This window comes from Coregonus clupeaformis, chromosome 15 (genome assembly GCF_020615455.1).
Source record: "Coregonus clupeaformis isolate EN_2021a chromosome 15, ASM2061545v1, whole genome shotgun sequence".
In the NCBI taxonomy this organism is placed as follows: Eukaryota; Metazoa; Chordata; class Actinopteri; order Salmoniformes; family Salmonidae; genus Coregonus; species Coregonus clupeaformis.
Genome location: NC_059206.1, coordinates 36,565,422 through 36,709,600, shown reverse-complemented (window position 1 = coordinate 36,709,600; position 144,179 = coordinate 36,565,422). Strand labels below are relative to the sequence as shown.

The window sequence follows — 144,179 nt, the reverse complement described above, 5'->3', positions numbered from 1 at the left end:
GTGTCTGTTACTTGAACTCTGTGAAGCATTTATTTGGGCTGCAATTTCTGAGGCTGGTAACGCTAATGAACTTATCCTCTGCAGCAGAGGTAACTCTGGGTCTTCCTTTCCTGTGGCGGTCCTCATGAGAGCCAGTTTTATCATAGCGCTTGATGGTTTTTGCGACTGCACTTGAAGAAACTTTAAAAGTTCTCGAAAAATTCCGTATTGACTGACCTTCAAGTCTTAAAGTAATGATGGACTGTCATTTGTCTTTGTTTATTTGAGCTGTTCTTGCCATAATATGGACTTGGTCTTTTGCCAAATAGGGCTATCTTCTATATACTCCCCCTACCTTGTCACAACACAACTGATTGGCTCAAACGCATTAAGAAGGAAAGAAATTCCACAAATTAACTTTTAACAAGGCACACCTGTTAATTGAAATGCATTCCAGGTGACTACCTCATGAAGCTGGTTGAGAGAATGCCAAGAGTGTGCAAAGCTGTCATCAAGGCAAAGGGTGGCTATTTGAAGAATCTCAAATGGAAAATATATATTTGATTTGTTTAACACTTTTTTGGTTACTACATGATTCCATATCTGTTATTTCATAGTTTTGATGTCTTCACTATTATTCTACAATGTAAAAATTTTTGGTCCAGGTAGCCATTCGATTAGCTGTTCAGGAGTCTTATGGCTTGGGGGTAGAAGCTGTTAAGAAGCCTTTTGGACCTAGACTTGGCGCTCCGGTACTGCGTGCCGTGCGGTAGCAGAGAGAACAGTCTATGACTAGGGTGGCTGGAGTCTTTATTTTATTTTATTTTATTTAACCTTTATTTAACCAGGTATGCCAGTTGAGAACAAGTTCTCATTTACAACTGCGACCTGGCCAAGATAAAGCAAAGCAGTGCGGAAACAACAACAACAACACAGAGTTACATATGGGATAAACAAAACGAACAGTCAATAACACAATAGAAAATCTATATACAGTGTGTGCAAATGTAGTAAGTTATGGAGGTAAGGCAATAAATAGGCCATAGTGCAAAATAATTACAATTATAATTTAGTATTAACACTGGAGTGATAGATGTGCAGAAGATGATGTGCAAATAGAGATCCTGGGGTGCAAATGAGCAAAATAAATAACAATGTAAATAACAATATGGGGATGAGGTAGTTGGGTGGGCTAATTACAGATGGGCTGTGTACAGGTGCAGTGATTGGTAAGCTGTTGCTTAAAGATAGTGAGGGAGATAAGTGTCTCCAGCTTCAGAGATTTTTGCATTTCGTTCCAGTCATTTGCAGCAGAGAACTGGAAGGAATGGTGACCAAAGGAGGTGTTGGCTTTGGGGATGACCAGTGAGATATACCTGCTGGAACGCATACTACGGGTGGGTGTTGCTATGGTGACCAATGAGCTATGATAAGGCGGGGATTTGCCTAGAAGGTATTTATAGATGACCTGGAGCCAGTGGGTTTGGCGACGAATATGTAGTGAGGGCCAGCCAACGAGAGCGTACAGGTCACAATGGTAGGTAGTATATGGGGCTTTGGTGACAAAACGGATGGCACTGTGATAGACTACATCCAATTTGCTGAGTAGAGTGTTGGAAGCTATTTTGTAAATGACATCACCGAAGTCAAGGATCAGTAGGATAGTCAGTTTTACGAGGGCATGTTTAGCAGCATGAGTGAAGGAGGCTTTGTTGCGAAATAGGAAGCTGATTCTAGATTTAACTTTGGATTGGAGATGCTTAATGTGAGTCTGGAAGGAGAGTTTACAGTCTAACCAGACACCTAGTGTCACGCCATGACATAGAGTTCGCTAGTTGGTTTGGTTAGGGTGTGAATATCTATGTAATGTGAATATCTATGTTGTTGTAGATCTATGTTGGCCGGGTGTGGTCCCAATCAGAGGCAGCTGTAGATCGTTGTTTCTGATTGGGGATCATACTTAGGTAGCCATTTTGCCTACCTATGTTGTGGAATATTGACTCTTGTTTGGCTTGTTTGTGTGTAGCCATTGTGAGCTTCACGTTACGTTGCTTTTGTCGTTTGTCTGTGTTTAATTAATAAATAAACATGTATGCATTCCACGCTGCACCTTGATCCAATCCTGTACTCAACGAACGTGACACCTAGGTATTTGTAGTTGTCCACATATTCTAAGTCAGAGCCGCCGAGAGTAGTGATTATAGTCGGGCAGGTGGGTGCAAGCAGCGTTCGATTGAAGAGCATGCATTTAGTTTTACTAGCGTTTAAGAGCAGTTGGTGACCACGGAATGAGTGTTGTATGGCATTGAAGCTCGTTTGGAGGTTTGTTAACACAATGTCCAATGAAGGGCTAGATGTATACAAAATGGTGTCATCTGCGTAGAGGTGGATCTGAGAGTCACCAGCAGCAAGAGCGACATCATTGATATACACAGAGAATAGAGTCGGCCCGAGAATTGAACCCTGTGGCACCCCCATAGAGACTGCCAGAGGTCCAGACAACAGGCCCTCCGATTTGACACATTGAACTCTATCTGAGAAGTAGTTGGTGAACCAGGTGAGGCAGTCATTTGAGAAACCAAGGCTATTTAGTCTGCCAATAAGAATGCGGTGATTGACAGAGTCAAAAGCCTTGGCCAGGTCAATGAAGACGGCTGCACAGTACTGTCTTTTATTGATCACGGTAATTATATCGTTTAGGACCTTGAGCGTGACTGAGGTACACCCATGACCAGTTCGGAAACCAGATTGCATAGCGGAGAAGGTACGGTGATGTGTTTGTTAACTTGGCTTTCAAATACTTTCGAAAGGCAGGGCAGGATGGATATAGGTCTGTAACAGTTTGGATCTAGAGTGTCACCCCCTTTGAAGAGGGGGATGACCGCGGCAGCTTTCCAATCTCTGGGGATCTCAGACGATATGAAAGAGAGGTTGAACGGGCTGGTGATAGGGGTTGCGACAATTTTAGAAAAAAAAGGGTCCAGATTGTCTAGCCCAGCTGATTTGTAGTGGTCCAGATTTTTCAGCTCTTTCAGAACATCAGCTATCTGATTTGGGTGAAGGAGAAGCGGGGTGGGGGGGGGGCAAGTTGCAGCAGAGGGTGCAGAGCTGGTGGCCGGGGTAGGGGTAGCCAGGTGGAAAGCATGGCCAGCCGTAGCAAAATGCTTGTTGAAATGTTCGATTATCGTAGATTTATCGGTAGTGACTGTGTTTCCTAGCCTCAGTGCAGTGGGCAGCTGGGAGAAGGTGCTCTTATTCTCCATGGACATTACAGTGTCCCAAAACTTTTTGGAGTTAGTGCTACAGGATGCAAATTTCTGTTTGAAAAAGTTAGCCTTTGCTTTCCTAACTGATTGTATATTTTGGTTCCTGACTTCCCTGAAAAGTTGCATATCGCGGGGGCTGTTCGATGCTAATGCCGTACGCCACAGGATGTTTTTGTGCTGGTCAAGGGCAGTCAAGTCTAGGGTGAACCAGGGGCTATATCTGTTCTTAGTTCTGAATGTTTTGAATGGGGCATGCTTATTTAAGATGGAGAGGAAAGCACTTTTAAAGAACAACCAGGCATCCTCTACTGATGGAATGAGGTCAATATCCATCCAGGATACCCGGGCCAGGTCAATTAGAAAGGCCTGCTCGCTGAAGTGTTTTAGGGAGCATTTGACAGTGATGAGGGGTGGTCGTTTGACCGCGGACCCATTACAGACGCAGGCAATGAGGCAGTGATCGCTGAGATCCTGGTTGAAGACAGCGGAGGTGTATTTAGAGGGTAAATTAGTCAGGATGATATCTATGAGGGTGCCCATGTTAACGGATTTAGGGTTGTACCTGGTAGGTTCCTTGATAATTTGTGTGAAATTGAGGGCATCTAGTTTAGATTGTAGGACGGCCGGGGTGTTAAGCATATCCCAGTTTAGGTCACCAAGCAATACGAACTCTGAGGATAGATGGGGGGCAAACAATTCACATATGGTGTTCAGGGCTCAGCTGGGGGCTGAGGGGGGTCTGTAGCAAGCGGCAACAGTGAGAGACTTATTTCTGGAAAGGTGGATTTTTAGAAGTAGAAGCTCAAACTGTTTGGGCACAGACCTGGATAGTATGATAGAGCTCTGCAGGCTATCTCTACAGTAGATTGCAACTCCGCCCCCTTTGGCAGTTCTATCTAGATGGAAAATGTTGTAGTTGAGAATGGACATTTCAGAATCTTTGGTGGCCTTCCTAAGCCAGGATTCAGACACTGCAAGAACATCAGGGTTGGCTGAGTGTGCTGACACAGTGAATAACTAAAACTTAGGGAGGAGGCTTCTGATGTTAACATGCAAGAAACCAAGGCTTTTGCGATTACAGAAGTCAACAAATGATAGCGCCTGGGGAGCAGGAGTGATACTGGGGGCTACAGGGCCTGGGTTAACCTCTACATCACCAGAGGAACAGAGGAGGAGTAGAATAAGGATACGGCTAAAGGCTTTAAGAACTGGTCTTTTACTGTGTTGGTTACGGGAAAAAAAAGGGGCCGATTTCCGGGCGTTGTAGAATAGATTCAGGGCATTATGTACAGACAAGGATATGGAAGGATATGAGTACAGTGGAGGTAAACCTAAGCGTTGGGTAAAGATGAAAGAGATAGCATCACTGGAGGCACTGATTGAGCCGGTCTCTGCGTGTGTGGGGGGTGGGACAAAGGATCTATCTGAGACAGGTTAAGCAGGACTGGGGGCTCTACATTGAAAAAGTACAGTTAGAACTAACCGAAACTGCAATAGGCAAGGCATATTGACATGGGAGATAGGCATAAAGCAGTCACAGGTGTTATTCGAGAGCGCCAAGACAACAGCTGGTAATGGCGACGAAAGTTTGAGCTGAGGCTAAACAGATCAACAGGATGGGGTACCGTATAAAGGAACAGTCCAGCAGTAATCAGCTGTGTAGCTGAGTGATCATAAGGTCCAGTGAACAGCAATGAGTAAGTCCGGGAGCAGTTCAGTGGCTGCTACGCTACAGGCGAGCTGCACAACCTTTAGGGCCTTCCGCCTGGTGTAGAGGTCCTGGATGGCAGGAAGCTTGGCCCCAGTGATGTACTGGGCCGTACGCCCTGCGCATTTTAATCGCAAAAAACAATAGAATAAAATAGAAAAAATAACAACAATGGAAGCATCTTAATAGTTGGCTGTGAAACAACAATCATGTATATTTTTCCATGCAGATATATGATTAATTGATTAGAGTGGATTATATTTTATTCAGGGCCTGTGCAAAGGCAACTCAGCGCCCATATGCTCTGCGTTTCACCACTCAGTCATGTTGCATCAGCCAGTGGACTGAGTCAGAGATGCTGCCATCCAACCCTGCTGCTTGTCACTGCCACTCAACTGCCATTGTGACGTGTTTCTCTCCTATCCCCCATTAATGTCACTCATTTCCAACACGGTCGCAAATGGAAGCCCTCCGTGAGGGCCCTAAACAGGGGGAAAAGCAGCCTTCATTCATGTTTCAGTATACATGGGCGCTAGAAAAGAAACAAGCTTGATATCTCTTAAGTAGCTAATGTTCCTATTCTATTCGGTCATGAGGTGCGCTTTTGAAATAAGTCCTCGGTAGTGACCTGACTGTCGCTGCAGGCGATTTCAAACAATCTACGAGCCTCAGAGGGGTCAAAGTTCCTGGACGACCAATTAGATCATGACCCATAAGGGACAGATATGGGGTGAGGTTTAGTAAAGGTTGCCCATGGGTCAAGGAGTGTCTTGCATTCCAGACTCTTAATCCTCTCTGCAGTCTGGAACCCCCCCATTCACCAACAAGCACGAGTTTGGTGATTGATTGAATAAAGAGACTTAAAATAAATGGCCCTGCATATTTTAACCCACCTACCCTCCTAACCCTCCCTACCCTCTGTCCTCTCTTCCCACTCCCTGGAAAGCAGAGTACTGAGGATGTGTGTCATTTGTCAGACCCCCTCCCCGCTTGTTGTAGGGCTCCCTGAGACATTTTGGGCCGTGTTGCCAGGGTGGGGGGGAACCCAAACATGGCAGTAGTGGTTGTGGTTGCAGAGGTCTGGGATTCTGGGCAGGGGAATGCCCATCCATCAGTCCTGTGACAGCCATGACACACAACCCTGCAGCACTTGTGCCCCTTCCTCTCTCCCCCATCTCCTCTCCCCTCCCTCCCTCCATACATACAGTGCTGACTCGCTTGCCATTTCTCTTCGAGCAATTCCCAACACACACGGCTAGTATTCTAGTATTGCTCCATCTGTGCTGGAGTGTACATAACACAGGGGTCTGGGAGCTGCAAGTCACACCAGGCATCAGCATTACAGTGTTTGTGTTGGAGTAGCCTCCTGCTGTGCCTTAAATCACCCTCCTATCCTATCCTACACAGAGCCACACCAAGCCAAACATACAGAAACATAATGTAGCCATGTAAGCGATGGGCCCTGAAGCATATTGAAGAAACGTGAACCCCCTGTACGAGCCATTAGGAGAGTAAATGAATAACAAGAGGAGCTTCGATTTCCTCAATGCCATCTCTGCCTTATGGCCAGGGCCTGAGCTCTGGCCTCTCTTCATCAGGGGGGTTCCTGCGCGTGTATGTGTGTGTGTGTGTGTGTGTGTGTGTGTGTGTGTGTGTGTGTGTGTGTGCATGCATGCGTGTGTGTGTATTTCGCTGTGTGTGTGTGAGTGTACAGATTGAGTGATGTGTTGTGTGTGGCTGCCCTGGGTAGCCTGTCGTCCACTCAGCAGGACAGGGCTAACTATCTGCAGGGGGCCAGAGCGCAGGGCCATAGCACCTCATCCATCTCTCCACTGGGAAAGGCCTGCCTGCCGCTGGACGGACAGACAGACAGATAGACAGACAGACAGACAGACAGACAGACAGACAGACAGACAGACAGACAGACAGACAGACAGACAGACAGACAGACAGACAGACAGACAGGGGTTCCCTGAGACCCACACCACTGGACATCTATCACACACCAAAAACGAGTATGTACGTGTATATACAATCTATGTGCTTGTGTATGGTTAGGTTTCGTTATTCAATTCAATCGTGAATTAAATCATTATTATGAGTTGTTGTAAATTGTTGTGAATTATCTTTAAATTGATTAATAGGACATTTGTTTTAAAGGGCAACATGTACCAGACATGTAAAATAATAAAAGTTAAAAATAAATAGCTAATAAATTCATTGGTATTATAATAACACTGCCATTGAATATGTTGTGTTAATTCTCCCAGAGTACTGTTATGTAGTCTGGCATGCAAAGGGTGTTGCGACGGGGAGTTCTGGCACTGTATCCCATAATTGGTTGGAATGACAGTGATGAGGTGATCTTGATAAGCGAACGAGTAACTCTTCTCACGGTATGCTGCTACGATACAAGCTCACGTCAGAATGGAAATAGCATTTAACTGAGGAGCAAGAGCCTGCCTTTTGTTTCACTGTATTGACAATATCCCCATGACGATGATAGTCGGACTACAGGAACAAATAAAGGAACCGTTTTAATATGTTGTTTACTTCCTGATAACGTTTGCTCTTTGACCTCGTGTCGCCATGCCAAAATTAATCCTGTCTATCCCTGTCTGGCGGCGTCACCATCCGTGACTCTGAATCACAGAGCAGACGAAAACACACACACACAGACAGGCACACGCACACACACGTAGACACACGCACACACACAAACCCACACACACCATCACTTACCCCGTTGAGCAGGGCTGGGTGTGCAGATTCATGGGAGGTGAGAAATAGCTCCAGTCCCCTTGTGTTGATGAAGGATATGAGGCCTGAGAAGAAGCATGCTGGGAATTTTTCATGCATCAGCGTGAAGCCGGGATCCCCTCACACTCTGGCCATCTCAGATGCCACTCACACCCCCTCTCCACCACACCCCCTCGCCCAACATGGTATGATGCTAGAGTGGACATTACGCAATTGAATAAAATAAAATAAAATAAAAAGTCTAATAATTTGAATTGTATTTAGCTGTAAGTTGGTTAACAACCAGGAGAAATTCAGAGACATTTTCATTGAGACTTTCAATATTCTGTAGCAGCATCCTCTCTTACGTCTGTTCTATTCCGATAGGAAGGATGGGTGGAACGACGACTCCACCTTGACCACAGGCAGTTTTCCGCTATTACGCTGTCACCAATCAAATCCCCTCAAATCAGTGATGACAGGGAAATAGTGTTTAGGAAAGGAGAGGACCACTTTAGACTGTTTGGATTTGGCCTGTGTGTGCTGTTAAGCAGAGGGAGAGAGAGAGCTAAACAGAAGGAGAAACAGACACAGAAGAGAGGGAGAGAGTTTATAGTGTAATAAGCATTAAGGAAATTCGTTTTTCTAGTATAGAGAAGTAGGAAGGTGATTGATGCTTGGTCAGCTAGGCAGGAAGTGGAGAAATTAGCACCAGCCAGCCAGGGCACTGGGAGCTGTCAAGTACTTCCTGTCTCTTTGAGGGGGGTGAAGTATGCCACTACTGCCAACCCCATGAGTCCCCTTCCAAAACACACTTATACTGGACATACTGGACACGCACACACACACACACACACACACACACACACTGCAACTTCCCCTACTATCACAACCAGCCACAAGAAAAACAACACTGTGAACACCAGTGTTATCCTGACTTCCCTGTTCTCTTCTACTCCACTAACCTTCAGAAGAATGTCACACAACAACCACCACACAACAATCAAGGCCTTCAGCTCTTTACTGTACCCGTGCCTACGGTTCGGTGTACTTATGTCAGAGCCTGACAATAGCAATAGTGTATGCGTATGGTATAATTAAGGAGGCAAGAGAAGACAAGCAGAGCAGATGAAGACAGAGAGATGTCCTTGATATTGTGGCAGCAGTGTGGTGACAGTTCAGCACAGCAGTCTGTGAGGTGGAAGGCTTATATCTCCTGACGTACCTGAGTCATCGGTGCCTCATGCCTCTGCTCCTTCATTATGACAGGATAAGGTGTGTGTGTGTGTGTGTGTCTGTGCGTGTTTGTGTGTGTGTGTGCGTGTGTATGAGTGTGTTTGTCTTTGTGTGTGTGTGTGCGTGTGTCTGTGTCTGTGTGTGCATGTTTGTGTGTGTGTGTGCGTGTCTGTGTGTGCATGTTTGTGTGTGTTGTACTCTGTGTGTGCGTGTCTGTGTGTGCGTGTGTGTTTGTGTGTGTTGTACTCTGTGCTGATGGCCAGTGTTCATCTGCATTAACGTTTCAGAGGACCTGTCCAGCAGCTTCACTGCAAAGATTCCCTACTGATCTCTGGAGCACTGGTCGTTCAAGACCGGAAATATGCTGTCTTCAACTGTTTTGCAATATGTTGCCACATTCAATAATGTGCATATAATACACCTATAAACTGCTGGAGATATGGTCATGAGGGAGAGTGTTATAGACTAATATACTGTATAAAAACAGTTCAGCTTGAAAATACTATTTGAAACAGATAGGAAACATTATGCCAACCACTTCAGTACATGACCTCACAGAAACTATTGAGAGAGATGGACAGGAAACTGAGATCTACAGACTCATTTCCAGATATGGTCAGACTGGCAAGGATAATTTAAGATGAACCGGAAACATCCTTACCAACTGTGAACGTTATACTAACATACTGCTCTGTCTGGAGTAATGACACAGTTGAAAGTGAGGTGGGCTGGAAAGAGAGAAACAGAGGAAGAGAGAGCGCTGTAGACTCATCCACAAAGACAAGTAGGATAAAGACGTGTATCCATTTGAAATGCAGAGAGGGATATACTGGGATGGGCTGGGCTCCTCCCTCCTTAATGCACTGTTCTCTGTGTGGTTTTAAGTGGCCTGGGAGGCCCATCCGTTCTCCTCCGACTGCTCAGCCAGGATTGAGTTAACGTCTCACACACACACAAACACACACGCACACACTAGGCTTCCCTACACTCACACCCTACCCCCTTCCCTCTCTAACCCCCCTTCTCCTCACCCCCCCCATTTCACAGTGACTTGTTGGTGATTTATCTGATGGGAAGGAATTCTGTGAAGAGCTGGGATCCCTACTGTAACCTTTTCCCCTCACCAGATGTTCAGTCTGAAAACACGATAATGTTCATCCCTAAATCCCCATGCAAACATATCAAGTGGCTGCTATGTGTTTGTGGCAAGGCCGAGAGAAATGACAGAGGTGGCGCTGCGAGTGGGAATGGATTTTATACAGAGCCAGTGTGGTGCAGTGAGCAGGCGGCCATATGCTCACTGACGACACAGGGATGACCTAAGGAGGAAGGGGGGGATGGGGTGTACTATAGGACCTGATACTTTCATTGATTCTTAGGCTAAGTGGTGTATAAGGAGATCATACACACTTCTCACCTGATGCACCTGTCAAACCCAAACTGCACAGTTAATATAATAGATCATATATGCTGAGTTACACTGATGAACACTCAGGCTAGGGAGAGAGAAAAGCTGTCAAGGAAACCTTCCCCTCCCTATCATCAACATGACCTTTGTAATATAGGTCATGCAGAGCGGTTATCAAACATGCTGTATGTTTAAGAGTTCCAAGTATCTCCTATCATGTGTCGCCATTCGTGTTATTCCATCATCCACATTACATTTACACATTTAATGTCCTGAATTTGAAGAAAACACATGAAAACTGTCAGCAGGCTGAAAGACAAGCCATGAAAGGCAAGGCAGCCTTAACAACAACAAACCGTTGAGTAAGGTGATCTACAGCATGGTTTTCCAGTGAGAGTGTAACCTATATCAAAGATAGACCTGAGACAATCCCCAGGGTTACCGACAGCTTGCTCTCTCTAACACCGTTACACCTCAGTTCCACTTGGCTGGGAGACACACATACTGCTCACCGTGGGAGAGAGGGAGCAGAGAGAGAGAGAGAGCGAGAGAAGCAGAAAGGGAGACCGAGCGATGTCGAGGGTCCTGACGGCCTCGACAGTCCCATCCAATATGTGTCACTTTCAGAGTGCATGAATTGTTGATTTGATGTGCCTTAATTGATTCAGCTCTGCTTGGTGCTGGCTGTCTGTCAGAGTGGGGCTTCTCTCTCTCTCTCTCTCTCTCTCTCTCTCTCTCTCTCTCTCTCTCTCTCTCTCTCTCTCCCCGCACCAGCAGGCTGTTGAGAGACTCATATCCCTGGGACGTATGAGGGAAGAGGGGAAGGATGGGAGAGGAAGGGAGAGTGCAGCCGGTGCCCTCAGGGTGACCCCTTCCATGACACCATGAGCCCCACACGGCAGACATGTTGGAGGATCAAGTGCTTCAAAGTGAAACAGACGGAGAGATAAAAATGTGACTGCATGGCTAAGGCCTTGCTTGGATGGGGCCAAGGGGCGTTTCTTTGCAGGAAGGAGTCGTCATGTGTCCGGAGCCCAGGTGTCAAGTTGCCCTGTCGTTAGGGTGTGACGTGGAGGGGGAAAATACAGGAAAGCAGCCACAGAATGAGGCTGGTATGGACAGCAAGTCTTAGAGATTGATGATGCCTCTGTCTTCTATGATTACTTCATCTTGCATCAATATTTTGTGTAACTGTGTCTCTATAATCTCTCTGCCCTGTTACTATTATTTTCCACAAAGGTTAGCAACTCTGTCTCTAAGGGTGGTTCAGTTGTGACTGTCTTTTTTATGCTTCTATTGTTGCGAAGAAAGAAAGGTAAAGTGTTTACATTTACCTTGGTTGTCCTCCCAAGCCTGGGCCCTCTCAAGAGACTCGCCCAAAATGTATTTAGTTCCTCCCTTTATATTATTGCGGCAGAAATGCACAATACAGCTGAGTGGTTCATCGTCGAAGTGATGCCTTTTCCTCATAGCCTTGAGGGAAATTAATGGTAAAGGATTGAAGGACAAAAAACTTGTTTCATGAGAGCCTGTGTGGAATACAAAAAAATGAATGTGTGGAGAGGAGAGAACAGTTCAATGACAAGCTGATGGAGGGGGAGGGGGGGGCATACAGACAGAGTGTGTTCATGAATTTGAAGGATTTACACAAATCCTAGACCAATATTGTCAACGGCAGTTGTGTATCAACGAAAGTTATGAATTTCTATGATAGTTTATGTGATAGTTATGTATTTATGATAGTTATACATATACAGTTGAAGTCGGAAGTTTACATACACTTAGGTTGGAGTCATTAAAACTCTTTTTTTTCAACCACTCCACACATTTCTTGTTAACAAACTATAGTTTTGGCAAGTCGGTTAGGACATCTACTTTGTGCATGACACAAGTAATTTTTCTAACAATTGTTTACAGAGAGATTATTTCACTTATAATTCACTGTATCACAATTCCAGTGGGTCAGAAGTTTACATACACTAAGTTGACTGTGCCTTTAAACAGCTTGGAAAATTCCAGAAAATGATGTCATGGCTTTAGAAGCTTCTGATAGGCTAATTGACATCATTTGAGTCAATTGGAGGTGTACCTGTGGATGTATTTCAAGGCCTACCTTCAAACTCTCAGTGCCTCTTTGCTTGACATCATGGGAAAATCAAAATAAATCAGCCAAGACCTAAGAAAAAACATTGTAGACCTCCACAAGTCTGGTTCATCCTTGGGAGCAATTTCCAAACGCCTGAAGGTACCACGTTCATCTGTACAAACAATAGTACGCAAGTATAAACACCATGGGACCACGCAGCCGTCATACCGCTCAGGAAGCAGACGTGTTCTGTCTCCTAGAGATGAACGTACTTTGGTGCGAAAAGTACAAATCAATCCCAGAACAACAGCAAAGGACCTTGTGAAGATGCTGGATGAAACAGGTAAAAAATTATCTATATCCACAGTAAAACGAGTCCTATATCGACATAACCTGAAAGGCCGCTCAGCAAGGAAGAAGCCACTGCTCCAAAACCGCAATTAAAAAGCCAGACTACGGTTTGAAACTGCACATGGGGACAAAGAGCGTACCTTTTGGAGAAATGTCCTCTGGTCTGATGAAACAAAAATAGAACTGTTTGGCTATAATGACCATCGTTATGTTTGGAGGGAAAAGGGAGTGGTTGCATACCGAAGAACACCATCCCAACCGTGAAGCACGGGGGTGGCAGCATCATGCTGTGGGGGTGCTTTGATGCAGGAGGGACTGGTGCACTTCACAAAATAGATGCCATCATGAGGAAGGAAAATTATGTGGATAGATTGAAGCAACATCTCAAGACATCAGTCAGGAAGTTAAAGCTTGGTCGCAAATGGGTCTTCCAAATGGACAATGACCCCAAGCATACTTCCAAAGTTGTGGCAAAATGGCTTAAGGACAACAAAGTCAAGGTAATGGAGTGGCCATCACAAAGCCCTGACCTCAATCCTATAGAATATGTGTAGGCAGAACTGAAAGGCGAGCAAGGAGGCCTACAAACCTGACACAGTTACACCAGCTCTGTCAGGAGGAATGGGCCAAAATTCAACCAATTTATTGTGGGAAGCTTGTGGAAGGCTACCTGAAACGTTTGACCCAAGTTAAACAATTTAAAGGCAATGCTACCAAATACTAATTGAGTGTATGTAAACTTCTGACCCACTGGGAATGTGATGAAAGAAATAAAAGCTGAAATAAATCATTTCCTCTACTATTATTCTGACGTTTAAAATAAAGTGGTGATCCTAACTGACCAAAGACAGGGAATTTTACTAGGATTAAATGTCAGGAATTGTGAAAAACTGAGTTTAAATGTATTTGGCTAAGGTGTATGTAAACTTTCAACTTCAACTGTACAGTACCAGTCAAACGTTTGTACACACCTACTCATTCAAGGGTTTTTCTTTATTTTTACTATTTTCCACCTTGTAGAATAACAGTGAAGACATCATCAAAACTATGAAATAACACATATGGAGTCATGTAGTAACCAAAAAAAGACACATGCCAAAAGTGTGAAAAGCTGTCATCAAGGGAAAGGGTGGCCATTTGAAGAATCTCAAATATATAACATTGATTTTTATTTCTTTAAAACACTTTTTTGGTTACTGCATGATTCCATATGTGTTATTTCATAATTTTGATGTCTTCAATATTATTCTAGAATGTAGAACATTTTAAAAATAAAGAAAAACCCTGGAATGAGTAGGTTTGTCCAAACTTTTGACTGGTAGTGCATATACACACACTAAGTGGACAAGACATTAGGAACATCTTCCTAATATTGAGATGCACCCTCTTTTGCACTCAGAACAGCCAATTCATCGGGGCATGGACTCTACAAGGTGTCGAAAGCATTCCACAGTGATGCTGGTCAATGTTGACTCCAATGCTTCCCACAGTTGTGTCAAGTTGGCTGGATGTCCTTTGGGTGGTGGACCATTCTTGATACACACAGGAAACTGTTGCACGTGAAAAACCCAGCAGTGTTGCAGTTCTTGACACACTCAAACTGGTGCACCTGGCACCTACTACCATAATCCGTTCAAAGGCACTTAAATATTTTGTCTTGCCCATTAGCCCTCTGTATGGCACACATACACAATCCGTGTCTCAATCGTCTCAAGGCTTAAAAACCCTTCTTTAACATGTCTCCTCCCCTTCATCTACACTGATTGAAGTGGATTTAACAAGTGACATCAATAAGGGATCATAGCTTTCACCTGGATTCACCTGGTCAGTCTATGTCATGGAAAGAGCAGGTGTTCCTAATGTTTTGTACACTCAGTGTAAATATACTTTATGTCCATATCAGGATTAATCCATATTCAAATGTAGTACAAAGTAGTGACACGGTTTAGCTTTCTTTTCTTGTTCTTAGCCTATTGAGCAATAGGTGAAAGGTTGCACTTGCCTAAAGTTAAAACCTACAAAAGAATCAGACCAATAAATGTATGGCCACTTTCAACTGTCTCACAGTTAACATCATTCTAGTTTATCTGCTGTTTCATGTTGGTCCCACTCAAGGCGTCCGATAGCTTTAATCTTGGTCCAAGCTTGTCCTGCTTTATGATTAAATGTGGATAACACCAAGCGAATCAGGGAGGCTCTCCCTACAATAAAGCACTAAGGGGGTGAACCAGAACTGTCACAGGAGAATTTAGATGCATACTTGATTGCTTTTAAATTGAGTGCCACTGATATCTTGTGATCATGTTAAGTCTCTCTTGAAGGGCGAAAAGAGCCAGAGAAAAGCTCTCTAAAAGGGGCCGGAAATGGTAATCGCTGAGGAACAAGTTGCCAGTTGGAATAGTATTAAGCAGAGCCTAGCAGAGCCTGGCCCCCTGCGCATCATGTGTGTGTGCTAATGTCACATTGATTATGCTGATCGTAAACTGCCTTTGTTTGTTCCTCCGTCCCCCTGTCCATCACACGTCTGCTGGGACGAGCCACAGTCACACTAAAAGCCGTCTTTTCCGTGTTTGCCGCAATTCTGGGGAGGAGAAGGGCATTCCCATCGGAGATCTCCCACTCACATTTCCCTCTGCATTCTCATGTATTAATTGCTTTTTAATGTTTCCTTCTCTCCTGGATGCTGTTGCGTAAAACACATCAACAAGAATAGGGCTTAAGCATTTCTCTGCTTGGGCCATGGCCCTGACTAAAAGGGTAGCCACTGAATAAACCATAAACGTAAGCTGGTGAATGAGGGAATCAGGATGGTAAAATACAAAGTAAAAACTGGAGCCATTTGGCCTGCCGTATGCACCGTCCCAAGTGTAACAGTCCCATCTGTGTACGTGCCACATGAAGGGAATCTGGTGCGATAAGGATGGAGGATGCGTTGTTGATCCTATGAACAAATGTGACATTTGTGACATGTCATTAAAAAAAAAAAAAAAAGTACAATGTAAAAGATTTCCCCCTTGGGCCATGATATTTCCCCCATCTGCACCAACTTTGGGCAAAATCCTACTTTTCAGCATTCATTTTTAATATATGCACATGCAGAGAAACCTTGTGTACTGAGCTAATTGCACATTGGTAGTACCATCTGAATGACTGCAACTGAGTGCAATAGTATCTTCATTATAAACCAGAAGTGGCTCAACCATCCACATATGACTCAACCATCCACATTTAGTCACTATGGCCAGAACATATGCTAATTTAATCATAGGCCTATGTTCATCATCTATTCCAATCACGCACACTGCTTCCTGGACAGGACAGTGGTGGGTGTGTGCGGGGCAGAAATATTTGGTCTGGTCATGAGCGCATGGGGCGTGAGGGGGTCACAGAGCGTTTGGGCTTGAGTTACAGGGCTAGCATCTGCCATCTGGCCATCAGGCAGTCTTATCCATCATTGGCCAGCTCCACGCCCAGCGTTTGTTTGGAGTCTCTGGGCCAGACAAGAATAAAATTAGCGTGATGATTAAGTTCCTCTTCAGCTCCGGCGGGAATAAGACCCACCATTTGTTTTCATTACTTCCCCTAGTCTCTCCATTAATTTCCCTGAACTGTCCGGATGCCTGCCTGCTTGCCTGCCTGTATCCCACTCCTGAACATGGATGGGTTATTGCATAGGGGGGTGTGATGTGTTGTCATTTCCAATATTGTGCACGTTTAATCAAAGATATTCCCTCGTAAACACAGGACTTTGATTTCAGGGCTCTTTGCATACATAATTGCACTCTGTATAGAAGGTGACTTTATTATTTGGAATCATTCCACATAACCTTATGACATACAATATTGGCTTGGACTTTTATAGCTATTCCTCAGAATATCTTGTAAATGGGTAAAGGTTATAAAAATTGATTCTGTCAATACATGATATTTTATTTGTATCATTGCTATGACCTAAGCCTGGTCCTCTGTAACAAATATGTTGCCACACGCAGGACTTGATATTTCAGTAACAGAAGCAAAAAGTACTAACCTAATGCGCCATGAGAGAGTAGACCCATGCTACATCAATTCACAACTGAGATTAAGTTATCAATGGTGTTGCCAACAAACGAGACAAAGGCTCCCCTAGCCAAATCCACCCACTGTTTTCCAAGTAGTTAGCAACAGGTGCACACAATCAATCAATTAGTCTGAACAAGGTCACAGCAACACCAAACAGCTCCATGTAAACAATGACAAGATTACACGCCTGTAATTAACATCAATATAATGCAAGCAAAGTCAATTCACTATTGACAAATATATCCTATTTAGCTAATTAGTTCTACTGTCATCAGTAAGAATGATCTCTGTCAGTATTGAATAAGGGAACTTGATAATGTCCTTGGGATATTCATGCAATTCTAAGAGTGTGTGTGCAGCAGACGATGAATTCAGAAGCATCATGTGCTGTAACCATTTATACAGCATAGCTGAGCTGGGCCTCAGGAGTGTAGAAGGACTTCATGGTGGGATAGAGTGGAAGCCATAGCCAATATCTGTCTTTAACACACATGCATGTTCGCATGCACAGATGCATACACAGTGAGAGAGATAGCCACCCTTAATTTCCTACACACACACACACACACCCTCTCACCCACTCTCAGAGATTGGTTTCAGCTTATACCCTGGGTGCCTGTTAGAGGGACGTGAAGACATCTTGTACTTCTTTAAAGCCTGTAGCATTAACACCCTTGTCCCCAGTGTAAACCTGTGTGCTGAGCCACAGTGAAGAGAGCCCTTTAGCTTTTTGTAATGTAGCACTAACCCAGACCTTTTGGCAAATGTACTACACGAGAGATCAGGGTTTTTAAGTCCAGCCTCCCCTCAACTGGGAGAGGAGAGCAGAGCAGAAGAGAGTAGGGGGGAAGGGATACAGTGGAGGGACAGGACAGGACAGGAGGTACAGTGGGGGAAAAAAGTATTTAGTCAACCACCAATTGTGCAAGTTCTCCCACTTAAAAAGATGAGAGAGGCCTGTAATTTTCATCATAGGTACACGTCAACTATGACAGACAAAATGAGGAAAAAAAATCCAGAAAATCACATTGTAGGATTTGTAATGAATTTATTTGCAAATTATGGTGGAAAATAAGTATTTGGTCAATAACAAAAGTTTCTCAATACTTTGTTATATACCCTTTGTTGACAATGACACAGGTCAAACGTTTTCTGTAAGTCTTCACAAGGTTTTCACACACTGTTGCTGATATTTTGGCCCATTCCTCCATGCAGATCTCCTCTAGAGCAGTGATGTTTTGGGGCTGTCGCTGGGCAACACGGACTTTCAACTCCCTCCAAAGATTTTCTATGGGGTTGAGATCTGGAGACTGGCTAGGCCACTCCAGGACCTTGAAATGCTTCTTACGAAGCCACTCCTTCGTTGCCCGGGCGGTGTGTTTGGGATCATTGTCATGCTGAAAGACCCAGCCACGTTTCATCTTCAATGCCCTTGCTGATGGAAGGAGGTTTTCACTCAAACTCTCACGATACATGGCCCCATTCATTCTTTCCTTTACACGGATCAGTCGTCCTGGTCCCTTTGCAGAAAAACAGCCCCAAAGCATGATGTTTCCACCCCCATGCTTCACAGTAGGTATGGTGTTCTTTGGATGCAACTCAGCATTCTTTGTCCTCCAAACACGACGGAGTTGAGTTTTTACCAAAAAGTTATATTTTGGTTTCATCTGACCATATGACATTCTCCCAATCCTCTTCTGGATCATCCAAATGCACTCTAGCAAACTTCAGATGGGCCTGGACAAGCAGGGGGACACGTCTGGCAGTGCAGGATTTGAGTCCCTGGCGGCGTAGTGTGTTACTGATGGTAGGCTTTTTTACTTTGGTCCCAGCTCTCTGCAGGTCATTCACTAGGTCCCCCCGTGTGGTTCTGGGATTTTTGCTCACCGTTCTTGTGATCATTTTGACCCCACGGGGTGAGATCTTGCGTGGAGCCCCAGATCGAGGGAGATTATCAGTGGTCTTGTATGTCTTCCATTTCCTAATAATTGCTCCCACAGTTGATTTCTTCAAACCAAGCTGCTTACCTATTGCAGATTCAGTCTTCCCAGCCTGGTGCAGGTCTACAATTTTGTTTCTGGTGTCCTTTGACAGCTCTTTGGTCTTGGCCATAGTGGAGTTTGGAGTGTGACTGTTTGAGGTTGTGGACAGGTGTCTTTTATACTGATAACAAGTTCAAACAGGTGCCATTAATACAGGTAACGAGTGGAGGACAGAGGAGCCTCTTAAAGAAGAAGTTACAGGTCTGTGAGAGCCAGAAATCTTGCTTGTTTGTAGGTGACCAAATACTTATTTTCCACCATAATTTGCAAATAAATTCATAAAAAATCCTACAATGTGATTTTCTGGATTTTCTTTTCTGAATTTGTCTGTCATAGTTGACGTGTACCTATGATGAAAATTACAGGCCTCTCTCATCTTTTTAAGTGGGAGAACTTGCACAATTGGTGGCTGACTAAATACTTTTTTCCCCCACTGTACACAACACAATGGCCTTGAACTGGAGCTGTGAAAAGAAAGATCCACTCACACTTAGCACTTTAACCCTGCTATTTATTTTGCCTTGTCCAGCTCCCTCTCTCTCTCTTGTTCTCTCTTTAACTCTCTCCTTCATTCTAAGAATATTATGTAAACAATTATTTTATTTTGTTATGATGAGATCACTACAATCCATGGCAGTTCTGTGTTAACGCTTCCATCCTCAGACAATGATAACAAACCACGGTGAGAGAGAGAGAGAGAGGCAGAGAGAGAGAGAGAGAGAGAGAGAGAGAGAGAGAGAGAGAGAGAGAGAGAGAGAGAGAGAGAGAGAGAGAGAGAGAGAGAGAGAGAGAGAGAGAGAGAGAGAGAGAGAGCAGAGCGCAGAGAGAGAGAGAGAGAGAGAGAGAGAGAGAGAGAGAGAGAGAGAGAGAGAGAGAGAGAGAGAGAGAGAGAGAGAGAGAGAAAACAGAGAGCATGGAGCAGGGTAGAATTACATTACTTCCCAGAACCATTGTTTGCCTAGGAGAGGAAGCGATATTCTCTAATGTGTCTCTGTGTTGTGTCCTTGTCCTCCCCCAGTTGGCGCGTATGCCTGGAGAGAGGGGTCCTGGAAGATGGGTCAGAGGGGAGAAAAAGAGGTGTGTGTGTGTGTGTGTGTGTGTGCGTGCGCGTGCGCGTGTGTGTGTGTGCGCGCATGTGTGTTTGCGCACGCGTGCGTTACTCATGATGAGGATGTCAAATAAAGGGAAGACAAGGTCAGTTTCCCCGGCTGAAGTCACCCTGGGATGTGTAAGCAGGAGGAAGTCTTAGAACGAAGGGGGGAGAGGTGGTTACCACCGGTACCAGAGTAACAGCCCGCCCATGCTTATTTCTACAGCCAGTTAAAACAAATTGCAGTCATGTTTCAATCGCAAGGCCCCGATTCCTCTGACCTTCTTAGCTCTCTTAGCGCTCTTTCTCGCTACAATGTTATTCCTGCTCCTAATTATCTAAATACTGCTAAATAAATACCTTTACACTTGGGATGTAATCTGCTCTCCTGTTGGAGAACGATCCTTCTGTCTTGGGATTGTGTTCGCCTTCCTCCGCCTCTCGCGTTTAACGATGTTATAAACCAGACCTCAGGTTTTTTCTACTCATAAATGGTGTGATGTAATAATCAAGTTAAACTCATTTTGATAACCTTTTGCCATGCTAGCACACATGATTCGTGGTACTATGTATTCATAAGAGATATGGTTTACACACAATGAAGATGTCTATACCTAAATAGAAGAATGCTCATTTATCTGGAATTGACTTTAATACTTGGCAGACCCTCCCTAAAACCTCTCATCTCCATAAAAGCCTCCTTGAACTGATAAAACCTCAACAGTCCTGAAACAGAATGTATCTAAAATACAACCGTTGTCACACCTGTCACAGAAAGCACCGAAGCCAAGGAGAAGGAGGAGGAGCCAGAACTTAACTTTTCTCGGCGGAAACTCTCCCTTTTGTATCTCTGCTGTCTCCATCCCATGTTGTGCTGCTGATTGGGACACTGGAACCTTTGTAACCAGAGAGGCTGTTTGAGTTTGTCTCCTTGAGTTTCCTCCCTCGCAGCCAGGACTGACTGACTGGCCCACTGGCTTTTTCATGTCGCCGATTGGAAACAGATGTGGATGGCTTACGGCCCGGTGTCATCACTCACCCCGTGGCTTCACCTCTCCTCCATCCCTCCGCCCCCCAACCCCACCAGGCCCTCAGCCTACCTGCCTCCCCCTCCTCAACCCGTCACCCCTTTGGGGGAGACAGTGAACGTCAATTGGAACAAATCAGCACATCACCAGACCTTGTGTCTGCTACCCACTCAACACAATTCAGTGCTACACAACTTGGGGTTACGGCATAGTTCACCATACATTCACAACATACAGTGCCTTCGGAAAGTATTCAGACCCCTTGACTTTTTCCACATTTTGTTACGTTACAGCCTTATTCTAAAATTGATATTTCTTAATTATTTTTTTTGCAATCTACACACAATAACACTTAATGACAAAGCAAAAACAGGTTTTTAGAAATGTTTGCAAAAAAATAAATAAAAAAAACTGAAACCTTATTTACATTAGTATTCAGACCCTTTGCTATGAGACTCGAAATTGAGCTCAGGTGCATCCTGTTTCCATTGATCATCCTTGCGATTTTTCTACAACTTGATTGGAGTCCACCTGTGGTAAATTCAATTGATTGGACATGATTTGGAAAGGCACACACCTGTCTATATAAGGTCCCACAGTTGGCAGTGCATGTCAGAGCAAAAACCATGCCATGAGGTTGAAGAAATTGTCCATAGAGCTCCGAGACAGGATTGTGTCGAGGCAAAGATCTGGGGAAGGGTACCAAAAAAATTCTGCGGCATTGAAGGTCCGCAAGAACACAGTGGCCTCCATCATTCTTAAATGGAAGATGTTTGGAACCACCAAGACACTTCCTAGAGCTGGCCGCCCGGCCAAACTGAGCAATCGGGGGAGAAGGGCCTTGGTCAGGGAGGTGACCAAGAACCTGATGGTCACTCTGACAGAGCTCTAGAGTTCCTCTGTGGAGATGGGAGAACCTTCCAGAAGGACAACCATCTCTGCAGCACTCCGCCAATCAGACCTTTATGGTAGAGTGGCCAGATGGAAGCCACTCCTCAGTAAAAGGCACATGACAGCCCACTTGGAGTTTGCCAAAAGGCACCTAAAGGACTCTTAGACCATGAGAAACAAGATTCTCTGGTCTGATGAAACCAAGATTGAACTCTTTGGCCTGAATGCCAAGCGTCATGTCTGGAGGAAACCTGGCACCCTCCCTAAGGTGAAGCATGGTGGGGGCAGCATGTGGGGATGTTTTTCAGCAGCAGGGACTGGGAGACTAGTCAGAATTGAGGGAAAGATGAACGGAGCAAAGTACAGAGAGATCCTTGATGAAAACCTGCTCCAGAGTGCTCAGGACCTCAGACTGGGGCGAAGGTTCACCTTCCAACAGGACAACGACCCTAAGCACACAGCCAAGACAATGCAGGAGTGGATTCAGGACAAGTCTCTGAATGTCCTTGAGGTACCCAGCCAGAGCCCGGACTTGAATCCAATGAACATCTATGGAGAGACCTGAAAATAGCTGTGCAGCAACGCTCCCCATCCAAACTGACAGAGCTTGAGAGGATCTGCAGAGAAGAATGGGAGAAACTCCCCAAATACAGGTGTGACAAGCTTGTAGCGTCATACCCAAGAAGTGGTCCTCTGTAGCTCAATTGGTAGAGCATGGCGCTTGTACCGCCAGGGTAGTGGGTTCGATCCCCAGGACAACCCATACGTAAAAATGTATGCGCACATGACTGTAAGTCGCTTTGGATAAAAGCGTCTGCTAAATGGCGTATTATTATATTATTATAAGACTCTATGCATTAATCGCTGCCAAAGGTGCTTCAACAAAGTACTGAGTAAAGGGTCTGAATACTTATGTAAATGTGATATTTCCGTATTTTATTTTTTATAAATTAGCAAACATTTCTAAAAACCTGTTTTTGCTTTGTCATTATGGGGTATTGTGTGTAGATTGATGAGGGGGGAAAAAACAATTTAATACATTTTAGAATAAGGCTGTAACGTAACAAAATGTGGAAAAAGTCAAGGGCTCTGAATACTTTCGGAATGCACTGTATCTTCTTCTGTTCAATCTAGGAACAGTAGCAGTGGTACTAGTAGCAGCGATGGCAGAAGACCAGAGCAAACATGGAGAGCATTTAAAACTGTTGTCTGTAAATGACCTGAACTGCCTTTGCAATAGACATACAGTAAAGGAGAGGGAAAGGAACTGTCACACATACCTCTCTCCACCCATTTTTCTAAATTTCTCTTTATTCTCAGAAGTCCAGGCCTCCACCCACCCACCCATCCATCGATCCACCCATTCGGTGTTACACCGCCTCCCAGCCCAGTCTGCTCCACTCTGATCCCAGCCCCATACACCTCCCTGGGCCTTTGAGCGTGCCAGCCCGGCCTGCACCACACTCTGACAAATGAGGTGGCGGCTGAGCCTCTGTCTACAGGGGGCTTATTGGAGGACAGGCCTACAAGCTGGAGGGAGGATTCAGGGGGGAGTAGCCATGCAGCGTGTTAGTTAACCTGCCTTAGACTGCTGCTGCCCATACAGGCCTCCTCCTTCGCTCCCACACAAAGCATTCCACCACCACAGAACATTAACAGAGGGATGGAGGGGGGATGATTGGGGTAGAAAGACAGACTCAGTGCCAGGCTGGGGGTCTCTTCGTGGCTTTGCCCTGGATGATTGGTGTCGGGGGGGTGTGACAGAGTTGTCACGTGGGGACAGGCAGAGCTGATAGAACAGCGCTGGGAGGACAGACAGGGCAGCTGTCCAGCCAGTGGCGGGAGGACCGCACGTCCACAGCTTATTGGTCCTGACAGCGTTCACACTGGGGCTGTGACTCTAACCGTGGGATTCATAGTTCTACACACATCTAGTGTAGTGGACAGCCACCACTGCATCTGGGCTGTTCTGAGGATTTTCTTGTCTTCTTCAGTCAAAGACTAGAAGACAGTCTGCGGTGGCATTACCAGCATATCAAGTCTTTTGGAGATTTGTTTGGTTTCATTGATAAGCTGTTGATCCACTGAAATTAATCTAATCAATCACTAGACAAGAAGGGAAATAACTATGTGAGAATGTTGTTCATTGACTACAGCTCAGCGTTCAACACCATAGTCTCCTCCAAGCTCATCACCAAGCTGGGGACCCTGGGACTGAACACCTCCATCTGCAACTGGACTTCCTGACCGGCCGGCCCCAAGTGGTAAGGGTAGGCAACAACACCACTGCCACGCTGACCCTTAACACAGGGGCCCCTCAGGGGTGTGTGGTTAGTCCCCTCCTGTACTCCCTGTTTGGTTAGGTGGAAACCGACCAGTGTGATACACAGACAGACTGCAGACTGCAGAAGGGACCAGAGGCTGGTGGTTTACAGTAAAAATACTTGAAAGTACTACTTAAGTAGTTTTTTGGGGTATCTGTACTTTACTTTACTATTTATATTTTTGACAACTTTTACTTTTACTTCACTACATTCCTAAAGAAAATTATGTACTTTTTACTCCATACATTTTCCCTGACCCAAAAGTACTCATTACATTTTGAATGCTTAGCAGGACAGGAAAATGATCCAATTCACACACTTATCAAGAGAACATCCCTGGTCATCTCTACTGGCTCTGATCTGGTGGACTCACTAAACACAAATGCTTCGTTTGTAAATGAGGTCTGAGAGTTGGAGTGTATCCCTGGCTATCTGCAAATAAAAAAAACACGAAAATTGTGCCGTCTGGTTTGCTTAATATAAGGAATTTGAAATGATTTATACTTATACTTTTACTTTTGATACTTAAGTATATTTAAAAACAAATACTTTAAAACTTTTACTCAAGTAGTAGTTTACTGGGTGACTTTCACTTTTACGTGAGTCATTTTGTATTAAGGTATCTTTACTTTTACTCAAGTATGACAATTGGGTATTTTTTCCACCACTGGTGGTTTAGTAGCTTTACAAGGGCAGCAGCATCAGAGAACAGGGGTTATCAGGACACCAGTCAGGGCTCCGGCTCCCAGTGCTACCTACCTGCCTGCCTGCCTGCCTGGGAGATTTAGAGGTGATGCTTAGTTGGCAGACACACTCACAAAGATGCAAGTGGAGAACACAGAAGAGTCAAAAGCTCAGGCCCACACTGAGAGATGGGAGATACAGTGGGGAAAAAAAGTATTTAGTCAGCCACCAATTGTGCAAGTTCTCCCACTTAAAAAGATGAGAGAGGCCTGTAATTTTCATCATAGGTACACGTCAACTATGACAGACAAATTAAGAAAAAAAAATCCTGAAAATCACACTGTAGGATTTTTAATGAATTTATTTGCAGATTATGGTGGAAAATAAGTATTTGGTCACCTACAAACAAGCAAGATTTCTGGCTCTCACAGACCTGTAACTTCTTCTTTAAGAGGCTCCTCTGTCCTCCACTCGTTACCTGTATTAATAGCACCTGTTTGAACTTGTTATCAGTATAAAAGACACCTGTCCACAACCTCAAACAGTCACACTCCAAACTCCACTATGGCCAAGACCAAAGAGCTGTCAAAGGACACCAGAAACAAAATTGTAGACCTGCACCAGGCTGGGAAGACTGAATCTGCAATAGGTGAGCAGCTTGGTTTGAAGAAATCAACTGTGGGAGCAATTATTAGGAAATGGAAGACATACAAGTCCACCGATAATCTCCCTCGATCTGGGGCTCCACGCAAGATCTCACCCCGTGGGGTCAAAATGATCACAAGAACGGTGAGCAAAAATCCCAGAACCACACGGGGGGACCTAGTGAATGACCTGCAGAGAGCTGGGACCAAAGTAACAAAGCCTACCATCAGTAACACACTACGCCGCCAGGGACTCAAATCCTGCAGTTCCAGACGTGTCCCCCTGCTTAAGCCAGTACATGTCCAGGCCCGTCTGAAGTTTGCTAGAGTGCATTTGGATGATCCAGAAGAGGATTGGGAGAATGTCATGTGGTCAGATGAAACCAAAATAGAACTTTTTTGGTAAAAACTCAACTCGGTCGTGTTTGGAGGACAAAGAATGCTGAGTTGCATCCAAAGAACACCATACCTACTGTGAAGCATGGGGGTGTAAACATCATGCTTTGGGGCTGTTTTTCTGCAAAGGGACCAGGACGACTGATCCGTGTAAAGGAAAGAATGAATGGGGCCATGTATCGTGAGATTTTGAGTGAAAACCTCCTTCCATCAGCAAGGGCATTGAAGATGAAACGTGGCTGGGTCTTTCAGCATGACAATGATCCCAAACACACTGCCCGGGCAACGAAGGAGTGGCTTTCGTAAGAAGCATTTCAAGGTCCTGGAGTGGCCTAGCCAGTCTCCAGATCTCAACCCCATAGAAAATCTTTGAGGGAGTTGAAAGTCCGTGTTGCCCAGCGACAGCCCCAAAACATCACTGCTCTAGAGGAGATCTGCATGGAGGAATGGGCCAAAATAGTGTGTGAAAACCTTGTGAAGACTTACAGAAAACGTTTGACCTGTGTCATTGCCAACAAAGGGTATATAACAAAGTATTGAGAAACTTTTGTTATTGACCAAATACTTATTTTCCACCATAATTTGCAAATAAAATCATTAAAAATCCTACAATGTGATTTTCTGGAAAAAAAATTCTCATTTTGTCTGTCATAGTTGACGTGTACCTATGATGAAAATTAAAGGCCTCTCTCATCTTTTTAAGTGGGAGAACTTGCACAATTGGTGGCTGACTAAATACTTTTTTTCCCCACTGTATGTGGACATTCTCTGTAGGAAGTATGTCTGTTGGTCTGAGAATGAACTGCAGAATGGGGCGGCAGGTAGCCTAGCAGTTAAGAGCGTTGGGCCAGTAATGAAAGGTCGCTCTGGTTAAGAGCGTCTGCTAAATGACAAAAATGTCAAATGTAAAAATGAATGAACTGGCTTGTTTAACACGCTGACTGCAGCAAGGAACAAAAACAACTAGCCAACACTATGTTTAGTTACTGGTTTACTTACCATCTTCAGGAAAGCATGTTGGGAATCATATCAGAGTGTATCCATGGCTTATGCTACACATTGAAAGCATTTCAGATGGAGAGAAACATAGGCTTATTCACTCCATCACCCGCCCACACATTTCCACGAATACCCACAGGCATGACACACACGCATGCACGCACGCTGTGCAACACCTGCTTAAGACCTAAAGAGTGGATTGCATAAAATGGCTACTCTGCAGGTGTGAGATAGGGCCTGGTCCTTGTTTATCTGGGTCTATTTTGGTTTCAAAGAGTCCTCTGTCCCCTCTTATCTCTTCCACCTGACAGTGCTGCTCTCCTCGCGCCATGCACGGGTCTAAAGTGCTTTCTGAGAACCGCCCAAGAGCCTGCTCTTCAGCTCCTATCTCTGTGCTCTTGACCCACGAGTAGTGGCAACAGCAGCTGTAGAGAGCCCAAATGGACACTCACTGCTCCATGGGCTCACCATCATCAACCTATAACAGCTTTCCATCCCGGCACGAGCACAACTGAAAACATGTTGTTTATGGTTCTAGGAGGCTACAGGTAACAAGGGGAAACCAAAAGAGGGTGAGGCTCTGTGAGTGCAATGCAATTACTAAAATAAATTACCCTTTCAGTTTTTCCTGCAACAAGCAGTGCTTTAGCTGCCTAAATACCACTATTTTAATTGACTATATGACTTCCACCCACAGGAAAGCTTGAATTCAAATTAAAATCCACTCCAAAAAAGAATATATACATTTTTATAATAAAGGAGGCATGTTCACTGTTTTTGTGCCAGCATCCTAAACAGGACTCCATACTCTGAGGAGCTTGTCAAATGGTTCTATGATGTGCCCTAACAGCACTCAGTGTTGTTACTGACGGGGAGCTAAAAGCTCATATTTATCTTTAATTCCTCTTCAATGCGTGGCCCCTGCACCTTTATCCAGGATTTATATTTGACATCTGCTCCCCCCTGCAATTAACCTTGATGAAATTGGGAACACTATCTTTTGAGTGTTTTTTTCCCTCCCCTTCCTTTACCCCTCCATGTTACTTTTCAGCAATTGAAATCAGGGTAATGACTCTGAAAGGAAAAAGAATGTTCTTTCAATAGATAATTAGGGAGATTGGTTTACCAGGCCCACTCAAGGCCCATTCACATGCAGGGATTGAGCCAGGGCCGTTGTCTACAGGGTCCAAGGGCTCCCCAGAGAGACATTCCCCTCTGTTTCATTTCTCTGAGCAGGTGCCTGGCAGGTAGTCAATGGAGACGCCGGCCCTGGAAATAAGAGGCCCCCGGCCAGAGGTCAACATCAGAGGTCAGGGGTCAGGATCCCAAGGTCATTAGGTCAATGGTCAGTTGTGCTGGGCAGATGACTGGAAATGAATCTTGGATCTGCTTCTGTTGGGGTGAAGGAGACATACAACAGGATATGAAGAGGCTTCCTCCAGTCAATGATTGACTGCTACGCTTCTCTGTTCCACTCGTATTTCTAATACATGTGCATATGCAATCAATGGGGGCGCGAGCATACATATGCACGCACAACTGACATAGAGCCAATCCTTCTATGTTTTATTACCTAATTAGCTACAATACTTTATCTAGACATCATTCGTTTTGCACACACTCTTATTTTTCTCATTTCCAGTGGAAAATCTGATTTACAGCTTCTTTGATATTTATTCATTTTCATAACTTTCCCACAGTCATCTACATCCTTCTGCATAAACTCACTCATGTAAGATGAACAGAATATTGATTGATTTCACCCACCTCTGCTCCCCATAGATTTTATAATAACAAATGTCCTCTGGCATCATACATTTACACAGGGCCCAGTTCACCAATTAATACACTTGCAATTCCTCTTTGCGACAAGAGCGGTGCAGGTTCCAGGGTCAAGGGTCGCGTGCGCTGTGATTTCTAATTAAATCTCAGATGAGGAAAAGTGATCTGTCATTGCCCATAGGCTGCTTTTGACAAGGCCTGGTAGTGCTACCATTGCCTGACTCATGGAGTACTGAACCCAGCCAGGCCAGGCCAGAGCCCTGGGGAAATACTGTACAAATGTCCGTGCACTGAGAAGCCTGAGGAGCGAGCCACGACCAGGGGGGTTACATTCAGGGAAAGGTACAGGGAGTTCTAACCCTTTTCTATCCGTGAACATTCTGCCACGGTTCCTGGGGGAACCGGGGCCTACCGGCTCTCCTTACATAGGGTCGGCAGTGGACTCCCGCTCCTGAGATATGTAACTCAATCTCTGTCCGACCGCAAACCACGGTTGGCAACTTGAGCTCTGTTGCTCCAGGGTAGGTTTGAGCCGAGGGTGATTTTAACTGTACATAAAAATGCCATGCTGGTCAGTTTAAGGCGCTTCCGGCGGAGCTGGTTTCGTCAGAGCTGAGTCGTCTACCGGGGACTGTGGAAGGAGAAGAAGTGTGTTTCATAATATCATATTAGCCCCTCTACTACAGTCACATAAAATTTGACAAAATATTGCAACTTTTAAAAAGTAATACATGTGGCAGGAAGACATTGGCAATGTTGCCAACAAATCCTCACAACTTCACAGTACAGTTATCATCAGTATGCATCAACAATGCTAAATAAAATATTACAGTCCTGTCTATTGGTTTCCCTCTCATTAAATAGAAAGCCAAGACACATATCTATCTCTTAAAGGGATACTTCGGGACTCTACTTCCCCAGAGTCAAATGAACTTGTGGAAACCATTTTTATGTATCTGTTTCCAGTATGATGGAAGTTAGAGGTAGTTTCGCGAGCCAACGCTAACTAGCAGGGGCTGTATAATAAACAGTGTCTGAATGAGGAATGTCTCTTAACATATCTGACTGGCCCAGCATATGCCAGTTATAGGAAAACCATAGCATCAGTCAGGACATACTGCCCAGTGAGGTCAAAGGCTAGGAAGGTCAAAGGTGTAATCCTCCTCTCATCATGAAGTGCATTAACATCTTCTCTGTGTCCATCTGATCCAGATGGCTTAGTAGAACTCTGACAGCTGCCACTACTGTGCAATGTCTTGGGATCCAAATCGCTACAGAGAATATAGTTCCATCTTTAAGACATATATCAAAGGAATATTGCTGTGTGGATAGGTGTTCCTATGGGTGTGCACAGAGAATAGGCAGAGGTTGCATGCATTCGCCGCTCATTGATTCATTGTTCGCGACTTAAGCTTGAACAGCTTTTTCTCTTCACCTAGATTTGAACGTTCCTGTTCCCAACTGCTCCTGTTTGAAAAGTCTAAGAGTAGGAGTCTATGGAGAGGTAGTAAGCAATCATGAGGTCATTATTTAATTGTGATACCATTACTGAAATTAGCCGCCTTGTTTGTTGCCATTGGCAGCAGACCATAATCCGTGAAGCAGCAAAGAGCTCCAAAGAGACTGGAAATGGCCCAGACAAACCCGACAGGATGTGACCTCATAATTGTCTAAGTAATGGAGCCTTAACAGCTTAGGTCGGTGTATATGTGTGGTATTGTAACAATATGGCTATGGAAATGATATGACTTCCTTTTCATTTGAAGGTATGGTGCATGACAGTAAAATCCTAAATACTATATCCCACAGTAAGGAAATTGAGTTTCCAAGCCTCTATAAATGATGATAGAAAGTTCTCCAGGCTGAAAACCATAAATCACAGCCTCTCGTCGACCAATCAACACAACACATAGGGGCATGGCCTGCCAGGCATGCCTATCCTGTAAGTCGCTCTGGATAAGAGCGTCTGCTAAATGACTAAAATGTAAATGTATAGCCCAAGCAGTGGAGCAGTTCCAAGTGAAACTGCCATCAGCCCCCCGCTGTGAGCTTTGAGTCCCCCCTCCACTGACCAGAGACCTCTGACTTGAACCCCTACTTGAACCTGCTGCTCTCACTCAGCAACACATAAATCACCTGGCTCTCAGCAACCTCTCCGGCCTGCAGCGCACTGCTGAATTTGACTCCACGGAAATAAAGTCTGTAATGGGATACAAAATCTAATCCGGGCCTGAACAATTGCTGGCATACTGGGGCCCAGAAGTGCTGATACCCATTGATGAACATGGCCTCTGTTGTGAGGCCTCTTCGGCATCAAGGCACTTCTGGGTGCTAGCCTAGCCTAGCGCCTCTCACCAGAGGAACCAGGCAGGGGCCGTCTGCTCTGTTGTCCTGCTGTCGTCTGCTGCTGATGAAGACATACAGGCCCTCTACTCAACGTCTGAATCTCTCACTCTTTCTCTCTCTCTCACACACACATACACTCTCTCACTATCTCTAGAGAAATGTTCTCTCCTCCACACACACACCCTCGTTCTTTCGCTCGCACACACATGCACACACATACACAACGTTCTGTTCCCTCCACTGAGTCACTGATAAGGCAACATGTCTCTATTAGTCCTCCTAGCAACAAAACACCCCAATCAATATAAAAGCAACAATTTTCTCTACTTGTCCACAATATTATGAGTTCTCTGATAGTTCATAACAATTCTGTGCTTTTAAGAAAATAAAACACTGTCTGAAAGTATCATTTTGTTATATTACACTACATTCTGCTCCACTAATAGTTTTTGTTGTGTTCTAGGCCCGACAAACTGCACAAACCCTACTGCCCCCATGACAGTTCAGTTCCCTATATTTCTGTTTGTTTGACACAGGCCAGTGATAGAGGAATGTCTCAGTAGTCTAGTCTCCTCACTGAGCTGCCACTGTTCCTCCAGATAACATCCAGCACCAGGCATACAGAGCCACGGGCCCTGAGACACACCTTTATGACTTAAGTACCTGGCCTCATATCAACAGCCATCAGCTCAAAGAAGCCACCCAGGCCCTCCAACCTGTTTAACCCCCTCCACCACACACACACATGCATGCACGCACGCACGCACACACACACACACACACACACACACACACACACACACACACACACACACACACACACACACACACACACACACACACACACACACACACACTCTCACACACACACACACACACAGAAAAAAGGATCCAAACATTTCAAAGGTCCCTGTAAGCATGGCACTCAAGGGTACAGAAAGCACCTGCTTCTCCAAACAGCCAATTGCTTTGCCCTAGTTTTTGTCAGGCCCGCAATCTGGAGGCCACGCACTGCAAGCCTGTGTACATGGCCGAGACTGCCGAATATCAGGACCACCACCTTGCACCTACACCCGAGGCTGTCCAAGCGTGCCACGAGGGTCTGGTACTTAAGCAGCTTTTCGGCAAAGGCCTGCTCCATGTAGCCGTCAAATGAGCAACCCACTTCTAAAATGAGCACCCCCCTTTGGCCTCCCCCCACAACAACAATACCTGGCGTATTTGGCACACAGGACAACACATCATCATCAACATCAAACCAGCTTCCCCTTATACAAGAATGTTTATGCATGTGTGCTGTTGGTGAGAGCGCTTGTCTCACCTCGCTGGCTATCAGGTCAACAAGTCAGTCATGTCTAGCAATGTACAAAATAGCAGCCATTCACAACACGGGCAATGGACTCCATTACATTTGACTCATGTAGAACACAAAATGGGTCATGGTTTGCAGGGTACCAGAGTGCTAGATTATATTTTGTGGGTAGAACTTGCAGCCTCACCTTAACAGTAAAGGTGAGAATGTCCTCGCCAATGGCAGCATTCTGGTACATGTGATGGTGCATGGGATGTGAACATTGTGTAAATACATTTTATTTTAATGGAAATTGGATTTTATTTATTAGTGTGGATTTAGCCTATAGTACACACACACACACACACACACACACACACACACACACACACACACACACACACACACACACACACACCCCTCTGGACAGCCGACTAGCAGGACAGCAGAGAAGACCAGATGGCATAAATCAAATCTCCTGAATAGCTTGTGTGTAAACTGCAGTGCTGCGACAATCAGTGCAACCCAGGTATACAGCTAGGACTTCTACTGATAGGTCTGATAGCACACCAGAGTCTGTCTACATCATCATCAGACAGACATTCTCATTGACTTTTAAATCAAATAACAAGTACAAAAAGGAAATGGTACATCAAATGTCCTTTTACCTTGCCTTGACTAAATTACAGCCCTTTACATCGGAGTTCTGTCCTCAACTAAAAATGTTTTAGATCTGAGTTGTTTTACCACTAATCATATATAAAGCACTATGCAGAGCATGGTTGAAGAACCACTAGTTACATTGACTTTATATATTTCCCAAAGGGCCCTGCAAGGTCTGTAGCTTTAGTGTGTGCTAGGTACACGATCGAATTTAACACGGGTTACATTTTCAAACACTTACAGTCTAACCACAGTCCTGTGTAAATAGCTTTTTTCAACCACAATCCAAGACTCAAACGCATTCACTCACATTCTGTTCATCTCAAGGCAGCATGATCACTGTATATGAGGTCAGACAGGCCACGTACACTTCAAATATACTGTATGAGGCCATATGTCCTTCCTCCATAGCCTGGAACAAGAACCCCTAACAATAAATTAACCTCTCTATTGATGTCCAAAGTCAATCCACATTGAAAAGTGCCACACTACTGAAACTTACAAAAGAGCGAGAAAGAGAGAGAGAGGGTGCATAGAGTCAACTGCTCCTATTTGACCAAGAAGAAAGAGTGTATCATGCACTGTGCATTTTTCTGATGGACAGACCACTCCACTCATTCTCTGATGGTCACAGCAACAACAACAGAAGAGATGAGATGAGTTATCAGGGAGTGAGGGTAATACAATCAGAATGTCCCGTTCAGACCGGGCCAGAGTTGGACGCTCTAAGAGAATGAGGGCCGTTTGGTGGCCAGAGAGTCTTTTTAGCTGGAGCAGCAGATTTCTTTGAGGCAGCAGCCTATTCTGAAGGGGATTACAGTGGCTCTGTACATGACAATGCTGTAGCAGAAGTGCATTACGGGTGGCGCCCACTGTCCCAATTGTGCCTCCCTTGTTAATATATACCCTAACAGTGCTTTTCATTTTCCTCTTCCTCGTCCCTGAATCGGATTAGGATCGATCGCAGCAGCCGTGGGCGCGGTGGACAGAATAGTGCTGCTGGGCGATTGTAGCGCCGCTCCGCCTCGGAAAGTATTCAGGCAACTAAATAGAATGATTTGCCCTTAGATGTCAAATTTCCAAGACAAGGATGTCAATACCAATTAGATTGTCTACAGTTGCTGTAGTTACACAGCTTTCCCCCCCACCTCACCCCATTCTCCACCCACTCTTTCTAACGTCTGACTTTTTTGCGCGGCGAGGCAGAGTGGTGGTCGCTGCGAAACCTTTAGCTCCAAATCAGTGTTCTGGCTTGCACTGTGCAGACATTACACTAGCTCCATTAGGATCTCCGGGGGAGATGGCCTGAGGGGGAACTCAGGGGCCATGGGTGGTGGGAGGAGGGGGGACATTGTCTTACAGAATCTTTTGGCATCTACTGAAAGGTCAGTGTCTGCCAGGTAAAGGTCTAGCGACGGAGCAAAAGCCCATTGCAGCACAAACACAAACAACAGGGAGAAGTGGGCGGAAAATGGATTAATGAACAAATGCAATTAAGAGAGCGGGAAGGAGGAGAGGGAGAGAGAGAGAGAGAAAGAGAAGAGCCTTAAGTGCTAACATGACAAACAGATGTGGCCAATGCTGACCTGACATAAGACTAGAGACACATTTACATTACAATTACATTTTCGTCATTTAGCAGACGCTCTTATCCAGAGCGACTTACAAATTGGTGCATTCACCTTATGATAGCCAGTGGGACAACCACTTAACAATATTTTTATTTTTATTGTTTATTTTTTATTTTTTGGGGTGGGGTAAGGCGGGGTAGAAATATTACTTTATCCTATCCCAGGTATACCTTAAAGAGGTGGGGTTTCAAGTGTCTCCGGAAGGTGGTGAGTGACTCCGCTGTCCTGGCGTCGTGAGGGAGCTTGTTCCACCATTGGGGTGCCAGAGCAGCGAACAGTTTTGCCTGGGCTGAGCGGGAACTGTGCTTCCGCAGAGGTAGGGTGGCCAGCAGGCCAGAGGTGGATGAACGCAATGCCCTCGTTTGGGTGTAGGGACTGATCAGAGCCTGAAGGTACGGAGGTGCCGTTCCCCTCACAGCTCCGTAGGCAAGCACCATGGTCTTGTAGCAGATGCGAGCTTCAACTGGAAGCCAGTGGAGTGTGCGGGGGAGCGGGGTGACGTGAGAGAACTTGGGAAGGTTGAACACCAGACGGGCTGCGGCGTTCTGGATGAATTGTAGGGGTTTAATGGCACAGGCAGGGAGCCCAGCCAACAGCGAGTTGCAGTAATCCAGATGGGAGATGACAAGTGCCTGGATTAGGACCTGTTCCTGTGTAAGGCAGGGTCGTACTCTGCGAATGTTGTAGAGCATGAACCTACAGGATCGGGTCACCGCCTTGATGTTAGCGGAGAACGACAGGGTGTTGTCCAGGGTCACGCCAAGGCTCTTTGCACTCTGGGAGGAGGACACAACGGAGTTGTCAACCGTGATGGCGAGATCATGGAACGGGCAGTCGTTCCCCGGAAGGAAGAGCAGCTCCATCTTGCCGAGGTTCAGCTTGAGGTGGTGATCCGTCATCCACACTGATATGTCTGCCAGACATGCAGAGATGTGATTCGCCACCTGGTTATCAGAAGGGGGAAAGGAGAAGATTAATTGTGTGTCGTCTGCGTAGCAATGATAGAAGAGGCCATGTGAGGATATGAAAGAGTCAAGTGACTTGGTGTATAGCGAGAATAGGAGAGGGCCTAGAACTGAGCCCTGGGGGACACCAGTGGTGAGAGCATGTGGTGCGGAGACAGATTCTCGCTACGCCACCTGGTAGGAGCGACCTGTCAGGTAGGACACAATCCAAGAGTGAGCCGCGCCGGAGATGCCCAACTCGGAGAGGGTGGAGAGGAGGATCTGATGGTTCACAGTATCAAAGGCAGCAGATAGGTCTAGAAGGACGAGAGCAGAGGAGAGAGAGAGTTAGCTTTAGCAGTGCGGAGAGCCTCCGTGACACAGAGAAGAGCAGTCTCAGTTGAATGACCAGTCTTGAAACCTGACTGGTTTGAATCAAGAAGGTCATTCTGAAAGAGATAGCAAGAGAGTTGGCTAATGACGGCACGCTCAAGAGTTTTGGAGAGAATATAAAGAAGGGATACTGGTCTGTAGTTGTTGACATCGGAGGGATCGAGTGTAGGTTTTTTGAGAAGGGGTGCAACTCTCGCTCTCTTGAAGACGGAAGGGACATAGCCAGCGGTCAAGGATGAGTTGATGAACGAGGTGAGGTAAGGGAGAAGGTCTCCGGAAATGGTCTGGAGAAGAGAAGAGGGGATAGGGTCAAGCGGGCAGGTTGTTGGGCGGCCGGCCGTCACAAGTCGCAAGATTTCATCTGGAGAGAGAGGGGAGAAAGAAGTCAAAGCATAGGGTAGGGCAGTGTGAGCAGGACCAGCGGTGTCATTTGACTTAACAAACGAGGATCGGATGTCGTCAACCTTCTTTTCAAAATGGTTGACGAAGTCATCCACAGAGAGGGAGGGGGGGGGATTCAGCAGGGAGGAGAAGGTGGCAAAGAGCTTCCTAGGGTTAGAGGCAGATGCTTGGAATTTAGAGTGGTAGAAAGTGGCTTTAGCAGCAGAAACAGAGGAAGAGAATGTAGAGAGGAGGGAGTGAAAAGATGCCAGGTCCGCAGGGAGTCTAGTTTTCCTCCATTTCCACTCGGCTGCCCGGAGCCCTGTTCTGTGAGCTCGCAATGAGTCGTCAAGCCACGGAGCAGGAGGGGAGGACCGAGCCGGCCGGGAGGATAGGGGACATAGATAGTCAAAGGATGCAGAAAGGGAGGAGAGGAGGGTTGAGGAGGCAGAATCAGGAGATTGGAGGGAGAAGGATTGAGCAGAGGGAAGAGATAATAGGATGGAAGAGGAGAGAGTAGCGGGAGAGAGAGAGCGAAGGTTGCGACGGCGCATTACCATCTGAGTAGGGGCAGAGTGAGTAGTGTTGGAGGAGAGCGAGAGAGAAAAGGATACAAAGTAGTGGTCGGAGACTTGGAGGGGAGTTGCAGTGAGATTAGTAGAAGAACAGCATCTAGTAAAGATGAGGTCAAGGGTATTGCCTGCTCCACGTGGGTCGTGCGTGCAGGGATCACCAGGTTAGAGTGGCAGCAGCCACGCGGTGTGAGGCGTTTGTATAGCCTGTGCGGAGAGGAGAGAACAGGGATAGACAGACACATAGTTGACAGGCTACAGAAAATGGCTACAATAATGCAAAGGAGATCGGAATGAAATGAACTAAACATCTGGGAAAGCGAGAGAGCGGGGACTCCCTCACTTATGTTTCACTGAAACACTCAAATATAACTCTCCCAACTTCCACTTTAGAAATTATAATTGTTGTAAACTACAGCGGTTCAATGTTTTCTAGGAATAGACTAACTTAATTTATTCAGCTAGCTAACTTGGTACAGTATTCTTCCGTGAAAACCGTCCAGGGCACCGAATCCTATGACGCCATAGCCAACTAGCATGCCAGCCTCCAATAACACGGTTTAGCACCAATACTCGGTTACAACAAACCACCAGTGTGTTAACACGCCAAGCAGATCATTCGTGTCCGTGTCTAACGTTGTGTAAAATTTTGGGTTAGTTTTGACAGTTTGAGTGAGTCCGTCGTCAACTTATTCAGCCAGTTAGTTAGCTAGAATAGTTAGCATACTAGCTAGCCATTGCTCTCTGCCAACGAAAAACCCCTCCTCCCACGGCACGAACACACAGAGAGAGCCAAGCTAACGTTAACTAGTCACCCATGCCCCGAATTCCCTTGAACGACTCTGGTTACCAGTATGTAAAAACAAAACACAAATGTAGGTTATAACTTACCCTTAGTAGCTACTGTTAGCCAGTTAAGTGCAAAGCTAGCCACTTAATTGATTACGCCAGTTCGCGTCTGTTCGCTAAGTCGTTCCAGCTATTGTTTAGTTAGCTATCCAGGTAGCAACAAGCTAGCTACATTTCGAGTACAGTAGCTACTAACTACCTAACGTTAACGCTTCAGATAATGAGGTTAGAAAAACAGCTGAATGGTAGGCAGCTAGCTGGCATAATTACAGGTACTCTTAAGCGTGAAATAACATTGGAAACAACTATCCACAGTTGCTAATAGTTACCAGTAGCTACCCGCTAGCTAGTCCAGGTAGTGGGTTAGCTAGCCTCATGCTTCACCGGGCTCAGACGAATACAATACTTACCTACAATAATTACCTACAATAACCTACGATAACTACCTAGATAAACTACCTACAATACCTAACTACAATCTAAATACATGGTTTAAGCTTAACTCAACACCATATAAGCCAAGCTTACCTCCCGCCAGAGAGAGACACAACCTCACCCGACGACTCCGACTCCGACACACACATACTACTACAACATGCCAGGCAATGAGGACTTGAATGTACTAGACCTCTACTCAGGTCACTTTAGACAATGCATGGGACTACATACACGTATACAACAAGGAAAGACAATACTAGTAGCCCAATACACGCATAAAAAAGAACATCAAAAAGAACATCCAAAATAACATCCAAAATACATGCACAAAACACACACACTCATACACACAGCCTACACACACACACACACACACACATACACACGTGAAAAAGGACAGCTGCTGTTAAGTGTACTCATGTCTACATACTGTACAGTGCACAAAAGGGCAGACACACTGGACCCATATGTAACCTAGTACCTATGGAGGCACAAAAGACACAAAGCTTGTTCACAACAACAAGGTCACAGCTTAGTTAGAAGTAAGATAGAAACAGATATGTATGGACTGCATTCATATGGATCCTGGCTAGCCATGTAACTCAACTCCTGAAAGTATCCAACATGAATAAAAGTATTTAACAGCACATTAATGAGCTATGAGATGTGATGATTAACCAAGGTCTTGCCTCTTAATAAACAACTGAATGGCTAGTAATTAGCTAAGTGGACTGATGAATATCGCTGGGCAATGCTAAGGCCTAGCCAACATACGGTAGCATCCTACAGTGGGGAGAACAAGTATTTGATACACTGTCGATTTTGCAGGTTTTCCTACTTACAAAGCATGTAGAGGTCTGTAATTTGTATCATAGGTACACTTCAACTGTGAGAGACGGAATCTAAAACAAAAATCCAGAAAATCACATTGTATGATTTTTAAGTAATTCATTTGCATTTTATTGCATGACATAAGTATTTGACCACCTACCAACCAGTAAGAATTCCGGCTCTCACAGACCTGTTAGTTTTTCTTTAAGAAGCCCTCCTGTTCTCCACTCATTACCTGTATTAACTGCACCTGTTTGAACTCGTTACCTGTATAAAAGACACCTGTCCACAGACTCAATCGAACAGACTCCAACCTCTCCACAATGGCCAAGTCCAGAGAGCTGTGTAAGGACATCAGGGATAAAATTGTAGACCTGCACAAGGCTGGGATGGGCTACAGGACAATAGGCAAGCAGCTTGGTGAGAAGGCAACAACTGTTGGCGCAATTATTAGAAAATGGAAGAAGTTCAAGATGACGGTCAATCACCCTCGGTCTGGGGCTCCATGCAAGATCTCACCTCGTGGGGCATCAATGATCATGAGGAAGGTGAGGGATCAGCCCAGAACTACACGGCAGGACCTGGTCAATGACCTGAAGAGAGCTGGGACCACAGTCTCAAAGAAAACCATTAGTAGCACATTACGCCGTCATGGATTAAAATCCTGCAGCGCACGCAAGGTCCCCCTGCTCAAGCCAGCGCATGTCCAGGCCCGTCTGAAGTTTGCCAATGACCATCTGGATGATCCAGAGGAGGAATGAGAGAAGGTCATGTGGTCTGATTAAACAAAAATAGAGCTTTTTGGTCTGAACTCCACTTGCCGTGTATGGAGGAAGAAGAAGGATGAGTACAACCCCAAGAACACCATCCCAACCGTGAAGCATGGAGATGGAAACATAATTCTTTCTGCAAAGGGGACAGGACGACTGCACCGTATTGAGGGGAGGATGGATGGGGCCATGTATCGCGAGATCTTGGCCAACAACCTCCTTCCCTCAGTAAGAGCATTGAAGATGGGTCGTGGCTGGGTCTTCCAGCATGACAACGACCCGAAACACACAGCCAGGGCAACTAAGGAGTGGCTCCGTAAGAAGCATCTAAAGGTCCTGGAGTGGCCTAGCCAGTCTCCAGACCTGAACCCAATAGAAAATCTTTGGAGGGAGCTGAAAGTCTGTATTGCCCAGCGACAGCCCCGAAACCTGAAGGATCTGGAGAAGGTCTGTATGGAGGAGTGGGCCAAAATCCCTGCTGCAGTGTGTGCAAACCTGGTCAAGACCTACAGGAAAAGTATGATCTCTGTAATTGCAAACAAAGGTTTCTGTACCAAATATTAAGTTCTGCTTTCTGATGTATCAAATCCTTATGTCATGCAATAAAAAGCAAATTAATTACTTAAAAATCATACAATGTGATTTTCTGAAGAAAAAAATAATAATTGATTCCGTCTCTCACAGTTGAAGTGTACCTATGATAAAAATTACAGACCTCTACATGCTTTGTAAGTAGAAAAACCTGCAAAATCGGCAGTGTATCAAATACTTGTTCTCCCCACTGTATGTGCTGATCCTAGCCATGCTACTACCTAGCCAACATACGGTTGTATCCTACAGTATGTGCTGATCCTAGCCAACAGAGGAAGTGAGCATTTCTGAGGGTGGCAGTCATGAAGCAGATCAGAAACAGATGCCACACATATGACAGGGAGCTCTGTGTTCCCAAACAATGTGCTTCTTCAGATTAATCAGGTCTGGCAAGAGAAACTCTGTGGTGATTAGTTGTCCTGGGATGTGTCCAAAATGACACCCTATTCCCTATATAGTGCACTACTTTTGACCAGAATTAGTGCACTATATAGGGAATAGGGTGCCATTAGGAACGCAACCCTAGTCTTATCGGAGCGGCCATTAGGACGTCTCGTCTGGCAGCTCATTCAGCTGTTGTTGTGTTGAAGCAGCCACGACTCCTGAGAGGCCACTGAATCAAAGACCCTCTTCTTCACTGCAGAGCACAGCACAATCTCATTCAAAGGCATTTCAGCTTACTGGGTCAAGTTGTCTGTACTGTGGCATTAGGAAACGAGAAAATTAATTGTATAACAGACGAATAGAACTCATAACTGCCCTCCACATTTATTAATAATAATAAAAAAACTTTGTCTATGGCATTGAACAACTACAAAGGAGAATATAAAGACTTATATAAGTATAATTCTTTGAAATGCACTTTTGTATATTTTTGATGTTATTTACTCTTAGTATTTCACTACTTTTAGAACAGCACAAAATTCCTTTAATATTTACAAGTAACCAATTCCCATGCCTGGCTTTAATTAACATCTACAGTTCCCATTAGCTAATTGACAACTCATTACAGGAAGTCGATTCCATCCTAGAATGAATTCTGATCTGCAAAAGATATTACATATATGGGTTTGCTGTCAATTATATGTCAATGGCAGTTAATGAATGTCATAAACATAGGGAATTATCAGTGTTATGACTGGTGACAGAAACTCAGTCAGCACAGAAGTGAAATGTAACCTGATTATTAACAGTACCTTTAAGATCTGGAGAGATATTTGCAAACTGATTACTTTTCCACTCTGACTCCCATTATAAATAACAAGATCTTTCCCCCTGGCGTCTCTGATAGCGTGTTCCGCCTCTGGTACCAGAATGGTATAAGGTCAATATCAGATATGTTTGAATGTGACACATTGTTACCACACAGACAACTCTTTGGGTATCTGCAAGTAAGAAATCGTATTGAATCCAAGATGGTGCTCCCCCCACAGAGCCCAATACGAACCCCAGTGGACAATCTCCTGTTGAAAGCTGACAGACCTAAACACTTTATTTCTTCATGTTATGATGCTATACACTCTAATGTTGAAAGTAACTCATGTGCTCTGATTAGAGTATGGGAAACAGAGCTGGGAAGAGGCCCAGAAATTCAAAATGGGAAAAGGCTATGCTCAAAGAAAGACAACTGTTCACCTGCAACAAGGTGCAAGAGATGCAATAGAAGATTATGCAAAGGGTTCATAGGACTCCTTTTATATGGAATAAAATGAAAGCAGAATTCTCTGCTTGTAAGTGGAAGAAGGAAAAAGGCCCTCATGGCCATCTGTTTTGGACTTGCCCATTAATAAAACAATTCTGGGAAAATGTCAAAACGGACCTGGAGGGCATGTTCATATATCCTATAAGAATGGACCCATGGCTATTTGTACTTGGTGTCGTCGGGAACAGGCCCTCACTTACAGTACCTTAGTACAGCTCAATCTTCTTAAAAAATGTATCTTTCTGGCCTGCAAATGCATACTCCTTAAATGGATAAGAGACCAGCCACCAACAATAAATCAGTGGCGCTGTGAGATCTTTAAAGTCTTACCACTGGAGATTTCTATACAATATGGGACCCCTTTTTGCTATCTCGCCCCCCAAATCTTGCAGATACCCTAAGAAGTGTCAATGTAAAAATTATATGAATCTATGGGTCAACTGGACCCTGGTCGCTTTCTTGTTTGAAATAATGATTTGGTTGTATAGCTGTAGGGCCTCTATACTCTGTTAGGGGTATTTTGTATTTTACATACTACAGCCGCACATTTTGTGACAGTCAAATTAATAAAGGCATGTAAGGAAAATACAACTGGGTAAGGGTAATGAAAACCTAAGAGCAGAGAACTGAAAGTGAATGTATAATTCGTATTGCTTTTGTATGTTTTTGTTTACCGTCATTGTTTTGTTTTGGTGTTTGTTGGAAACATGTTTTATGTTACCTTGTTTCATTTTTTTATTTAAATATAGGTACAATTTGTTTATGATGTTGACCTGAAACAAGAAACATTTTATATGTCTGTCTAGTTTATAAGGTTATCAACAATGTTACACACATGCCTCTGAAAGATTTTGTCATATTAAAGGGATAATCCACTTTGATGAATACAAATCATACAACTCCTGTTAATTTGGATAAAGCCTATGTTCTGTCAGTGGGTAAAATAAAAAATGGTCCCATGATTTAACTTCTAAGTGGTCCGTCTGTGAAAATCAGGAAATCGTGTAAGAACGTCTCATAGCTACATAATTCTCATCACTAGATATAAGGGATAAGACACTATCATATTTCATAACGCTTTTAAAACAATTATCTGCACTCCAGATCACCAAATCAGCCAATAGATGGTGTGGGCATACTTGTCTAGAACACATCCATCTGTTTATGTCGTCATGACAAAGTACATATTTCGCTTAGATGTGCTCAATCTAAACAGTGTACCAAATTATTCAACTCCATTTCTCCTTCAAGTACCATGTCGCAATGCGCCCTGTGTCTGTGGAAAACAGAAAGGAGGAGATAGGAAACCCATTGGGCAATCAATGAAGAAACGCCCCAGCCTACTGACTGTCGACCCATCGAATTCACGTTGTCATGTTGCATCACGCGGTTGCTAAGCTAATTATCAAGCAATCCCTTCTCAAAGTCAGGGTATAAGTCGAGAAACCTGCCTATTTTCCTCGAAAGTATATAATGATTCCAAAGCTATACGATATTAATTATCTCACACCTTGGAAAATATTTGCAATGTTGTACTTCTTGTTCACGAAATTCATGCTAATGTTCGGTTTTTGAGCTAGCGCCCAATTGACTCCCATTCACTCCTGGAAGGAGAGCTCTCCTTGTCCCAGAATCACCTAGAATGCACTGCGCGGCCTAATGACGACTTATGGGCAATGTACACAATGGGCGTTAATATAATTCTAATGGAATTTTTGATATCCTCAAAAGTATCTCTGTGGGAAAGCAACGTTACTCTACTCTCGCTCTGGGCAGAGACGCCGTTTATAGCTCAGTGGCAGAGACGAACTGCAAGTTGAACTTGGTGAGTAAGACTCCTAAATTGATAGTGCAGTTTGTTTAGGCGATTTTGCAGCTAGCTAGCTACTTCACATGCTGATATTGACTTTGGTATTATTGTGTGTAGCCATCTAGCTAGCCAACCAGCCCAGCGAGAGAGAGAGCATTGCATTGTGGGTTTTATAGTAATAATAATAATAATAATATGCCATTTAGCAGACGCTTTTATCCAAAGCGACTTACAGTCATGCGTGCATACATTTTTGTGTACGGGTGGTCCCGGGGATCGAACCCACTACCTTGGCGTTACAAGCGCCGTGCTCTACCAGCTGAGCTACAGAGACTTGAGCTGCAACAGATTTCCCCCCCAAAAAATCACATGTTTCTACCAACCTTGTTATAACGACAAAATGAAACATTTGTTCACAAAAATTATTGCTTTCACATATTTGTGTTATTTAACACTATGTAATACTGTTAATCAATGGAATTTGGGTTGGAATATCCCTTAAATCTCTGAACAAAACAGCAGTCACCTGGACCTCCACAAGAGGAGACTGTGTCATTCCTAAAAGAAAAAACACCTTTGGGCAGTCAGCATTCTCCACATCAGACCTCAGGAAATGGAATTCCCTCCCCTCTACCTTAAGACGCACTAGTAACTTTAAATCCTTCTCCATGGAGGTCAAACTTGGATCAAGGCGTATCAATCCTTCGTACATTGACTAATTCTTAATGCACTCAAGTTTCAAGTCTCCTGTATTTATTGTATGAGTGATGTGTATTTAGCTATGTTTATTTATTTAGTTATGTTTAGTTAGGGACTGCGAATTAAAATAATACTTGTTTAGCTAACTCTGGTGCAAACATCATATTTTACTGTCTGAAATTTGTTTTTAATTGTATATGGTCCCTTTAAATAAACTACTACTACTCTCCCTCTCTCAACCTACCTTTTGGAGAATACAGAATCACCGCCACACAATCAATTCCTCAGTGGGAATGGAAGCAGGGGTTCCATTTTGAAGTCAGCTTAACCTTGCAGTGACACCTACTGTATTGCAGAAGCTTTGAAATGGTTGTGGAGAATATTTTACGCATGGTGTGATCTGCAATAATACATGCCTGAATGAGCAAGAGAGAGAGATTAAGGAAAATAGGAGGAAGAGAGAGGGAGGAAGAAAATGAAGAGAGAGAGAGAGAGAGAGAGGTGAATGAGGGAAAATAGAGACAGCCATGAGTCTCAGATTTATGAGCGGATCATCAATTAACCACTCCAATCACAATGGATCAAGCTATTAAAGGAGCATTTAGTCTAAACTACATCATGACTGACAACCACCTCAAGTCACCCAATAGACCCCTGACAAGCAGCGGACATTTTCAAATTCTCCGACTAAATTTCATACCGTTTGTAAATCTGAACAGGCTGACGAGGACAAAATGAATGTCACTATCCTCTCCACTTTGATGTTGTGTATGTGGTCCCACCCTGTAAAATCCAGCTGATTTACCCTAGATGGGTAAAAATGTCCGCTCTATTGTTGACATATTTACCTCGCTATTTGTCCTCCGCCTGCTGAATAAGGGCAGAATGTGACCATTAAATATATTGCTGATGGAGAGACAAGAGGAGGAAAACATAAATATGCAAGTGAACCTAGGGTACCCCTTTCTTGCAGTCAAATGACCAAATCGCCCTCTAGTGGCCTCATGGGTGGAATGTTATTAAATATATATATATAATTTCATCATTAATAAACATTATTTCAGAAAACCCGCCAAAAATCCAGTGTTTCTATGTCAAGCGGTTTTGTTATATTTCAGTCGTCTGTGATGTATATAAAGTGTAATATTGGGATGCAAACTCAAAATTGAATACATTTCAAATCTATATCTGACATGGTAAATGTAAATCGTACAGGTGTCTTCTTTTTTTAAACCCATAACCATGTGTGTGAGGTGTATACTTTTGTTTCAAAGTAGATTTGTTTAAGGCTACCAAGAAACACTCTGTGTGACCCTGATTTAGCCCACTGCAGTAAAAGGTTAACAGTGGGCTGTATTAAGCCTTGGGCAATTCATTGTAATAGTGTCCAAACCAGGATACCGTATATAATAGTCATAGAGACTGTTTCATTTCACTAAGCACTCTATTCACACAAACTCAATCAACTGGTTTGCAAGATAAGTCCAAAATGATCAAATAAATATACTAAAACCAAACAATGTTTACAGTGCAACAAAAATACATTGAACTGCATATTAATTCAAACATGCTTTTCTGAAAATCTCATCCCTAAATTAACACAAAACAGGTGGAAAATGTGTCTAATTCCTCCCAAAATAAAAAATACAAAATTGACCCGAATCAGAGTCCCTTAATCAGAGTCCATATACCCACATCATCCTAACATCCTAATATAACATTTAACTTAGTGTGGAGATGTCAGACCTACATACTATATAAAGCCCTTGTACTTTCACCACCATTCAACCCTAACCTCAGACCTACCTACTATATAAAGCCCTTGTACTTTCACCACCATTCAACCCTAACCTCAGACCTACCTACTATATAAAGCCCTTGTACTTTCACCACCATTCAACCCTAACCTCAGACCTACCTACTATATAAAGCCCTTGTACTTTCACCACCATTCAACCCTAACCTCAGACCTACATACTATATAAAGCCCTTGTACTTTCACCACCATTCAACCCTAACCTCAGACCTACCTACTATATAAAGCCCTTGTACTTTCACCACCATTCAACCCTAACCTCAGACCTACCTACTATATAAAGCCCTTGTACTTTCACCACCATTCAACCCTAACCTCAGACCTACCTACTATATAAAGCCCTTGTACTTTAACCACCATTGAATCTGGGCCAATGTTCCCCCAGAGGAGCCGTTAGGCGACAAGTCCCTGCCATTGACCAGGTTCTGTACCTCCTGCTCTAGGATGATTGATGCTTCGCCCAACTTTGAAGTCCCACAGCCACAACAGAACAGCACAGGCAGCACTTCCTCCTCTGGAGCTCAGAGCGTGTGTTCGTGTGTTACCTCTTTCAGGGCACCAGAGAGAAGAAGAAAAAAAGGCCCACAACATAAAAAATTACCCAGATGTTTGCTACTTTGCTTCCCGTCCCAAACGCCGGGACAAGAGGAGGCCGTGGGCCTGCATTAATGAGGCTGGGTCTTCATCTGTGGATCTGATAGGGAAGGAGATGCACTATGATAGGCCATGGCACATACAGATACTCACCCGGTCACATGCGTTAGCAATAAGCTAGCCTTGCCACCTTAGTTAGGCTAACAGATGGACTGGGTTAGAGCTTGCTTTTACTGAGAGCTGAAAGCGAAGCTAAGGGGTGGGGTGATGGGGGGTGATGGGGGTGGGGGTGATGGGGGTCTATATGTACCATGGCACTTTTTTTTTCTTCTCTCTGGAACCCAAAAGGATTATACCTGGAAACAAAAGGGTTCAACCTGGAACCAAAAGGGGTTCTTCCAAGGGTTCTCCTATAGGGACAGAAGAAGAACCCTTTTAGGTTCTAGATAGCACCTCTTCTTCTAAGAGTGTAGAAGCGATAATGTAATGAAATCAGATAAAAGTGAGGTTACTTCACATTGACTCAGTAACAACTAGGCCTATGTTGATATGCATGACATGGACCTGCCAAATATCATAATATTTACAACTCTTTGATGGAGGGTGTACATACTATTATATATAAATGAATGGTAATGCTTTGAATATCCCTGATTATCCCTAATGACAACTTTCAGGTTTTATGCACTGAAATTCCTCTCCAACTCCATTTTGTAAATATCAACAAGCCTTACAGGCTAGACAGAGCTGCAGAGATAAAGATGGACTACTTTAAGTTTGAGCTTGACTTCAGTATGACTTGTTTGAGACTGATAGAACATCATTGGTACAGCCATTAAGTATACCTGTAGCCTCTGCTGTAATGATTAAGTTAATCAAGTATGTACAGTGCATTCGGAACGTATTCAGACCCCTTTGACATTTCCCACGTTTTGTTACGTTACAGCCTTATTCTAAAATGGATTAAATAAAAAGAATTCCCTCATCAATCTACACACAATACCCCATAATGACAAGGCGAAAATAGGTTTTTAGAATATTTTGCAAATTTATTAATAATAAAATACATAAATACCTTATTTACATAAGTATTCAGACCCTTTGCTATGAGACTCGAAATTGACCTCAGAACACATCCTGTTTCCATTGATCATCCTTGAGATGTTTCTACAACTTGCTTGGAGTCCACCTGTGGTAAATTCAATTGATTGGAAATGATTTGGAAAGGCACACACCTGTCTATATAAGGTCCCACAGTTGCATGTCAGAGCAAAAACCAAGCCATGAGGTCGAAGGAATTGTCCGTAGAGCTCCAACACAGGATTGTGTCGATGCACAGATCTGGGGAAGGGTAACAAAACATGTCTGCAGCATTGAAGGTCCCCAAGAACACAGTGGCCTCCATCATTCTTAAATGAAAGAAGTTTGGAACCACCAAGACTCTTCCTAGAGCTGGCCGCGCGACCAAACTGAGCAATCGGGGGAAAAGGGCCTTGGTCAGAGAGGTGACCATGAATCCGATGGTCACTCTGACAGAGCTCCAGAGTTCCACTGTGGAGATGGGAGAACCATCCAGAAGGACAACCATCTCTGCAGCACTCCACCAATCAGGCCTTTATGGTAGAGTGGCCAGATGGAAGCCACTCCTCAGTAAAAGTGTGACACTCTGGCTCTATGGACTTTGATTTTGAGCCAGGGTTGTTATTTTTCACTTGGGTGTATTTCTATGTTGGGTGTCTAGGTTGTTGTTTTCTATGTTTGGTCAATGACTCCCAATCGGAGGTAACGAGTAGTGTCAGCTGCCGCCTCATTTCTGATTGGGAGCCATATTTACACTGTGTTTTCACCTTGGGGTTGTGGGTTTTTGTTCCAGTGTTCCGTGTTTTGGTCACTGAGGACGTTACGATCGTGTTTTGTTTCATTTTCGTGTGTGCGCTTTAATATAATAAAGTATGACGCTCTTATCACGCTGCGCCTTGGTCCGCCCATTTTGAAGACGATCGTGACAGGAAAAACCCACCATCAAAGGACCGCGGCGTGTCAAGCGGCAACAGTATCCACCTGTAAAGGATTCATGGACATGGGAGGAGATACTGGCTGGAGAGGGTCCTTGGGCACAACCGGAGAATATCGCCGCCCTCGTGAAGAGCTGGAGGCAGCCAAAGCCAGAGGAGGTGGTATGGAGAGGCAGCACGGAGGCGAGGCTGGAAGCCCGTGGGACGGCAACCCCAAGAAATTTTTGGGGCACATGACTTGGGCGGCTGGCTCGCAGGAGGCTTGCTAAGAGAAGCCTACCGAGAATGAGCATTGGCGTGGAGGAAAGTTGTTGTGGCACGGCGTGAGAGACTGAGGTTGTTATAGTCCAGTCCGTCCGGCCCGTTCCTGAGCCCGGTTAAGGCCAGTGGTGTGTGTTCCCAGTACGGACCGGCCTGTTGTTACTCCACGCATCAAGCCCACGGTGTGCGTCGCCAGCCCAGCCCGGCCTGTTCCTGCGCCACGTAGGAAACCTACGGTGTCCGTGTCGCCAGCCCAGCCCGGCCGGTTCCTGTGCCACGTTACGAAGCCTACGGTATGCGTCGCCAGCCCGGCCCGGCCTGTTCCTGCCACTCGCACCAAACCAGGGGTGCGAGTCGCCAGCCTGGTCCAGCCCGTTCCTGCTATTCGCACCAAGCCTCCTGTGTGTCCCCAGAGTCCTGTGCATCCTGTTGCTGCCCCCGCACTAGCCCTGAGATGCGTGTCCTCAGCCAGGGACCACCAGTTCCGGCACCACGTACTAGGCCGGGCGTGCGTCCCCAGGGTCCAGCATGCCCTGTTGCTTCTCCCGCACTAGCCCTGAGATGCGTATCCTCAGCCAGGGACCACCAGTTCCGGCACCACGATTAGCCGTATGTGCGTCCCTCAGGGTCCAGCATGCCCTGTTGCTACTCCCCGCACTAGCCCTGAGATGCGTGTCCTCAGCCCGGGACCACCAGTTCCGGCACCACGCACTAGGCCGTATGGGCGTCCCCAGGGTCCAGCACGCCCCTGTTGCTTCTCCCCGCACTAGCCCTGAGATGCGTGTCCTCAGCCCGGTACCTCCAGTTCCGGCACCACGCACCAGGCCTACGGTGCGCCTCAGACGGCCAGAGTCCGCCGTCTGCCCAACGGGCCTGAACTGCCCGTCTGCCCAAAGCCTGCAAAGCCGCCCCGTCTGCCATGAGCCATCAGAGCCGTCCGCCAGACCGGAGCCGCTAGAGCCTTCCGCCAGACAGGATCAGCCAGAGCCTTCCGCCAGACAGGATCAGCCAGAGCCTTCCGCCAGACAGGATCAGCCAGAGCCTTCTGCCAGACAGGATCAGCCAGAGCCTTCTGCCAGACAGGATCAGCCAGAGCCTTCCGCCAGACAGGATCAGCCAGAGCCTTCCGCCAGCCATGAGCAGCCAGATCCGTCAGTCGGCCATGAGCAGCCAGATCCGTCAGCCAGCCATGAGCAGCCAGATCCGTCAGCCAGCCATGAGCAGCCAGATCCGTCAGCCAGCCATGAGCAGCCAGATCCGCCCAGCCGCAGCCAGATCCGTCAGCCAGCCATGAGCAGCCAGATCCGTCAGCCAGCCACGAGCAGCCAGATCCGTCAGCCAGCCATGAGCAGCCAGATCCGTCCAGCCAGCCATGAGCAGCCAGATCCGTCAGCCAGCCATGAGCAGCCAGATCCGTCAGCCAGCCATGAGCCGTCCCAGCCAGGATCCGCCAGAGCAGTCCAGCCGGGATCCGCCAGAGCCGTCCAGCCGGGATCCGCCAGAGCCGTCCAGCCGGGATCCGCCAGACGTCGCCCAGCCGGGATCCGCCAGAGCCGTCCAGCCGGGATCGCCAGAGCCGCTCCAGCCGGGATCCGCCAGAGCCGTCCAGCCGGGATCCGCCAGAGCCGCCCAGCCGGGATCCGCCAGAGCCGTCCAGCCGGGATCCGCCAGAGCCCCCAGCCAGGATCCGCCAGCCAGCCAGGATCCGCCAGAGCCAGCCAGCCAGGATCCGCCATTTAGTCCGGTGCTGCCCCTTAGCTCGGTGTTGCTCCTTATCCTGGTGCTGTCCCTTATCCTGGTGCTGTCCCTTATCCTGGTGCTGCCCCTTAGTCCGGTGCTGCCCCTTAGCTCGGTGCTGCTTCTTATCCTGGTGCTGTCCCTTAGTCCGGTGCTGCCCCTTAGTCCGGTGCTGCCTCTTAGTCCGGTGCTGCCCCTTAATCCAGGTGGGTTAGGATGTAGGGTGGTCAATTGGAGGAGGCTACTTAAGTGGGTAGTGACTATGGTGGGGTGGGGACCACGACCAGTGCCAGAGCCGCCTCCGTGGAGCAACACCCACCCAGCCCTCCCCATTTTTTGGGTTAGGCGCGGTCGGAGTCCGCGCCTTTGGGGGGGGGTACTGTCACACTCTGGCTCCCGGGACTGTGTATGGAGTCAGGTGTATTTCATTTGGTGGTGTTGGGTAGGGGTGTGTTTCATTTGTTTGTGTTTTGGTAATTGGTCTGGTGACTCCCAATCGGAGGTAACGAGTGTCAGCTGTCGGCTCGTTATCTCTGATTGGGAGCCATATATAATCTGTGTGTTTTTCACCTTGTGTTTTGTGGGTTTTTGTTCCTGTTTGTTCCTGTGTTCCAGGTTCAGTCATAGTCACTGTAGGACTTCACTATCGTCATTTGTTTGTTGTTTTCGTGGTTGCTTTTAATAATAAAGTCATCATGTCCCACTCCACGCTGCGTTATTTGCTTCTCAGACGATCGTGACAAAAAGGCACATGACAGCCCACTTGGAGTTTGCCAAAAGGCACCTAAAGGACTCTTAGACCATGAGAAACAAGATTCTCTGGTCTGATGAAACCAAGATTGAACTCTTTGGCCTGAATGCCAAGCATCACGTCTGGAGGAAACATGGCAACATCCCTACGGTGAAGCATGATGGCGGCAGCATCATGCTGTGGGGATATTTTTCAGCGGCAGGGACTGGGAGACTAGTCAGGATTGAGTGAAAGATTAACGGAGCAAAGTACAGAGAGATCCTTGATGAAAACCTGCTCCAGAGTGCTCAGGACCTCAGACTGGGGTGAAGGTTCACCTTCCAACAGGACAACGACCCTAAGCACACTGCCAAATTAACGCAGGAGTGACTTTGGGACAAGTCTCTGGCCCAGCCAGAGCCCAGAGTGGCCCAGCCAGAGCCCAGACTTGAACCCGATCAAATATCTCTGGAGAGACCTGAAAATAGCTGTGCACCGACGCCCCCCATCCAACCTGACAGCGCTTGAGAGGATCTGCAGGGAAGAATGGGAGAAACTCCCCAAATACAGGTGTGACAAGCTTGTAGTGTCATACCCAAGAAGACTTGAGGCTGTAATCGCTGCCAAAGGTGCTTCAACAAAGTACTGAGTAAAGGGTCTAAATACTTATGTAAATGGCATATTTCCATTTTTTATTTGTAATAAATTTGCACAAATTTATAAAAACCTGTTTTTGCTTTGTCATTATGGGGTATTGTGTGTAGAATGATGAGGGGAAAAAACGATTTAATCCGTTTTAGAATAAGGCTGCAACGTAACAAAATGTGAAAAACGTCAAGGGGTCTGAATACTTTCCGAATGCACTGTATGTCAGGGCTGATGCCAGTGTAATTGCCTTGTATTTTCAGTGGAGACCATTTTAATTTTTTTATTTTTTGGGGTCATTTTAACAGATGCTTTTATCCAGAGCGACTTACAGTTAGTGAGTGCATAAATTTTTCATACTGGCCCCACGTGGGAATCTAACCCACAACCCTGGCGTTGCAAGCGCCATGCTCTACCAACTGAGCTACAGTTAGCTGGGCCTATTGTTGAGAATCCTCCCTTACATCCTAGACATCCTCCGTTGCCATCTCAAGAACAGAGAAAGAGAACATAATCTCAAATAATTATCCTGTAATTGCTAGGATGAAAAGACAAAGGCTTGAACTTCTGCCTGTTCTTTTTCCTGAGCTATATGAACCCATTATCATCGCAATCATCCAATCGGATCTGAAATGGCAAGACAGCAAGGTAATGTTCTGAGACCATGCTATGGTGAACCATCAAACGTCTGAAAAAAGTACTGAAAATCTCCTGAAAGATTTGTGTTATTTTTCTCCTTTTCTCTATTCTAGGATAACTCTTTTTCAATTATATTTTCCATATTCTTAAATGATGCAGTATTTTTCAAACTGTTTTTAGAGGTACAGTTGAACATTATTGTGATGTTGAATGGCATTTTACAGGATAGTCATTGTTAGATGTAAATTGTTAAATGCAGTTTCTCATGTTGCTCTTGTATGTGGCAGCCTGTGTTGCTCATGGAATTGTTCTGATTAGTGGTTTTGAGTTGTACAGTTTTGAATTGCATAATCACCTTTTTTCAACCTTTTTCCAAACAGGTTGTTATAGTAAAAATAAAATGTGTTCTCAATGATTTACCTGGCTAAATAAATAAATAGATGTCTGACTGATGCATGATCATGAAACTTCTGCAAGGTATTGCGGTTGTGTTAAAGAAAAAACAGTAAATAAGCAAAATATTAAAACTTATTTTTTTTTGCCTCCAAAATAAATTATACACTAATTGTTATTGCAGTCTGGTTGTCTGATGTAGGCATATGTATCATCACCTGTGACAAATGTGAGGTTTGTACGGATAATTAAGCAACGTGTCTGTCTTAGATACTTGTTATAAAATATATGTAATGTAACAAGTTACAAGCCAACACAAAATAAGCAATTTCTGTCAGGTAATATAACCAATGCATGCATTAAAAAGGGCTTGGTAAAAATGAAACAACTAAGACAAATTATAGCCTACTTCATGTTAGTTTAACTAACCTGAAATACAAACTCTCAGATTGTCACTTAAATTACTATAATTCAAAGTGAAATGAATGGATGACTAATATTGCAAAACTGACTTTAGACAGTATGGTTGAAGGGCGTAGCTGTGGCAGGGAGTGGGATGGAAGCTCTGGAACAGTCAATCCTAAAGCCTCATCAAACATGCTTCACAACCAGTGATCTTACACTCACACATCTGTTTCATCTAAAATCAGTTGCACACAATACAAAGAGAGTCATGTCTAAATCATGGTTTTCCAAGATATTTGAATCTGCAAACATAACAGTGCTGATCTATCAGCTGAAGCTTTTACACTCGCTCGGAAAAATTAAGTTAGTAGCAACTCCTTGTCTAAAAGTACAGTAAATAGACTATAGTGGGGAAATTACTGGTCACGGTCGTTTGAATCTCAAAACAAAATGAATGTGGTGAAGTTCAGCTGCATTGTGAAAGACATTAGGAGTTAAGAGGGAAGAGTGAGGATGAATGGAAATGTAAAGATTGCATGCAATGCTCCAGCATGAACTGTGAATGAACTCCTGAACCCCAATCTCCACCTGACAAAATCTGTTCTTCACCCTGATATATAGCCATAAAGAGCTTGTAGCAAGCACACAGGAATGCAATCTACAGATTAGAGATGCCTCTCAACGGGCTTCACAAATACATTTTGCTTTCCCGAGAGGAGGTAGTATAGAAATATTATACAACCCCCGGTCTGAGGATTATTCACTATCCAACTTTATGTCTTTATGTTTTTAAAGAATATCAATAGACATGATACTGGAGACTCAGGCTCTCATGAGAGAAATCAGGGACAATTCAAGAGTATCTTCGTTACAGTGCAAAGAACAGAATAGTACCATCAAAACCAGTTCTCTGTGATACATTGAACCAGACCCTATAAAAGGATGTGTACTACCTTGCCAACCAGATACTAGATATTTTAAACTTCCATTGCCTACATCACAAGTCCAAAAGCTAAAACACAACGTTCTGACAACCTACCTCAACACATCTGTAACAACTACTACACGACTCTCACTCTGATCCCTTCGATGCTTTCATCAGTGACAGACACAGGGTTAAAAATTAGATTAATCAATATAATTAAGATAACCACAGTAGCACAGTGAGAGTGGTATTTAACACCCATAATGCTTTGTTTGTTTTTCTGCGTAATCCCCTGTGGTGCTCTCAGCACGGTGAGAGGCTGATGAGTGGCAGGATTAGGCCTTTTAGGGGGGTTGTTTTGAGACACTCCCTCCCTGAGATGGGCAGGTCTCTCCCTCTCTTTCTGCCTTGCTCCCTCTTCCTCCCCTCTCACTCTCCTTCTCTCGCTATACTTCTCTTCCTCCCTCTCACCCCCCTCCTCCTTCCTCCCCTCTCACTCTCTCTCTTGCTCTCCCTCCCACAGCAGACTGTGTTGCATTCCTTCCAGGAGGGGCAGAGGTGTCCGTGGCAGAGCCATACCCAGTCTCCCATACCCCCTCCCTGGGAAGACTCAGTGCGCTCTCCTCCCTGGCAAAGCTCTGGAGCTCCTTTGAGCTCAACATGATTTGTTTGTCTGCTGCTGCATGTTTGCACCGATCACAGCCCAGCCCATAACTCCTCCTGCTCCCATCCAGGGGCTGCTTGGAGAGTGGCTGCAGGGCTGGGGAGTGGGGGTTAAAGAAAGTTTGGAGTATGATCCACGGTATGGAAACATTAAACATCTCAAATATGTAAGCCTCGCTCGCATCCATACCCAGTTTGTACGAGTGAGTAAAAACTTGACCTTACTGTTCAAATATCCTCTGTACAACGTGTGAGGGTTTTCCCATCTTTTTTTATTGGCTTGTTTCCTGGTGCAGTGGTGCACTGGAGGGTGTAGAGGCTGCCCAGTCCGCTCATTGATCTTTCATCAGTCCATAGAGAGGGCTGAAGGCGAGGAGCAGCCCTCTTTTTATGGCAGCCCGCTGGAGCCTGCCTATGATTGTTCCCGGTTTCCTCAGATTGGTTTTCATTTAGTCAGGGTGCAGTGCCTCGCACATTCAGAAGGTGAGGTGAAGTGCTGCAGACATTTAGGGGAGCACCTAACAGCTGCGGTCTGGGTAGGTGGACACAATGGTATTCGGGTGGTTTGCTGATACGATGTGTGTGTGTGTGTTGTTTGTATGAGAGTGGTGTGTGTGTACTCTATATTTCTATGCGTTTTAAAGCCTTAGTGAATAAGCTCTAGGCCTTTGATTAGAGGTGAGGTGTTGCCAGAACTTTAGGATTTATAGCAGTGATGATTGTGTTTGTGAGTGTGTGTGTGTGCGTGTGCGTGCGTGTGTGCGCTTGCGTGTGTGTGTGTGTGTGTGTGTGTGTGTGTGTGTGTGTGTATACTTGCATGACGGCCTGTGGCTCTGAGCCTTTGCGTCAGATAATGTGTTGTGTATCGTATCAGAACTGGACAAGAAGGAAAATATAAAATATAACAATAATATACAGTAACTTTAAATAAAAAATTTATCTGAAACAAATTACACCTAAGAAGTTTCCAAACGTTTTACAAAAGAGAGGTATAAAGATTACAAAATTGAGGTATAAAGAACTTATCAAAGTAAATATGTGTAAGCCATATGTTGCTAGAAATTCTAAATAGTTGATCAGCACATATCAAACACTTGATATTATTATCAACAATCATCACCAAAAGGTATATAGGATGTGGCAAATTTCCCTATGGTCTCTATTATTACTTGTATTTATTTAGAGTGGCTTGCGAAAGTATTCACCCCCCTTGGCATTTTTCCAATTTTGTTGCCTTACAACCTGGAATTAAAATGGATTTGGGGGGTTTGTATCATTTGATTTACACAACATGCCTACCACTTTGAAGATGCAAAATATATTTTATTGTGAAACAAACAAGAAATAAGACAAAAAAAAACAGAAAACTTGAGCTTGCATAACTATTCACCCCCACAAAGTCAATACTTTGTAGAGCAACCTTTTGCAACAATTACAGCTGCAAGTCTCTTGGGGTATGTCTCTATAAGCTTGGCACATCCATCCACTGGGATTCTTGCACATCCTTCAAGGCAAAACTGCTCCAGCTCCTTCAAGTTGGATGGGTTCCGCTGGTGTACAGCAACCACAGATCCTCAATTGGATTGAGGTCTGGGCTTTGACTAGGCCATTCCAAGACATTGAAATTTTTCCCCTTAAACCACTCGAGTGTTGCTTTAGCAGTATGCTTAGGGTCATTGTCCTGCTGGAAGGTGAACCTCCGTCCCAGTCTCAAATCTCTGGAAGACTGAAATAGGTTTCCCTGAAGAATTTCCCTGTATTCAGCGCCATCCATCATTCCTTCAATTCTGACCAGTTTCCCAGTCCCTATCGATGAAAAACATCCCCACAGCATGATGCTGCCCCCACCATGCTTCACTGTGGGGATGGTGTTCTCGGGGTGATGAGAGGTGTTGGGTTTCCAACAGACATAGCGTTTTCCTTGATGGCCAAAAAGCTAAATTGTAGTCTCATCTGACCAGAGTACCTTCTTCCATATGTTTGGGGAGTCTCCCACGTGCCTTTTGGCGAACACCAAACATGTTTGCTTATTTTGTTCTTTAAGCAATGGCTTTTTTCTGGCAACTCTTCCATAAAGCCCAGCTCTGTGGAGTGTACGGCTTAAAGTGGTCCTATGGACAGATACTCCAATCTCCGCTGTGGAGCTTTGCAGCTCCTTCAGGGTTATCTTTGGTCAATTTGTTGCTTCTCTGATTAATGCCCTCCTTGCCTGGTCCGTGAGTTTTGGTGGGTGGCCCACTCTTAGCAGGTTTGTTGTGGTGCCATATTCTTTTCATTTTTTTATAATGGATTTAATGGTGCTCCATGGGATGTTCAATGTTTCTGATATTTTTTTATAACCCAACACTGATCTGTACTTCTCCACAACTTTGTCCCTGACCTGTTTGGAGAGCTCCTTGGTCTTCATGGTGCCGTTTGCTTGGTGATGCCCCTTGCTTAGGGGTGTTGCAGACTCTGGGGCCTTTCAGAACAGGTGTATGTATACTGAGATCATGTGACACTTAGATTGCACACAGGTGGACTTTATTTAACTAATTATGTAACTTCTGAAGGTAATTGGTTGCACCAGATCTTATTTAGGAGCTTCATAGCAAAGGGGGTGAATACATATGCACATACCACTTTCCGTTATAGATTTTTTTGAATTTTTTGAAACAAGTTATTTTTTTCATTTCACTTCACCAATTTGGACTATTTTGTGTATGTCCATTACATGAAATCCAAATAAAAATCAATTTAAATTACAGGTTATAATGCAACAAAATAGGAAAAATGCCAAGGGGGATGAATACTTTTGCAAGGCACTGTACATGTTTCACTCAAGAGAAAAGAGGCTAGGATGCTCTGGGTTGGTGGTCAGAATGTCTACGCCATATCCAATCAGAGAGTGGCTTTAATGTGTGGCTGTGGGCCTTGATATCCCATTGCTCACAACCACAGCAGAGATCAGTTCTACTGGCGGTTCTGCAGCGGGCCCTGAACTTGGTCATCCTATGATATCTTTAGCTTCTACTGGCAGCTTCTGGAAGGCTCCGGGGGGAGATGGCTGGGGAGAGAGAGAGAGAGAGAGGGGGGGGGAGGGGGGGGGGAGAGAGAGAGAGAGAGAGAGAGAGAGAGAGAGAGAGAGAGAGAGAGAGAGAGAGAGAAAAAAACCTGACTCAATTTTCACTGGACCTTGAATATTTCATGTAGCAAGTCTTGCAGCAGACACACAGATGGGATAAATAAATGGCAAACGACCATGTCCGTAACCCCCAATCATCCACACAGACAGCACACACCCACCCAGCCACTTCACCCCAAGTGCCACGCCAGAAGAATCATGTCTGGATCAGATTTCTGGTCACACCAACCATGTGGTTTTGTAACGCTCTAATACTGAGACAACCCTGTATCTGTTAAGATGCACCAGACCAGAAAATCCACATAGCCACTCATTTCCCATATATTAAACACTAACTAATGTCTTAAATTTACCAGAAATTATGGTTTCTATACAGTGGTACAGGCTTAAGGCTACTAACCACAAGGTTTAAGATATAACTGTAAATATTAGAATGAAACAAATTGAAGATCCTTTAGTTCAGTTCAAACGTTCTTCTTTCTGATAGATGTGAGCATAAAATATTGCCCAAAATGACAGCAGATAAAAGGGGAATTTCGGTTGCCAAATGTTCTTCTTTCTAATATTTGCAATATGACACCCTGTTCCTTACATACACAAAACTGTGTCCCACATATTTGACAATGTAACATAATTTGCCAGCTAAATGCTATAAAATGAAAAAACAATTAGGTTCAGAAAAGCCAGGTTATAACCAGACAAACCAAGGTAACTATTGAAATTACGCAAAGATGGTATGGGAAAGACCATCCACCCACATACAATGCTACATTCAAATATGAATCACTGCAAGAAGTGAATAACTTACTCCCATGAGCAGACTGGCCATCTGGCATTTTGGTCAAATGCGATATGGGCTGGTTAATTTTTAGCCTAGTGGGCCTATCTAACTTAATCATTATCTGACTAATGATGGGGGCCTCTTACCTGGCTACCCATCCACATCGCTCCGGCCAACTGACATTGTGGATTCTGGAATTTCCTCCCTTACTGACGATTTCTAGAACGCAAACACATTCTGACCATTCTGATTGGTCCCAGAATCCCATGGGTTGGGCCAGAGCCGACATACATGATGACGTTATCAACTTTGATACTCTGATTGGTTATATTTGTTAGAGACGATCCAATCGCTGATGAATTTGTTTTGTACAACACCCCTCATTTCGAAGTCACACAAACAATTTAGAAGGTAGCAGTTTCAGACTGAATGTATGTAGCAATCGATAGAGCAGCGGAATTAAATTCAGGGTGAGTCGTCAGGCAAGGGGGAAAATGGGCCAGTGTGTTAGAAATGCCAGGGCCGATTTCTGGTCCCAGTCCGCCCTGCCTACCCCTGACCTCAAGACTATAGCCCAACCTACTATAAGGATGTCGTTTCACTGGCTGCTTCCAAATACTTTCCTCTCCGAAAGACATCAGTGAAACCGGACCCAGTCAAACCCTGTATTTGTTTATTAAGTAAGTATGCTCTTGGTCTGGCTTGCTCCCAAGACGGCTGTAACCGAGAGATTTGTTAGTGTAGGCATTAGTGCTGGCTATCAGTGGTGAATTATTTATAGAAAAAATCCTCCCATACAAGATAGATGAGGGGAAAGTATAGGGTAGGGTACATTTTGGCAGGATGTCGTGAACATCGACGTGAAGAACAGCTTTGACATCAATGAATTATAGAAAATGTCAATGTTAGACGCTTAGATTACGGTCATCTCATTGCAAACCTCTTCTATTATATTGGTGTAATGTAGGCCTATGAGGGCAGATCACTCAGCAAGCTTAATAAATAGGCGATACACATCATGAAAAAGGCCTGTCAAGCTGACCATGTCTGTGTTGTTGGGAGAAAATACAAATGTCAAGGGGAAGCACAAAACAAAAACATTCAACTGATCAAATCTATTGCATTAATTTGCCAATAAGTCTCAGCATATAAATAACATAATGTAGGCCTATCATCCATTATGAGGAGCACTGAAGATTATTATTATTTACATAACAAATACACACACACACACAATCATGTCTTATTTAGGAAGTGGGTGTAAGTGACTCTTATGGATAAAAAGGACTCCAAATGTTTCTGTTTTAGTTCATATAGAATTTATAACTGCTTTCTCTGTTCTCTAACTTCAAACGTGTCACAATTAGTAAACTCTCCCACTTGTTAAAGCACAATATATTCTGTCAGTACCTCCTTAAAAAAAAATTGAAATACGTCTTCTGTATGAAACAAATATGATAAGCTACAGTGCATATATTCACAGTGTCAGGGACCTAAGATTCCATAGTGGAGCTCCAGTGATTGCAGGACACTCTTGATAAGATGTCCTTCTCTCTCTCTTTCTCTATCTCTGCCTTCGGCCATAATAGAATTCACGAAGGCCTCGAAATCTGACAAGCCAAAATGTATTTAGCATTGATGTCCTTCCCTGCCAGATTCAACAACAAATCACATTTGCTGATTTCTCCCCTTTTTTCCTAATGTTTTTATCTGCAGCAGAGGGGCCTGGCCATTGTCATTCAACAGCAGAACCATTTTGGAAATCACTGCTCTCTTTGTGCTCCCTCAGTCTCCTTGTCTGTATTCCCTGATGGGCTGCCCTAGATGGAATACTTCCTTTTATAATTTCCAAGTTATGCATACAAATCCCCCCATGGCAGAGAGAGGAAAATGGGAAATGAATGAATGAATGAATGAATGAATGAATGAATGAATGAATGAATGAATGAATGAATGAATTAACAAATGACCGAATGAACGAATGAATGAATGAATGATTGTAAGAAAACCTCTCAGAGTGAATCAAATGATGGCTTACTTTTTTAGATCATTTTAGTCATTCTCTCAGCATTTCAAAATAGAATACGTTGTATTATCCAGACTTTACATGACCTAACTTTACATGAACTAGCTATGCCACAAAATACCTGTTCAACTAAAAACTCTTCCATTATCAATAATGACTGATAATTGTGATGGATCTACTAAATCAGCAACCCTATCAATAACTTTCTAAGCATGTCAAAACATGGGATGCTCTTCAGGGTTTCACACAGCACTTAAGAGTGTAAAAAATAAGAATGAAATAGCAGGACCAATGCGAATAGTCTGCATAGAAAAAATATTATGTTTAACTTTTAAAAAACATGAAACAAACCACATAAACCACTGTGATGCGTATATAAAAAAAAGTGTGATTTTATACAAAATAAAAATACAAATGTCCATGACTGACATATGGATATGACTTCAACTAATACAGGTTTGGACTGGAATTTTAACAGCATAAGCAAACTATGATACTATCACACATGCAGGGAACATCTATGAGTCAACAACATCAGTAAAGAACATCAATAAAAGAGTCAGATAAAAACACTAATCCATTCAAGGTCATAAAACATAGTGAAAACCAAAGAGGTCATAACAAAAGCTAAACATTGATTTTCCTATTTCCTAGAGCCTACAGTGCATTCGGAAAGTATTCAGACCCTCCCTGACCAAGGCCCTTCTCCCCAGATTGCTCAGTTTGGCCGAGCGGCCAGCTCTCGGAAGAATCTTGGTGGTTCCAAATTTCTCCCATTTAAGAATGATGTAGGCCACTGTGTTCTTGGTGACCTTCAATGCTGCATAACTTTTTTGGTACCCTTCCCCAGATCTGTGCCTCGACACAATCCTGTCTCGGAGCACTACGGACAATTCCTTCGACCTCATGGCTTGGTTTTTGCAATGTAAACTGTGGGACCTTATATAGACAAATCATGTCCAATCAATTGAATTTACCACAGGTGGACTCCAATCAAGTTGTAGAAACAACCTCAAGGATGATCAACGGAAACAGGATGCACCTGAGCTCAATTTCGAGTCTCATAGCAAAGGGTCTGAATACTTCTGTAAATAGAATATTTCTGTTTTTTATTTTTTATTTTTTTTGCTAACATTTCTAAAAACCTGTTTTCACTTTGTCATTATGGGGTATTGTGTGTAGATTGATGAGGAAAAAATAATGTAATCCATTTTTGAATAAGGATGTAACGTAACAAAATGTGGAAAAAGGGAAGGGGTCTGAATACTTTCCGAATGCCCAGTATATCACTCCACTCTGCCTTTGATAAGATATTCATAGATGTGTTGATGACTAAACACAAAAAGCAAAAGACTGTACAGTAATCTTCCTCCTTATTTTTAGACCAACCTGTTGGTAGGCTCTAATTGCTGTCAGATATCAGGAGCTTTCACACTGCCAATTACACGTCATGGAAGATTATCTTCATCTGGGGCATGAAATGTACTGCCTCTCCCTCTCCAGCTCCCTCTCCCCAGAGCTGCCTTGCCTGGGTGGAGAGCAATGAGGCTGTGAACCAACCGCCAGTGTCAGAACTCTGACGGGCATCACAGACCTCTCAGGTCAACCTACTGTAATACTGAGTTAGCACACGCTAGAGGGTTAATACACTCTAAGAAGGGCTTTTCTTTGGCTTTTCTACAGTGAAACTCGTTAGGGTTTTGGTACAAAGCAAAAAGCTTGTTGTTGCCTGCATACAGCATGCTCCCCACTCACAATGTTTCATTTGGCATAATGTTGTGTTACTTGAACTGCATTGGAATTGCTTCACACTCTCCAACATGTCAAGGAAAGAAAACTATAGTATTTTCCCAATGAATCATCTTTCGACATTTCAATGTGTTATTGGTAAAATAATTTCTGTAGAATATTCATATTCAAGGTCAATTAAATTGTCATGATCAGAATTCTGTTAACTCAAGTGATCCAAAACCTTTTTTTTTAACCCAACAATATTAATGAATAGCATATATTTTAAAAAATATTCAATGATTATTGTGACATACTGTTTGGAAACCTGAAAGTCATATCCAGTCATGATGTAGGCCTACAGACAAAAGTAAGATGGGCCCAAAAATGTTGATCTTTAAAATAACATCCATTATAGCTTCATTGTAACAACAGTGTTGATTAATAACTATTTCAATTTAAATTAATTATAACCATGTATTGTTATGAATTAATGATGGTGATTATGTAATTTACATATTAGGTTATTTGTGAAACATTATACTCAAAGAAAAGCCAGAACACTTGAGCCTTGGGGTGCTTGTGTGTGGGGGTATGGGGGTTGTGACTAAATGTGTAGTGTTAGCAAATAGTGATCTCCCTAAGGATTAACATTAGAGCAGAGTAATGACCTAATGATCAGACCATGTCCTCTCTAATCCCGCTAATTGTTTTCACCAGGTTGAAGGATTTGGGAGCCGACCCTGCACCCAGCATTTACCTCCCGAAAAAGAAAAGCGAGAGGGAGGCGGTACACCCATTTTGTAGTGATGGCAGGATGCTCCAACATGCTGTAACATCCCTAACATCATTAGTCCAGAGCCTAGACCTATGTGCACGGATCCATCATTTATGTCAGTGAGAACATGAAGTAGGCTAAATAGATAAAACTGTGGACAAATGTAAATGAAATGCTGACTGGACTAGATAACCTTGAGTTGTAAATTATAACGCTACCTATAGGCCTACGACATATATTTATAAAAAATTATTTATATGTATTTTCTACGTTTTTGAGAGAGAAAAAGTGTAACCTCAAGTAGCTTAATAGTTAGTCATCCTGCAGTGATAGCCTATATTGTCGATTCCACCAAAATACCGTGATAAATTTTTTTCTCCTGTTAGGCAACTGAGGCTATAACCTATTCCCGGAGGTATTAGTCAGGATACATTTCATGACAATGCAAAATTATTTTTTTTGCTAAAAACGTGTCACCCAATAACTGTTGCTGTGTGTAGGCCTATGTCTGATTAACCTAAATTATTCTAAATTAAATGGCATTGATTGCTCTCAGTTAGGTACCTACCCAGTTATAATCAGAGTTAAGATTTATGTTAATGTCTATATGAGTTTAGTTATTAGATTATTAGTGATTTTTATTCAACTGCTGAAAACGAGGTTACAGCTAGGCCTACACATAGGCTATTACTTTTCAGATCAGAAAGTTGCTTTGCGAGGTTAAAAGCCCAGAAATAACAGGTTTGACGAGAAATTACGTTGTCTCGCAGAGATTTCTCTTGAAACAAGTGACCCGCAAAAGACTGGAGACTCCTAAACCCATGGCCATGACATCAAACACTCTCTACTATTTACACCGCAGCAGGGCGAGCCGGCCACTGCCCAGCGAAGTGAGAGTAGGCTAGTGCACACATGTCAGCGGTGGGGTGGACCAACAAGTACAAGGAAGAGAGAAACCTGGTCGCCGGCGCTCTGCGATTTGTGCTGCTACATGGTTGTTTGCCTCCATTTAAATTACTTGCCTTTAAACATGGTAGTGGTGCGCCAGGCGCCAAGCAGAATCATTTGTTTACAGTGCGCGCGTTGATAGTCATTTTTTATGATGATGTTTAATCCAGACTCGAGGGGAGGTGTCTCGCAGAGCCCAGACAACCTGGCTCCACCGGCCATCTCTCTGGCAATCTTTACTTTACACTCCCTGCGAAACTCACCTGAAGGTAACAAAATGGTTTATGGCCAAGCAAATGAACCACATTTCTTTCCCTGTACCAAGGACAACATGATACTGCATACTTGGAAGATCATAATTTTTCAGACGTGTTGGGGGTTATTGATTTTTAAAGGTGGAGTATTCACTGCATAGCTGCTTCAAAATAATATTTATGGTTGTTATCTTGATAATAATGGACATTAGCAAGCCAATGGATATTTTATTAGCAATGTATTGTCCATGAGCAAAGTTTATTACAGTTCATATAAGCCTAAGCAAGCACAATCAGTTTCACAGGTATGTATTATGGACCAACAGCTATTCGTTTGGAAATTTGGAGAGAGGTGGTAACTTTTAAGAGAGTTTTCTATTATTAAAACCACAATCTACAATATTAATCTCCCCATTCAAGTGTGATTAGACCAATCTCCATAGTAATATAATAAGTGAATATGTAAATAAATAAACTAAGAGCTAAATAAATATCTGAAAATGCCTCCACTTTAGGGCATAACATTGTTGTTGCTACATTATATCTCACCCTTGATGATGGCTCTCGCACTCAAACACACACCTAACATGAATAAAGTCAACCTGGACTCAGGGGTAGACGTAACATAGTAAAGGTAAATCCGGGCCTCAAATCAGTATGATATGTTATGTTTCGTATGGTATGTATTAATTTGTGGATGTCCATCATCCATTTCGATGATATGTTAGGAATTACAAATGTACCGAATTGCAATTTGTGCAATATGTTACGAATTTGCAAAACGTATGATATGTTATGAATTTCAATTTGTTGTGGCTAACGTTAGCTAGGTGGCTAACTCTAACATTAGCTAGGTGGCTAACGTTAGCTAGGCTAGGGGTTAGGGTTAGGGGTTAAGGTTAGGGTTAAGGTTAGGGTAAGGAGTTAGGTTGTTAGTGTTATGGTTATGGGAAGGGTTAGCTAACATGCAAAGTAGTTGCAAATTAGCTAAAAAGTAGTAAGTAGTTACAAAGTGGTAGTTAGCTAAAATGCTAAAGTTGTCTGTGTTGAGATTTGAACACGCAACCTTTGGGTTGCTGGACATTCACGTTATACGCCCACCCACCCATCCATCCACATGCACCCACCCTACTTGCCTTAAGGAACCTTCTGTCTTATGTAACCCTACCAAATGTAAAATATCTTATTAATTCAGTGTCCCGGATTTACATTTACTATGTTACGTCTATGAGACAAGGCTGATAAAACATGATCATTCAATTAGGTTACTTTTAATGCTTGGCTCAAAAGTGTTGATCTCCTAACTCCTCCTAACTCCACCCCTCTTTATATTGTTGCACCATGGGTGTGTGTGTGTGTGTGGGTGTGTGTGTGTGTGTGTGCGTATGTGTGTGTGTGTGTGTGCGTGTGTGCGTGTGTGTGTGTGTGTGTGTGAGCGAGAGAGAGAGGGAGACAGAGAGAGAGAGAGAGGAACTTGTGTGAGTGTAATATTTAAGGTTCACTTTCTATTGATTATTTCACTTTTGTTTATCCATTTCACTTGCTTTGGCAATGCTTTCCCATGCCAGTAAAGCCCCTTGAATTGAATAGAGAGCTAGAGGGGGGGGCATTTTTCCTGATAATGCGGGTCTCCTTTAAGTTTTTCCCATGAATCTGAGCTGTCGCCAGTTCACAAAACCACACTGTACATCGGCACCACGCTACTCACTTCTAATTTGTTGCGCACAAAAGCTGATCCACCCCAAATCCCCACTAACAAACGAGGGGCAGGGAACAAATCATATAGGCCTAATGTTCAATCTTACTCATTTCTCGACTAATTAACTGGAATCCCACCTTATTCTTAATACAGTGACCAATTAATTTGCGATGTATGTCAAAGGTCCAAGGGCCCCAGTAGGTCGCCAGGAACATTTGTGAAGACCTGTGGCTTCACTATGGGCTATGGATCTTATTAGGTGGATGACCCTGGTGCGTAAAGGTTACAGGCTTTTTACTGCCTCGGTTTGAAAACTAATATTTTCCCTAATCGGATTTTAATTGGTTGGTTGAATGGTTTGTGTGCGTGTGTCTTGTATGCATCAGATCCATCCGAATACACACTGACATTTTAACACAGAACTGAATGTTTGCGTTATCTGCACAACAGCACACAACTACAAAGGCCTGGGAATGAGGTGGTGTGTGACAAACCACAAGTCGGGAACATGGCATTTTACCAAAAACTATAAGTTACAGGTTTCACTATCAAATAGGAACAGGACAGGAGACCTACAACAGGTGTTAACATAGGCCCAGAGTTGTATTTCCAATACATTTCTGTAATTGTTTTAAATAGCCTATAGTGGCTTAAACTTATCTGACAATGGCAATTGCTTAAATTGTTAAGGAATGCGCATGCTTGTAAGCACCACATGATGTTAACGCATGCTTGCTATTGTGTCCAGTATAACTTTCTAATGTGTATTTTGAAATGAAATTGTTATTAACTATTTAGGTGTGCATGACAACCAATGAACTCACCATAACAGTCAACTTAAAGGGCAGTCAAATATTTTCCTAAGCAAATATTTTTTTCAACCTTTGCAACAGTTGTTGGAGACCCTGCCCCTCCTATTCTATTTGATGTTACAGTAGATGCTAGTCCAACCAGGTTCAGTTTACGTTCAAACACTCCCCCTCATTACACCAAAAATGTCTTTATGCAAAACATCTGTGGGAACTTCAATAAAGGAAAGCACAACTCCTGACCGCATCCTACTTATGGTTCGGTTGTATGCTCTGACTTTGTAAATATGGCCAGCAGCATGTTTCAAATGTCACAAGACTCAGACAACTTTAAATTTGTAAACGCCAAGTAAAAATAGCCTATAATATGCAGGGAGCCAATGGAAAATCCGGCTGCAATGTGACTTTTACCCAAGTAATGTTCTAAAACTTGAAACAAACAAATCATTAGGCCATTTTAGGATACAAACTACAAACAACCATTTTGTTTATAAAATAACGTGTTATTTATGCAAGAATGTAAGTGTTTAAGCATGAGTAGGCCTCACATTTACAGTTATGTTTGTGGGGGGTGGATTGTTAGCATGAGGCATGCATGGACATATGGTTAATAAAGTGGTGTATGGCTCTGAATTTTAGGATCATGCCTCTGAAATCCCAAAATGAGTCATGACAGTGTTTAAGCAAACATAGACCGAATTTTAAATGCAATGTAAACACATTCAATAGGCCTAGATATATATATTATTAAAATATAACTTGTGAGTTGCTGTTTGTAAATGTCAAAAAAGATTCTCATCTCAAGTGGAAGTAACTGTCGCTTAAATTACTGAAGATTTGGCATAACATATAAACGAAAGCATGTAAAGACTGCTAGATGGTTTACGTTTTCAAAAGTTTTATAAACACAGGAATGAACCCTGCATGCCAGCAGCGCTTCCCAAAGTTGAATCTCTTTGTGGCATAAGGTTCTGAGTTCCTTATGCCACATAGAGTTATGACTATGGGTGTGTATCATCTGCTTTCTTTTATTAGGCTTCTTCGTTATTAAAATGAGCATAACGTTTTTATTAAAACCCATCATATATAGCATTTTTCATTATTGATAACCACTGTTAGCCAATTTAGGCTATACAAATTCATAGATTTTGCTAGAATAGGAAGAATGAGAATATAAACGGTGAGAATATAAACGGTATGTTTCTTCTTGGATGTATAAACCTAAGGCTGGATGCCCAGAGGAATTACCAAAAACATCCAGAAGACATTATGGCTGAAAAGTTTGGAGAGGAATCTATCCAAATCACAGAGGAGCATGTGATGGATTCAATTGACCGCACTCAACCGTTTGAGTTCGCCGCCTACAGTTTAGATTGTTGTTCCCGCTGCTGACAAAACTGTTAATCACCTAGTAACAGAGGGTTTCAGCAAGGGAAGACAAACTGGCAGGCAACGTCCAAAACATTTGGGTTAAACTGCAAACTCTCTACTCAAAATCACGTCTAGCCAACCATGTCCCTAAAACAATTATTGAATGATAAATATCCTAAATGAATCAAGTGTGTTGTAGCCTATATCCTTTACCGTTGGTGGGTGTTGGGGAGAGAGAGCCCCACTGCAAACGGTTGAATGCGCAATGAACACTAAAACGCACACTAAAAACACGAGATGTAGGCCTACAGGTTTTCACCCTTTTTTCTGATGAAGCTTTGAAAGGTTAAAAACATAAATAACTTTTCCAACAGGTCATTTAGTTATTTACAATTAGCCTACTACACCCTAAATAAAAACTTTACTAAAACTTTGTGAAAGAATGAACTGTTTTCCTCCAAAATGTGTTTTGGCTATTTGATCAAAATATGGTGTTATTAAATTTTCTATAGGCTCTCTAGTTCAACCTTTCATTTAGTGAGGACTTCGTCAATTTTTCCCTTTTATCGATTTTGAAGCGCCACGATGTAGGTAAGCCTATGTTGGGCTATATCAGAAAAATAAACATCGTGGTGATTCAAATGAAATAAAATAGACAGTTGAATTGTATAAAAAACACGACTGTATTTAGTTTGGGACACATTTTATGTAGGATTGCATCTATTTCTCTAGTAAAAAACATATTAGTCCTAAAATTACTCTATAGCTCACCATTACTCATATTGTGTCATAACATAGTTAATCAACCATTTCAGCTTATAATAAAGTTGAAAATATCTTACACTTGATCCTGTCACCAAATAATTTATGACATACACATAAATCAGGAAGTTAAACGACAGTATTAATTCTAGAATACAATATTATTCTATCCACTTAGTTTCTCATCAATTCAAAAAAAGTGTATCCTTCATATTGTCATCCATTTGGCCTTGCTTGATTGATATCCAACGGCACATATTCCAAAGAACTCTGCTCTACTGTACACCTAAAATAAATCACAATTTCCAGACCAAAAAACAACAGCTATTGTAGCCATTGGAGTTTATCCAGTTGCCCCTGAAGCCCATGTTGAATGGGCTGGATTAAGGGGCTCAGCACAACAGCCTGGGGAGCTACAGGAGAATCCTCCTTATAATGAACCAGAAAAACCCTCTGAGCAGGTATGCATAGTGCACCAGAGACAGGGGCGGCTAGACCCAACCCAAAGCTGGGAGATTTGGTAAGCCTGGGGGGGGCACTGATACAAAGTCCTCTCCACAACCTTTTAAGGCTGACAAGATATTGGGTTTTCTAGATAAAAACAATAATCATGTTAGTAAGTGATTACTGAATGTATGTGACAGTAAGAGAGCTGTCTGGAATATGCAGCTGAATACAGAATGGTATCTTTCAGACTGGGGTTTCAGGAGGGAAATTGTGACCACTAGGATGCATGTTTAAGACACTGGATTGGATTTAATGCTCAGCAATGTACTTGATATCTACCCAATGACTGGGAGTGAACTCAATACTCTAAGTAAATATTCACTATTCCGAATGGTTGATTCCAGAGCATAAAGACGTATTCTACTGTATTCAAGCCATCCATGGAAATCCGCTATGGTCCCCCTTAGCCGCTCAGACTACAAGGCAATTGCCTTTCTGCCTATGGTTTTTCATTTCAAAGGTCTCTGTCTCCATGTAAATACCAAAACACAGTAATACAATCTGACCCCATTGCACATTTTCCAGAACTATGGGGGGCCCGCGTTTTGACATGAGCCACACTCTTATCCCACTTAACCTGTAGAGAGTACCCACCCTAACCCAATCCTAAGATTTTTTTCTGTAGGAATGCAAGCTTTATGCTGCCCTCGACTTAAAGGCAGAGAGTCTTGGTTAAAGATTCAATGGAAGGGCCCTGTAGGGTCCAGAGGTACTATAAAGCCACACAATCAAGTACAAAGCCTATTGCCATGGCAGAGAACTAAATGGACAGAGGATATCCCCATTAGGCCTTCCTTGTCCCATGCAGCAGCAGGGAACCATACTCAAAAACAATGCACTCCCTCTCCACAAAAAAGCTTAGTCAGTGCAACTGTTCCTCTTGCTCCTCTTGTCTAGAAAAATAGTTGTATATTATTTATTTGCACCAAAGAAAACAAGTGATAGAAAACAATACAGATAAAAAATAAAATAAAAAATTAACGGTGTGCAGGTGTGGTTGGAAGCCCAAGGGCTTATATGAAAACCACACCACAAAAAAACAATATACAATACATAAGTACAAAAATAAAAAAGGTTTGTTAAAACAGATAACAAATCCTACTACTTATAAATGTATAAATGAATTGATCAGTAATAGAAACCTGTGGTGAAAAATATACATTATTATTCAAGCTGGCAAATGACCTGTGGATTGCTGTCTTTTATACACTCTCTATTTGTGTATTGTTTGTAATACTTAATGGGATTCTATCAACAAGTGCAACCTTTTCAGTAGAAAGATCTGAGTTTTGACCATCTGCTGATGAGTGGTGGCAAATAAGGCAAAATAAGGTGTTTCACATGAATGGCCCACATCTGAGGCATTTACCACTGGCATGTACTACACAGCTACAGGGAGTATAGCCTACTAACGTCTGTAGACACTGTACCCTTAATCCACTGCATTAAGTTCCATTGTACATGAAGTATAATTGGGGTATTCCTGCAGATATGACTGAGGTCTACTATTTTCACTGCTTATATTTCAATATGATGATGAAACCATTCAGTCAGAAACCAGCATGTATTGCTAATGTTTTGCAAACCTTCGCCAAGGATTCAAAGGGCATATGTAATGTTTTGTTGTAGTTATTACCTGAATATAAGCGGTTTAGTAAGCAGTTAGGGGGTTCATGCTCTTGTAATATTGCCTCAATATCAATAAATGCTGCCAGACATTTCAACAACAACCTCTCATACTTCAGTAGCAGTACTGAAAGATGTATTCTGTCATATTTGACTTGACTTACATTGACCATTTTACAACATTTAGTAAATATGAAGTTGTAAGTCAAAGTTAAGAGTAGAGCTCACTGCAGATGGACCTCGTCAGTCAGAAGACACAGGTATCCCCAGTGCCTTTTTCTATTGCTCTCTGAACTGAAGTAAATGCATTATTTTTCATTAAACACATCCCTAATTAACTAAAATAGTTATTTATCAAAACATGTAACAAGTTACTGCAAGAATAGATGAGAGAAAGGGTTGACTTGCATAAAAATGACTGACAGGCCAGAATCATCGACAGGTGAGAGTTTATCATGCTTCAAGCAGATTGACTTCGAGCATGGTGCTGATTTTGGAAAGGGCATTTCGCAATCTCTGTATTTGGACCAATAGTCCACATGAATCAATTTGAAAACAGTGATATTACTTACACCTATAGGGTAAATACTACATGTTTACTATGTTGTCATTGCAATACCTAAAGAACAGGTACGACAAATGTATATTGGACGCATATTAATTTCAAGCATTGCACAACCTAATTGACTAAACTTGTGATTTTTCCCCTCCCTATCATGTGTAGTTGTGTCTAAATACTCCCAAACAACAACAACAACAATGTTGCCATCACTAGCCGGCTACCACCCGGTTACTCAACCCTGCACCTTAGAGGCTGCTGCCCTATGTACATAGACGTGGAATCATTGGTCACTTTAATAATGGAACACTAGTCACTTTAATAATATTTACATACTGTTTTACTCATTTTATATGTATATACTGTATTCTACTGTATTTTAGTCAATGCCACTCCGACATTGCTCAACCTAATATTTATATATTTCTTAATTCCATTATTTTACTTTAGATTTGTGTGTATTGTTGTGAATTGTTAGATACTAGTGCACTGTTGGAGCTACGAACACAAGCATTTCACTACACCTGCAATAACATCTGCTAAATATGTGTATGTGACCAATACAATTTGATTTGATTTGATTTGATTCGACGTACTCCATTCTAAGGTGGTGCCATGAAGTCTGATCCCATTTATCATTTACAATCTGCAAATAAAGATGGAAGCAAAAATTCAACACGGGAACCCCATAATAAATTCTGAGAAAGTCTAAGAAGTTTGACTTAATAAACATACAAACAATATACATTACATTGATCCAGTGAGCTATAGCTTTAGTCTCTATAGGTATTATTAACTTATATCCAGTCTTTTGTTTTTCTGACTGTACAGATCACCTAGGGAAAGGACAGTGTGTATCGAGTGAGAGAAAACACTACTTGATAGTTTGTGGGCATTACTTATACCAACAAAATTGCTGGTTTTGTCCAACATAGATAACATTAATTATAAACATTGATAAATAGATAAACATGATTCATTGACTCATCTCTCGAAACAAAAACAGTTATTTTCTCAAAGATTATTACTTAAAACAACAATGTCTATGTCTATACTCTAGCAAACACACCATTAATCAACAGTAGAGCATTTGGACAATGGACCTTTGTATTTAACAGGCTCAAACTACTTAGTATCCCTACAGTCTACACTGACTGGAAACAAACAGAGAGAGACAGTATGGGATTTTGGAGCCTGTTTAGACAAATATATAACTTTTTGCTTGTGATATACATTACCACTGTAGATATGAAAACATTGACAACACCGCCTCATCAATCAGTTGTGCCAGGTATGCATTTTTATTGACACTTGTGAGTCCCTGAGAGCCCTAACCCTGTAAAACTTGATATAGTGTATTGACCGTTCTCTCAGGGTTGCTTAGCTAATTAAGCCTGGAGGCCACAAAGAATGAAAGGGTGCCGCTATGTCAACAATGCTTCCTATTTGGTGACACCTTACACTAAATTGAAATGTGCTGCTAATAGGGGTGAGTGTTTAAAGAAGAATAAGCATGTAATCGGCACAGGCCTGACCTCACACACACAAAGAAGACTATAGACCTATGTGTCCTTTTAAGTGAACAGCATGTTCAGGCTAAGATGACTGAAGGGAAGAGTTTGCCATAGCTTAGTAATCATAGGCCTATAGTTTGATCAATGCTAAATTGTAATTAGGCCTATTGTGTCAGCGGTTATCTCATTAGTTAGTCCAGCTAATATCAATAAATATTGACACCTTACAATACACAACCTATGCTGCCCTCCCCTAATTAGTCATAGAGATACACAGGATAGCTTGGGGACAGTTTCCCTGCTCTGCCATAGCAGCTGACAATAGACAGCACACAGGGTGTCACTCCATTGAGAATAACTAAGCTACACTCACACATAAAGTCTGGGGAACTGGACAGTGGAACTGCAAACTAGTTATCCCTAATAATTGCATTCAAATGTTAAAGATGAACTTCATAAATATAACACAAGGAAACTAGTTTACAAACTGAAAATGAGGATAACCCTACACTGTTACTGAAAACTGTAATTTGAGGTATTATCAACAGTAAAATTATTTGAAACGTTTTACTGCAGCATACTGTAGATGATGGTGCATTGTGGGAATATTGCTTGATTTCGAACCCCACAGAATACAATACCGTACCTTATGTTTAGAGCGTCAAAAACCTATTGACCACTAGTGGGTGCATGATATTGTTGTTTTTGGCTCATTAACATATTTTGAGGCATGCCTTGTAAGAGGCTATATTTGTTGCACCAATTTAACTCCTATGTGGTTATAGTGCAGCATCAATTAAAATGTATAGGGGACAGGATGTGGCAGCAAGTCTTTAAATGTTTTAACATTTTGCCATGTCCTTTTGGTCTGTTTTGCCCTATAGTTGTTGCCAGTTTGGAACCTTTGTTTAAGCCTCTAGAAGTGCAAGTGATATAAAACACAAAATATTCAATAATATGCTGTAATGTGTAAACACTTTACCTAGCAGCCAACCTGCTTGCACCAATCCCTTTCCAAACCGCATTCCGATTACAGCAGCATTTACTTTTTTACAGTATAATACAGTCAATTTTACGGTATTGTACTGTGTGTCATTGCACAGTACTTGCTTTGATACCGTATTTATATTACAGCAGGTGTACTGTAATATAAAATACAGAATTGTACATTCCACTGAGCTGCCTATAAGTTACTGTCAAATTCATGGAAATCCCTTTACAGTGTAGAAACATCAACTCTCCTGTCACCGGGATCTGGAAAGACTTGGGTATGGGGGGCAATCAGACATGCAGTACAGTATGCCTCATGCAACTAACTACCCATGCACTCATACCATCAAATAGTCTACTCAAAGGACCATGTCACCAGCCTCTAGTCATCTTAGATTGCCCAGTCAAATTGACAGTATAAATAGGTGTTTCCCACTAACAATCGTTTTGTTAAAGGATAAAGCACTTTCATGAAATAATGGGTAGCACTAGTTCAAAATCATAGCTCAAAAGATTGACAAGTCCCTATAGTTCAACCTTGTAGGCCTATGATTGGATGGGAAGTTACTTGGTCAATGTTTGGTCAATATGGCTGACCACTGCCACTCCCTGTGTAGTTTACTTGTAAATTAATCCTTAAATATGTGGCTGGTGCAGCTGTCCAGACTTGCGCGTAATGTGCATAATGTCCCTTGAATGACCAGATAAAACCAGCCCGTCTCGATATGTGATCCGATATCACCACCATATTATCACCACCAACAATGTTTTTAGTGGGTTGTATTTTCGAAATATCATTATATCAGACTACACATTGTTATACTAGGTAGTGTGCGTGTGTGCGTGTGAGAGAGAGCGAGAGCGAGAGAGAGAGAGAGAGATAGTATTATTCCCCGCTTTATTCATGTTAACCTGCCCTAAAGTGTGTAAAACAATATTATCCACAGACATAACCACACACTACATGCGCCATGCAATCAGCACACCGAATCACCCTGTCGCTTCACATTCAAGGTTAAATTAATACTGCAATTCGGAGAAAATGTCGACTGATGCTTAATGATGTCAAAATTGGCTATCAAACGCATCACTGTAGGCTAATGATTGTTACAAAGGCTGGTCGATGTGACAGATTAAATCAACAAGAACGATGATATGCAATAATAAAGTGTCAGCAAACATTAACATGATCATGTCTGTAACCTATTGTCATATTATTAACATTGTATAGCCTATATTAACTGGACATTGGGTCGTCGCGCGACAACCGGTCAAAATTCACTATAATTTTTCACGAATATGGTGCTGATAATGGTAGCTTGGCATGTTGCTCAAACATTCCTTTCCGGTGTTGTAGACCGCTACAACGAAGGACAGCGAACAACGGACGATTTCTGTTCATCAAATCAATTCCAAATTATCAAATCAGTGACGATAGATTGTGTATATTAATTCGTCCATATAGCCTACATAGAGTGTCCACGACTTCACACAAACATTTGTCAGTCAATATTTTGTTGACGCGGCCAGACCTGCGGCTCTGACTGCACACGAGACCGTAATTTCTTAAGGACAAAGCATCTGAGACTCTGGCTACTTTTCCTTCGCAGGGTCCCACAGACCGACCGATCGCACTAGTTCTAATGATGTTGACATATTCACATAATATTGACTGAGGCAGTGGTTTTTCACGGCAGCATTTGAGTTTCCAAACACCTTTTTATAAGTCTGAAGTCTGTCCCCTCCACCGACCTGTTAAAACCACGCCTACGAAGCCACACAATTGGTCCGAAAGCGTGAAAGAGCCAATCAACAGAGCCCAGCTTCTCGTAACATGCAACACATCCATACAGTTTGAAGCCTATGGGGCACAGAAGCGCTAGGAATATCTTGGTGCTGGGACCTTACCACTTCTCTGCCGTCAAACGACTCCTTTCTCCGCAAACGTCTTTACTGAAATGTGTGTGTGTGTGAAAGAGAGAGGAAGAAAGAGTGTGCGTGCGTGTGAGGGTGCATGTCTGGAACAAGTAAAGACAGAGGAATTATTCCGCGCTATCGAAATATTTCAACACATTGCTTTTGCAGGAGGACTGAAGCCAATGAAAGCGAATGCATTTTAACAGGAATGTCGATATTGTAGCCTAGACAACAGCAAGAAAAGAACGCAGCAGTCAATTAAAACTTAGTTACTCATCCTTTTTGGTTTAATTCCTAAATTGTTCGCAAGGCAACGCATAGAAAAGTGCTCAACGCCCGTCAATTTCGGAAGATTAATGGAGTGCATTTCTTCATTTCTCATTGCAGACACTCTGTTGGAACTCATAGAAAGACAGTAAAGAAAAGTAATACAAACCAGCAGAACAAAAGTGGATGCTTATTTCTGCAGTGGTGAGAGTGGACTTCTCAAGACTTCTCAACTTGAGACAGTTTTGCTCGTCAAGAAGGCTGCATAGACTGACTATAATATTCAACTAAATAAATCAATATATTTGGTACCTTCCTGGACTTGGATGAGCTTCCTGATGAGAGATCCAGTCATACAAGGAACGAGTATGGCATACCATCCGTTTTTACCTCACCGGGGTCCGGAATTTGCCATGAGTGCAATGTTGGGTCACCATCCTCCATTTTTCCCGGCCCTGGCGCTACCTCACAACGGCTCCCTCTCGCTCCCGAGCGCCCTGGGGAAGCCTATCATGGACCAGCTGATGGGCGCCGCGGACTCCGGCCTCCACTTCTCCTCGCTGGGGCACCAGGCAGCCGCAGCCCATCTGAGGCCTCTGAAGACTCTGGAGCCTGAAGAAGAGGTCGAAGATGACCCAAAAGTTCACCTGGAAGCGAAGGAACTTTGGGAAACTTTCCACAAGCGAGGCACTGAAATGGTTATCACGAAATCCGGAAGGTGAGCGCAACTTTTATGTATTCGAATATGGCATATTTGTGTTCTGCAGTCGAAATACATCAGTCTACATCTTGTTATTATGAAGATCATTCTGATCATCAATACGCTGGCATTCCTCTCGAGTGAATTGATTTATTGATGGGTGCTTGAAACTGGACCTCCGCGAATGGTGGCCAACATTTTGATTTCAAACTAGGGTCATTTCTCGTGGTTACAGGCTGGCTATGTGTGTAAATCAGCTGAATAGAATAGCCTAACTTTGTCCTATCGACAGAATCTGTATGGCCAGATTGCATGGTCATGTAATCTCAACACGAGATAAAATAAAACCCAACCCAAACTATAAAATATACAACACATAAGGCTGTAACACTTTAACTTCTAATGACACAATAAAACTGTGAGCAATTCTAAAATGTACGCTACAAAACAATTTATCGAAGTTTGTAGACGTAAAGTCAGCCCACAATATTAGGCTATAAAACGGAAACATGCAGGCCTAGGCCTAGATGTTATTATAAAAAAGTGTAATAACAAATGTTATTAACACAACAAACGAATAGAATGCGGTACAAATACAGTTACACATTGCATGCTGTACATATTATGCGTTTTTAAATTATTTGTAGGCGGCAGATATTTGTGGGTGTTTTATTTTCTCGCACAGGACTCTGTTAGATTAATAATTTCTGCATGGACTAAATCGTATGGCTGACGCATATACGTATAGGCCTACAACTAAATGTAAAATGTGTAATAATTTAGTATTCGCAGTGTTACATTTTCATTATCATAATCAGTATACTAGCAATGTAAAGATGGCTGCTCCATATGTGTGTATGAACATAGGCTAACAATATTCAGTCACTGTGTAAGGTAGGCCAGTCCACTGTTTTTAAGTGATTTTCTTATTCCATTTCACAGGCGAATGTTCCCTCCGTTCAAAGTGAGATGCACTGGCTTGGACAAGAAAGCAAAGTACATTCTGTTGATGGATATTGTTGCAGCCGATGACTGCAGGTATAAATTTCACAACTCGCGTTGGATGGTGGCAGGGAAGGCCGACCCCGAAATGCCAAAGAGGATGTACATTCACCCGGACAGTCCAGCTACTGGCGAGCAGTGGATGTCAAAAGTCGTCAATTTTCACAAACTCAAGCTGACGAATAACATATCCGACAAGCATGGATTTGTAAGTTCATCTAATGTATGTTTATTTTCTTATTTGCATGCTTATCGACATTTTTGGCATGTATTATAGTTATCATGATTGTTATTAGTATTATCAGAGGTATTATTAGTAGTTGCCTAATATTAATAAGCCCATTAACGTTGCATCTCTGTGGCCATATGGAGCCGAGGGCTGAAAAGGCTTCACCAAAATATGCAGGCCTAATTTCAATTGAATAGGTTTGTGTCCATAATGAATTAGGTTTTAATATTTTCACTGCAACATGTTTCCCAAACTTTTATATATAATGTCAAGCAATGTGGTAATCTACTGCTCAGGCCTATATACATGTATTGAACATTTTTGGTAAATGCATTGTTGGTGAGAGAAATTCAGGAGAATATTCTAATACAGCCATTGCGTCAAGTAGGCTAGGCCTGAACTACGATTGAGTAGGCTACATCAAATGGCTAATCTTCATCAAAAGACAGAAATCAGTGTGTGCTTATCTTTTTTTAAATCCAGAATTCTTTCCTGTTCCAGACCATCCTGAACTCCATGCACAAATATCAGCCCAGATTTCACATCGTGAGAGCCAACGACATTCTCAAACTCCCATATAGCACGTTCAGGACTTACGTTTTCCCTGAAACGGATTTCATTGCCGTAACTGCTTATCAAAATGACAAGGTAGGCAGAATCACATTTTATTCGTTTATTTTCATGAAATAGTTGTATATTTATTTTGCATCCATTTTTTATCAAATAGTTTATATAGCCAATGCTAGCACTGCGCCATTTGCCGTCATAAAATATGAAAGATGTCATATTTATTTAATCTTGTTTGAGTGTTGGGCCTACAAGCTATCGTGTTAGATACATGTAAACGTCATCTCATGCCGTGTTTCCTACTAAAGCAAATGGGTCAGAATTCTCAGGAATGTATGTAATACATAATACTTCATTATATTTAATCACATGGAAAGGATTTGGCAACGACCCAGACTGTGTGTGTGTGTGTGTGTGTGTGTTTGCGAGACAGTGAGAGAGGCAAGGGGGAGGGGGAGTGTGAGAAAGAGAAAGAGAGGGGGAACAGAATGTGCAGTTACTCAGAGAAAATAGCATTTTGATTTTAACAGGCTGCGCTGGTGGTAACATTTAATTCCACATGTGATACACCGCTAATCAAAATCATCTCTCATGTTGGCTCTTTGATATAAGGGAGAAATGTTAGCTAAGTGTTACCTCTGGGCACTTGGGTCAAGCAAAAATGCAGTTAATGTTTGGCAGCCACATGAGTTGAGGAATATTGTCAATCCTGCCAAAATGTGCACGTGGGAGGGGTAGAAGGCGAGAGGAAGTGAGTGGGGGGAAATAATGTCCTCTAAGAGGTTGCCATTCAGTATGCATTGCAGATGGGTGTGTGTGGGTGTGTGTGTGTGTGTGTGTGTGTGTGTGTGTGTGTGTGTGTGTGTGTGTGTGTGTGTATGGGTGGGTGGGTGGGTGGGTGTGTGTATGGATGGGTGTGTGTGTGTGTGTGTGTGTGTGTGTGTGTGTGTGTGTGTGTGTGTGTGTGTGTGTGTGTGTGTGTGTGTGTGTGTGTGTGTGTGTGTGTGTGTGTGTGTGTGTGTGTGTGTATGGGTGTGTGGGTGTGTGTGTGTAAATTAAAAATGGTCTCTTATAGCATCAGACCGTTAGCTCGTCACTAGTTTGAGAATCAATTATCAACGAATTTCCAACCATTCAGATGGTGGCTCAATTATGCAATTTTTACAAAAATATTGCACTAAGATGCGGCAACAATTAGGCTTTCTATGATTTGAAGGTTAACTGTTGAACTATGAGAATAGAAATCGAGGATAAATGTTACTCAATTTACTTCCCCGAAAACTTTCCCACCTCTACGAACATTTATATTTCTTTCAGATTACACAATTGAAAATTGACCATAATCCTTTTGCCAAAGGATTCCGTGACACTGGCAATGGCAGACGAGAGAAAAGGTAAGGAGAAGTAGTAAACTATTCCCTAACTGCACAACTAACATTTTACGATTTCTGTTGTCTGATTTTATAGACACGAAGGCTGACAGTGATCTTAGTGAATTCCAAAATGCGGTACGACTGTCCAGGGGAATAATTTTATGACAACCCCTTCAACCTAAAATGATACTATGTAGTTCACGTTTTATTAATGAGTTGGCTGGCAGAGGTAATAGACATAGCTTATCATGTTGTATTTACACTGTTATGGTTCTCCGAGTGCAGAGATCGAAAGAGCAAAATACAATTTTGAAACGCCCACTCTAGAAATAGTGTGGAGTTATTGATAGTTAACTCTTCAAAAGCTTTTCTTGACCTTTTTGACAACAGTATACAAGAAAATGGTTTGGGCTGTGGGTTATTAGTTGTGCAGTGGGTTTGAATAGATTGACTTCTTCGAACAGACATATGTTAGTTGATAAAATGTTTCTGGATAATCTGCACTCAAAATGAATTGCAGTCCTGTGAATTTGCCTAAACGCAAAGACTGTACATGGCAATCCATGTCCTATGCCTTGAATAAATGATCCGTTGTCTTATAGATCGTTTTTTACAAAATAATAGTAGTTATGACCAATAACCTGTGTGCCTAATGTAGGAAACAGCTGGCCCTGCAGTCAATTCGCTCATACGAGGAGCAGCAGAAAAAGGAGAACGGGACGTCGGACGACTCCTCCGGCGAGCAGGCCTCATTAAAGTGTTTCGGCCAGGCCTCGTCTCCCGCAGTGTCTACCGTGGGGCCTCCCAACCTGAAAGGTAATGGAGCCCACCGCCTCTGCTTGGGTTAAGATTCAGAACTAGGCCTACACTTTCCGCACCTCACAGACCCACGTAAAATAGACACCTACAGTAGCCTATGCTTGTAAAAAAAAAATAGTGGGAGGTGAAATATTTTCCAATGAGTAGGCCTATGCAACATTTTGGATTTAGTTTGAATTCAGTTGAATGTCTTTGGATATCAGTAGGCTTACTGTGTTGAATAATTGCACGACAAATTATATAATTTTATCCAACACCAACAATAACATACAAACTATGTAGCCTAACTTTTATGTAGGCTCATTCTTGTAATTCACATTCACACGATGGGTCTCTCGTGCTAAGAATTTAGCAATGAAATTAATCATACATCTGCCAGAATTATATACTGGATATAGTTTTATTTTTATAAAATAAAATAAACTTTCGAGATGTAGGCCTAGTCACGAATGTCAGTTATCTGAATGACAAAAATCGTTAGAATTGTGAAAACACACCATAGGTTAAAATGAGGCCAATTTGAAGGACATGATCATATGCTAAAGGTTAATTTAAAAATGAAAATAAATCAGTATCCTATGGATTTCAATGTAGCCCAATACATTATGGAATAAGTATTAGGCACTAGCCTACGTAGCCTATAGCATTAGGCCTACTTAGCACGATAGTGTCCTACAGATAATCACATTTACATTTTAGTCATTTAGCAGACGATTTACAGTCAGTGAGTGCATACATTTTCATACTGGCCCCCCGTGGGAAACGAACCCACAACCCTGGCGTTGCAAGCGCCATGCTCTACCAACTGAGCTACAATTACAGCTCATTACAGCTCATTACAGCGCAAACTATGATCCTCCAAAAGAACATGGATTAAAAACGAGGCATATTTGTTTATATGAGATATCATTTTGACCTATACTGATTATATATCTTGTTGTAAATTATTTTTATTTTATTTTATTAATATGGCATCGAAAGTCATGAAGAAATTAAATAAAGTAGGCTATATGAGAATGTAGGCTATCTGAAGAATAAAACTCAAAACTAAATTAATCCTGATTAACTTTGATCATCATGTATCATGTATCACTAACTTTTGACTCATTCCTGATAGATTTCTGCGAGAGTGATGAAGACAGCGACGATGAAAGCAATGGCAACCTAAAGGATGGGCCGGACTCCAGTAAGATCTCAACCACCACGGAGGATGGGAAGGATCATGAGGCAAGCCTGACTAAAGGCCATCAATTTAGTGGCAGTGATTCTACCGGCCGGTCTCGGGAAAGCGCCCCGAGGACTGAGAAGAGCCAAGCGGACTCACGACAGAGCCCCATCACCGTGATCTCCAGCACCACTCGGTCTGGAGAAGACTTCAAGAGTCCAAGCCGGGACCAGCCCAAAGCGGACGAGTGCAGGTCTATAAGCAAGGAGAGCTACATGCCTTTGACTGTTCAAACTGACAGCAGTCCGCACTTAAGCCAGAGTCACATGCATAATTTTGGATTTCAACCGGGTTTCGCGGGACAGCAGTTTTTCAATCACTTAGGGGGCGCGCATCCCTTTCTTTTGCACCCCAGTCAGTTCAACATGGGAGGCGCGTTCTCGAATATGGCTGCGGGCATGGGTCCCTTACTGGCAGCCGTGTCCTCCGGAGGGGTTAGTACCATGGACACGGCCAGTATGGCGTCACCTTCGCAAAGCCTGACGGGAGCTCATGGACTGCCTTTTCATCTGCAGCAACATGTCTTGGCATCACAGGTAAAACCTGTTTTATTACCACCAGCAGTACAGTAATGCCTGTGTAAAACACATGCTATGTGCTCCAGAGTTTTTCGTTAAATTTTGACGAATATACTGGACAATGTAGCCTATGTCATCTTAGGTGTCCTTGTCCCCATTACTTTATGTGTAAATGTCAACATGGTGTAGAAGAAAAATAGTATAATTTCCACTTCGTTTTAATAGCCTAGTTTATTCGTTATAGTGATAAACATCACAACAGGGGCGAGCATAGCCTATTGTAGAACATGGTGTTTTAGCCTAAATAATAACCAAATGTGTTTTATAGGGACTCAAGTTTATTTGGATTTTAGGAAGGTGTGGATATTATTTGTCTCAATTGTTTACAGCATATGTTGGGATTTAGGCAGAGACCACCTAAGCATTACAACAATAGTTTTAGGCTAGTGTTGATGTGAACTCATTAATTAAGTATGTGTTTTAGAGGAACATGGCGAATGAGATGTGCTTAGTGCTTCACTGGTTCGGGGAGGGAAAACAACTTCTCCTAAATACATAACAGATTTGCTGTTTCCATCTACTTTCAAAACACATGTGTTGCAGAAATAGTTCCTTTTAAATTGCTATTTTATGTAGGCCTAGTTAATGAGCAGCATCATATATAAAGAATGTTTATTTGCATTAACAATACATGAACTATTTGCAAAGCTACATAAAACACGATATCACATAGTGGTGGGTCTAGATATCACGTAACACACAAAAAAACTAAATATTTTGTCAATTTGATTCTCGGAAGGTTTTCATCGTTTTACGCGTCGATAGCTTTATATATTGCATATTTTCAGGCTAAATTCAAGAAAATGTATTGGTAATCGGTTTACACCCATCTATGTCAACACCACCGTTGTATAAAATCAGTATAAAGTCAGTACGCATGGCCACAGAAAAGCATAATCATGAAAATCGCTTTATGAGAAAAGTGAAAGTAGGCCTACACAGCCTTCAAAACATTTCCCGTGAAGCGCATGTGTCTGGATTCATTATTCACACTCACTCACTACATGACCTCATTTCAAGATATAGGCCTACATAGACAGTGGTCAAGTACATTGTGAACAATTTAAGTGTAGCCAATTTTCTCTGTTTTGCTGTGTTATTATGGTGAGTAAAAGCTAGCGTCTGTTAAATGACTATTGTGCATAGTTCTCTTCATATCCTTCCCCTCCTCTCTCCCCAGGGCCTGGCCATGTCTCCATTTGGGGGCCTGTTCCCTTACCCATACACGTACATGGCAGCAGCCGCGGCAGCCTCCTCCGCAGCCGCCTCCTCTGTCCACCGACACCCTTTCCTGAACGCAGTGCGCCCCCGTCTCAGGTACAGCCCTTACTCCATCCCTATGAGCGTTCCGGACAGCACTCTGCTCACCACAGCCATCCCCTCCATGGCGAGCAGCGCCGCCGAGATGAAAGGGGACGGCATTGCGACGAGCCCCGTCTCCGCCACCCTGGACTCCACCTCGGAGGTCACCAGCCGGTCGTCCACCATATCGTCCGGCTCGGTCTCCCTGTCCCCAAAAACTTGCTCTGGGAAAGATTCCATTAACGAGTTGCAGAGCATTCAGCGTTTAGTCAGCGGACTTGATTCCATACAGGACAGGTCACGAAGCGTGTCCCCATAGATTCTAATGTTGTTGTTTTTGTTGTTGTTGTGATGATCATAAAAGGACGATGAGGATGAGTACGACGATACCCTTCTAGCGAATGCGGGTTTAGAAAACTGACCTATTGAACAGTTTAGATTTTGAAATGCACTTTGGTTAAATACACATCTCATATGTATATTTCTCTTTTGTTAAATTAAACAACACTTTTGAATTTTTCCTGTTATTTGAATACCATACAAGTATTGAAACTGAAAGGTTGGCATGGATAATACTCACAGATCTATGATAAATTGCTGCTGTGTGATGTCCTACGTATACGTTTGTTTTATGTCTAGTTACTGAGGTAACGAAATTTGTTTGATTTAATGTGCACTCTGAATTGGTTATAATTATTTGAATTCACTTCCCTTTATCTTATAAAGACTGCTGTGTTTGATGTATTAACTGCATAACTATTTGAAGCATATCATTATGCTTATGGAGGTAGGTGACACTTTGCATGCCCTACAAAACGCTACATGTCTCTTTTATGACTGTCTGTTTGTTGTTATGATTTATTTTCACGACCAAATTCAAATGATACGAATAAGGATAAAGAAATGCTTCAGGCTGATCTTAAAACCAATCTGGAGGAAAAAACGTTTCAATCCCTCCCTTTTTTTCTAAGGAATCAATCAATTGGTCTTCGGTTATTGGTTTTACAAACGAATTTCTCTGTATGTCAATTTATAAACGCAGGATTATCCTACGGAAATCCATTTACTGGCACTTGTTTGAAGTAGGCCAAAACAGAACCGAGGTTATAAGCTTCATGTGCGAGTGGTTGAGACTGTCCTAAAATCGCATGCCGAATCCAACATAAGTATTCAACTGGCAAAGGGAATCTGAAATACAATTGAAAAGGTAATATTGATTATAAATGTAAATAGTGATATATACAAATATTTATGTAATTATTTCATATTGATATTGATATTGCGTGTAAATACAACGGAGTAGTTTGATTTTAGGGATCTGTCCTTAATTTATTGTCGATACCTGTATAAAGATAGTTCGTGGTCTTTTATCCTTGTTTTGCCATCTGCATTGTATATCGCCCTGAATACGGATTTACCTGTACCCCAAATATCCACAGAGCTAGTTATTTTAGCGGACACACTCATGTGCCATTGTACCTTTAGCCTACCTGTTGTCTCTGTGTGTTAAGTGTTACTGTCCCGACGAATGACAGCGAGAGCACACTGCACCAACAGCTTTCTGAAAAGAAATAAACATTCGTCTAGGTGTGTGTCAAAATGGACGAATTTTCTGTTTAAAAATACATTGCAGCCTGATAGTAAAAGTGCTGCATCTTATTGAAATATGAAGGTTCCTTTTGTGTTTATAAAGTTGTCATTGGGTTATGTTGTATTCGATTTTTGTCTAGTTTACAACATCAACGATGTGTTCTTGAAAGTGTCAATAAAATATTAAAATGCAGTCTCCATACGTTTCCATGTGTCAGTTTCTTTAGGCCTACATTAGATTATTTATACTATGATGTAAACTATATGGATAAATACTATGTGATGTAATTGCTCCAACCACATTTGTGTTGATACTTCTCTATCATGCAGTCTGGCATATCCAGTCTTTCTCTTTCCACACTTTGTCCACTTTAGCATTTGGGGATAGAGGCGTCGAGACAATGATCAAAGAGTTGAGAAATGTTATTAAGATAACCTGAGAGAAGGCAATGGGATCCTCTCAACCTCAGCTATGATACCTGGAATTCCTTCCTGGACGCAAGACCGCGCCAGAGTGAGTCATTGTGCGCGTGTGTTTTATGGGCCTGCTGAGAAGCCTATTGACTAATTGTTTATTTCGGCCAACGTGAACCCTATAGAATGTAAAATAACTTGATTGTGCTCTCCATTGCGACTAGAGTCATGAGTTTATTAACTTCATATCTTTATTTGTAAATTGTATGGTTAATAAGTAACGACTATGGCGCTAGGGAATAGGAGTAAACATGACACTAAGTATCTCAATTGCTCAGTCTATAGCTCACCTGGCGCCTTCGATATCTTACACGACTTTATTGCACGGAAGGCGGCATTGCGTCTGCAATAGGCTAATGTTGAACAGGATTCTCACGTTGATATGCCAGACGTAACGCCACCTAGTGAACACTACACAAACTACACAACTACATGACAAAGCACTGCAGAATTATTACTTTGAACAGGGTCAGTGCTATCGGGGATCCATGGGACGTCCAAAGTCTAAACCCTAAACCTAACCTCAACCCCTACCCTTCACCTAACGTTAACCCTTACCTAACCCTAACCTTGACCCTTACCTTAAACATTTTAAATGTTAACTTCAATGGGGGGTAGGGATGTCCCAAGGATCCCGGATAGCACGGACCTTTTGAATACTGTGGACTATGACCTGATGAAGCCTACCTTGGTGTGCGGTGACGATATTATTCAACCAGATTTGGAACATTGGAGTAGAGAATAGTTTACAGCAACATTTTTGCCAACTGAGATTAACCAAACCTTTGCTAGATGTGCGGTTTTCTTGAAATGGAGAGAGAGTTGGCACAGCCAAAACAACCAAAACAAATACAACACAATAGGCCTACAAGAATGGAGAATTAGCAGATGAATGTCATTACAGTGTGTTTATAGTAATCATATATAATATCAAATCTGTCACACTCAATGCTTTGTTTATGCCTTTTGACGGTAGAAAATTAGAGGTGAGAAAGAATGTAGGCCTACTGCGCTTTTTACGCATGGTTCATGTTTTATTTGCCATGAATTTAGAAGCCTCTAAACACCTAATGAATGATAAGCCTACCTCGACTCGTTTCATTGTCCAATATTGGTCATAAACTGAATCGATTGCAGTGTTAGGTTCTACATTTGGATTTTGGACCTATATTTCGAGTTATCGGACAAGGGTGAAAGCCTCTAGGAGGTGCATTTCATTATATAGGCCACAAAATTATATAGGCAACAACTGCAGTATCCACCCCGACTTAACCCTCTTTTTCTCATTCCCTCTCACGTTCTCTCTCTCTCTCTCTCTCTCTCTCTCTCTCTCTCTCTCTCTCTCTCTCTCTCTCTCTCTCTCTCTCTCTCTCTCACACACACAAACACACACACACACACACATACAAAGAGTAATAGGTATTTATATTATCAATATTAGGCGCATGCAGTGTAGTGCAAATAATAGCATAATCTTCCACAGCAAAACACAAGTGTGCCAAACATCTATCCATGTGGATCCATTGTATTTATTCGAGGCAATTGACCTGGGATATCACTTTCAATTCTCTGCGAATGGGGTCAGACCTTGGGAGAGTATCCTTTAGCCATCTCTGTTACATGCATTTAATATAATAACAGCTCCATTACTCATGCACCTGCCAGCTTGGGCGCAGTTCTCCCGTGTCCTTGTTAACACCATTTCCATCGCAGGGCTCATGCGACTTTGCTCCAATAAGCACCTGCTAGACGCGTTTAGCGCGCGGTACTGGTTGCTCACACTATAGCGCGTTTTAGAACAATGTCATTACAGTTAATTCATACATAGTACCCATATATTGTGTATGTTGTGCCTTGTCAGTATGTCTTATGATGTCTCTATTTCTTATTGTCATGTATGTTATGCCATATGGTGCAGGACAATAAAATATGAAATACTTTTCTATAGCTAGGCCTATGTGATATTGGTCAACGGGATTGAGATGTCCAGTGCCCCAGAGACCTACAAAATAACCAGGTGTTTCACAGGCCCACAGTCTGGTATTAGCTTCAGTCAGTGTAAACTAGGCTATAGTCCTCAGATTAGAGTTTGAGTGGGTAAAAAAGCATGCCACATTGTTATACCGCCACTCTGTGGCTATGCAATGAGACTTTGGTATTACAGAAAGTCAATGATTTACAAGTCAATTACGTGTTTTTATTCAAAAATGATTTATTCTCAATTAAAAAGTAATTAAAATCGAGTGAAAATATACAAATTACGTAAATTATTTATAGATGAACATATAGGCCTACATGTACTGATAGAAGTTGCTATACAAATGTCATGACAGAACCACACATTTTGCATGGTGTCTGTCTCCCTCATCAGGTAGAACTGGGATTTCCCATAATACTGTGGCTTTATTTTGGTTCTGACTTCAGCATGCGCCGCTGGATTGGCCTTTAGTAAACCACATACAACACGAACTAGTCATGGTCATCTTGTGCTCATGAGTAAATGTGTAACAGCTGGTATCACTGTCCCCAATGCATATCATTAAAGTTATTCAGCCTAACATTGATAGTTAGACCTACACAACTGCCATAAAAAGCCCTACAACATTAAACAATAAGAATCACACATTTTGTACTCAAAGATGACATTTGAGAACAGATTTTTACACTGTAATATATATTTTGAATGACACTTTTGTGTGTTTTTTTTGTGTTTATACGAATGATAACGGTATATTTTGCAATCTCAAGGAAGTTTATTTGAAGTTGTGAATGTTTCTCTGTACATTAAGTAAACCCAGCACAAACCACACTCGCACATATTATTGTTTCCAATGATTCCTTAAATGTTTACTGGTTGCCTGCCGTAAACGTAAACCATCTTTATGGCATTGCTGATTGATGATTCACACTTGCGCACAGAGACAAAAGCTTGCCATTCATTTTGTGTGATTCACCCACACGTCTGTCAACACACACATATGCGAGCACGCACAAGTACACACACTGGAGCTACAACACTACATTTGTGGCCAACATGAGAAACACAAACAGGTTCTCTCTCCCTCATGACAACAGCTGTTGAGGGATCATTTAGATACAATATATATCAATCATCACTAGTGACTCACCCAGCCCAGTCCACTCAGCTACATTTGGCAGCACATCAAAATAGAACTTTCACTGATATAAACCAAGATAAGGAGAATGGAATTAACCCCTTAAGGCCTAGGGTCTAGAGGAAGTTGTGTTGTGTTTTCACATGTCTGACTCTTTCCACATGTAACTCCTTGAACCTTTTATACAGTATAGTTCACCATGCTATTTTTGCTTTGGCTGACAAAAAGGAAACAGTCAGAAAACATTGACTAAATTAATGAGAACCCAATTTACATTGATGTAGGTCAAAAAAAATCGAGATTCATATTTGTTTAAGAACATACATTTTTGAACATTTTGAAGAAACATCATAAAACTGTTGTAAAGGAATCTTAATTTCAACTAATGTGTTCAACATTCACAAGAGAGGCCTTTTCCTGAAGCCTTAAGCCCTAAGGTGATAATTTGTGGGACACAGTCTTGACAAAGCAAACAAGGGTAAATAGTGATAAGCAATGTTCCCTCTAATTTATTTTGGGCACTGAGCAAATTTCAGGTCTGCTGAGCGCGAGTTTACTGTGAACACTGAGGCTGTTTGATCATAATGTAGGCCTACCAGAGTGGCCTACTATCAAAAACAATGGAGAAAATGCATCCCACAACATTTAAACATGGAAATAGCTGTCTATCATTCAGCCAACAGTAGCAGGCCTACATTCCATGAGACTTTTGGAGAGAAAAAAAACATGCAGGGCTTGACATTAACCTGTTTATCCACTTGTCCTTCAGACAAGGAGGTGACTGAAAATGTTGTTGTGTTGTTGGATGCAAAAAAATCCATTATTATTCCCATACCATTATTACAGAGAATCAGACAAATTATGCTACCCTCTACCTATTGGCTACTTAGCATATTCAAGCCTGTCTCAAAATACAACACTGTCCCTTTAAGACAAGAAAGAAAGCTCTTCACCTGACTGGCTTTTCATAGATGTCTAGAAATGTATACCTTTTGTGCTCTTGTAGGAAGCAATCACTCCAGTATTGTTGACTACAAATGATCTATAACTGGGCTAACAACTCACTAACTAGCAAAGGATATGAACAAAATGTGCACATGTGGCTACATACAGTTCTCGCTTTGATCTCAAAACAACCGCATCTACTCACGACCGCTCATGCTGTAAACATAGTCCAGTTCAAAGTAAATGGCACAGATCCATATAATATAATATTGGTCAACGGGATTGAGATGTCCAGTGCCCCATTATGGCAATGGTCTATTTAAGCAACAAGGCATGAGGGGTGTGGTATATGGCCAATATACCACGGCTAAGGGCTGTTCTTACGCACGTCGCAACGCAGAGTGCCTGGATACAGCCCTTAACCGTGGTATATTGGCCACATACCACAAACTCCCGGAGGTGCCTTATTGCTATTATAAACTGGCTACCAATGTAATTAGAGCAGTTAAAATAAATGGTTTGTCATACCTGTGGTCTACGGTCTGATATACCACGGCTGTCAGCCAATCAGCATTCAGGGCTCGAACCACCCAGTTTATAATTGCATATACTCTAGGCCTACTGCAGCTCTGATTGTTTATGTTGCACCAGTCTGTGTAGATTACAGTCTGAGTAGTGCGTGTCAATGCAATAGAATCCTACTCTGATGCGTTCTGCCTACAACAAAATCTCTTGCATAGTTCGTTTTGTTTCGGGATGTTGCATTGAAAGTGGCTAATATTGCGTTGATTCGACCACAGTAAAGGGAAACGTTGATAGTGTTAACAGGGTAAACTCTAGAACAGTGGTCACCAAACTTTTCTGAGTCAAGATCACTTTGAATCAAAATGCAAGCCGAGATCTACCGCTCAGATTTTTTTTTAACATGACTTAAAAAACGTAAGCCTATGCAACATTAACCAATGAAAAACAGTACTCTAGCAATGAGGTTTGTGCAGTAAGCTATTGGCCTAATACATTATCACCGCATATTGGCTTTGCTTGAATTGCCCTGCCAAATCATTTTTGTTCAGACCATTTTTACAAATTATATTTCAAAATTTGAGGTAGGCTATATGATCACCCAGGTAATAGATATGTTGTTGTATTACTTGTGAAGCACAGCTGAGTGAGCATACATTTAAATAATTCGCTTTTTATTTTTATTTTATTGGGCTGATGGTGCCTGCATCTGATGGTCAGTCTCAGCGGAGGGAGATAGCAGCAGACTGAGGGTCCGCCTCTCAACATCCCTCCGCTCTCCCTTTCCTCCGCTGACACTGACAAAAAAGGGACACCATCTTCCAGATGATGGCGAAACTCGAGTCGCACTGCATTAATTCACAAATTCATGTTGTTACTCCTATGAACAGAGAAAGTGAAATATTCCTCAATTTAAAAAAGACCCAAGCCGCTAATAATAACAACGCAAGCCTATACACTTTCCTACTCATTAATTACTGCTGCAGTGCTTGTTGTAGCGCTGAGTGGAAATAGGAAGAATGCGCATTTTATGGCTTATAAAAGTGTTGAATACAAAGTGTTGACAGTGCTGAGTAAAAACTTAAACATGAACTCACTCATAAAAACAACATATCTTTGCTGTATTCGTTGACAATCTCTCTCTAGTCATTGTTTTAAACGTTGCTGTAGCTATCTTTTATGCCTACGTTACTGCAGACACGGCCATCCGATTGGCCAGCGGTAGACCTATAGTGCACTTGATTTGCTCTCTGGGCCCGCCGGGAAGGAAGAGTTTGTACCTTCAGACACATGAAATTGTTCAAAATGGCAACAGTTCGCCTACCCGACGCGCAGGGCAGCTGAATCGGGTGCACCTACAGCCAACCGTGGGAGACGAATAACAAAAAAATTGTAATGCAAGGCTTTATCGTTGGGTTTTTTACAGAAATGTTTGGCGATCGACTAGGAATGCCTTGGAGATGGACCGGTTGGTGACCATGCACTGCTCTTGAGTTTAGTTTAGTTCAATCTCATTCTTCTCTCTGTGGGCTGATATTTCTGCGCAGCTGTCCCGGGGGAGCTGCGCGGCAGTCTCGGGCTACTGCACGCGCGCAGTTTATAGGGAAACTTGGTGATAAGTGGTAATGTAATATGGTGTTCTATATGTACAGAACACTGTTATGCAACTGATAGTACTCCTTGCCTTACAGAAAAAAACTGTGCTAATGGGCGAAGTACAAGAACATCAGAGAGAACATGACGTCAAAGCTCAAGAGTTTAAAGGAACAGAACTAGCGATATGTAAACGTAACCTCTAGATATCAGTATCACTGTCTATTGCACAAGTAGGCCTATTACCCCATGACGGACATGGCGGAGAAAGGCTTTGGCGATTTACACGATTTCCTGTGCATAACATTAGTTTCTGAATGTAAGGCCATAATTACAATCACAATAGAAAATATGAAGCGCCATTGTTCCTCATGATATCCTATGTACTCAGCAGCACGCTCATGATCCTTCTGACCTACCTTAATAAGCTGATGGCATGGCTGTTGGCACACCAGGAAGGAAAACGTCGCATCCATCTTTAAGTCATACCTGACATAAATCAATCAATGGAAAGAGTAAAAAATAATTGTCACAGATATGCCAAACAAAATAATTTAAAAGATCTCAGCAGAAGTGGCTCAGGCTAGAGTCAATCATAGGTAATTGTTACCAAAGAGACAGTTGTTCTATTTATAACGTTTTTTACATTGTGAATGAATTGTTTAGACTGACACAGTTCAACTAAATGTCACACCTGCTTGATTCGCCAGAGTAATAAAAAGTATATTGTGTTATGCTGATTATACGTATTTTCACTAACAAGTACAAAATGGCAAATTAATTTGTTATTGTGGGTAAGTGGTTTCTTGTTTTGGATTTTCTTTCCCTCCTAAATGCAACCAGGGAAGATAGCTGAATTGTTCTGGTTAAGTTGACATCTTGAATTCATAGTAATGTGATGTATAATGAACATCTGGTATCATGAATTCCTCAGGTAAGCAAAACCAAGAGAAAAAACATAACTTTTTCAGAGTTTAAATATAAACCAGAGAAAAAATATAAATTGGCACCTATAATTAGTGACTCATCTTCATTTTCCTCAATCTTACTGATGAGTGACGACACATGCAATCTTTTCCATCTGTGCCTGTCAGCCACCTCATAATTGCCAGCCAATTAATAGAGACATAGCAATATCAGACAACTAGAGGGATGGAATTGATTTAGTGCCTAGTATGGAACAATATTTTGAATGACAATGAAATGTTGAAAACAGGCTTTATCCAGATGCAACAATGATAAATTAACTGAATTAAAGCTGGAAACAAATGTGGTTATGGATGGTGTAAAGGAGAGGCCTTACACCAGGTCACTGAGTTACCAACTGCTTGGAGCTAAGCATGATTATTATGATAGATCACAGTTAGTTATTGGATAGAATAGGAGGCCACCATTGAAATTCAGACGCCTGCACTTGGTATTACTATGTCAGACAGTAGGGGGCAGCATTTGCCTTGCTTGGTCACAGTAAATATGACGTGGCCTATAGGTCACGTGTTCTAAGTCTAGAGCTGCAAACCAAAGTAGCAAAACCTTTGGTCAATATCCCACTTCAAGAAATACTTTAATTCAATCAATTAAATCCTGGAGTCCTGACATTATTATTGTCTCCATGCTTCAAATATACTACATAAACACCTAATATAATTACACTAAGTGGCTGGATGAGATTACTTACATGAAAACAATGTAAACCCATTTATGATACAATTAAACAAAAACATGAAGTAGTAAAAGGGTTTAGAATTAAAATAATTGGAATCAGTAACGCTTGTGACTCATTAGTAATACCACCTTAAACCACATGGTGGAGACATCAGATTGAATTCAGGGTCCCAAAAAGTAATTCAAACATTTACTATTTTAACGCAACAGTCTCAGTCTTAATATCGTGTGGATTGTCCATGAATCGGTGTATACATATTTTCCAGATATCTGTTTAAAAACACAAAGTCGGCTCATGTTTGGAATCTAATCCACTGGTTCTCAAATCCATTATGGGGACCCTCATTTTTGTTCTAACCCACTAACTCAATAAATCAAGGGTTTGGTGATTGGTTGAGTAGTCGAATCATGTGTGTTAGTGCTGGGCTATAATAAAAATGTGTACACCCTGAGGGTCCCCCAGGAATTCATTCAGAAACACTTATCTAATCTACCCATCCAAATATATATTTTTTAAATTCAAGAATTACTAAGAATTTTTATCTTGTTAAGCCTTATATGTCATCTCTATTATTTTTGGAGGATTTATTTTACTCAACATAATATTTTTTTACAAACAGGAAGTTTGGGGTAGCCTACACACCATTTCCTCATTGCAACATCAAGAAATAAGTGACATTTCAGATTACACGCATGTAACTGCATCATTGCATTCAACATTTATGTGCATTGCATGATGTAGGCCTACAGTGAATGTACATTTCACATTCAACCAGTTAAATGTAACTAAATGTAATCGAAAAGGTAATCTAAAATAATCTCCGAAAGTAACTAGTAATGCTGCATACTCAAAGAAAGGTTAAAATCTCACCTTTCTGGTGTAGTCAATTTTGAGGACACAAGGTCAAGTACACAGTCCAAATATGATAAAAATATAAAAATATTTTATATTTCCTATTCAACAAAGCAGTATGAATAAGGCTTGAAATGACTTGTATGCTTTCTAAATATAGCATAATCAAATTATAAAACTACTAACTAAGATTTCACCTTCAAAATAACTGTAAAATACATATTTGTAGGTTTAGTGTTAGAGAAAATGTGCATCTTTTCTAAAGGTCTCTCTTGATCAAAAGGTCTGCCCCCATCACTGTGGAAATACAGTATCACAGAGCTCTAGGTTCCTGAACTCGTTAGGAACTTGCCTTTAGTCTCATATTAATCTTGTCCGTGTATTTTAATTTTTTTAAATGTTCAGTCATTTAGCAGACGCTCTTATCCAGAGCGACATACCGTTCGTGAGTGCATTATTATTATTTTTTTGACAAACATAAATTGTTTTTGTTTAAAATCTATGAATTCTTTCAGATTAATGTCTATAAATCGATCTCTGAGTGTGCTACCTTGAGGGAACCACTCTCTCCTGCTGCTCTACAATATAACGATTGCAGGCATGTGCTTCGTCCGTGGCTGTGATGTAGGGTTCAGCCAGGAGTTGATGAACAGTCAGAAGAGCGAATTATATGGTGGGAGGGACATCCTTGCTTCAAGAGGTTTCAGATTTCACATCCTACGTCACACAGGCTCAGGAAAAATACTACTGTGTCCGTGGGAACCAGGGCTAATGCTCAATGCAAGCCATTTCGATCTACGGGATCCACAGATCGATTTATAAGCGAACATGTCGGTCGGCATTTGTAGATGAGCTGCTGGCAATGATAGAAGGCAAATCTCCATCTCCTGAGAGGTCTAATAGTCTCCAGCATCAGCAGCACTTCATACACAACCACTGTTTGCAGTTTAGAGGGAGTCATACCACACACACTGACACACGCACACACCCACACACACACCCACACACACACACACACACACACACACACACACACACACACACACACACACACACACACACACAGCTCTTTACCATGAAAGTAATGTGAAGTGTGTGGCACAACAACAACCTTGGCCTTTCATCTTCCACCTTCAATCGATGACAGATTCACTGGACTTCCTTCTTTTCAAGGAGTAATGAGCATGTACTTTTGGAATAAATATAATTCACAGACTCTTAGTGTATTTCAATTGTCTGAAATGCTTTGAGGGATGCTTATGTTCAACAGAGATCCCTCCAGAGTTAGGGTATGGGTTTACTGCAATAATATACACTGAACAAAAATATAAACAGAACATGTAAAGTGCTGGTCCCATGTTTAATGAGTTGAAATAAAAGATCCCAGAAATGTTCCATACTCACAAAAAGCTTATTTCTCTCAAATTTTGTGCACAAATTTGTTTACATCCCTGTTACTGAGCATATTATCCTATGTCAAGATAATCCATCCACCTAACAGGTGTGGCATATCAAGAAGCTGATTAAACAGCATGATATTCACACAGGTGCACCTTGTGCTGGGGACAGTAAAAGGTCACTCTAAAATGTGCAGTTTTGTCACACAACACAATGCCACAGATGTCTCAAGTTTTGAGGGAGGGTGCAATTGGCATGCTGACTGCAGGAATGTCCACCAGAGCTATTGCCAGATAATTTAATGTTAATTTCTCTACCATAAGCCGCCTCCAACGTTGTTTTAGAGAATTTGGCAGTACGTCCAACCGGCTTCACAACCGCAGACCACGTGTAACCACACCAGCCCAGGACCTCCACATCCGGCTTCTTCACCTGCGGGATCTTCAGGGGTGCGGAGGAGTATTTCTGTCTGTAATAAAGCCCTTTTTGTGGGGAAAAACTCATTCTGATTGGCTGGGCCTGGCTCCCAAGTGGGTGGACCTATGCCCTCCCAGGCCCACCCATGGCTGCGCCCCTGCCCAGTCATGTGAAATCCATAGATTAGGGCATTTATTTCAATTGACTAATTTCCCTATATGAACTGTAACTCAGCAAAATCTTTGAAATTGTTGCATGTTGCGTTTATATTTTTGTTCAGTATAAGTGAAACACTACAGAAAGTACAGGAACAGTTAGGGACGAAATGTGGCGATGCCGTCAAATTATGTAAGCAACACCACCCACATTTATCCCCCCCAAAAATCCAAGCAGTCCCTTTACAAGTCAGAATGTTGAAAAAACTTCATTTTTACTCTGCCGATTGTCCGTGGTGTTGGTCTTTCAGTTGGTCAAAATGTAAGACAAAATATCCACAGGAAAGTGTTATTAACCTGACTTTAAAAAAGCGGGTCTCTGTGTGTTTGCTTATGATCAAATGCACATGCACAAGATGGAAGTCATGTGCACAAGATTTAAGTCTGCATGTGTTTACATGGTTTTGTGCATGTGCCAGGTGATATAACTGTCAACCAGTACTGGCTCTCTAAAAAGTCGGGTAAACATACTTTCCTTTTGTCTCAAATTTCGACCAACCACACAGACAACCCGTAGAACAATTAGGCTAACAATTCAGTTCAGGCTAGCCTAGTGCAACTATTTTCATCAAACATTGTTTTGTGCTTGGTTTATGTGGGTAGCCTAGCCTGCTTTACATGTGAACTCATGGATGTTCACTGCACCACAGGAGGTTAGTGGCACCTTAATTGGGGAGGACAGGCTCGTGGTAATGGCTGGAGTGGAATTGGTGGAATGGTTTCAAATACATCAAACACATGGAAACCATGTGTTTGATTCCATTCTATTTGTCCGTTCCAGCCATTATTATGAGCCGTCCTCCCCTCAGCAGCCTCCACTGCACTACACTTACAGGCAAAGGTGTTCCTGGATTTCAACGTTTACGTTTTCTTCATTGTTAGGGTTAATCCCCGCCAAAATCCGAAGTTCAGTGCCAAAATGACAAGCACTATTGGTTATCTATAGTGTTGTTTCTAGTGGTTTTTAGAGGTTTTTGGCGCCTATGTGGCATGTTGATTATTTTTTCTTCATATTGGAATTTGGCTCTAGAGTTTGAACAGTTTCAGGTACAAAATATTATGACCCCATTCCAAAAAAGCTATGACTCGAAGGAACACGTATGTGCCTTCTGGTTGGTACTCACAAGGACTCCTTAGAAGGAAGTGTGACAGAAATGCACCTAATGACTGGCAGCTGAAATGACATGGAACGACCCACTAACCACGTTCTAAACTGATGATGAAGATTTCCTGGAGCACTATGTCACTTGCCCCATCTTTATTCAGGGAAGGAGTTGATTAAATAAGCATGACCACGCTCGTAAGATGAAGATGAAGTCCCCCTCAACTACCCTATTGGCCTATTGATTGTGGGGTTCAAGTTTGTCCTAAATCAGTTGTTCAAAGCTAAATCTACCTGGAGTTTTGGGGTAGTGAGGGTTGATTTGGGTTCTGGAAATGTGAAAGGTTGTGCAGTGAGGTCCAAACAGCCCTGACCCCTAGGGGGACGTGAGCGACAATGTCCCCCAGACCCTGAATCCCTGTAAGGACTGCCTAAGCTGGACCAGACCAGACAGACCAAACCAGAAGTTTCCCATCCCATACCACACCAGAAGGTTCCCACGCAACTCACCTTACTCAGTTACTGTGTTCTGTTCTGCTGAAATCTCTTCACAGTGTCTTCAAACAGGACAAATGGGTAGGCACCATCCAATGTAGCGTCCAAAGCAACATTCAGGTCAGGGCTACATCCAACTCATATCTCAGTTGTTCATAGTTTTCAAGTAGGCACCATATGCACGTGGTATTTAACTATTGACTGATTGATAACTGAATACTTTTTGTGATGTATGCAGTGCAATGTCTGCTTTCTCGCTTGATTCTATTGACATCGATTTTGGTGCTGTCTGTCTTTTCTCTTTTTCACAAGCCAATGAACTAAGAGTGAAAGGCCAATAGATGGCAGCAGAGTACATTATATGTAAAATGATGTCCCATAATTAAGGGGGAAATTATGTCAGAAGATCAAATCAAATGAATTTAAATGATGATAGGGAAACAAGGAATTTAAAATATGCTTGTAATTAATAAAATTGTAATTACCGGTAATATTGTTATGATTAATAATGTTATTATTAATGTAGGGATCCCCATGTTTGATTTGAGCATATCTGACCCACAGCTGCAGAGTTCCACTGAGAGCCAGATGAGGGAAGAGGAGGGCTGTGAAGGAGAGGTTGGGGGTAGAGAAAGGGATCAGGAAGTTGGAATGTGTTCCCTGTGTGTGATGTGATTGTTAGCAGAAATGTGTCAGCTCAGCCCCCCCACTCCTCAGCGCAGGGCTCCGTGCGGCCTGCACAACTCAGAGCCAGGCTAGAAGTGTGGGGGACTCTGAATGCTGTAGTGCCGTGCAGTCCCAGATTACTTATCATCCCTGTCTCTAGTGGAACAAGCAGAAACCCACAGGGAAGAGGAAGAAGGGGTCTTAGTGGAAGGCTAAGCATAGAGCCATGTGTGGCCATGGAGGGTCCACCCATTCTGGGGAGGGTTCGGTGGGTCACCCCCTCTCTTGGAGAGGCCTGGAGCTGGAAGAACCGTGGTGGCAGGAGAAGGAGACTCTGTGATGGGATCTAATCAGGAAGGAGGACACAAGGCACACAGACAAATGAGGCATCAATCAGGACACATCACATCACTTTCTAGTTATTATGCAAGACTGAAAGAGACTGGAGCTACAGGATGTCCATTAAACTTTGGTTCTGAAATTCTTTGAAGGTGCATTTCATAACATATCCTAACGCTATTTACTCATTTTACTTTCTTGGAATGTTAGAGGAAAGATGGATGTTTACATTTCAAAAACGGGTTAACACAAAAAAACATAATCTATATAATTATGAATGCTGTTCTATTGTGTATGTTTTGGATTGGACCTAGGTGAACAGCAAATGGTTTTGCCTAATAAGAAGATAATCACATTTGTGCATATTCAATCACAGAAGGCTCACACAGTCCTGAGGTGGACTAGGTTGATTGAACCCAGGCTGCTTTCTGACATGTCCTGTATCTCTGTCCCAGACTGACTCTTCTGGCCCTATCAATAACAAACTCCATTTCACAGTCACACATGGAAAAGTCAGCCTGAAAAATGCAATCTCAACAACTTCTGTCCTTCTTCTTTCTACTATTCTCCCCAAGTCTTGTGACCCAAACCATGGCTGGGTTTTCACCCACAAACCACAGCTGGCCTCTGGTTGGGAGCAGCTATCCTCACCTCCGAGTCAGACCGAAAGTTAACCACCAGCACTTTCACCTGCCTGTCTGTGGAATTCCAGCCAGATTCCAGACGCTTCCAAGGCCATCCAGCACCCATGGGTGCGCCACATGGAGCGGGAATATCAGACCACACAATCACCAAACATACTGGATGACCTTGAGGTATAGAACACGGAAAATGTGTGTGCGTGCGTGTGTGTGTCCATTTTCTCCCCAGGGCGAATAATATGTAGCCAATCCACTTGCATATTTCATTCGGTCTAGGCTTTCCATGTACCTATTATTTGTGCCTCTCTCCGCTGGGAAATCAGATGCAAGACTCAACCAATATGAGATTTTGGGCAACCTGTGATCATTGCATGGGTGAATGGGATTTGTAGTTTTGTCTTTGGAGGAAACTTGCATTATCGTAATTCGTTATCATTAAAGGGGCTACAATTACCAATCCCAAAACCAGCGCATTAAAAGTCAGTCATTCATGCATTATAATTAGCCTTTTAAAGGGAATTGATATAACATACACTCAGTGTACAAAACATTAGGATCACCTTCCTAATATTGAGTTCACCCCCTTTTGCCCTCAGAACAGCCTCAATTCGTCGGGGCATGGACTCTACAAGGTGTCGAAAAGCGTTCCATAGGGATGCTGGCCCATGTTGACTCCAATGCTTCCCACACTTGTGGAAAGTTGGCTGGGTGTCCTTTGGCTGGTGGACCATCCTTGATACACACACAAACTGTTGAACGTGAAAAACCAGCAGCGTTGCAGTTCTTGACACACTCAAACCGGTGTGCCTGGCACCTACTACCATGCTTCCGGTGGCGCTGCACCGCCATTTTTCGTGGTTTCAGTGCACTTGTTCTTGTTCTATATGATACCCTAATGTGGATTATTCCCCTATCCCTTTGTGGATTATAAATTGTTTGGACGTGATACGAACTGTATCCACCACATGTGTTGTCTTCTGTAGTTATTGCTAGTGATTTATGTATGTATTTATGTATTTATGGACCTATTGGTGATGCTGTGCTGTTGTTTGTGGAGATGCAAGACACATTTCCCAAAAGGGACATCCAATAAATAATTATTATTACCCCGTTCAAAGGAACCTAAACCGTGTGTCTTGTCTTCTCCGCTTCATCTACACTGATTGAAGTGGATTTGACAAGTGACACCAATAAGGGGATCATAGCTATCACCTGGATTCACCTGGTCAGTCTATGTCATGGAAAGAGCAGGTGTTCCTAATAATGTTTTGTACATTCAGTGTATAATACAACATTCAGAACATACCTAGACACAGTGCTTTTGATTAAGTTGCGCTCTCGGCTCCCCATGGTCTCTTCTGTAGGTAATAACATGGTAAATATACTTGCATTATGTACGGCCCTAATTGGTGCAAGTGTTCTATGGTCTTAATTTAAACAGTATTGTAAATGCTATGTATATTCTCTCAACACGTGAAGATTAGTTCATTATTTCAACATTAATAAAATATAGCCAAATGTTTTACCTTTTTGAAAAAAACATTTTTGAAAACTTTTGGTGCAAATGTTCACAAGCGTGATTTTTTGGAGGAGTTGCAGTGTGCGTTTGTAAAATATCTGGTGTTAATAACATTCAAATGTTTTCCGAGTAATTAGGCTTAAACTTTCAATATGAACATAACCACAATTGTTCGGCAAAAGTGCAAATTAGGGACAGTGCCTTTATTCACTAAATTAATACAAATACGTAAATCTTTGAGATTTTATTATGCAAAAAAAGCGTTTGATTTATAGGTCTAAAATTCACTTCTTGCATACATTTTGCACTTTTCCATTGAGCATTGCCACAAGGCCCATTTTATTCTAAACACACCTCTGGCAGTGACCTACACCTTCATCTGGCGATGAATTCATTTGTCAGCTTTGTTCACGTGCAATGAGATGCCAATTAGTAAGAACAGACTTCGATGAATGCATCGGAATTACAGTGTATTGAAACAAATACAAGTCATGCACAAATGTGTCACGATTGTCATAGTTTAGGCTACTGTATTAAAACAGTTTTTTGGATACTTGCATTCGTAATTAGGCTTGATGCTCACAACCAAGCATACACATTTGTTGTTCTTTTTTTATTGTGGAATTGTGTGGCTCTCATATGCCTAATTCAATCCATTTTTTTTCCCGATTAGACTTAACATTAAATTCCAAAAATAAGATGCAGTGCCATGTTGCTTAATTATTTTTTTTACAATCTCGATGGAATTACATGTAGGCCTAATTACACAGTATAATAAGTTTTTTTTTTTTTTCCAGTTTCATTTCATTACAATCAATCATTATTTATTGTAGGCTGACTCCAAAAGGCCTAGCCTGAGTAATACCGTTATTGTTGTAAACGTAGTTAGGCTATAGAGTAACTAACTACATGGCAAAAAGGCAACCTAATAAAGAGTTGACACTTTATCCTTGGTTTTGAACTACCCGACCTTTCTGCGTTTTTGGATTTGGCAGTTTGATCGTTAAATATTTTCACACTGGTGTTGTTTATGCCTTATAGCAATCAAGAGGAATTGGCATGTTGTTGAACTTTCTTTATCATTAATTGCAATAAAATATGCAGTTAATTAATAACAGTTTGACTTTTTAGTATTAAGTTAATGTCCAACAGTTATTTTGAAACGAATTAGAGGCAGTCCTTTTACACAGCTAAGTTGATTGTTGTTGTTATTGGTGTTTTTCGTTATTACTTCATTAAATGGAAGGAATCAAAAGGTATGCGTCCATGTTGAAAGTTAATTTGTTTATATATAGTATAATCTCTGTTAATTTGATATCTTCCGAACTGACAGTCATTAGCCATTAACATTCAACGAAAATGTTTGGTTCATAAAACTACTTCCAGACTAATTTGTCAAATTAAGGTTTGAGTCCCATTACGCACGTTTACCTGTTGTTGACTAATATGATTATGATGATAATGCCATGATGATGATATTGAGGATGATGATAAGGATAGTGTTGGTGAGGATTATGATGATGAAGACTATGATAATTATATTAGATTGTGGTTGCACTTTTGGGCATCAGATGTCCTCATGGGAAGTGAATGTTCTGGTGAATCATCTGGAGGAGCAAAAAAACAATATCATGGACATGCTTGTGTATTTCGTCAAATTGGAACCAAGCTGGAATCACCCAATCTGATCACCTCCATGCTAAACAATGCATTATGAGAGTATACATTTCAGTGGCGCGTCGGGTGTAATGTTGACACAGAATGCAGTGAGCTGTGCATCACTCCTATAAAGTTGTGTTGCCTATACACAATTCAAAAGCTACCGCATTTTTCCCTTAGGGAGTTGGTAATAATGATTATTTATTTTGTCTCACGCACATGCACTTCTGTGTAAGATCTTGAATGGAAATAGTGTCTTTGACAACAACAAAAAAGTGCAGCGCTTTGTGTGATATTTGCGCAATTGTTCTATAAGGACAGTCTCACTTTAACCCTAATTTTCCTAAATGCATTACTCCTGTCACCTCCTGCAACGTCCATATTTATTTGACAGAATGCATTGAGTGGCCTAGCCGTTATATGCCCTCGGGTAATGTAGGGTATTTATTATTGAATAGTTATTCCTCACTTGGTTTTAATTTCACGAAGGTCTTACAGTATGAATTATTAGCGGAAGGCTAATTTTGATTTGATTGACCTGCAGTCGCAGAAGTAGTAGTAATTGGAATATTGAAAGTAGGTCTACAACGACTGACCTCAATATAGTCTTTTGACTATTGGTGCACCTCTTTCTCTTTCGAGGCATGCATGCACTCGCAAGGTCAGCCTATCTCACTCAATTAGATTTGCTACTATATTTTCCTTCTCAGAATTATCAAAAGAGGAATGCCATGGGGCGGCCTATTGTGGTTTAGGCCTACAGTTCAGGGCATATCTTAAGGAAAGCGCTTGCTTTGCCCCCGGCGGCCAAGAATTGCGCTACATTATCATGAGTTTGCTGGATTTGCATTTTACCATTGCAAACAACCCGTTCCGATACTCTCCTGTGTGAAGCAACGGGTTAGGGCCTCCTGTAGCTCAGTTGGTAGAGCATGGCGCTTGCAACGCCAGGGTTGTGGGTTCAATTCCCATGGGGGGCCAGTATGAAAAATGTATGCACTCACTAACTGTAAGTCGCTCTGGATAAGAGCGTCTGCTAAATGACTAAAATGTAAATGTTATCATTTGCTATTTATAGATAGCGCAGTCCGGTTTGTCATGGTGGTGTGTGTGATATAGGCCTACAATGTCAAGCATTGAGGAGCAAAATTTCACTAGATGCACAGTCCGCACGACCTTTAGACATTACACTATAAACGGATATTTGTATATCCAATTTGGCACGGGCTTGTGTCCATATAGGCCTAAAGCTGATGAGTTCATTTAAAGGACGTTCATTTAATGCCAAACGTCTTTTTGGGGTAGGCCGATTTTCTACTTTTGGTGATGTGTAATATTTTGACACGTGTGAATAGAAATGCTGTTTATGATGAGTCCTAGCCTAACTGTAGCGGTCAGTCATCACATTTGTGGTGTGCGTGGGGCCAGGGTGTGGGCTACAGGGTTATGGTAATTGGCATAAGAACCACTGACATCTTAGAAATCTAAATATTGACATCGTGCCACTTAACTGACCCAGAACAGCCTATGGGGTCATACTACGCAGTGTGAGGTGGCTTTCCTCCTATATTATTTTTGTCACACGGTTCTTCCCATTCGACGTGTGTCACACCTCACTGAATTAAGTCAGGGAAATTGCCTGTAAACCAAATGTGGTTTTATCAGAGGCAAGGCGCCTGAATACTAGAATAATAGCCACGGGGAAATCAAACCTAATGTAGCGTGCACAGTGCTCATCTTAACAAAAAAGCAGGAAGCTCACCATTTAAAAAAAGCAATGTAAAACAGAGTTCTCGGTGCTGTCCACATAAGAGTAATGTCCCGTTAAATACTAGAATTTCGGACTACTTCGTCATTTTGTGATCCCTGAGGCTGCCTGAGAGATCAACGACAAAGCTCAGTATATTTTATGTCAATCTCCCTGCGCGCAATGGATAATCTTCCGAGTGATTTTGTATTCAATATAGATTTGTACGATATCTGGCCTCCAATTTACATTGTAGGCCTACTCATCCTTATGGAAGTGAAGGAATAGCCTATACAATTGTGATGTGCTATATTGTAAAGGTTATTCACTCAATAGAATGTTCCTCTTTGAATGTAAAGCTGTGCGGCCGTGGCCCACTCCATGTTCACCTAATGCTACACATTCACACATTGCATGGATATTTTCTGTACAATCCACATTTACTTCTTGTTTCCTGTTATCCACACGCACTCCCATTTGCCTATGATTTTGTTGGCCATTGTTTTTAGGTCTGCCCAAATTATCCCATCAAAAAGTGTACTTTCCAGTTATCTGATGCAGGACGCATCACAAAGCCTAGGCCAAATTTATAAACACATGCATTTTTTAAATATGATGGATGTGCTCTCACACATGACTTTATCTGTGTTTGTCTCTTAATTGACGGTGATTAGTTATTTATGTAAACAAAAGCACAATGGCGAACGTTACTGAGTCTGCTCAATAGCAAAATATCTCCGGCAGACTTAGCAGTAAAGGAGAGGTTTTGGAGAGAGGACGGAGGGGGTTGAGGGACGCGGGAGGTGGGACCTGAAGAAGACTATTCTTGGGGTAGACCATTCTTGGGGTAGACCATTGCTGTTCATGCACTGGATAGGCAGAGAGGATAACCCAAACTAGCCTACGCTGCTCGTCACAGACTCAGCGCTTCCGCGTCGTAACGCGTACTACCGTGGGCCATTGGTGCGTAGAGAGAGAGGGAGTGAGAGGAGGGAGGGAAGAAGGTGGTGACGGACCTGCTCCTCTGGAACCCTGCTATACTGCTATGTGCTATCACCAGGGAAGGATTCCCGAACAATGGTCATCAACTCTAAAATGTACAATAAAGTAACACCGCGCGCTTATTTTAGCCATCTTTGCTAGACTCCTGAATCTGTACGTTTTCGCTTGGTCGCGGTAAATTTGGACTTGCACTGAAGATAGAGAAAATCCATGGAGATATTGGATAGGCTTTTCGGGCTACACATTGGGATTATACATTGAATTAGGTGGAAATTCTTCGCAAACACTTCGCATTTTTGAAGAAACGACCTCTGCTGTGCCATATCTTAACGACATTGAAAGTGAAAATCAGGTAAATCCGTGTTTACTGTACGGAGTATTCGGGGTTCCCGTGGTCAGTGGTTCATTATTGTCATTGTTATCGCAGTTCATGTCAGTGTAGGCCCTCGTAGTGGAAGAAAATCGTATTTTTTGCATGGATCTACGTCGTGTTCTCTGTTTTTTATACCTACAAATAAAAATATATGTTTTTTGTTACCAACACCATCTATGGTAGGCTATTGTTTTTTGTTACCATTAGCATTTTAGGAATACACAACCTGTAGGATCTTTCCCGAACTTATGGGTTTGTGACCATTTGTCTAGATTCCCTACAAATACTAGCAATGTCAGGATAATCGAATTTAGAAACCTTCAATGAGTGGTGTCCTTGCTATGAATATATCACAATTGTTATGTTCATTATAGCCTAGCCTACATATTACAAGTAGCCTTCATCATTATTTGTTATTGTAATCATTTGTGCTGTTATTGAAGTCTTTATTTTCTTCTTTATTGTAGGCTATCAGTTATCATGAAAGCCATAGGCCTCATAGTTGTGAATCACTGCGACTCACGCACGACATTTGTTCCTTGAAAGAGTCCAAAGCTGAAAAGTATAAGAAGAATGAAGACAGTGCAAAAACGTCTTATGTCTATATCCGTATTAGTAGTTCTCTGCTCTGGCAATTAAGTTATATTTTAAAGAAAAATATTGACTGATATAGGCACAAAATTAACCTAAATAAATTGTGCGCGTGTGTGTGTGTGTGTGTGTTGGCCATGTTAACAGCAGGCCATGTTGTCTAATCATGGCTACATTTTATTTTGGCCTACAACTCATTTCAGACGGGTAATGTCACATCAAAAACGTATTGAATAAAAGTTATGCGCATATTCAGGACTGAGAATCGGAGGTTGAAATGCGCTTTTGTTTCGATCTGACTCCAGACATGGCAGACCAGAAGGAAACATTTGGACTGCAAAGTTCGCCCAGCGGGTCAGAGTCAAAGGAATTACACACTGAGAGTAAAGCAGAGAAACAAAATGGAACTTCGAGCAAATCTCCATCCTCCCAGACGACCTATATTCAACAGGTCAGCTTTACATGCTATTTTGAGCCTATGCACTTCAGGTCTCAAGTCACTGGCTAGGGGTTGCTCTGGACCTATATCTAGGCCTATTTATTAAATCTGGATATCTGTAAACGACTCATGAGATAAGTACATGCACTGCCAACCTTTCAGACCTTAGTGTGCATAAAAGCGTAGAATTCCCATTGTTTTGAACTATGGCCTATAGGCTACAAAGTTTCGTGAATTGATCATGTCAATCAACTCGAGGAATCGCTTGGTAGTTGGTTACCGTAGACCAGTGCTGCAGTTACTGCAGTTTCGTGTACTTTCTTTGAGAGATTTTATTATCTGCCTATTTATAGTCAAAGCACTGAATGTATAGGCTAGTTATACTATAGGCTTAATGGAAAATGATGGTATACTATTTCAGAATAGTAGCCTACTGTTTCACAAGGTAGCCCAATGTGAATAGTAGGCTTATATGAAATTCTATTATGTCTAGGTTTTTGTTAAACTATTATGGAATTTATACCACAGTGCAACATTTACCCTGTATGAATGACATGACATAGGCCTAGTGACATAAATATTATTTGTATAATAATTGGGCTAAATAAGCTTACCAAATGGTCTCAACTGCAAGAAAAGTAATATTGATATTCCTTTTACTTGTCTAATTTTGAAGGGAATGGAGGGGATAAAAGTGTACCTGCATGAGAGGGAACTGTGGGCGAAGTTTCACGAGGTGGGGACGGAGATGATCATCACCAAAGCGGGAAGGTAAGAGAGCAACAACTGCTTATACTGGCATTAACGGGTTATGCAAATACATTTGAGAAACATAAAATGCATTTGAGGTTATGTTTTAATCATTATTTGTAAATGAAAATTGTCAGCATTTAGTGGTTTTAGTTTTGACAGCGCTGTCTGAAAAAGTTATTTCGTCCATACGTAGGCTTATTTCCACGGAGAAAATAGATTTTTATAAATATTTTTGTGTTGCAATAGTGATAGTTATATTGATGTTGTATTCGTTTTCTGGAGGGAGGCCTACTGTATTTACACTTCATTCTGTATCAATGTACCAATGCATAGTTCCCTGAATAAATCTATAGGCCTATAGTCGGTTTGAGACTGGCCCTTGGTTAGATAAAAGTCAAAGAAACATGCTTTATAGCCTATATATCCTCAATTATTTTAATCCTGTCATTTTTTTCCAACCGTTTATTGTCTTTTTCCAAATATGAAAAAAATTTTTTTAATTATTTCCTTATGTTCTTCACGTTTTCAAGACAAAAAGGCCTACACGATTTTGCATTTAAGGAATTTAGGACGAGATGAGCCCGGTGTAAATCTGCTCAGCAATTAGGCTTACACCTACCTGTGGTGCTCAGAGACTCTCACGGAATATGGTTGAGATAATCTTCTACCTCAGTTTAGTGTGAACTTGAATATGCATGATGGTCGGTGGTCTCTGCTCATGTTAACAAATCGTCTTGTGGCTCTTAGGTAGCCTATGTATTATTCATTTTAGCTATGTCTCAATATCCTTACAGTCTGCACTAGGTTTATATTTTTTTCTCAACTGCATAAAGCTGTCTTTATATTCTGTCCATTCATTCCCCCCTTATTGGCTTGAGACGTTATTATCCCTCCCTCCCTCGTTATTAACCAGCCCTTACCCCTTCCCATCACCTCACCGCTGCCTCTTTATTCAGGCAGGTCACACGTTTGAGAAACAGCTTGTAGGCCTAGAGGCCTGGATCTCAATCGGCGTGCGACTTCTTTTCCTTAGCAATTTCAATACTCTCAGCCACTCACTGACTACTGACGTTTTTCCAACCTGGTAGACCCTATTTCATCAGGTTACTTGTGTAAAAGTTCTGAACATATGCACGTGTGAAAATATATGTGCAGGCTACCATGCATCTGGTTTTAGTGAGGCATTTGATGCAAAAGCAGCTAACGTTTATTTCACCGTGAAACTTTAGGCTCTTCCTTCATAAATGTTTTATTTTGTTGAAGTATGCATTCGTTTCAGTTGTTGCATGCGTAAAAGTATGCAGTCGCTTCCAAACGAACAATATATATATATTAGGTTACCTAATTCCCTTTCATTTTATTATGTTTGATTGATTGTTGTTCTAAATTTAATTTGGTTTTACATAGGCTATCTGGCGTTGATAGCATATACATTCATTGTGAACCAGTGGGTTTACACCCTGATCCACCAAAAGACGTGCAGTGTATGCATAGTTGGTCATATGTTGGTCTTTTAAGCTTGCTGAGTTTGGAACAAGTTGTGGGCTTCTATGCAACACCTGTGCGTCAAGGTCGCAGAATTTCATTGAATTTGACAGTGTGATTTCGGAAGTAATCAATTGATATGGCAGAGTTGAATATCGACTCTTGTCCATAAATGTCATAGCATAGACTGTAAATAATCATACATTGCCTTAAGCAAATATCAGGTCACTTCAATCAACGATAGCCTATAACAGTCATAATGTATTAATGTATGCACTTGCATTGTGTAACTATCTTGCTTCATTTGCAGGCGAATGTTTCCCAGCTTCAAAGTGAAGGTCACTGGATTGAACCCTAAAACGAAATACATACTCCTGATGGATGTCGTGCCTGCGGACGACCATCGCTACAAATTCGCTGATAATAAATGGTGTGTAACACTTTTACAAATAAAGTGCCTCTGGGATCGCATCAGAGCCAATGTCCACAGCCTTATGACAATAAGTAGCATACCTGTATACAAGATATGAACACATTATCATATGTAGCCTATTTTTTATCCAGGATGTTTCACTGATCAATTAGGTGTTTTCTGTTTGCGGAGTACAACCCCTCTCCCCCTACTGAGTTTTAATAACTTTACAGTACATTTCAGTAGCATATGGGCCTATAGCTATCAGGCTATTGTATATAGATAGATGGAAACTGTAGTCAATGTGCAATAAAGTAGCCTAGTATTAGGCCGTATCCAGTTCATGTAAATAAAGCATTATACTTCACAAATCGGAATGAGATTTATAATCAGTCTTCGGACTAAAAACGTTTTTTATTGAAATAAGTTTGACCTACGGCTTATGGCTCAAATTATGTTTGAGTACATTTACTGGTTCTTTAGCAAACGATTCATGATTTCTCAAATGTCTCAAAATGTTGATGTTTTGAGACATGCAGCCTTAGCCTATGTTTCAAGTACTAAACGTTTACCAATTCTGAAGAAATAAATAGCTTTCGTGTGGAGTAGGGGGGGATCCTTTGCAAGTGCTGCGGAGTTCTGCTGACTACCAACTAGAGGTGGTTTATGCCAATTAATGAACTCATATTTGTGTTGATGTTTCCTTTGGTGAGGGTGTAGATCTCTTTGGACACCTCTGAAATACAATCTTTACCATCAGCGAAACATAGCCTAAACACTAGTTGTTAGTGTCATGTCCATCTGGTCAAGAATGCCTTGTTTGGATCAGTGGTTTTCAATGGAGAGTTTTTAAGGAGGATAATCACATGCCAATACCGCAGATAATGATCCGTTCAGCGCATTGGTTATGCTAATTAGGCTGACCCAACCAAACTGTCCACGTAGCACGACATACCTAATGTAGGCTATTATATTTGTAATTTTCTTTTACATTTTAATTATTGTCATGCAATAGCCATTTTTACAATAATTTGTCATTCTTATTCCAGCGGGGCGAGAGTACAGTATTACAAACTATAGGCTAGGTTACAACTAAAGGCATTCTCAAAACTTCAATTTAATTAACTGGATAACCTTGATAAAATCTCCTGTTTTGGAACAAACCCTAAGCCTACTTCCAAATAGCCTAACTGAATTTATTTCGAAGAAGCCTTGGCTACATATTAGGCTAAACCACTATTTCCGATGAAAAGGGAAAGGGAGCCTAAGCATTTTCATAAACAGCATATTTTAATGTGAGAAAGTATTTTTCACGAGTGGAACAACTTTGTAGGTTAAATGTCGCTTGTATCTGCTCACATAAGCATAGGCCCCTACCATTTATAGATGGGTTAATGTTGCTCTGGTTTTAGGGTAAAACGCTGACTTTGGTGCTGTGATTCAGGTCTGTGACCGGGAAGGCCGAACCTGCCATGCCCGGGAGGCTCTACGTTCACCCGGACTCTCCTGCGACGGGGGCGCATTGGATGAGGCAGCTTGTCTCTTTCCAGAAGCTGAAACTGACGAATAACCACCTGGATCCTTTTGGTCACGTATGTTTACGGTTACTTAACTCTTCATATGTTACGGGTTTGTCTGCAAGATGCTTGATGAATTTCGTAAAGGAATACTTACGGCTTATAATGATTAACACAGCATCTGCTTGCAGTAGTAAAGATTAGAAGTCAGTTGGCATCCGTTTCTTTCCCTTTAAATACCTATTATTATGAACTCCCAATACCCCAGATTTTGAGATCCATGTCGGAAACAAAATAGCAAACACAAACATCAATTACATCATCTATTTGTTTCGATGTTAAAAATGGTGCTCTTGGCTAGAGATTTCATGAGGTTGGAGGTGTGGGTGACATTTTGGCCAAATTACACATCAACAGAGAATGAAGGATTGGACAGATTACAATACAATACAATACAATACAATAGTCATATCCCTTATAGGACATAAAAACAGCCCTATGCTATTGTTGACAACCCAAAAAACAATAGTGGTTGTTATAGAAATTGAAATAAGGAAGTAGATTATGCACAAATGAACCAATAAGAAATTATAGAAAGCTAAGTGATAAACTTCCTCTATCCATCTCTTGAATTATGACAGGCAGGAAAGTGTCAATATTGGTCACTTCCTTGTTACTTCTATTTGTATGAAGCTGATAAGAATTGCAGTTGGTGGAACCTACTCTTTCTGCTCAGAGTGAAGCAAATATGTGATATTACTTCAGCATAACAGACTGGGTGCAAACCATAACACTATAAAGGTCAGCACAAAATCAGTCAAATTTAATAGCAACTTGTAGTCATTGATGATAGCTGTAGTAGGGAGTATGTTGATTGGAAATAATGTTTTATTGTTTGCATTCGTAAAATTATAGGCTCACTGCAAATCTATAGCACCATGCTTGTGATTCTGAAGTCAGTAATAGGACAGATTTTACTCTTTTTGACTATCACCTACAGCACTATCTATCTTCTGCCTGATCACATGACTCCATTGGCGGTGTGTGAGAATTTATAGCGATTGTTGCCTTGCCAAAACCAAGCTAGTAGAATGAAATTGGAGCTCAGTTCAGTTGGAATGTGAGAGGTGTTGTAAATTTCGCGTCGCAGAATGCATTTTTGATTGGTTGCAGTGGTTCCTGGCTTGCCCTCTTTCGTGCTCAGGGAGTACCATGGGATTCATAAATGAAACACTGCTGCCGGGCCAAAAACTTATTCCATCAGCTTGTTGGTCCAGCTGGCTGACATAACTTTGAGACGATTTATAATTACTAGCTTCGGACGTGGAGCTGAAACATGTCGGTGAGGTAGGTTGAGCCAGTTATAGGAGGGACCTGAAACTGTCTGGATATTAGACAGAGCAGAGCAGGACCTCCCCTCCTCAGTCAGAGAACATGCTGCGATAGAACAGTGGCTCCTATATGGTTTAGAAGCCATCTCCATTGGTTGAAATTAATGTGTTTTATTACTCTATGTTTGGAATTGACTATGAATGTGAGTTTATTGAAGGGATTTCTGATATTTCCTAGGATAGATTTCTACAGTTAATTATATATGGTCAATGTTAACATGCATCTTATTGACAACATCTATATATTTTATGTTTCTTATTCTCAATCATGTAGATGGTATAATCTCAGCTATTTGGGTTACATGTTGCTAACTGAGCCTTTCGTCTCTATCTGATACCAACAGTATGTATATAAACATACAGTATGATTATCCATTTTCAACTTAAGAACTACGGTTTATCCAACACAACACTTATCACAAGCCTCAGCTATGGCTTTGATCTTCCTCTTAACTTGCGAAACATTTTTCCACGTTATTCATCTTCTCCACAATTTGCTGGTGCTGGTGCACTCGTCCAGTCCTCCCCACACATGTTTTTGCCAGCAGGGTAGGTTGTGGATATCGCACTGTTTATGTTCGAATGGCAGTATGCGATGAGCAATAGATTCAGAAAGCCCTGTGATGTGGAGGAACTTGAAAGCGGAGGGCAGCCGCAGGGGACCCAGGGTGATCCCTCACTAATACTAAATACTATCATACAGAGAATGGAGATGCAGAGAGCCAGGCAGCAGAGCAGGGAGACGAGGCGTGTGCTGGAGGCCTAGTGGGTGGTCTGCTCTACTCTGGTCGCCCCTTCAGACAGACATGCAGGGAACCAACCCACAGTATGTCTGTCTGTGCTTCATGTTGTTGTTTTGTAAGAAATTAAAACAATACTTTTGGTGTGTAGGTTACATGACAGACATGGGAGTTAGAAGACAAGGTTACAACCATCTGAATGGTGTAAATCAAACCATTCCAATGGTTTGTATCATTGTGAATCTGTTAGCCAGATAAAGGGAAAAGGGAAAGTGGGATACCTAGTCAGTTGTACAACTGAATGTATTCAACTGAAATGTGTCTTCCGCATTTAACCCAACCCCTCTGAATCAGAGAGGTGCGGGGGGGTGCCTTAATCGATATCCACGTCATCGGCTCCGGGGGAACAGTGGGTTAACTGCCTTACTCAGGGGCAGAACGAGAGATTTTTACCTTGTCAGTAACTTGTACATTTGCAGTGTCGGTGATATACGCTGATGTTCATAAATTATTTTAAAGTCCCCAACCAACCTTCATTGAAGGCTTTGTGGTGGGCAGTTGTGGAAAAAGTACCCAATTGTCATACTTGAGTAAAAGTAAAGATACCTTAATAGAAAATGACTCAAGTAAAAGTGAAAGTCAACCAGACAAATACTACTTCAGTAAAGTCTAAAAGTATTTGGTTTTAAATATACTTAAGTATCAAAAGCAAATGTAATTGCAAAAATATACCTAAGTATCAAAAGTAAAAGTATAAATAATTTCAAAGTGCTTATATTAAGCAAACCAGACAGCACCATTTTTATTTTATTTTACGGATAGCCAGGGACATACTAAAACACTCAGACATAATTTACAAATGAAGCATTTGTGTTTCATGAGTCTGCCAGATCAGAAGCAGTAGGGATGCCCAGGGATGTTCTCTTGATAAGTGCGTGAATTGGGACAGTTTCCTGTCCTGCTAAGCATTCAAAATGTAACGAGTACTTTTGGGTGTCAGGGAAAATGTATGGAGGAAAAACGACATTATTTTCTTTGTAAAAGTAAAAGTAGTCAAAAATAGATACTCCAAAAAACTACTTAAGTAGTACTTTAAAGTATTTTTACTTAAGTACTTTACACCACTGGTGGTGGGATTGGTGAATGTGAAAATATACAGTGCCTTCAGAAAGTATTCACACCCCTTGACATTTTCCACATTTTGTTGTGTTACAGCCTGAATTAAAAATTGATTAAATATAGATTTTTTGTCACTGGCCTACACACAATACCCAACAATGTCAAAGTGTACTTATGTTTTTCGAAATTTTTACACATTGATTTCAAATGAAAAGCTGAAATGTCTTGAGTCAATAAGTATTCAACCACTTTGTTATGGTAAGCCTAAATAAGTTCAGGAGTAAAAATGTGCTTAACAAGTCACATAATAAGTTACATGGACTCACTCTGTGTGCGATAATAGTGTTTAACATGATTTTTGAATGATTACCTCATCTCTGTACCCCACACAATCAATTATCTGTAAGGTCCCTCAATCGAGCTGTGAATTACAAACACAGATTCAACCACAAAGACCAAGGAGGTTTTCCAATGCCTCGCAAAGAAGGGCACCTATTGGTAGACGGGTAAATAACAACAAAAACAGACATTGAATATCCCTTTGAGCATGGTGAAGTTATTAATTACACTTTGGATGGTGCATCAATACACCCAGTCACTACAAAGATACAGGCGTCCTTCCTAACTTAGTTGCCGGAGAGGAAGGAAACTGCTCAGGGATTTCACCATGAGGCCAATGGCTACTTTAAAACAGTTACAGAGTTTAATGGCTGTGATAGGCGAAAACTGAGGATGGATTAACAACATTGGAGTTACTCCGCAATACTAACTTAATTGACAGAGTGAAAAGAAGGAAGCCTGTACATAATACAAATATTCCAAAACATGCATCTTGTTTGCAACAAGTCACTAACGTAGTACTGTAAATACAAAGTGTTATGTTTGGGGCAAATCCAATACAACACATTATGGAGTATCACTCTCCATACAGTGGCTTGCGAAAGTATTCACCCCCCTTGGCATATTTCCTATTTTGTTGCCTTACAACCTGGATTTAAAATGGATTTTTTTTTTGGGGGGGGGTTGTATCATTTGATTTACACAACATGCCTACCACTTTGAAAATGCAAAAAATCAAAAAAGTGAAACAAACAAGAAATAAGACAAAAAAAACAGAAAACATGAGCGTGCATTACTATTCACCCCCCCCTAAAAAAAACCAAAAAAACAATTACAGCTGCAAGTCTCTTGGGGTAAGTCTCTATAAGATTGGCACATCTAGCCACTGGGATTTTTGCCCATTCTTCAAGGCAAACCTGCTCCAGCTCCTTCAAGTTGGATGGGTTTCACTGGTGTACAGCAATCATGAAGTCATACCACAGATTCTATATTTACATTTTTACATTTTAGTCATTTAGCAGACGCTCTTATCCAGAGCGACTTACAGGAGCAATTAGGGTTAAGTGCCTTGCTTAAGGGCACATCGACAGATTTTTCACCTAGTCGGCTCAGGGATTAGAACCAGCGACCTTTCAGTTACTGGCACAACGCTCTTACCCACTAAGCTACCTGGATTGAGGTCTGGGCTTTGACTAGGCCATTCCAAGACATTTAAATGTTTCCCCTTAAACCACTCAAGTGTTGCTTTAGCAGTGTGCTTAGGGTCATTGTCCTGCTGGAAGGTGAACCTCCATCCCAGTCTCAAATCTCTGGAAGACTGAAACAGGTTTCCCTCAATAATTTCCTTGTATTTAGCGCCATCCATCATTCCTTCAATTCTGACCAGTTTCCCAGTCCCTGCCGATGAAAAACATCCCCACAGCATGATGCTGCCACCACCATGCTTCACTGTGGGAATGGTGTTCTCGGGGTGATGAGAGGTGTTGGGTTTGTGCCAGACATAGAGTTTTCCTTGATGGCCTAAAAGCTCAATTTTAGTCTCATCTGACCAGAGTACCTTTTTCCATATGTTTGGGGAGTCTCCCACATGCCTTTTGGCGAACACCAAACATGTTTGCTTATTTTTTTCTTTAAGCAATGGCTTTTTTCTGGCCACTCTTCCGTAAAGTCCAGCTCTGTGGAGTGTACAGCTTAATGTGGTCCTATGGACAGATACTCCAATCTCCGCTGTGGAGCTTTGCAGCTCCTTCAGGGTTATCTTTGGTCTCTTTGTTGCCTCTCTGATTAATGCACTCCTTGCCTGGTCCGTGAGTTTTGGTGGGCGGCCCTCTCTTGGCAGGTTTGTTGTGGTGCCAAATTCTTAGCTTAGTGGTGTTGCAGACTCTGGGGCCTTTCAGAACAGGTGTATATATACTGAGATCATGTGACAGATCATGTGACACTTAGATTGCACACAGGTGGACTTTATTTAACTAATTATGTGACTTCTGAAGGTAATTGGTTGCACCAGAACTTATTTAGGGGGTTCATAGCAAAAGGGGTGAATTCATATGCACGCACCACTTTTCCGTTATTTATTTTTTATACTTATTTGAAACAAGTTATTTTTTTCATTCCACTTCACCAATTTGGACTATTTTGTGTATGTCCATTACATAAAATCCCCCAAAAAATATATTTAAATTACAAGTTGTAATGCAACAAAATAGGAAAAACGGCAAGGGCGATGAATACTTTTGCAAGGCACTGTATTTTCAAGCATAGTGGTGGCTGCATCATGTTATGGGTATGCTTGTAAACATTCAGGACTGGCAAGTTTTTCAGGATAAAAAAAGAAACGGTATGGAGCTAAGCACAGGCAAAATCCTAGAGGAAAACTTGGTTCAGTCTGCTTTCCACAAGACACTGGGAGATTAATTCACCCTTCAGTAGGACGGAGCTAAGCACAGGCAACATCCTAGAGGAAAACTTGGTTCAGTCTGCTTTCCACAAGACACTGGGAGATTAATTCACCTTTCAGTTGGACAATAACCTAAAACACAAGGCCAAATCTACACTGGAGTTGCTTACCAAGAAGACAGTGAATGTTGCTGAGTGGCCAAGTTACAGTTTTGACTTAAATCTACTTGAAAATCTATGGCAAGACCTGAAATTGGTTGTCTAGCAATGATCAACAACCAATTTGACAGAGCTTGAAGAATTTTGACAATAATAAGTGGGCAAATGTTGCACAATCCAGGTGTGGAACGCTCTTAGTGACTTACCCAGAAAGACTCACAGCTGTAGTTGCTGCCAAAGGTGCTTCTACAATGTATTGACTCAGGGGTGTGAATACTTATCTAAATGAGATATTTCTGTATTTTATTTTCAATAAATTAGCAAACTTTTTCTTTTTAAATGCATTTTGAATTCAGGCTGTAACAACGAAATTTGGAATAAGTCAAGGGGTATGACTGAAGGCACTGTAGTTCGTTCTCCCACAGTATTTATCTGATTCTGTGTTTTATAAGACCTCAAAAATACTTCAGCTTTAACCAATTGTATTATAATGTGCAAAACCAACCTGAGTCATAATGCATTTCCAGTGTTGGCTGTTGAAAGACGTTGACCCATTTCTGTTTAGAAGACAATCAAATTAATTGTACACTGACCTACTATCAAAGTGCTTTTGGAAAATTCACAGTGGATCACAATTTACTCTCTATTTTGAGGTTAAATTGTTCCATCAGTTGTGAGAATCCACTGAGGTCATGTCTTTGTAATGCCCCACCAGTCTAGGAGGTCAGCGCATCCTCTCCCTTTTCTCTGCAGCGTGCTTGAAATGCACGAAAACAACCCTACAGATAACAGATAGGAGGAATACCCGAAGGGGCAGGGGTTCCTGAGGAGGTGAAGGAGAAAAAACACTGTTTTGTTATCTCTAAATGTAAGTGGATTTAATGAAATTAAAAACCATTAGAATGCTCACGGCTGATGCCCATGACTCCACAGTATGTCAGACCAATTAAGACTAAAGCCTGCGGATGAGAGGGCCCCATGAGAAGAGTTCAGGGCTCAAGTTCAACTGGGTGGACCGCCGTCTTAATGTCGCCAGCCTAGCCAGTGGTAGTAGTCATCACTTGGCACAAACTAGGTCAGGGGGAAAGCAGGGAAAGGGAAGATGTTCACGTGTTACAATGGGAACTCATCTCTTTTGACATACGTGCATTATCATGTAATGTAAATAGCATTATATTGTATGTATGTATTTATTACTGAATGTATTACTGTAATGCCCTTCAGTGATGGGGTTGTAGAGTTAGGCTACATATAAACTATGCACACATTTAGATTTTGACTGTAAATTCTATGGTCAAATATATTTACATTGCTATGATTAGGCATATTGGTATATTCATGGTTTTATTAAATATTTTGTATGTTTTATATTTGTATGTTTTTATTCAAAGCAATAGCAATAAAATGTTGTCTTTATCTTCATTGTCTGAATGGGTTTAGATTTATCTGAATGTGATTTTGATAATATCAGAATTTGGGTTTTGGTGGGATTATGCATCAGGGTATTTGTCAGGAGAAATTGTCCAAATACAAAAAGGCGTTTAATGGAATACATTTCTCTCTTCAGATTATCCTCAACTCCATGCATAAATACCAACCCAGGATTCACATCGTGAAAGCGGATGAAAATAATGGCTTTGGCTCCAAAAACACGGCGTTCTGTACCCACGTCTTCCCCGAGACTGCCTTCATTGCGGTTACATCTTACCAGAACCATAAGGTAGGCCTAAGTGTTCTATTTACGCCATGGTTTTATCTGTGTAAAAATAGCCTAAATAGGTGTGAATTTGCCAGTGTATTATAGATGTGTAGGCCTAATTACAATCAGTTTAGAACTAATGAAAACTTTTTGGCATATAGAGAAATCGAATTTTTGCATTGCCCTTGCCTTAATTTTATAGACATATAGTCTATAAAATCACTTCATGGATAAATCGAAATCAGTTCATGAACATCAGAAAGTTCTTCATGCTGTAGGCCAACATTGCTGCTAAAGACGTGACGGGAAGACTGAAAACTGATGAATGAGCTGATTATCAAAGATTGAACAATAAAGCGGATGGAGTGTGTCCTTTCCCCACAATGTCTAATGTAGGCCTATGTCACCATGAGCAGTGGCAGAACACGAGGTTCAAGTCTGATAATCACTGATATCATATTCAGGTCATTGACAGATGTGAGTATGGGGTCGGGGAAACCGCATGTCCGAAATATTGGACAAGGCAAGAACTCAAGAGACTTTTGGACATTTCAACTGGTGCAGTTTCATGAAACTTTTGTGAATGATACGGATTACAGATAAGGCTCAGGGCGTGAGTCTAACGTCCATAAATTGTGGACGTTTTATTATATGCTTATATGTGCTTTGTTATGTTTAGGCTTTATAAATAGTGTATTATTAACAGGCTACTACAGTTATTATTATAACTAGGCATATTATTAATACAATTAGAGAAAATGTAGGTGTTAGCCTAGCCTGTAAGAAATAGGCCTAAAGCAACTAGTTTTTTTAGCCTGAAGCTGCAATAAATCTCGAAATGGTACATATTGTGATGAATATTGATGACAAAAAATAAATGTATGCATGCATTTATTTTATTTGTATAATGTAAATGTAGGCTAATAATTCACAGGTTCGAACATGAACGAATTTGAGTTCGCATATGAACGAAAATATTAACTGTTTGGCGTCCTGCTTTCTTTAAAAAATAATAAAATTTAAAGTGCAATTTTGTCACTGAATTATGAGCTTTTCAGCATTTCACGTAGTAATATTTATTCGTCTTTATGCAATGAATGGTTATGGTTGGACACAATCCTCCCATGGAACGCTCAGGGTTGTTTATCAGAAAGCCAATTTCCTCATTTGAATTTATTATTCACAAAAATGTGGTGTAGGCCTATATAAAATGTTTTCAAAATATTTTCAGACTGAAATTAAACCATTAAGAAAAATATAGGCATAGTCTATTTACACACCTGACACTTAAATCCCTGGAAGATAAATGGTTAAAGTCAAGTGTTGTAATGTACTTATTAAGTAAGTTCTAATTCAAAAGTGGGTATATTTTCATTCATTTATGTAGTGTGATATTGTCATATATGAACTTTCAAACATTTACAACCACCTGTTGCATGTGCTTTATTTTGGATGCGCATTGGCACGTTTATTTACGAAGAGAAGACATAGAAATCATATCAAACGAATTCATTTTCCTCAAATCCGACTAGGCCTACTCAAAATCGTAGGAGTGCTGCCCAATCATTTCTGCGTCTGTTTAACATCCGTTTTTAACTATGTCTGAGTCTGATTTTAGTGTGGGACAGAGGGAATATGCGAGAGGGGGCAAGGACCCTTAACGTGTCCTGAGCCAATCCGAATTCCCAAAGACTCTGAGAAACAGGAAATCCAAATGACTGAAACTCTGAAGAAACCATTAATTATATTCAGGGAGTTTGAGGGCTCCTGAGAATGCAACGTAGGCTAATTATTATGAGGCTACCAGAGCCTGCCAGACTTCCAGACAAACACTCTATTCTGATTTAACCACGAATACCTAATCAAAGAATGTTACATCTGCCAATTAAGCTAAGAGAAAGTTATCATGCCATACCTTTTGGGGGAACGCGCACAAAGGCGAGCAGCCACCTGTTAACAGTTTATTCAGAACGGTCAAACTTGCCCATACCCATCTATGCTTGAATTGAAAACAAATGTTTCCTTCTGAATAAACTATTTCGAAAAAAAACTCGCCTTTTCAAATATCTTCTGTTCTCAAATGAGTTAGTTCTATATAGGCTACATGAAAAACTGGGCCTAGGCCTATGAATCTGAACGTCTTGGCTACCTCTTACAAATTATAGTTGCATTATGGTAAATAGGCCTACCATAGCCAAATAGCGTATCACATGCAATGCCTGATAAAGAAATGCAGTAGCCTATTATGAATGAATGTTTGTCATGATTGCTATCCTTGGTAGTCAAGGCAAGTAGGCTATCTAACGAACCAGCATTGGTAACAACTTGCTTTGTATTAAATGGGGTGTTTAGGCCTATAAATATTTCCAGAATTGTTAGGAAACTGTCACCCCAGGCGTGTAGTTTTTTCATACGAACAGGGTTAGTTCGTGCATGGCGCTTTCTTTCTTATAAGACCAACCGCACCCTATACAATATTTATAAAATCAGTTTGGAAAAAGTTCTACATTTGTATAGTCTGGTATGAATTCGTCCAAGTGAACATATGCTGTATGTAACCTGGTTGACGCGCAATAGCCTATAGAAAATATTAATCAAAGTTTTATTAGTGAATTAGGTTTCGTTCTATTAACATTTGCATTTACTATGCTATTCAAATTTGAAGATAGCCTTCGTTTTCATGCCCCCCTTTGTAATTTTATAGTCCTATTCACCTGAAACACCTTAGGTTATCCTGCATAGGCCTAATTGTCTTACAATTAAATGGGGATATTAAGCGATTAAAATATCAGTTAGGCTTTTAGGTAGGCCTATAGGCATATTTTGTTGAGCATGTGTAGGCTACAAGTTATTTTTGCAAACATTTTGTACCACCAACAGTTATTTTCAAAATTATTGCTTTTTTAATAGGCTAGATACCTTTTGAGAAATCATTTTGAGAATCGTGTTGTTGAAATATGGTAAGATTCAATATCCCCACACTTCTGTATTATCCACACTTTATTCTACATTTGCTTCCCAAAGAAAATCTAGACTTTTGCCAAACGCACAGTGCATTAACGAGAAGCTAAAAACGTGTATGTCTCAATGAGATATTTTACAGGGTTTTGTGGAAAGTGAGAGCCAGCGCGTAAACAAAAATCCAGTCTTGTTGTGAGGCGGGAAGCACAGCAGACCAGCCAACTAATTATGTCTCCCTGCCAGAAACCGCGTGCCCTGTTAGAGGGCTATCCCTGCATTCTGTTTAACCTCAAGTCGTTACTATTTAGTTGGCTGTTAGAACTTCATTCCATTATCCATTGTTGAATAAGAAAAATCTATGGCTTTGGTCCAATCTGGAAAATAATATAATTGTTTCCAAGATGGGCTACTTGCTCCCTACACTGTAAAAAGTAACTCATTAAAGACATTGAGTAGTGGCTACGCAAATTTAGCCAGTGGTCAATAGAACTCAAATCATAAAAGTGGTACTAACTCATATGTCAATACGATTTCTTATCACTTTATATTTTTGTGTACTGTTTATTATTGAGTAAATAACCTTGTGTTCTGCTAATCTAGTTAGAGTTTTTACAAGTTATGATTATTTAATGTTTTAAAGTCAATCTAAATAAGTTGTTCTTTCTTGATTTCATTATGTGTTACATCTTTACTTAATATAATAAAGTAGTAGTCAGACATTGATATTTGAGCAAAAAACACTGGATTTATCTGTGTTGTTCTGATATATAAATGTATATGTTCACTACAACAAATATTAATGTTCAAGTAACTTCAATAGTTATAGTAAAAAAATAAAAATAAAAAAAAAACAGCAAAGTATTTACAACTTAAAAAGATAAAGTAATAAAGTGACCACCTTATATGGTTAAGTATTGAACACTGAAATACTTTGTGTTGGGTTACTCAAATGGTTCTAGGCAACGGGTTTCCACAAAATAAATGTAGTTAGCAGAACTAAATACTTTTTACAGTATATAGCTCCATGGGAAATTACGTTTCTGGCATCAACTTTAGATCTGTAGCCTGATCCACTTTAATATTTATATAGTTGTGTGGTCCAGCAAGCTAATATTTGATGATAGACAGTTTTCATATTTAGATTAAATTAATGAAATGTGTTTTTCAGATTTGAATTGTGTGCTTAATGGTCTGAGCACATGGTCATTTAATCTAAACATTAATATCTAAACCAGGTGCACAACAACCAAGTAGTACAGTAGACCTATCATGCTAAATGCTTTTGTGAGGTTTCTTCCCTTTTGAGTGCTTATTTGAAAAGTTAAGATTGTCATGCGACTACTGACCAGTGTGCGTGTGGACGTATGGCCAGTGTTTCATCCTAAAACCATCTTGAGGCTTTATGATGTTCCACATGGGAGGGTGAAGACGCTGGTTTTAAGTGAAGATGTCCTGCTATAGGCATTGAAGGACACAACAAGTCCCATTCACAGAATATAGGAAAAAGGAAAAGTGTATGGCATTGTGATGCTAAGTTTTCTTTTTACATAATATTGTAGGCTAATTGACGGTTGAATTGTGTTGACGGTTGAATTGTGTATGACAAATGTGCTTTCTGTTTTGCAGATAACCCAACTTAAGATAGAGAACAACCCGTTTGCCAAAGGCTTCCGTGGGAGTGATGACATGGAGCTCCACCGGATGTCCAGAATGCAAAGGTAGGACCTATCCCAGTCACAAACAGACCCATGATAGCCAATGGCTAAGCTTTGATTCAGTGCATGACTTGTCTAACATTTCTAACTCTAATAATCCAATATTACCATCATTAGACGTTGTTTAGCACACTATATGGTAAACTGGAAACATGCATTAGACAATGTAACCACAATTAGATAAGGATTACTGACATTCTAATCACAGTGTCACTTTACAAGCACCATTGTAATCCCTCAATCAGTGAAATGCAAACCAGATGAGTGTTATTTTCAGTGAGCCCCGTCACCCCCTGCCCCCCTCTCCCCAGCTGTGTAAGTGTAGTTCTTGAGCAGGGGCCAGTCTGCATGTCCCAGGGCTTTTATGGCTGATCTGGCAGGGCCTTCTGAACTTGCGACATCTCCCTTTCACGCAACTCCCTCTTTACCGGGAGGGATATTCCTACCAGTCGTCTGTGCATTGATGATATGGCTGGTCCAGCAGCAGCAACGACCACATGGCTCTTTTCCCTATTCACTCCAGATGAGTACTTTCACATACGTCCACACAGTGTGGAAAACACATTTTCAAAGGAGAAAATCTGGTTTGAAACTTGCCCAGAATCTGTGAAAAAATGTTAACGGAGTTTGGTTTTCCATGTGGCAGTGACACTTTGCCTCCCATACATTTTATTTGGAATGGGAGAACATGGTCCTCTGTAGCTCAGCTGGTAGAGCACGGCGCTTGTAACGCAAAGGTAGTGGGTTCGATCCCCGGGACCACCCATACACAAAACATTTATGCACGCATGACTGTAAGTCGCTTTGGATAAAAGCGTCTGCTAAATGGCATATTATTATTAGAACATTCTCTCTAATTAGCCACTGCAGGTTAATCTAATTCTGGTAGTTTTGGTTGACTATGATTTTCCACATTAGGTGATAGTACACATTTTGCTAATCTTATAGTGGAATTAATGAGAGAAGACAGAACGGTTTGGATGTTTTTCCTTCCTTTTTCTCCAAAACTATTTCACCTGCACACAGTAATTTTTTATTCATCACTGGGGTGTTCACAAATTGATATTGTATATTTAATATTGGGTTATCTCAGTCAGATGTTGATTAAGTTGGTTTATGTCACAAGATAATACTTCTGTAAGTGGGATAGTTATTTTGTATAGACATTTGTAAATTGATTTCAATTGGCCAAAGGCCAAACCACACCATAACTCCTACATGCCACTGTCCTGTCTTGCCAAGTAAGTACAGTAAGCTCAGCACGTCTGGTCTTGGTTAGTATTTCCAAGGGAGAGCTTATTGCAAAATGAGGTCACTGGTTCAAAAGAAACAGTCAAAGAAATCAAAGAAACAGAAGTAGCAAAAACGGTCCATTCATGGATCCTCTAGATTAATGGGACTGGAATAAATTCCTTTCTTTTCACTGGAAACGGATCCTCCGGAACACTTTCTCAGTGGATCCTAAGTGGGTGTGACTCATTGATAGTCAGTGTGGTTTGTTAGTATTGAGAAGTGTATAGTGTCAGATCAATGGATGAAAGAGACTGTGTATACAAGTCAGCCATGGTTAATGACTGAGGTCAGGGGCAGCAACATATTTATCTAGAAGATAATTAGGTGATGATTAAAGGTCCAATGCAGCCATTTTTATCTCAATAGCAAATCATTTCTGGGTAACAATTAAGTACCTTACTCTGATTGTTCTCAATTAAAATGGTAATTTCTTAAAACTAAAATAGCTTCTTAGCAAGAATTTTGCTAGTACTGTCTTGGAGTGGTCTGAATGGGGAGGAAACAACGGAAAACTAGCTGTTATTGGCAGAGAGGTTTGGAGCTCTCTTTCCTATTGGTCTATTAACTAATTTACTGCCTGGAGATGTCACCAGGCAGGCCAAAACTCCATCCCACCAAAACAGGCTGAAATTTCAGGCCATCTTTTCAAACAGCTCTTACACAATTTTTTTTACAATTTCACAGTATTATTCCAACCTCAGTGTGGAAATATATATAAAACACAGGAAAATCACATTTTTGACTGCGCTGGGCCTTTTAATAATCACTACTATTAGTAATACTAATGGTAATTATAGTAGTAGTAGTAGTAGTAGTGGTGGTGATAAATACTGAGTGTACAAAACATTAGGAACACCTGCTCTTTCCATGACATAGACTGACCAGGTGAATCCAGGTGAAAGATATGATCCCTTATTGATGTCACTTGTTAAATCTACTTCAATCAGTGTAGATGAAGGGGAGGAGACAGGTTAAATGATTTTTTCAAGTCTTGAGACAATTGAGACGTGTGCAATTCAGAGGGTGAATGGGCAGGCAAGACAAAATATTTAAGTGCCTTTGAACAGGGTATGGTAGTAGGTGCCAGGTGCACCAGTTTGAGTGTGTCAAGAACTGCAACGCTGCTGGGTTTTTCACGCTCAACAGTTTCCCATGTGTATCAAGAATGGTCCACCACCCAAATGACATCCAGACAACTTGACACAAATGTGGGAAGCATTGGAGTCAACATGGGCCAGCATCCCTGTGGAATGCTTTCGACACCTTGTAAAGTCCATGCCCCGACGAATTGAGGCTGTTCTGAGGGAAAAGGGCGAGCGACTCAATATTAGGAAGGTGGTCCAAATGTTTTGTACACTCAGTGTAAATTGAAGAAGCATACAGTACGATAAGTGTTATGATAATTTCGTAACCCTGTCTGTGTGTGTGTGTGTGTGTGTATATGTTTGCAGTACTAAGGAATACCCGGTGGTCCCTCGCAGTACGGTGCGCCAGAGAGTGGGCACCAGCCAGAGCCCATTCAGTGGGGAGGTGCAGGGCATGGTCACTCCCAGTGGCCTGGCCTCCCAGTACACCCAGTGTGAGAACGGGGTCACCAGCACCTCACAGGACCTCCTGCCCCAGTCTGGCTGTTACCCCCTGCCCCACGAGCATAGCCAGGACTACCACTGCATCAAGAGGAAAGGTGGGCCAGGCTATCATGATATATAAGCCATGCATGCCAATGGGATGGGTTGTTAGGAAGCATAGAAATGGAAAACATAGTTGATTGCTAAAGTAAAAATATGTACTGTAACTGTTTCCTGTCTGTAGTGGATGATGACTGTCACTCAGGGGAGCACACCTACAAGAAGGCTTACCTGGAGAGCTCCTCCAGCGAGGACGACCATTACTATCGCCCCGTCACCTACCCTCAGAGCCTGGGCCTGCCCGGGGGGCCCTACAGGACCGAGTCTGGCCAGAGGCAGGCCTGTATGTACGCCAGCGCCTCCCAAGGGGCCGAGCCCGTCCCCAGCCTGGAGGACATCAGCTGCAACACCTGGGCCGGCGTTTCGCCCTATGGCAGCTGCTCCGTCACCTCCATGCAGCCAATGGAGCGGCTGCCCTACCAGCACTTCTCCGCCCACTTTACCTCGGGGCCCCTGGTGTCCAGACTGAGCGGGGTGGCAAGCCACGCCTCCCCGCAGCTGGGCGAAGCCCACCACGCCATATACCAGGGCCCCATGGCCCACCAAACTCTGGGCCGCCAGTGTAGCCCCGGGGCAGGTATCCAGTCGCCCACCACAGGTCTCCAAGGCAATGAGTACCTGTACTCACACGGGATCCCGCGCACGCTGTCGCCTCATCAGTACCACACAGTGCACAGCGTCAGCGTCATGCCTGAGTGGAATGAGAGCAGCTAAAATGACTTTCTTCATAGGAAAGGATGGAGAAGTTGGATTTTTTTTAAAGGGCCATGATAGGGTTGGGCTTTAGATAAATCTATATTTATATTTTTGAAGCTATACTGTACGGCAGTGCAGTCTTGTGAGATTAATGAGGAATGACCGCCTAGAGCATTGGACTTTGGTGCTCAGAGGAACTGCGTGACTGTCTTTGCAGTTGACTTCTTACTGTGCCTATAGGCAACCATCATGAGGATGGGCAAAACAAGGTGGAGAAAAGCATTGGCCATGAAGTTAAGGAGACTTATAAGGACAACTAAACAAGTTTAAAACCCTATACTTTTGCATGAGGAACAGAAGTGCAGAAGTGGCTTCATCGAGAGACCCCCTTTTTAAAACTGTTCTGTTTTGATAGTGTATTTTACATCTTGGTGTTTGCATTATGAATATGTTTTCTTTTTCTGCTGCCAATAGAAAGCTCTTTCACCTTTATCCTGTAGATTTGTATATTGTAGATCTCCCGGTTTTCATTTTATTTTTGGGTTTTGTAGTGAACCGCTTACCTTCTATATTGAACAAAAATAAACGCAACATGCAACAATTTAAAAGATTTTACTGAGTTACAGTTTATAGAAGGAAATCAGTCAATTGAAATAAATTCATTAGGCGCTAATCTATGGATTTCACAACTGGGCAGGGGCGCAGCCATTGGTGGGCCTGGGAGGGCATAGGCCCGCCCACCCACTGGGGAGCCAGGCCCAGCCAATCAGAATACGTTTTTCCCCACAAAAGGGATTTATTACAGACAGAAATACTCCTCAGTTTCACCAGCTGTCCGGGTGGCTGGTCTCAGACGATCTCGCAGGTGAAGAAGCCAGATGTGGAGGTCCTTTGCTGGCATGGTTACACGTTGTCTGTGGTTGTGAGGCCAGTTGGACATACTGCCAAATTCTCTATGAACGACTTTGGAGGCGGCTTATGGTAGAGAAATGAACATTCAATTCACTGGCATCAGCTCTGGTGGAAATTCCTGTAGTCAGCATGCCAATTGCACGCTCCCTCAACACCTGAGACATCTGTGGCATTGTGTTGTGTTTTAGAGTGGCCTTTTATTGTCCCCTCCACAAGGTGCACCTGTGTAATGATTATGCCGTTTAATCAGCTTCTTGATATGCAACACCTGTCAGGTGGATGGATTATCTTGGCAAAGGAGATATGCTCACTAACAGGGATGTAAACAAATGTGTGCACAAACTTAAAGCGAAATAAGCTTTTTGTGCATATGAAAAATGTCTGGGATCTTTTATTTCAGCTCATGAAACACTTTACATGTAGTGTTTATATTTTTGTTCAGTATAAAACCATTCTACAGAAATTCAGAGGATGTGATCATTTTTTGTGGCTCTTCTGAAAACAAGTACTTGTTGAATTAATGGGTTGATTTGTCAATCAACATTTCTAAGGGCAGAAAACATACTAGATACTGTATTGTCCATGGATACAAGTGTGTATAATGGTGAGGTCATATGCAAGTGACAGTATGTACTGTAGAGGAAGTGTGTATTGATATCCTCTCTAACCCTGGCATGTAGCAACACACACTTTGACATGGAAACAGTTTGATGTGATTTGCAGTAAGTCCAGGAACAGTGTGTGAAAAATGGACCAGCTATTCTCTTGCAACGACCCTATGAAAATAATACTATAGTATATTATGGCATAAATACTAAAAGTATTCACTAGTGTTTTTGCAGACTTTACTGTAGTATTCACGGTAGTATACTGTAGTAATTACAGTTAAATATAGTATAAATACTGTAGTAAAATAACTAGTGTATATACTATAGTAATTAATGTAGTGTTTTTGCAGATTGTAGTATACTGTCGTATTTACTATAGTGCTTTTGTTTTATTATCTTTGACATAGAAATGGAGGCTTTCTCCTTGAGGAAACCTACTGGAGAAATACTAAAAGAGCAAATTTTCCACAACCTGTAGGTACAGTAGGTAGGACTGGGGTCTGAACAGATAGTTCAGAGCTCCTGCTCTTTTCTATAACCTGTAGGGAACACATTACAGTGCATTCGGAAAGTATTCAGACCCCTTGACTTTTTCCACATTTTGTTACATTACAGCCTTATTCTAAAATTGATAAAATATGTTGTTCTTCATCAATCTACACACAATACCCCATAATGACAAAGCAAAAACAGGTTTTTTGAATATTTGCACATTTATAAAAAAAAAAAAAAGAGAATATGTTGCATTTACATAAGTATTCAGACACTTTAATCAGTACTTTGTTGAAGCAACTTTGGCAGCGATTACAGCCTCGAGTCTTCTTGGGTATGACGCTACAAGCTTGGCACACTTGTATTTGGGGAGTTTCTCCCATTCTTCTCTGCTGATCCTCTCAAGCTCTGTCAGGTTGGATGGGGATCATCGCTGCACAGCTATTTTCAGGTCTCTCTTTTCGGTCGGGTTCAAGTCCGGGCTCTGGCTGGGCCACTCAAGGACATTCGGAGACTTGTCCCGAAGCCACTCCTGCATTGTCTTGGCTGTGTGCTTAGGGTCGTTGTCCTGTTGGTAGGTGAACCTTCGCTCCAGTCTGAGGTCCTGAGCGCTCTGGAGCAGGTTTTCATCAAGGATCTCTCTGTACTTTTCTCCGTTCATCTTTCCCTCGATCCTGACTAGTCTCCCAGTCCCTGCTGCTGAAAAACATCCCTACAGCATGATGCTGCCATCACAATGCTTCACCGTAGGGATGGTGCCAGGTTTCCTCCAGATGTGAAGCTTGGCATTCAGGCCAAAGAGTTCAATCTTGGTTTCATCAGACCAGAGAATCTTGTTTCTCATGGTCTGAGAGTCCTTTAGGTGCCTTTTGGAAAACTCCAAGCGGGCTGTCATGTGCCTTTTACTGAGGAGTGGCTTCCGTCTCGCCACGCTAACATAAAGGCCTGATTGGTGGAGTGCTGCAGAGATGGTTGTCCTTCTGGAAGGTTCTCCCATCTCCACAGAGGAACTCTAGAGCTCTGTAATAATGACCAGTCGGGTTCTTGGTCACCTCCCTGACCAAGGCCCTTCTCCCCCGATTGTTCAGTTTGGCCGGGCGGCCAGCTCTAGGAAGAGTCTTGGTGTTCCAAACTTCTTCTATTTAAGAATGATGGAGGCCACTGTGTTCTTGGGGACCTTCAATGCTGCAGACATTTTTTGGTACCCTTCCCCAGATCTGTGCCTCGACACAATCCTGTCTCCGAGCTCTACGGTCAATTCCTTCGACCTCATGGCTTGGTTTTTGCTCTGACATGCACTGTCAACTGTGGGACCTTACATAGACAGGTGCGTGCCTTTCCAAATCATGTCCAGTCAATCGGATTTACCACAGGTGGACTCCAATCAAGTTGTAGAAACATCTCAAGGATGATCAATGGAAACGAGATGCACCTGAGCGACATTTCGAGTCTCATAGCAAAGGGTCTGAATACTTATGTAAATAAGGTATCTGTTTTTTAGTTTTTAATAAATCAGCAAAAATGTCTAAAAACCTGTTTTTGCTTTGTCATTATGTGGTATTATGAGTAGATTGATGATTAACATTTTTATTTAATTTTTTATAAGGCTGTAACGTAACAAAATGTGGAAAAAGTGAAGGCATCTGAATACTTTCCGAATGCACTGCATATGGTCTATACTTGGAATTTAGGTTTCTCACCTATGGGTAGCAGAAATTGGGATATGGGGGAGGGGAATGGGTAGTGTTTAAAGGATATTAGTGCAGTATTTACTACAGTGTTTTTTTTGCAGATAATACTGTAGTATTTACTATAGAATAATACAGTATACTACAAAATTCTACAGTAAGTCCTACACATGATCGAGGGATACTACAGTGTAGTATAGTATTCTACAGTATACTACAGTTTACTACATAATTCTATAGTAAGTACTGTAGTATTCTATAGTAAACTGTAGTATTTTGTAATGTGGGGAAAGCTAAGAAGCAAGAAACCTTCTCAAATAACAGGTATAGTTCTCATTCAGACACTGCCCTTATAAGAGATAGAAGCCAGCATTGGTGAAAAGGTGATTGCATATAAAAAATAAAATAAAATGTTATACTATTTTTATTAGTTGACTTCTTTTCCATGTTGTACCCAGTAAATGTGTGTTGTTTCTCAATATTTTCATTTATGTTCCAACAATTGGCACTTCTCCCATGACTACCGTCATAAAATCAAACTGAGCAAACAGCAAAGATATGTATGGTATATATGATGCATTTAACAATGTGGAATGTAAAGGATGAGAGGCACAGATTATTATTGACAAATAATGATAATATAAAAGCATGGTCCCTGCAAAGATTATACACGATCTAAACATGCACATCAATACATATATTCTGCCAATATATGGAAGTCATGGTATATGTTAAAGGTGAGTTTGACGAATGTACAAATACTTATTTTTAAATGACTTGTAGTCGATAGAATGCTACTTGTCAATAGTATTTATTTTTTTCCGTATTGTAAATGAACTTGCTCCTGTTGTATCAAAAATGAAACGTGTTAGTCGGTCCTGTTCTTTTTGTTACTTTGTTATTTAGGCTCAATTTATTTTGTTTTTTAATCATACTGCTTAAGAAACGAGGACATTAATTTAGTTGTCAAACATCTAAGAAAGAGCGAGAGAGATGGATTACTTTGTTGTAAATAAACACACATGTAAATAGAATAAAGAATACTTGCAATAAATATAAGAGCATTCTGTCTATTCTCATTTGACCTCTTTTTTTGATGATGCTTTTTGCTCCTTTGTTTACATACACATCATTTGTGTTAAAGCAACAAATTGAAAATCTTGTCATCACAGTGTAGGAAGCAGCAGTAACTAATTGTGCCTAATTGTCCCCAGCATCTCTTGATTCAACTGATAATCCTGAGGATTAAAGGTCTGCTGTCTGGCCAACCCCTCTGAAACCCCTCATAAATTGTGGGTGGTGCTGGTTCACACCCTCTAGTCAGCCGCTTGGGTGCAGTTGATCGGTTACCTTAGACTTCGAGGACACATTGACCAGAGTGGACCACTCCTTGACCACTGTTTCAAACCACAGCCTGATGCTCACATTGTGTTCTTTTACAGAACAGCTTGTTGTTGAGCAGTCTAAAATCAGGCTTGGAAGGTTCTCAATCACATATGAGTTCACTTCATGATCAGGACCATTTATGATTAAGTGTCCTCTCCTACATAGCACACCATTTTTAGAATTATCTAATGGGAAGTTATATCAATTCACTATGCTACAAACAATTTCTGTAAAAATGTGGATGAGTATGTGGACAAGTTTGATGTTGCAATGGGTAAGGAATGAGATGCAGGGCAGAGAGTGGCAAAGCTCCATCAATCAATGTTACATTATTTTCTTGGTAGGGTTAGTGGAGGTATACAGATGTAGGATCTTAATTTGATCAATCTTTTGTTGCCAATAGTTTTCCGGTGCTGCAGGAAATGCAGATGAGCTTCGAGATTTGCATAAATTCACTGAAAATCCACACTAAACACAGAGTTATATTAACAGTATTCCACTTTTCATGTAGCCTCATTTTGACCAGCTAATAGGCTAACCACCGATCAAGTAACATTATGGAGTAAACATTCAAATCCTGTTGCTGCAGGATTATTTTGCGGTGAAAATACAGGTCAAATTAAGATCCAACATCTGTAACAGTTCATTTCACATCCCAGCACACAGATGTGTCACTCGGTACAACAGGATATCACAAGATGATACACTACATGACCAAAAGCATGTGGACACCTGCTCGTCGAACATCTCATTCGAAAATCATGGGCATTAATATGGAGTTGGTCCCCCCTTTGCTGCTATAACAGCCGCCACTCTTCTGGGAAGGCTTTCCACTAGATGTTGGAACATTGCTGCAGGTCCTTGCTTCCATTCAGCCACAAGATAATTAGAGAGGTCGGGCACTGATGTTGGGCGATTAGGCCTGGCTCACAGTCGGCGTTCCAATTCATCCCAAAGGTGTTCGATGGGGTTGAGGTCAGGGCTCTGTGCAGGCCAGTCAAGTTCTTCCACACCGATCTCGACAAACCATTTCTGTATGGACCTCGCTTTGTGCATGGGGGCACTGTCATGTTGAAAAAGGGCCTTCCCCAAACTGTTGCTACAAAGTTGGAAGCACAGAATCGTCTAGAACGTAATTGTATGCTGTAGCATTAAGAATGTCCTTCACTAGAACTAAGGGGTCTAGCCTGAACCATGAAAAACAGCCCTAGACCATTATTCCTCAACCACCAAACTTTACAGTTGGCACTATGCAGTCGGGCAGGTAGCGTTTTACTGGGCATCCGAAAAAACCATATTTGTCAATCGACTGCCAGATGGTGAAGCATGATTTATCACTCCAGAGAACGCGTTTCCACTGCTCCAGAGTCCAAAGGCGGCGAGCTTTACACCACTCCAGCCGACGCTTGGCATTGCGCATGATGATCTTAGGCTTGTGTGCGTCTGCTCGGCCATGGAAACCCATTTCATGAAGGTCCCGACGAACAGGTCTTGTGCTGACGTTGCTTCCAGAGGCAGTTTGGAACTCGGTAGTGAATGTTGCAGGACAGACTATCTTTATGAGCCACGTGCTTCAGCACTCAGCAGTCCCGTTCTGTGAGCTTGTGTGGCCTACCACTTCGTGTATGTGCCGTTGTTGCTCCTAAACATTTCCACTTCACAATAACAGCACTTACAGTTGACCGGGGCAGCTCTAGCAGGGCAGAAATTTGATGAACTGACTTGTCCTATGACGGTGCCACGTTGAAAGCCACTGAGCTCTTCAGTAAGGCCATACTACTACCAGTGTTTGTCAATAGAGATAGCATGGCTGTGTGCTCGATTTTATACACCTGTCAGCAACAGCTTTGGCTGAAAATGCCAAATCCACTAATTTGAAGAGGTGTCCACATACTTTTGTATATATAGTGTATGTGCTCTTTTTAACTCGTGCACATGCAGGCAGACAGTGTGAGAACTGACATTTCAGTGACAAAAACAGCCTAGATCCATCTAGATCCATTCCTGTAATTCTATTGATTGGTGCCAGTGGTGGCTCGTCCATTAGGGCGTTAGGGGCGGTGTCCCACTTGTGATTGGTCAAAAAAAGTCACATTGAATAAATACAAATATTTATATTTTATATTTTAACAAAATATATATTAAATAATTCAAGGAATGTGTAAAATGTCCATAAAAGTGTGTTTCATTTGTGTACATTTTAATACATTGGAGGGAGAAGGAATTAATGTCTAATGAACCAAAAGACTGAATGTTTAATGAACACTGACACTGAAACTTTGCTGGATTACTTACACCACTCCAGCTGTATAGGTTTGGAGATAAGGGAGCAAAAGGATTAAGTAAAATAAAGAAAACACTGCATACTTATCTTCACTGATTTGTGCCATGAGTTGTGGCTTTGCTTCTCTTCAATTAACTCAGGTAGTTTGTTAATCTTATAATAGTTTTGTAGAATTACAGTTGCATATCAATGCAGTACAGTAGAGAACCCCACAACACTGTAGATCCAGTAGAGAGAAGATTTAAAAAGCAGAGTCAACGTAGAGTGAGTCATGGCCTTAGCCAACCTTAAATGTGAAACCAAAACAAATCACAGCCGGGGTGCCCCACATGACAAAGGAGAAGAGCACAAGAACATTCCTACCGGGAGAAAAACGAGGGAGGGGATCACTTTATTAAGCTTTACTGAAACGCTGCTCGCCAAAGATCGATGGAGCAGTTCAAAAAGCAGGGTTTTGGGGAGAAACAAATCCATCTCGTTCTGGAGACACACATCTGCTTTGAAAAGGCAGCCCGAGCCAAACTGTGCCAGCTTCAGAGGCATCATTCGAAACTGGGAGCTATTCCTAGTCCAACAGCCCCTGGACAGCAGTCTGAGACCACAGTGTCAAAGGGCTCTCCATGCCTGTAAAGAGAGAGAGAAGCTCCATCTCACCAAGGGGCTGTGCTTTTCATCACTCCCCAATCTGGAGGCTTGATTCTGGGCTTCCGTCCAGGGAGGCCTGGACTCCCGTCCACACGTGGAGGCCTGGGCTGCCATCCACACGCGGGGGTAGAGGGCTCGCTCTACTCTGTGCTGGCAGGTAAGAGAGGCGAGTTGAGAGCTCTCCTTGGCAGGATCCCAGGGCACATACTGGAGGCCAGGCCTGAAGGTGGGAGTGGGGTCTGGAATTAGGAGAGCCCTCCATCAGATAACACATTTTCTGGTTTATGTAAAGACATCGGGCGTATCAACAGAGACATGCATCACCCTGATGGGGCTTCAGCATCTGTACGAGGCCTTCGGCTCTGGCTCTGTGGCCAGCCAGTGTTGAGATGGGAGCAGAGCTCCTCCAGCTCCCACCATTCAGTCTTTCAGCACCAGCCCTTGTCAGAGCCCGAGGAGGGGGGCTCCTCTCTGGGGGAGGCAGGGAATGGAGGTGGGGTGTTGATAGGGTGAGAACCAGAGAGTGTCACAGCGCTAAGAAAGCGGGGTAAAGCTGTTAAGCCTGCCCGTACAGTAGCATAGAGCTTTCAACTCAACTCTTGCCAGGGTGTTTCCTCCAGCTCTGTTCTCTCGGATCCATACAAGTTCATGTCTCAGTTTGGGAGGTGGGGGAAACACACATGACGGCATACTACAGGCTATGAATTAATAAACTGCTGTAATTGGCAGCTATTTACCCAATTTCTTCACAACCAAATAGCATGTGATTTGTGTAATGCTCGGCTTTAACAAAAATATTGAAATGGTTGGTCAGTGTTTCCCCTGGATTTTTTAAATTATTTTTTTCATGGTGGCAAAGGTTGCAGAGGGTCCTACAAGTCTTTTGTAGAATGACTGAGAAAGTCAGTTCTGGTGAATCTGAACACGAACACATTACAATACAGTACTGACAGAACACAGAATGCAGTGGAGTACAGTAGGGGGAATGGGTAGCAAGGGGAATGGGTGTAGTGGAAATCTAAATCCTATTCTATTTTCATATCTATCTGGATGTGGGAAAATGTGTTGGTATCACAAAAAATAATTTTGATACAGAGCTCATACTATGGGCATCTGGACGTAGAATGTATTTGATGGACAAATCCTCCCTTTTTTGCTTTTTTACATTGCTATTCATACAATTTAGCTATTTATTATCCTAATCAGCTCCATCAGTGGAATGCCAAACTGTATTATTAGATTATATCTAACTGTAAAAGGTTTGGATTAAAAAAGAGAAAGGGATACACATTTATTTATCATTTACTCAGTGGAATCTTATTGATGATTTATTTTTCAACACTATAAATCATTCTTTAATTTTAACATGATGCTTTCATCATACAAAAATGATTTTCAAAGACTTGCCATGACAGGCCATTTTTAACAAACGGGCAGCGCTCGACTCCGACGGTGAAAGCTCTGTCTACGACAAAGAGATAACCAAGAATGAGTGAAATAATGGCATTTGTGCACAAAGGCATTCATATCAGATTTTAATGTATGGCTAATGTTGGAGTGGTCCCATCCGTCCTTGTCATGGGGAGTGTGGGTAGGACAGGCCATGGGGGTTTCAAAGCCTAATCTGGGCCAGGCTGGAAAATGGCTTCCAGCTGTCTCATCATTAGAGCTGATAAGGCACCCTGGCTCCCTCCACTCTCTGTCAGAGGTGGGAATTAAAAGTAGAATCCTGAGGTAAGGGGCAACACACAGCATAGTACAGTCCCATGTAAGTCTTTTGGGAATGAAAAGTAGGCCTAGAGTCCTGACGTTGCTGTTTACTTTTTATTTTACAGGTCAATTAAGAACAAGAGGCCTCCTGTGGGGCAGGGGGTAGGGATTAAGGGCTAACATTAAAATTAGAGTCTTTGCGTAATAATAATACATTACATTTCTATAGAGCTTTTCATAGAATCTCAAAGCGCTTCAAGAGCAAAAAACAAACAAGCAATATTTTATGACAGGTCAACAAATAGAGGCTAAGTCTTTGAAAGCTGCATCCTCCGAGGATGGAGACAGCTGGTCAGAGGATGGTAGATGATGGTGATGGTGTCTGCTGATGATCTTGTAGAGGGCAAGTCAGGGAACCAGCGTGACTCTTATAGCTACTGGGCTTCTCTTCCACTCTGTGTAGCACCCACTTGGGTAATGCCTCAGCAGCTCTGGGCGCCAGAAAGCTCACCACACAAAGTTCAGAATAGTAGCCAGTCATCCTCACTAGGAGCCCTCTGTCTCAGCACTGCTGTATTCCTCTATCTCCTCTCATGCTTCAGGGGACTCCTTAAATGATGTTCTCAGAAGATCAGGAATTTTCACTACTTCAAGTGGTGTTGTCACTATAAAAATAGCTTAATTTTAATTATTTTCTTCAAGCCTTTTGATACTGGGTCTGCTTTGTCTGGAAGTGACTGTTTAGTCTCACACCAAGTAAACAAACAGAGGTCAACTGGGGTCAAGTAATTGTCTGCTGTGTGAATAAGCCTTATCACTTGACAAGGATGCCTAAAATTTCCATTCAAATGTACTCATCCGTTTTTCTCGTTGGCTTGGATTCAGTTTGCATTCATTACAACAGCAGTCCATGAATCACTATTGACAAACATACAACATATGCACTTCCATTGTATTTTGATTAAAGGGCACTGATTTCATCTCATTCGAAGTGACAGAATTGATTCAAGTGGCCTGTATCGGAAAAGCTCTCAATAAACAGTACATAGTTGGGGCAGAATGATCAGGGCGCTGATCACATCTAATCTGATGCCAACAGGACACACTGGGTGGAAGTAATCTGGTCACGGAAAGCTGTCGATGGGGCAGGATTGTGACAGGCGTGGCCTGTGCCCTCTTGAAAAGGCCCTGTAAGACATGGTGCCCCAGCTATGGGATACCCTAGGCAGGGGCCACCAGGTTATTGGAAAAGCCCAGCTGAGGATAGGGGAGCTTTACAGGGAGCCCTGTAACCCCTGCCTGGGGATCAATCATGTACCAACAGAGTGGAGGTACCCAGGGGAAGCAGAGGTGTGATGGCAAAACCTCACCCAACCCTCTGAGCCCACAGAAACACAGACAACGCCCCAGGTCAATGAGTCAATGAGTCTGGGGGCAGCAGCATGGGGCCTGCATGTTTTGGCCTGGTATCCGTCACCAACAATACATTTCTTGAAAGAGCACATTGTGATGCCTCAAAACAAATCACAGATTTACCTTCAGTTGAAAGTACGTGTTTTCAAGACTTTAGTATTTTTTAAGTATATATCTTCAAGAAATGTGTTTCAGTGTGAAAATTATTAACATTTAACATTGAATCAAATGTGGTACAAAAGCTCTATTCTTACAAGTTGCTTTTATATTTAGAAGAAAACGTGTTTCAATTGTGTTTGAGGTATAAGAACCAAAATAACCAAATAACTTCCAGAGTGGACTATATCAGGTCATGCTCATTCTATTAACACCAGTGCTCAGTCAATACGGACCTTTCTCCTGGGAGGCCCTGAGCTGTTAGTTGAGGGTTATTGATCTCCCTTAATGCAGGGGCCTCCATGCTGATCTCTGAGGAGGAACAACGCCCTGCTATGGCTACCTCTGCCTCTCTCTTTCTCTTTTCCTCTCTCTCTCTCCCTCTGCCCCACCACACCAACAGGGCCAGCCAGAGCCTCCTTCACCTCCACAGAGGCTAACGTGTGACTTGATGCCATCGATAAAACTACCGCCTGAGATGGACCTTGGTCACGTCCCTGCACAGTGAGACAGGCTCTCTGTAGCGACTCACCTCAATGGAGGCCAGCCCTCTAGGAGACAAACACTCAATATCTCACCGGTAGGTCTGTTCACTCTGATCCATACAAGTTCATGTCTCAGTTTTTCCCCTCCCTGTGTTCTGGGACTTCAGGGTTTGGGTTAGTGGTTAGCGGCACTTACATAGGAGGAAAACTGGAACTATGCACATCCAAGGTGAGCTATGGAAGGTAGTAGTGGTTAAATTGGGATTTGGGAGGTGGGGGAAACAAACATGACGGCATACTACAGGCTATGAATTAATAAACTGCTGTAATTGGAAGCTTTTTACCCAATTTCTTCACAACCAAATAGCATGTGATTTGTGTAATGCTCAGATAATGACATTGCAGTGGAGTGACAATTCATACTCAAACAGGAAAAGTCCCTCCACGTTATGCTTCATTTGAAGTGTCCAGGCTTTAACAAAAATATGGAAATGGTTGGTCAGTGTTTCCCCTGGATTATTGTATTATTTGTTTCATGGTGGCAAAGGTTGCAGAGGGTCCTACAAGTCTTTTGTAGAATGACTGAGAAAGTCAGTTCTGGTGACTTTTTAAAATGACATTCTTCTCGAATTATTCTTTTTAATAAAACACCATCCAAAATATAATTTGCCCCTCCAGAAATGACCCCAATAACATATCAGTCCATATGATCATTTGTCAGAACACAAACTCTAAACATTATCTTGTTGCTAGTTACCAACTTATTGATGACTTAAATATCCCAAAAATATAATGTTACACCTGACCCATGTTAGATTTGGACCCCGTCTCCCCTATGCACTGAATGCAAACAGCAAACATTAAACGCCTAAACCATTCTTCTGCTACTCCAGTTTGAAAATTGTATAGTTTACTTATTTTTAGGAGTTATAAATGTGTAGTTGCCCTAGTAATGGAAAGCTGGGATTCTCTTTTAAGATTGGCCATCAACTGCTTTCAAATGTTTAAAAAACAGTGTTTTTCCCCCATGACTGTGCAGTTGCTGGGCATATGCATATCAATGATGCATATTTCTCTCCCTGTGGCACACACAATTTGAAAGCGCCTTAAGAGGAATATTCCTTTCCTGCATAGAATGCGACAAGACCATTGAACAAAAGGTAAACTATTCTACTATGGGGTTGTCTGGATTTGCTGTTCGTTACTCGTGTTGTTGGCATGGGAAAAGTAAATGTGGACAGCACCTTCTTCAAAGTGTGCCTGAGCAGAAATATATTTTCATATTTTGGAATGGCAGCATTAATTTATACAGTGGGGAGAACAAGTATTTGATACACTGCCGATTTTGCAGGTTTTCCTACTTACAAAGCATGTAGAGGACTATAATTTTTTATCATAGGTACACTTCAACTGTGAGAGACGGAATCTAAAACAAAAATCCAGAAAATCACATTGTATGATTTTTAAGTAATTAATTTGCATTTTATTGCATGACATAAGTATTTGATACATCAGAAAAGCAGAACTTAATATTTGGTACAGAAACCTTTGTTTGCAATTACAGAGATCATACGTTTCCTGTAGGTCTTGACCAGGTTTGCACACACTGCAGCAGGGATTTTGGCCCACACCTCCATACAGACCTTCTCCAGATCCTTCAGGTTTCGGGGCTGTCGCTGGGCAATACGGACTTTCAGCTCCCTCCAAAGATGTTCTATTGGGTTCAGGTCTGGAGACTGGCTAGGCCACTCCAGGACCTTGAGATGCTTCTTACGGAGCCACTCCTTAGTTGCCCTGGCTGTGTGTTTGGGACGACCCATCTTCAATGCTCTTACTGAGGGAAGGAGGTTGTTGGCCAAGATTTCGCGATACATGGCCCCATCCATCCTCCCCTCAATACGGTGCAGTCGTCCTGTCCCCTTTGCAGAAAGAATGATGTTTCCACCTCCATGCTTCACGGTTGGGATGGTGTTCTTGGGGTTGTACTCATCCTTCTTCTTCCTCCATACACGGCGAGTGGAGTTCAGACCAAAAAGCTCAATTTTTGTTTCATCAGACCACATGACCTTCTCCCATTCCTCCTCTGGATCATCCAGATGGTCATTGGCAAACTTCAGACGGGCCTGGACATGCGCTGGCTTGAGCAGGGGGACCTTGCGTGCGCTGCAGGATTTTAATCCATGACGGCGTAGTGTGTTACTAATGGTTTTCTTTGAGACTGTGGTCCTAGCTCTCTTCAGGTCATTGACCAGGTCCTGCCGTGTAGTTCTCGGCTGATCCCTCACCTTCCTCATGATCATTGATGCCCCACGAGGTGAGATCTTGCATGGAGCCCAAGACCGAGGATGATTGACCGTCATCTTGAACTTCTTCCATTTTCTAATAATTGCGCCAACAGTTGTTGCCTTCTCACCAAGCTGCTTGCCTATTGGCCTGTAGCCCATCCCAGCCTTGTGCAGGTCTACAATGTTATCCCTGATGTCCTTACACAGCTCTCTGGTCTTGGCCATTGTGGAGAGGTTGGAGTCTGTTTGATTGAGTGTGTGGACAGGTGTCTTTTATACAGGTAACGAGTTCAAACAGGTGCAGTTAATACAGGTAATGAGTGGAGAACATGAGGGCTTCTTAAAGAAAAACTAACAGGTCTGTGAGAGCCGGAATTCTTACTGGTTGGTAGGTGATCAAATACTTATGTCATGCAATAAAATGCAAATTAATTACTTAAAAATCATTACCTGTATAAAAGACACCTGTCCACACACTCAATCAAACAGACTCCAACCTCTCCACAATGGCCAAGAGAGCTGTGTAAGGACATCAGGGATAACATTGTAGACCTGCACAAGGCTGGGATGGGCTACAGGCCAATAGGCAAGCAGCTTGGTGAGAAGGCAACAACTGTTGGCGCAATTATTAGAAAATGGAAGAAGTTCAAGATGACGGTCAATCACCCTCGGTCTTGGGCTCCATGCAAGATCTCACCTCGTGGGGCATCAATGATCATGAGGAAGGTGAGGGATCAGCCGAGAACTACACGGCAGGACCTGGTCAATGACCTGAAGAGAGCTAGGACCACAGTCTCAAAGAAAACCATTAGTAACACACTACGCCGTCATGGATTAAAATCCTGCAGCGCACGCAAGGTCCCCCTGCTCAAGCCAGCGCATGTCCAGGCCCGTCTGAAGTTTGCCAATGACCATCTGGATGATCCAGAGGAGGAATGGGAGAAGGTCATGTGGTCTGATGAAACAAAAATTGAGCTTTTTGGTCTGAACTCCACTCGCCGTGTATGGAGGAAGAAGAAGGATGAGTACAACCCCAAGAACACCATCCCAACCGTGAAGCATGGAGGTGGAAACATCATTCTTTTTGCAAAGGGGACAGGACGACTGCACCGTATTGAGGGGAGGATGGATGGGGCCATGTATCGCGAGATCTTGGCCAACAACCTCCTTCCCTCAGTAAGAGCATTGAAGATGGGTCGTCCCAAACACACAGCCAGGGCAACTAAGGAGTGGCTCCGTAAGAAGCATCTCAAGGTCCTGGAGTGGCCTAGCCAGTCTCCAGACCTGAACCCAATAGAACATCTTTGGAGGGAGCTGAAAGTCCGTATTGCCCAGCGACAGCCCCGAAACCTGAAGGATCTGGAGAAGGTCTGTATGGAGGTGTGGGCCAAATCCCTGCTGCAGTGTGTGCAAACCTGGTCAAGACCTACAGGAAACGTATGATCTCTGTAATTGCAAACAAAGGTTTCTGTACCAAATATTA

At 42.1% G+C, this 144,179-nt stretch overlaps 2 protein-coding genes and 1 non-coding gene across 6 annotated transcripts; 2 read left to right on the top strand and 1 right to left on the bottom strand.

Moving 5' to 3' along the window:
- The first annotated feature begins 76,593 nt into the window (after nt 1-76,593).
- On the top strand, nt 76,594-86,692 carry LOC121582514 (T-box transcription factor TBX3). 4 transcript variants are annotated; one of them, XM_041898366.2, is made up of 7 exons: nt 76,594-77,827; nt 78,752-79,034; nt 79,542-79,688; nt 80,925-81,001; nt 81,639-81,796; nt 82,917-83,560; nt 84,783-86,692. In XM_041898366.2, the coding sequence occupies exons 1-7, from the start codon at nt 77,436-77,438 to the stop codon at nt 85,221-85,223; spliced, it is 2,142 nt and encodes a 713-aa protein (XP_041754300.1). In that variant the 5' UTR covers nt 76,594-77,435; the 3' UTR covers nt 85,224-86,692. The 4 variants fall into 4 exon arrangements, with proteins under 4 accessions (XP_041754300.1, XP_041754298.1, XP_041754301.1 ...); XM_041898364.2 differs by having other exon boundaries at nt 79,524-79,688; XM_041898367.1 differs by having other exon boundaries at nt 76,595-77,827; nt 78,752-79,019.
- Nucleotides 86,693-106,858: 20,166 nt separating this feature from the next.
- Nucleotides 106,859-129,263, top strand: LOC121583326 (T-box transcription factor TBX5-A-like). The gene is made up of 9 exons (XM_041899506.1): nt 106,859-107,214; nt 108,132-108,277; nt 108,942-109,036; nt 110,814-110,933; nt 112,360-112,507; nt 120,148-120,300; nt 124,867-124,958; nt 127,700-127,932; nt 128,061-129,263. Exons 2-9 carry the CDS (start codon nt 108,134-108,136, stop codon nt 128,648-128,650), a joined length of 1,575 nt encoding a protein of 524 aa, XP_041755440.1. The 5' UTR covers nt 106,859-107,214; nt 108,132-108,133; the 3' UTR covers nt 128,651-129,263.
- Nucleotides 129,264-130,563: 1,300 nt separating this feature from the next.
- Nucleotides 130,564-130,618, bottom strand: LOC121583707. Its single transcript, XR_006003567.1, has one exon. It is a non-coding gene; the product is annotated as a U7 small nuclear RNA (small nuclear RNA).
- Nucleotides 130,619-144,179: the final 13,561 nt, after the last annotated feature.

Bases quoted from the DNA above. Each gene is read 5' to 3' on its own strand.
- LOC121582514 (XM_041898364.2), top strand. From the start codon at position 77,436: ATGAGCTTCCTGATGAGAGATCCAGTCATACAAGGAACGAGTATGGCA. The intron at 79,689-80,924 runs GTAGGCAGAATC...TATTTCTTTCAG, and splicing joins CTGCTTATCAAAATGACAAG to ATTACACAATTGAAAATTGA. The intron at 81,002-81,638 runs GTAAGGAGAAGT...TGCCTAATGTAG, and splicing joins AATGGCAGACGAGAGAAAAG to GAAACAGCTGGCCCTGCAGT.
- LOC121583326 (XM_041899506.1), top strand. From the start codon at position 108,134: ATGGCAGACCAGAAGGAAACATTTGGACTGCAAAGTTCGCCCAGCGGG. The intron at 110,934-112,359 runs GTGTGTAACACT...GCTGTGATTCAG, and splicing joins AAATTCGCTGATAATAAATG to GTCTGTGACCGGGAAGGCCG. The intron at 120,301-124,866 runs GTAGGCCTAAGT...TCTGTTTTGCAG, and splicing joins CATCTTACCAGAACCATAAG to ATAACCCAACTTAAGATAGA.